Consider the following 144,179-nt stretch of genomic DNA (forward strand, 5'->3'; position numbering starts at 1 on the left):
GAGAACCGTCTGTTTGTGAAGGCAGAGAATTGTGATTTTCACGCCCACACTACATCCTTCCTCGGGTACATCATCTCCAGGGGTGAGATCAAGATGGACCAAGAGAAGGTTCGGGCGGTTCGGGATTGGGCCCGGCCCGGTACGAGATTGCAGCTCCAGAGATTCCTGGGATTTGCGAACTTCTATCGGAGGTTTATCCGTGATTACAGCCAGGTGGCCGCCCCTTTAACTGCTCTGACGTCTTGCACCAGAATTTTCTGTTGATCTCCTGAGGCAGACCGAGCATTTCTGAACTTGAAGAGCCGATTCACCAACGCGCCGATTCTCTCTCAACCTGACACTTCCCGTCAGTTTGTTGTTGAGGTGGACGCGTCTGATGTGGGGGTGGGAGCCATCCTGTCCCAGCGTAGCTCCACTGACAGTAAACTCCATCCCTGTGCCTTCTACTCTTGTTGTCTTTCACCAGCTGAGAGAAACTACGATGTAGGTAACCGGGAGCTTCTCGCTGTGAAGCTTGTCTTGGAGGAGTGGCGTCACTGGTTGGAGGGAGCGGAGCAACCGTTTGTGGTCTGGACTGACCACAAGAATCTGGCTTACGTGCAATCGGCTAAACGTCTCAACTCCCGTCAGGCCAGGTGGGCTTTGTTTTTTGGACTCTTCAATTTTTCCCTGACGTTCCGACCTGGGTCAAAGAACGGCAAAGCGGACGCCTTGTCCCGGATGTTCTCCAAGACGGATGAGAGTGGGGCCAAGACTGAGACGATTCTTCCCCAGAACCTTGTCGTGGGAGCCGTTACATGGAGGTATGAGGAGGAGGTGATGGCGGCCCTTCGGACGCAGCCCGGCCCCGGTAACGGTCCACCCGGTCGGTTGTTCGTGCCTGAGTCGGTCCGTTCTGCTGTTCTTCAGTGGTCCCACGCCAGCAAGATAGCTTGTCACCCTGGCTTTACTCGGACTATGGCGCTACTGCGCAGACGATTTTGGTGGCCTGCCATGGGAGAAGATACCCGGAGGTTTGTTGCCGCATGTCCTGTTTGTGCTCAGAACAAAAGTACCAATCGGCCCAGCTCTGGGCTTCTTCACCCCCTACCTATTCCTCGGCGACCTTGGTCGCAACTGGCCCTGGATTTTGTCACGGGATTGCCCCCTTCTGTTGGGAACACGGTCATCCTGACCATTGTGGACAGATTCAGCAAGTTTGCTCAATTTGTCCCTCTCTCCAAGCTTCCATCTGCCACGGAGACGTCCGAGATCCTGGTTAGGGAGGTTTTCAGGGTCCACGGATTGCCCAGTGACATTGTTTCTGACCGTGATCCTCAGTTTACCTCTGCTGTCTGGAGATCCTTCTGTTTGGCCATTGGAGCTACAGTCAGTCTCACTTCTGGATTTCACCCACAATCTAATGGTCAGGCGGAGAGAGCCAACCAGAAGATGGAGTCCACGCTGCGTTGTCTTGTCTCCTCTGATCCCACCTCTTGGTCATCTCAATTACCCTGGGTCGAGTATGCCCATAATACCCTTCCTTCATCTGCCACTGGGATGTCCCCCTTCCAATGCCTGTACGGATACCAACCTCCCTTGTTTCCTTCTCAGGAGAGGGATCTTTCGGTTCCTTCTGTCCAGGCCCACATTCGTCGTTGCCACCGGACCTGGCATCGGGCCAGGAAGGTCCTCCTTAGAGTTTCTGACCGGTATCAGATCCAGGCGAATCGTCGCCGTATTCCTGCTCCCGCTTATACCATCGGAGATAAGGTTTGGTTGGCTACACGGGATCTTCCTCTACGGTCTGAGTCGAGAAAACTGTCACCAAGGTTCATTGGTCCATTTGTGGTGGAGATAATCATTAACCCTGTTGTGGTTCGACTCAAATTGCCAGCAACGCTTCGAGTACACCCCACCTTTCATGTCTCCTGGCTCAAGCCGGTTCTCCTCAGTCCTCTGTTGCCTCCTCCTCCTCCTCCTCGGATGATCGGAGGTGGTCCTTCCTACATGGTGCGCCGCATAATGGATTCCAGACGGCGGGGTCGAGGTTTCCAATATCTCGTGTATTGGGAATGATATGGTCCAGAGGAGAGGAGTTGGATTCCTCGGCGTCAGATCCTTGATGACAACCTGCTTCGTGACTTCTACCGCCTCCACCCTGGTGCTCCAGGTAGTCCGCCCGGTGGCGTTCGTCGGAGGGGGGGTACTGTAACGAATCCAGCTTCCTGTTTGCCTGTGTTTCTGTCCTGGAGTGTGTTTCCGGTGTCCTTGAACGCACCCTGTCTGGTTGCCGGGCGATTTAGCTTGTTGGGAGATCGATGTTCACCCACACCTGTATCCCATCAGTAATCTGCACATCTGTCCTGATCATCACCTCTCCCCTTTAAAAGCTCTGACCTGACATCCATTCCCTGCCGGATCGTTAGCCATGAACAGTATGTTGTGCCCACGAACCAGCCTCCAGTTTATAGAGTTTGTTTTATTGTTTTGTACGTCTTGCTTGCCTTTAACTTACCGCCGTTTGTTTTGTCTACAGCCATTCACCCGGAACCCATACCCCATCCCTGTCTGCTCGTCGCCAGTGTGTTGTTATCCATTGGATCTGCCTATCCACTCCCATCAACCCACCTCCGCTGCCCGCTCCTCCACCCGGAACTATCTACCTCCACATTCTCATAGATTAATAAATACTCACCATCTTTATACTCACCTTGTCCTGGTCTGCTTCTGGGTCCAATTCTGGTAAACCCTGACAGTTAATATTGCGACATAGAGTTTGCAGGTACAGTAAGAGTTATAGAAATGACTGTGGACTGGTACATTTCATACTCTTTTGCTTGGGGTTGCAGTCACTTTACATGGGTTTTTCCTCTGTCTTCCCATGCAAGACAAAAGATTGAATTTCATTTTTGACAGACACAGTCCCTACTATTATTCCTGCACTATGGTTTCTCCTCTCCTACATCTCCCCTATGGTATCCGTTTACATTGGTTTGGACAGGAGAGAGCAATATGATGGAAACTTCATCTAAGGTTGTGAGTGAGATACACTATACTGCTTGCAATCATTACAGATAAGGCAGATTCCAGATTCCAGGAGTGGATATTGTCATTCGTCTGGGATGTGCGAGGGACTGCTTGGCCAATAAAATTACAATAAATCTCTGATTTAACTACTAGTTTCTGTCACTATCTACTGGATGCAGACAGGTTCAACTGTTGATTCTTCGAACACAGTATTTCCCAAATGTCGGGTCAGTTGCCGGTGGTACTTCACATGCTTAAAAGCATTTTATTTTTTTATTTTATTTAACCAGGCAAGTCAGTTAAGAACTAATTCTTATTTACAATGACAACCTACCCCGGCCAAACCCTAACCCGGACGACGCTGAGCCAATTGTGCGCCGCACTATGGGACTCCCAGCCGGTTGTGATACAGCTTGGAATCGAACCAGGGTCTGTAGTGACGCATCTAGCACTGAGATACAGTGCCTTAGACCACTGCGCAACTCAGGAGCCTAAAGGTAAAGTGTAATTCTCAGTAATAAAAAAGGCTTGACAATCAAGCGGTTAAGAGATGTACAACGTTTCTTTAAAACAACAAAACAAATATACCAACCAATATAGACCATCACCGCCTGGCGGTCAAACACCTTAGCCTTAAGACACCCCTCTTATCCTTTGCTCCCACCCTCCACCAGGTCTTTCCATATGTGTGGGGGAGCTTGTGCAGGCGGTACGATTCCATTTCCACAGCCAATTGTCCTCCATCAGATGCCACAGGATGTTATCAGCCTGGCCCAGGCTCATTCTCCCACAATGCTTCATTACTTTTACGCCCTCTCTTTGTCTCCCACGGTGCTACCTAACACCTCTACCTGACTTATTACCCAGTCAGCACTGCTGTATCTGACAGGGCCATATTTACTGAAAAGACATGCATTCCCATGCAAACACACACACACAACTCTGCTTCATAGCTCCACTATCATATCTGTTCTAAGCTATCTTTCTAAGCTGTATTTCTATGTCTGTATGGGATGATTGGAGTTATTTTGGTGGGTTAAAGGCTTGATGTGGCCACTGAAAAGTTAGTTTACCTGACACCTCACCATGGTGGAAATGTGCAGACAGAGCTTTGTGTGGCACCATTCAAAATTGCACGTTTTGATTATCTTCTAACATTGCAAGACAGTTGAGTGAGTTATAAGATTTCACATGACCAAAGAACATAGTCAAGTACAGTATCTGTTGGATTTGTATCAACGATAATAAAACATTACACATTCCAACATTTATGCCGGGATTATATCCGATCACGCGTTTGGACAACATATGCAGAATTTACTATGAATATGATCTCCGTGAACAGGGTAACATTGATTTTATCCTCAATGCACACTTTAAAGGCAATCAGAATAAATCCCAGCCTTAAAGAAAAAACTATGGCTTAATTGTTCTGCTATGGCACAACCTAGCTTTTCAATCCCCTTAACTGTAATTGAAATTGCTTACAATGCAGTATACTGCTAAGAATTTTGTCTGAGAAGGATTCAGTTGAAAAGGATGATTGATGTCAGTTAGGACTAAGTCTGTCTTTGTCTGACATGTTGTGATTGCTGTCAAGATCTGAGATGCCGTGGATAGTGGAGAGAAGGGGCACAGAGAGTGTATTCAAAGTCGGGGTTGGGGGGGAATTGGAGTGGGGTCACCACATAAATTTTTTTAAATTCAGATTATTGTATGGCACAATATAGAACCTTTTTGGAAATAGATTATTAGAATAAAAAAATATTGAGTAAAAATGTGTATTGGTTCTCCTAATTTTGATGAAGATTAATTGAAGGTTATTTATTGATGTAAAAATTACTGATGGTGTGTCATTCAATTTTGTGGGGGGATTGGATGACAATAAATGATTGCAAAAGAAATATGGCCCCTGGAATAAGGATCGGACCAAAATGCAACGTGGTTCGTTCGATACATCTTTAATATTGACAAAACACGAACAATACAAAACAACAAATGTCAAAAAAACGAAACAGCCCTGACTGGTGCAACAAACACAGAGACAGGAACAATCACCCACAAACACACAGTGAAACCCAGGCTACCTAAATATGGTTCCCAATCAGAGACAACGATAATCACCTGATTGAGAACCGCCTCAGGCAGCCATAGACTAATCTATACACCCCACACAACCCCAAGACGAAACACACTACAAATAAACCCATGTCACACCCTGGCCTGACTCAATAAATGAATATAACATAATAAATATAGACCAGGGCGTGACAATACCCTTTGATGGCAATGACAGAGGTCAAATGTTTTCTGTAAGTCTTCACAAGATTTCCACACACTTTTGCTGGTATTTTGGCCCATTCCTCCATGCAGATCTCCTCTAGAGCAGTGATGTTTTGGGGCTGTAGCTGGGCAACACAGACTTTCAACTCCCTCCAAAGATTTTCTATGGGGTTGAGATCTGGAGACTGGCTAGGCCACTCCAGGACCTTGAAATGCTTCTTACGAAGCCACTCCTTCGTTGCCCAGGCGGTGTGTTTGGGATCATTGTCATGCTGAAAGACCCAGCCACGTTTCATCTTCAATGCCCTTGCTGATGGTAGGCTTTGTTACTTTGGTCCCAGCTCTCTTCAGGTTATTCACTAGGTCCCCCCGTGTGGTTCTGGGATTTTTGCTCACCGTTCTTGTGATCATTTTGACCCCACTGGGTGAGATCTTGCATGGAGCCCCATATCGAGGGAGATTATCAGTGGTCTTGTATATGTCTTCCATTTCCTAACAATTGCTCCCACAGTTGATTTCTTCAAACCAAGCTGCTTACCTATTGCAGATTCAGTCTTCCCAGCCTGGTGCAGGTCTACAATTTTGTTTCTGGTGTCCTTTGACAGCTCTTTGGTCTTGCCCATAGAGGAGTTTGGAGTGTGACTGTTTGAGGTTGTGGACAGGTGTCTTTTATACTGATAACAAGTTCAAACAGGTGCCATTAATACAGGCAACGAGTGGAGGACAGAGGAGCCTCTTAAAGAAGAAGTTACAGGTCTGTGAGAGCCAGAAATCTTGCTTGTTTGTAGTTGACCAAATACTTATTTTCCACCATAATTTGCAAATAAATTAATAAAAAATCCTACAATGTGATGTTCTGGATTTTGTTTTCTCATTTTGTCTGTCATAGTTGAAGTGTACCTCTGATGAAAATTACAGGCCTCTCTCATCTTTTTAAGTGGGAGAACTTGCACAATTGGTGGCTGACTAAATACTTTTTTGCCACACTGTATGACATTAGACACACAGTTATACTGTATTATCATGACAATGATGCTCTAATAAGTTTACATTATGAAACCACTCAATAACCAATACTTTCTCTTCCATCAGTTCAACATTCAGTAACATTTCGTCAACAGTTTCAAACATGTTCCCCTTTTCTCTAGTTTTTTCCCCAATGATAAAAAAAAATTCCCAGTCAATATTATAATAAATTATTACATGTATTTATATAGTGTCTCTCTAGATGCTCATAGTACTCTAAGGTGGGGGAACTCACCTCTTCCACCACCAATGTGTAGCCATTTGTGCCAGAACGCTCACCACATTGCCCTTTGTGTGAATAAGCCTAAATTAGATGGATTATGTCACGGCCGTCCAAAGAACTGGACCAAAGCGCAGCGTGGTAAGCGTATATTTTTCCTTTATTTAAAATGACGCCAACAAAACAATAAACCATACAAAACGACCGTGAAGCTTAAGGCTATAGTGCCACAAACAAAGACAACTTCCCACACAGAAAGGAGGAAAAGGGCTACCTGAGTATGGTTCCCAATCAGAGACAACGATAGACAGCTGTCCCTGATCGAGAACCATACCCGGCCAAAACAAAGAAATACAAAAACATAGAAAATAGAACATAGAATGAACACCCAAATCACACCCTGACCAAACCCAAAATAGAGACATAAAAATCTCTAAGGTCAGGGCGTGACAGTACCCCCCCCCCTCCAAAGGTGCGGACTCCGGCCGCAAAACCTGAACCTATAGGGGAGTGTCTGGGTGGGCAACTATCCGCAGTGGCGGCTCTATTCGCTCCACCTCTGGCTCACCCCACTTTGGTGGCGCCTCTGGTGCGGACTGGGCACCCTCGTAGCGGGCCACTGGCCTGGGCACCCTCGTTGCGGGCCCCGGTCTGGGGGCGGGAGGGAGTAGACGTATAGACAGCCTGGTGCGTGGGGCTGCCACAGGGCCCACCAGGCTGGGGAGACCTACAGGAGGCCTGGTCCTTAGAGGAGGCACAGGTCGAACCGGGCTGTAGGGGAGCACTGGAGATCTGGTACTAACCACGTGCACCAGGAGCGCTGAGCCGGCACAATCTCTCCTGGCTGAAAGCCAACTCTAGCATGGCAACTGCGGGGAGCTTGCAGAGAGCGCACCGGACTATGAGAGCGCACTGGAGACACACGGCGCAGAGCCGCATAACCTGGTGCCTGACTAGTCACTCTCTCCCCACGGTAAGCACGGGGAGTTGGCTCAGGTCTATAACCTGACTCCGCCAATCTCCCCGCGTGACCCCCCCAATTTTTTGGGGGGGGTTGCCTCTCGTGCCTGCTTCGCTGACTTGCCTCCTCATATCGCCGCCGCTCTGCTTTAGCTGCCTCCAGTTCCTCCCTTGGAAGGCGATACTCTCCAGCCTGCCTCCAGGGTCCCTTACCGTCCAGGATCTCCTCCCATGTCCAGGAGTCCCTTTCACCACACTGCTTGGTCCTTTGGTGGTGGGAAGTTCTGTCACGGCCGTTGAAAGAACTGGACCAAAGGTTCTAAGGTCAGGGCATGACAGATTATGTATCTATTTACTTAGTTTTCCTGTCTGTATTGATAAAGCTGGTCTATCATAAGCAGCATTTCCTATCATGTAAGTACATTATATGATGCAAATAATATAAACTGAAGTTATTATTATTGAGGATACAAATTAGGTAGAAACATTAAACAATTTATTCCAATATATCCAATATATTTGCATACCACTCTTTAATAATCTACATTGCAGTATTTACGCAATATATATTTTTCCTATGGTCAAATTAAATCACAGACTGTTCTTGGGAACAACTACCAGGGTGACCTGTTGTAAATAATGACACTGTGTAAACATTGCTATGGCGTGTTTGAATGAATCCCAGCCTTGAGGCTCTACTATATCCGGTTAATTTTGGGGTGTTAGATTTGGAACTATGTTATGTGATAGAAAATGTAAGTATTTACCAGATCTATTTGTTATTAATTATTAATATTGAATCATTAATAATATTTAATAATTAAGAATTCATATTTAACTAATAGTAAGACATTTCTGTCCTACTAGTGTATGTATTTTTATGCTCTCCACTAGTTCCCTGCAACTAATCTGGGCATATGGTTACTAGAGATGGCTTAAGCTGACAAATGAGTTAACCTGTCTCGGAACCGCCAACAGCCAGTGAAATTGCAGGGCGCCAAATTCTCGTTAAACCACAGTGTCCGATTTCAAAAACCTTTTCAGTGAAAGCACAACATATCATTATGTTTGGTCAGCAACAAGTCACAGAAAGCATACAGTGATTTTCCAACCAAAGATAGGAGTCACAAAAAGCAGAAATAGAGATAAAATTAATCACTAACCTTTGATATTCTTAATTAGATGACACTCCCGGGACATGTTACAGAATACATGTATGTTTTGTTCCATCAAGTTAATATTTATATCCAAAAACCTCTGTTTACATTTTGCTTTGCCTCCAAAACATCCTGTGAATTTGAACAGAGCCACATCAATTTACAGAAATACTCATAATAAACATTTATAAAAGATGTGTTATTCACAGAATGAAATATATACTTCTCCTTCATGCAACAGCTGTGTCAGATTTCAAAAAAACTTTACGGAAAAAGCAAACCATGCAACAAGCCCACTGTGCGGGGAAGCAAATATAGTATTTCAGATCTGGGAGGCTGAGAGTATTACTATAGACATACGTAGGTTCAGAATGGTCCCTTTATGGATCATTTGATAAGATATAAGGTCAAAGGCATTATAAGGCATTATATGACTGTCTAAAAGCTTATGGGATTATGGGATTTTCCCATACGAGTAATACATTTAGAGAAAACTGCCCATAAGGCCTGAAAATCTATTTTTCGCAGTAAGTGATGAGTTGCTATATTTATTGACTAAACCATTTTCCCATACAGTTACAGCAAATTAAGATGGAATCTCAATGTAATTTATACCGTCGTACAAAGCCAAATTAGGATTTCCATCAAACTAAATATCATTGCGGAACTAATGTGCTTTAATTAAAAGGTGCAAGATCTGGTTGCACATCAATGGATGTCGATGTAATTTGTTTGACTGCTATGATTGTGAATAAATCCCCTTTACACATGTGTTTCTCGCAGAGATTTCCACTTGAACAAACTTTAAGGCTATTTTCTGGTAAATTGTGTCGTTATTATGTGCCAGATGTTAAGACTACAAACCATTAAAATTGGGCTATTTGCAGAATTTACTGGTCATTTCAATAGCATTGGTCTATGTCACGGACTGAAATCTGAGTTTCTGTTTGTATTTCAACTATTGCAATGTTGTCTTAGATAGTTGTAGCAGACAGTGTTTTTATTTAACATGACTAGCGAGGCAATTTCGAGGTAATATGTTTTTTTGTGGCCTAAATGGTCTGCTGGAATAATCTACTGAGAATGGAGTCATATTTGAGTCACTGAATCATGAACTGAATATATGCTAGACAACAACTGCAAGTGTTTGTTTTATTACCTGAAGTCTAATCAGAAGGGACTGTTACCTATAATTAATTAATTCTAATAATAGCGGATAGGCAATGGCGATAGCGCTGTGACTATGATCTTAATTGTTATAGACCTAAATCCATCCTGCCCTGCCTTTCTAAAGTCTTCGAAAGCCAAATTAACAAACAGATCACCGACCATTTCGAATCCCACCGTACCTTCTCCACTATGCAATCTGGTTTCCGAGCTGGTCACGGGTGCACCTCAGTCACGCTCAAGGTCCTTAACGATATCATAACGGCCATCGATAAAAGACAGTACTGTGCAGCCATCTTCAACGACCTGGCCAAGGTTTTCGACTCTGTCAATCATCGCATTCTTATCGGCAGACTCAATAGCCTTGGTTTCTCAAATGACTGCCTCGCCTGGTTCACCAACTACTTCTCAGATAGAGTTCAGTGTGTCAAATCGGAGGGCCTGTTGTCTGGTCCTCTGGCAGTCTCTATGGGGGTGCTACAGGATTCAATTCTCGAGCCGACTCTTTCTCTGTATATATCAATGATGTCGCTCTTGCTGCTGGTGATTCCCTGATCCACCTCTACGCAGACACCATTCTGTATACATCTGGCCCTTCTTTGGACACTGTGTTAACAAACCTCCAAATGAGTTTCAATGCCATACTACACTCCTTCCGTGGCCTCCAACAGCTCTTAAACGCTATTAAAACTAAATGCATGCTCTTCAACCGATTGCTGCCCGCACTCTCCCACCCGACTAGCATCACTACTCTGGATGGTTCTGACTTAGAATATGTGGACAACTACAAATACTTAGGTGTTTGGTTAGACTGTAAACTCTCCTTCCAGACTCACATTAAGGATCTCCAATCCAAAATTAAATCTAGAACCGGCTTACTATTTCACAACAAAGCTTCCGTCACTCATGCTGCCAAACATTCCCTCATAAAACTGACTATCCTACCGATCCTCGACTTTGGTGATGTCATTTACAAAATAGCCTACAACACTCTACTCAGCAAATTGGATGTAGTCTATCACAGTGCCATCCGTTTTTTCACCAAAGCCCCATATACTACCCACCACTGCGACCTGTTTGCTCTAGTTGGCTGGCCCTCACTACATATTCGTTGCCAAACCCACTGGCTCCAGGTCATCTATAAGTGTTTGCTAGGCAAAGCCCCGACTTATCTCAGCTCACTGGTCACCATAGCAACACCCACCCATAGCACGCGCTCCAGCAGGTATATTTCACTGGTCATCCCCAAAGCCAACACCTACTTTGGCCGCATTTCTATCCAGTTCTCTGCTGCCAATGACTGGAACGAATTGCAAAAATGACTGAAGGTGGAGTATTATATCTCCCTCACTTACTTACCGATCACTGCACTTGTAAACAGCCCGTCTGTAAACAACCTACCCAACTACCTCATCCCCATATTGTTTTACGTTTTGGCTCTTTTGCACCCCAGTATCTCTACTTGCACATCATCCTCTGCACATCTATCACTCCAGTGTTCATGCTGCATTGTAATTATTTCACCAGTATGGCCTATTTTTTGCCTTACCTCCCTAATCTTACTACATTTGGAAACACTGTACATAGATTCTTCTATTGTGTTATTGTCTGCACTTTTGCTTATCCCATGTGTAACTGTGTTGTTGTTGTTATCGCACTGCTTTGCTTTATCTTGGCCGGGTCGCAGTTGTAAATGAGAACTTGTTCTCAACTGGCCTACCTGGTTAAATAAAGGTGAAATAAATTAAAACATTTAAAAGTAATAATTATAACATGGGTATTAATTTTTGCATGGTAAACTTAATGAGTGTTGACAGTATGTGAATGGTAATATGCTGTTAGTGGGGGGGGGGTTTGGATAGCACTTTAATTATACAATGTTTTAGTCATTTGAAAAGCTGAGCTTTCAATAGAAGGTTAAATGATGACTAGAATGATTGAGCCTTGAGATTGTAAAATAGATTAGCTGCAGTTGAAAGTGAGCAGGCAGTGGGACATTTGAAGCAGAGGTATGAGAAAGGTTCTTTGACAGTTTCTGATTATTGTTGCTTGGTTTTGTAGTTTAGGTAACACCAGTGAATTGGAGGAAGAAGGTAATGTCATTTAAAATGATAATCTGTTTCCATTATGTAGAAAAGTGTCAAGTATTTACAGTTCAGGCTTTAGTATTGAATATTAAGCTGATTAAATATTAAGCTGACGGGGCCAACTTTCTGTAGGTCCTAGATTTGTTAAACAGGTTTTATATTTTCCTTGAATTGATGCAACAGGTTGCAATGATAAGATTACCGGAAAGGGGCTCTGGGATTGTTTACTTTGGAAGGTGTCTGTTCCACTTCGTGGAACACTGTATAATCTGATGTGTTTGAGTAAGATTCTTTCTTCCAGCACGGATGGAAGTCCATTACGTTATGTCTGTGGAGGGAGCTTCCACATTAGGCCAGGCAAAAAAAATGTTTTTACCCTAAATTATGAATGTTTGTTAGTGTTTTTAATGCTATGTCTGATTTATTGTGAGTGGTATATTTCATTTGGTTTTAGTAGGTTTTTCATGGGTTAGAGAATATGTATCTTAAAGGGGCACACACATTTTTATTTTCTGGGTTTTAATAAACACGTGAATTCTTTTGATAAGAATTGTACCAAAGAAACTTACTGTGAATATTGGATAAGAAATGTATGACATGTTTGACTGTTTTTAAATAATTTAAAACGTTTATTTGAAGGGTTTGAATGCCCTCTGACCTCTGTCCTGACTTTCTAGTGTGGTTTGACCACACTCACTGGAAAGCTGAGAGACATTGGATGATGATTTAAAGGTCATATGTAATACTGATTGAGGTTAATTGTAATACTGATAATTCCGAAGAAGTTTATAATTAATAGTTATATATATGATTTTGGACCACGAGAAGGATAGTACTGGGTCTAGTCTATTTTTACTATGAAGTTATGGGTAGTGATTCTAATTCGATTTTGTTATTTTAAATAGTTTGTTTTTTTTGCCAGTAGTGTTAATCACTATGTGAATCACGTGTCAAAATGGGGGAATTACCAGTCCTTGGAGGATTTTGGGATTGAAGTTTACACACCTTGAGTGATGTGTAGGAATGTATCAAATGATGTATGAAGGAGTGTAATGTTGTTTGTTCTGTTTTGATTCAATATAAATCTCACCAGATTGGGTCTCCTGGATGATCAGGATAACTTCCTGACCGTGTGACTCTGCAATGAGGTTGACAGTGTCATAGGGGAAGTATAAGCCAATTTGGAATATTGTTTCAATAGAATGTGATGTTATTTTCTTTGACATTTGTATTAAGAATATTGGCAAAACTAATAATTTGTCATACAGTCAATGCTTGTCTGGATTTCCTGAATCCAGAAATGAACTAAACTAAATTGTTGTTCTGATCTGTCCTCTTTCGAGATTATGGGAAGGTGACTACAGATGGGATCTAGATGCATGAAAGGGATAATTTGACCAAATGGTGTGGACCTCAAAACCCCCTCTAACCGGCTGCATATATGGCATTCACTACGGCCCTGTCCTGCACCACTTCTACCGTGAGACCTGAGTCCGCGCCAGCAACCAGTGTTCAGCATCCAACCGAAGCTATCAACTGCCTTTTCTCTCATGCCCCTTCTCTCAGGAGTGTGACATGAGTCCATGTGGAGTGAGCATGAAGAGAGATACTGGTTGGCAAATGAACAAGACATAATAGGTGTTAATGGTGGGGCTCAGGTGAGACATTAGTCCGTTTGGGAAAATCAGATTATTCCTGAGACATTAAAATTGGGACATTATCATGGGCCCTCCACTTTGAACTGTGAAGCTAACTGAAGTAGAAAATTAAGAGATGCCAAAAGATTGAGTTTTTCGGGAAGAAGGGGTTGGTCAGCTGTGCCCATAATTGATTTAGACTTGTCTGAAATTGTTTATTTTGGAGTATCAGGTTAATTGAGGAGGTCTACACACATTTACAGTAATTTAGGCTAAGAACGTATTGAGATATTGATCTGTAATTATGATCGTGATGAGAAAGTTAATACTAGAATTATAGGATAATTATATTGTAGGTTTAATATAAATGTACATTCTGCCAGTAGAACCAATGTGAATCACTGAGCAAAGTCATTCTAAATTTTGGTAGAATAGTTCATTTAGTTTTCATTATAATTTGGAAACAGAATGATTTTTAAAACTAACTGATTGATTTGAGTAAGTTGTTAGTATGCTAATTAACAACTATCTACAGATGGTGCTACAGTGCCTTGTAAAAGTATTCATCCCCCTTGGTGTTTTTCCTATTTGTTGCATTACAATCTGTCATTTAATTTGATTTTTTTGGGGGACCGATTACTTTGCACTCCAAGAGGAGACTGAGGCTGACTACCTGAATAATTTTGCACGCCCAATTTTTCAGTTTTTGATTTGTTAAAAAAGTTTGAAATATCCAATGAATGTCGTTCCACTTCATGATTGTGTCCCACTTGTTGTTGATTCTTCACAAACAAATACAGTTTTATATCTTTATGTTTGAAGCCCTAAATGTGGCAAAAGGTCGCAAAGTTCAAGGGGGCCGAATACTTTCGCAAGGCACTGTACCTAGACATGCTAAAACCCCATAGATATACAAAAACCATAAACAGGACAAAAACACCTAGACAATAGAAAACCTAAACCAACCACCCTTGTCACACCCTGACCTAAACAAAATAATAAAGAAAACAAAGATAACTAAGGTCAGGGCGTGACATGTTGTCGATGTGTTCCTGGTTTGAGCCCAGGTAGGAGCGAGGAGAGGGACGGAAGCTATACTGTTACACTGGCAATACTAAAGTGCCTATAAGAACATCCAATAGTCAAAGGTATGTGAAATACAAATGGTATAGAGAGAAATAGTCTTATAATTCCTATAATAACTACAACCTAAAACTTCTTACCTGGGAATATTGAAGACTCATTTTAAAAGGAACAACCAGCTTTCATATGTTCTCATGTTCTGAGCAAGGAACTTAAACGTTAGCTTTCTTACATGGCACATATTGCACTTTTACTTTCTTCTCCAACACTTTGTTTTGGCATTATTTAAACCAGATTGAACATGTTTAATTATTTATTTGAGGCTAAATTGATTTTATTGATGTATTATATTAAGCTAAAATAAGTGTTCATTCAGTATTGTTGTAATTGTCATTATTACAAATGAATAAAAAATGTAAATCGTCCGATTATTCGGTATCGGCTTTTTTGGTCCTCCAATAATCGTTATCGGTATCGGCATTGAAAAATCTTAATCGGTCGACCTCTAATGCTGACCCTGGTGTCCAAGACTTCTTATACAAGAGCACCTCTTTGGACCCCTGGTTCAAGTCCCTGCTGCACCTGGGTGCTGCTGTTCGTCTGAGAGTCTTCAATGAACTCTCATATTGTGACCTATATACAACAGGTATTGTATTTATTTTGTTAATATGACATTTATTATTTTATTCATTTGTGATTTAACAATTAATTATAAAGTAATACTTGTAATTGTCATAATAGTGTCTGATATATATTTCTAACAACAAATCATATTTTTAAAGCCACTCCCTCATCTTCTGGATTCTTAAAACCTGTTAGAGATAGGGGGCAGCATTTTCACTTTGGATGAATTGCGTGTCCATTGTGAACTGCATCCTACTCTGTCCTAGATGCTATATATGCATATCATTATTACTATTGGATAGAAAACCCTCTGAAGTTTCTAAAACTGTTTGAATTATGTCTGTGAGTATAACAGAACTCATAGGGCAGGCAATCTTACAATTGGGAAGTGAAAATTCTGAGGCTGGTCAAATTTGAAGTCATCGCCAATTCACATCCAAACAATATATGGATCTGTTCGCACTTCCTACGCCTTCCACTAGATGTCAGCATTCAGTAGAACGTGGAATGAAGCCTCTAGTGTGATGTTTGACCGAATGGGAGGGGGATGAGTCACTGGCCAGGCATAATACCATTTCCAGGTTGCGCAAATTTCTGTTGATATCGCCTGCGTTACATGACTCTGTAGACAAAAACGAATGCTCCGGTTGGAACGTTATTGGATATACAGTGGGGAGAACAAGTATTTGACACACTTTGCATGTTTTCCTACTTACAAAGCATGTAGAGATCTGTAATTTTTATCATAGGTACACTTCAACTGTGAGAGACGGAATCTAAAACAAAAATCCAGGAAATCACATTGTATGATTTTTAAGTAATTCATTTGCATTTTATTGCATGTCATAAGTATTTGATACATCAGAAAAGCAGAACTTAATATTTGATACAGAAACTTTTGTTTGCAATTACAAAAATCATAAGTTTCCTGGAGTTGTTGACCAGCAGGGATTGTGGCCCACTCCTCATACAGGCCTTCTCCAGATCGTTCAGGTTTCGGGGCTGTCGCTGGGAAATACGGACTTTCAGCTCCCTCCAAAGATATTCTATTGGGTTCAGGAGACTGGCTAGGCCACTCCAGGACCTTGAGATGCTTCTTACTGAGCCACTACTTAGTTACCCTGGCTGTGTGTTTCGGGTCATTGTCATGCTGGAAGACCCAGCCACGACCCATATTCAATGCTCTTACTGAGGGAAGGATGTTGTTGGCCAATATCTAGTGATACATGGCCCCATCCATCCTCCCCTCAATACGGTGCAGTCGTCCTGTCCCCTTTGCAGAAAAGCATCCCCAAAGAATGATGTTTCCACCTCCATGCTTCACGGTTGGGATGGTGTTCTTGGGGTTGTACTCATCCTTCTTCTTCCTCCAAACACGGTGAGTGGAGTTTAGACCAAAAAGCTTTATTTTTGTATCAACAGACCACATGACCTTCTCCCATTCCTCCTCTGGATCATCCAGATGGTCATTGGCAAACTTCAGACGGGCCTGGACATGCGCTGGCTTGAGCAGGGGGACCTTGCGTGCGCTGCAGGATTTTAATCCATGACGGCGTAGTGTGTTACTAATGGTTTTCTTTGAGACTGTGGCCCCAGCTCTCTTCAGGTCCTGCCATGTAGTTCTGGGCTGATCCCTCACCTTCCTCGTGATCATTGATGCCCCACGAGGTGAGATCTTGCATGGAGCCCCAGACTGAGGGTGATTGACCGTCATCTTGAACTTCTTCCATTTTCTAACAATTGCACCAACAGTTGTTGCCTTCTCACCAAGCTGATTGCCTATTGTCCTGTAGCCCATCCCAGCCTTGTGCAGGTCTACAATTTTATCCCTGATGTCCTTACACAGCTTTCTGGTCTTTGCCATTGTGGAGAGGTAACCTCTTCTTCCATCCCTCAGGCACTGAAGAATCTCGAAAGTTGAATGAAGAAGACGTCAGTCTCTCAGATGAATCCTGCTTACTTTTCAATGGGGCACCCGGAGCAACATCTACAGGGAACAGATGAGCAATAGGCGTACCTCGTTTCATTCTACCAGAATGGTTTGAGTAAAAGGTATCCCAGGAAACTTTGGAATTACAGTAACTCTCGCCTGCCCACCAGGTGGCAGGGTGACAGGTTTTGTCTGTGCGAACCAGACAGTTCCTCTCTTCTCGTCATCATTCGTTGAGCTTTCTATCATCCTCTCTTATGCCTCTTTGATAGCAGGATGAACTTGTAGTGTGCTAAGGAAACCTTCACCTGCCTTTTCTTTGCAAGCAGTCATGAGTCTCTTCACTACAGATGTATTGGTGAGGACCAGAATAGACACTTCACCTTTCAAGTAAGTATATAGCATATGTATCTGTCTTGTATTCAAAGAAACATTTACAAGCATGTAAATAATTGTATTTTTTTCCATTTGTTTGGGGGTAAATATTTTAAACTTTCTCAAATTGGCTGTAAATGTATACATTTGCATATTAAATGTATTCATTGCAAGTAACATTTTCGATTGACTGAAATTGACTGTTCAGTTGCCCAGTTCCTTACTGGTCCTTCAACCCCTTCTCCCTAGCCATTAATCTTTTGTGTCCAAATCCAAATAAAATTTTAGGCCAGGGTTGGTATGGAATTGGACATTGGTTTCTAGTTAGTGTTCTAGATCTGTGTATGTAATATGGCAGAAGTCTCCCAGAGTCCATTACACAGAAGGGTTGAGTCATCACCTTATTTCTACACCTATCCAAGCCCAATCAGATCAAACACTACAAAGAGAGAGTAGGGGGTTACATGCCTTAATTCAACTGGGTCAAAATAATATATTAATCTCGGCCAGTACCTTGACGTGGTGAGAAGGCTTCCAACTTAACTAGGCCCATGTTATTGAATCCCTGACTGAGACTGGCTGCCTGTCGAGGACAAGTGACATCAAGAACTAGCTGCAGCACCTGATCAAGCATCTCTTGATTCTGTCTCTTTCCTCTCTCCTCATGCTTTAACACTTTCTCTCCATTCCCTCTGCGTCTAGTGATGTCTGATTGCCTAACAATCTGCCCACTCATCCCATCCCCTCCTCCATCTCATTACATTATCTAAAGCTACTGTTATTGTCATGCTGTCATTATCTGCTAATAAAGTTTGCTAGCCATATCATGCTGGGCATATAATATGTGAGATACACAGATGAACTAAAAACACTAGCACTGCAAACACTCAGAACAAAGAAAGCAGCTGTGCCTGGACTTCGCAGTCTCCCTCTTCAACTCCCCCTTCCGAGACTGCCTGTTTAGAACAAGTGACAGACAGAACCTCCCAACCACACAGCATCTCTTTATTCCACACACCAGAACTAAGTCAAAGTTTGTGTACTAAAATCTTTAAAATTGTCAGGTTGGTTTTCACAGTTGTTTCATAAGGTGTTCATTATAATAAGTTGTAAGGTATCCTTTGATGGTATTTATTTGTTCCACATTATTCATTGTTGTATCCGAGGATCTACAATAGATACATATATATATATTCAACCACAAGGGTGTACGAATGAGCTATGCGAGATATATATATTTTTTTATCATAATAGGAATACTGAAATTCTACTATTTCAGTGTCAATAAGGGAAGGGCAGGATAAAATATAAACATGACAGACAGAACTGCCAGTGTATGAATCAAATGGATTTGCATATGAATGGAGTGGAAATTAGCTGACATCGTGATCTGTACGGTAAGTAACTTTAATGTATCGAGCAGATTAAGACAGATTAAGACATGGATTTCATGTTGTAATGTTAACAAGGTACCTAAAAAATAGTTAGAATTCATGTTTTCATTTTATTAGCTAAACCAATCTTGTTTAAAGCTGCATTGTGGCGGAAATCAGCCTTGTTTGCATAGCGAGGATGAAAAGAACGTCATTTAGGCTGTAATGATCTACAAAATTCTAATCATTAGGTCGTCACACCCTTGATAGAGTAACGGATGCGAACACGCTAAACAAACCAGAAACGTTGCGTGTGCGGGTGCTGCAAAATACATTTACACATACATGTTATTTAATCGTTGCACCCACACTGCACGCACGCGCCAACGAGCATCTCTGTTGCCAAGAGCTAAAATAGTGGTTGCTTCTATTTGTGATGCCGAACGCGAATCAAGTCCTGCCTCTCCCATCTCCTCATTGGTTATGCCCACGTGGATGATTGAAAGATGAACTGAGGTCGGTCGGTTGTTGTAATTCACCTTATTATGAAAGTTAGATGCCAATTGCCATATAAAGTCCCAAAGAAGAAATGCCTGGAAGGAGGAAAGATGACAAGAAACTATTCAGATGACCTTTTTATGTGTGGATTAATTGTCAGAGTAGAGGACCTTGTGCATTTCAGGTAAAATAACAACTCAATGTTTATATCCCAGCACAAATTAGCTAGCAACAGCAAGCTAGCTAAATAGCACAAATTAGCTAGCACCTGCAAACTACCTAGCTAAATTGCCATACATTTTTTATGATTTTTTTTACCTGTCCCCAAATTAATATAATTGGTTCAGAGTTTGTTTTGATATTTTAACAAAATCAATTTGCGCACGGTGGCGCACGCATGCGCGCGTCCAGTTTGGGCATGGTGTAATAGTTAATCGAATTCCATTGTGATGTAGAAGGGGACACTATTTGGCCGGGGGACATTATTTAGCATGACAGGCCCTGAAAGGCTATACAGTGTTTGTTTACATATACTTTGTTAACAAACATTGGAGTAAAACAAGCTTATATTTTCGGTTCTGATGGGGTAAGACAGTTGAACTAATTTCATGAGGCATTAATAAGTCATATTCTTCAAGAATCAATAGGTACATGTTATTAATGTATAGATCCAGAGATGGATGTAGCAACTGTTTAAGCTGTTTAATGCGAATGAACAGAATGATGAACTGAAATATAACCCACCTCAAATTCCATTTCGGCTTTATAAGAAATATGATTAATATTTAAAGGTACTCAATGTCAAATGTGTTTCATTTTATTCCTGTCAGGTGTCAAATGTAGGGAGAGAATTCACAATGTGCTAAATTAATCAATGTTGCTTTTAGGCTGGCTATATAAGTTTTGTGTGCAAAGTTTGATGTTCTTCAAGGTCAGTTGACTTCATAAACTGATAAGATTAAGAATGAATGATTTCCTTGTCAGAAGTGTAGGCGTAATGGCAGCAATGTGCACAGCGTGGCCCACGTGTCTTCGCTCACTGATGTCCCAGAGAACTTAACTGCTGTAAAACAAACAGATAGACAGTCAGGGCAAGAGAGCAGGGCAGATTGCTCCGGTAAGAATGTTAAAGCTAGAATGACACTGAAAGCATAGAGGATACAAGAGCTGTTCAGAAACATCAAAAGAGTCCATCCTTATTGCCCGCTCTCTTGATGAGATTGCTGATTCAACATGAGTTCGGTGAAATCAAATGGGTGGAAATTGGGCTTTCATCCATTTGGGCTTCAAGGAAGTAAGGATGCATGCTGAAGTAGTTCAAGTACAATATGCCATGTTTACAGGTGATCATTTTCAAATAATAATTAGGCCTCTTACCATTGATTCTTGAAGAATATAACTTAGAAATGCTTCATGAGTTTAGTACAGTCACATCATACCCCATTGTCGCACCCAGAGAAGTTGAGCCTTGTGCTTCAACACTGCCACCTCAATGGTGCCACCTGTCAATAACTCTAGATGGTGGGATAATTATGTCTACACTTAAAGTATCCTGTATTACTCTTGCAGCCCATCCAATTGGTTTGCCCATGAAGACGGGGCGGCAGGGTAAGGTTGCAAGTTCAAATCCCCAAGCTGACAAGGTACAAATCTGTCGTTCTGCCCCTGAACAGGCAGTTAACCCACTGTTCCTAGGCCGTCATTGAAAATAAGAATTTGTTCTTAACTGACTTGACTCGTAAAATAAAGGTAAAAAATAAATAAATAAATAAAAAGACAGTACTACATTTAAAGGAATATTTTTCTAGGGTAGATAACACTACCCAGCTACATTACCTCTTTTGCCTGGTCCCTTTGTCTACAAGCCCCGCTGATCCACCACGTCTGCCGACGTAAGACACTTTCTGCTAGACCCGGCCTGCTAACTTCATGAACGCCGTGTCTCCCACTTGCCAGCGTGGTAACGACTTCCCTGTTTCATCTATTGCTGTTCACTGGACCCTATGATCACCTGGCTACATAGCTGATGCCTGCTGGACTGTTCATTAATCACGGAACTCCATTTTGTTTGTTCTGTTTATCTGTCAGCACCAGCCTCGGACTCAGGCCCTGTGTGTAGTTAACCGACCCTCTCTGCCCATTCATCGCTATTTTACCTGTTGTTGTTGTCTTAGCTGATCAGCTGTTGCTGTCTTACCCGTTGTCTTAGCTAGCTCTCCCAATCACTACCTGCGATTGCTTTATGTCTTGCTTTATGTCTCCCTCTAATGTCAATATGCCTTGTATACTGTTGTTTAGGGTAGTTATCATTGCTTTATTTTACTGCCGAGCCCCTAACCCCTCTCAACATGCCACAGATACCTCCTTTGTCCCACCTCCCACACATGAGGTGACCTCACCTAGCATAACTAGTACCTCCATAGATCCAACCTCTCTTATCGTCACTCAATGCTTAGGTTTACCTCCACTGTGCACGCACCCTACTATACTCCTGTCAGTACATTAAGCCCTGAATCTATTCCACCACGCCCAGAAATCTGCTCCATTTATTCTCTGTCCCCAAAGCACTAGATGTCCGGTTTTGATAGCCTTTAGCCGTACCCTCATCTTACTCCTCCTCTGTTCCTCGGGTGATGTGAAGGTTAACCCAGGCCCTGTGTGTCCCCAGGCGCTCTCATTTGTTGACTTCTGTAACCGTAAAAGCCTTGGTTTCATGCATGTTAACATCAGAAGCCTCCTACCTAAGTCTGTTTTACTCACTGCTTTAGCACACTCCGCCAACCCTGATATACTTGCCGTGTCTGAGTCCTGGCTCAGGAAGGCCACCAAAAATTTTGAGATTTCCATCCCCAACTACAACATTTTTCATCAAGATAAAACTGCCAAAGGGGGTGGAGTTGCAATACACTGCAGAGATAGCCTGCAAAGTTCTGCCATACTTTCCAGGTCTATCCCCAAACAGTTCGAGCTTCTAATTTTCAAAATTAATCTCTCCAGAAATAAGTCTCTCACTGTTGCTGCCTGTTATAGACCCACCTCAGCTCGCAGCTGTGCCCTGGACACCATATGTGAATTGATTGCTCTCCATCCATCTTCAGAGTTCGTTCTGTTAGGTGACCTAAACTGGGATATGCTTAAACTAGATGCCCTCAATCTCACACAAATCATCAAGGAACCCACAAGGTACAACCCTAAATCTGTAAACATGGGCACCCTCATAAATATTATCCTGACCAACCTGCCCTCCAAATACACCTCTGCTGTTTTCAATCAGGATCTCAGTGATCACTGCCTCATTGCATGCATCCGTTATGGATCCACGGTCAAACGACCACCCCTCATCACTGTCAAACGCTCCCTAAAACAAATCTGCGAGCAGGCGTTTCTAATCGACCTGGCCCGGCAATCCTGGAAGGATATTGACCTCATTCTGTCAGTTAAGGATGCCTGGTCCTTAAATAATCATGACAATTAAAAAAAATATAGAACTAAGAACATATATAGCCCTTGGTTCACTCCAGACCTGACTGCCCTCGACCAGCACAAAAGCATCCTGTGGCGTACTGCACTAGCATCGAATAGTCCCCGCGATATGAAACTTTTCAGGGAAGTCAGGAACCAATACACACAGTCAGTTAGGAAAGCAAAGGCTAGCTTTTTCAAACAGAAATTTGCATCCTGTAGCTCTAACTCCAAAAGGTTATGGGACACTGTAAAGTCCATGGAGAATAAGAGCACCTCCTCCCAGCTGCCCACTGCACTGAGGATAATAAACACTATCACCACCGATAAATCCACGGTAATAGAGAATTTCAATAAGCATTTCTCTACGGCTGGCCATGCTTTCCTCCTGGCTACCCCAGCCAAGCCAACAGCTCTGCAACCCCTGCAGCTACTTGCCCAAGCCTCCCCAGCTTCTCCTACACCCAAGTCCAGATAGCAGATGTTCTGAAAGAGCTGCAAAACCTGGATCCCTACAAATCAGCTGGGCTAGACAATCTGGACCCTCTCTTCCTAAAATAATCTGCCGCCATTTTTGCAGCCCCTATTACTAATCTGTTCAATCACTCTTTCATATCGTCCGAGATTCCTAAAGATTGGAAAGCTGCTGCGGTCATACCCTATTCAAAGGGGGAGACACTCTAGACCCAAACTGTTACAGACCTATATCCATCCTGCCCTACCTTTGTAAAGTCTTCGAAAGCCAAGTTAATAATCAGATCACTGACCATTTCGAATCCCACCGTACCTTCTCCGCTCTTCTCTTCTCTGCTGTGCAATCCAGTTTCTTAGCTGGTCACGGGTGCACGTCAGCCACGCTCAAGGTACTAAACGATATCATAACCGCCATCGATAAAAGACAATACTGTGCAGCCGTCTTCATCGACCTGGTCAAGGCTTTCGACTCTGTCAATCACCATATTCTTATTGGCAGACTCAACAGCCTTGGCTTCTCAAATGACTGCCTCGCCTGGTTCACCAACTTCTTCTCAGACAGAGTTCAGCGTGTCAAATCGGAGGGCATGTTGTCCGGACCTCTGGCAGTCTCTATGGGGGTGCCACAGGGTTCAATTCTCGGGCAGACTCTTTTCTCTGTATATATCAATGATATCGCTCTTGCTGCTGGTGATTCCTTGATCCACCTCTACGCAGATGACACTATTATGTATACATCTGGCCCTTCTTTGGACACTGTGTAAACAAACCTCAAAACAAGCTTTAATGCCATACTACACTCCTTCCATGGCCTCCAACTGCTCTTAAAAACTAGTAAAACTAAATGCATGCTCTTCAATCAATCGCTGTCAGCACCCATCCGTCCGACTTTCATCACTACTCTGCATGGTTCTGACCTAGAATATGTGGACAACTACAAATACCTAGGAGTCTGGCTAGACTGTAAACTCTCCTTCCAGACTCATATTAAGCATCTCCAATCAAAAATTAAATCTAGAATTGGCTTCCTGTTTCACAACAAAGCCTTCTTCCCTCACGCTGCCAAACATACCCTTGTAAAACTGACTATCCTACCGACCCTCAACTTCGGCGATGTCATTTACAAAATAGCCCCCAACACTCTACCCAGCAAACTGGATGCAGTCTATCACAGTGTCATCCGTTATGTCACCAAAGCCCCATATACCACCCACCACTGTGATCTGTATGCTCTCTTTGGCTGGCCCCCCGATGCATATTCGTCGCCAGACCCACTGGCTCCTGGTTATCTATAAGTCTTTGCTAGGTAAAGCTCCGCCTTATCTCAGCTCACTGGTCACCATAACAACATCCACCCGTAGCACGCGCTCCAGCAGGTATATCTCTCTAGTCATCCCCAAAGCCAACACCCACTTTGGCTGCCGATCCTTTCAGTTCTCTGCTGCCAATGACTGGAACGAATTGCAAAAATCGCTGAAGTGGGAGACTTATATCTCCCTCACTAACTTTAAGCATCTGCTATCTGAGCAGCTTACCGATTTGCTGCAGCTGTACATAGCCCATCTGTTAATAGCCCACAAAACTACCTACCTCATCCCCATATTGTTTTTATTTACTCTTTTGCACACCAGTATTTCTACTTGCACATCATCATATGCACATCCATCACCTCAGTGTTAATTTGCTAAATTGCAATTGCTTCGCTACTATGGCCTATTTATTGGCTTACCTCCTGACTCCATTTGCACACACTGTATATAGATTTTATAGATTCAGACAGCCAAAAAAAATCAGCTATTGCAGGTGTTGCTATCACTGGATATTACTTGATCTGAATGAGAGCTCTATTCAATCTGCTTTAGCGGAGACTGCATTCACGGTAAATGCTGCATATGTCGACTCAATCTGAAATGACCTTTACATTTCCATTATGAAATCTGTAATGCTTCTGCTTAATCTAGGCCCAACTGTTTCACCCCATCAGAACCCAAAATAGAAGCTTGTTTAACGCCATTGTCTGAAACAATGTAAACAAACCCTGTACAGCTTCAAAACGTGGTTGAAACTGTAATTTGGCTCTCACAGATGGTCAGTCTTTACATCCATAACTTCATCTATAACTTTGAGAGGTTTCTCCAGCCCGATATCTCAGCCCAAAAAAAGTGGCTGGTGCTGCTTTGTTGTTGTTTAATCCCAGATTGCCCCTTTTAAGAAGACATGTGGATTTCAGTGATCCATATTCTCTGCAAGTTGGAGAATGTAGTATTAAAATCAGTAACATTACCACAGATGTCTTCCTTGCTTTTGAATACAAACTACTCCTTAAGCTTTTCTGATTCCTTGACAATGGAATTGAGGATAAAAATAGCTCAATAAACATCTAAAGCATTTCTGCTTCGCCGCTTTGCAAAACAAGTCACTTCTTTGCTGCTGACTTAATTGCTGCACTGCATGCCAATGCAATAACATTTGTAAATTGGTTTGACGTAAATATACAAGCTTATGTTATACCGTGATAACTGTTAAGCAACATGCGTCGCCTCTTGTATGGCATATAGGCAAACAAAACAACAGCACCTTGAGAAGCAATCAATCACAGTGCTTAGGGCTCTGAAATGTGTCTTCCGCATTTGAAGTGTTACAGATTCCGCAATGGAAATGTGAAGGTAATTTCTGATTGAGCTGATATGCAGGGTTTACCGTGAATGCATTCTCCAGTAAAGCGGAAAATTTGCCTTTAAATTTCAATCACGCTGCAAAGCTTAACTTCAGTGATGCGGATCGTATAGAGCCCCTAATCTCCTCACCTTTGATCCTGTGTTTATTTTTCTTTAAATATACATGCCTGTGTATAGCGAAGCTCAAATGAGATATTTAGCATTTTTAAGTGTGAAAGTTGGAGAGGGGTGGAGAGGACGGAGAGAGAAAGAGATATAAACGTGTCCACTGGTATAGCGCCTCCATGGGGCCAGCAGTACATGCAGCAGGTGAACACAGGTAGCTAGAGTTACCAGCTTCATTGATAGTTTCACTTTAAATTAAAATTATAATTCATGGCTGTTCTTGTCTGTGGATTTTAAACTACAGATGTTGGCAGATATATAACATTAAATTTGAGCAATTAAACATAATTATTTTGGTTACTGGTAAATTTAATCTAAAAAAAAGTCACACAACAATTCAAGTTGAAAACAATGACATTTATAGATTTATAGGTTATACATTTCATGATATAATAGCGATATATTATTATTGGCAAAGATACTATACTCCAATTGCAATTCTATACATAAATACAAAATGTGAGGTAGGGCCTCAGTGATTGATGACATTCAAAATAAATAATCAATTTCACATATAATATATATATTTTCATATCTGTCACAGAATTCAAAACATATATTTCTATTATATATATATTCTCTATTTTCAAATCAAATGATGGCATGGGCCGTTGGAGGCACATATCTATATCCATAGGCAGCAGTACATAGAACACACAGAAATAAATTACATTACCCAAGTAAGTAGACATTTAACCTATGCATTCATAGGTCGACAATAAAGTGCCAAAAAGACACAACATACATAACAATAGGGATTTATCGGTACCATATGTGACAAACAATACGTCTTCCGTTACGTACAATATTCTACTATTAGAGGACAACTATAAGGCCAATGGTTACCTGAAGATGTTTTGTAACATATTGGCAAACATCAAGGGTCACTAGGTGGGATATGAATGGCAGTATCTCAATCTCCTAAATGCAAATAGCACTTTTATTATTTTTTATATATATTTTTTCAGAACCCTATGTTCTGATAAAAAAGTTGTTATCCTTCTTTGGTTATCTACTGCCCAAAGATGACCCACAGTTATAGCAATGGAAAGTTTATTATTTTGTATTTTTCTTTGCGAAGGAAAATACTGGGGTAAACTATAACCCTGGTTTGACAGTGCTTTGAGGAACATAAAGCACGCTCAAGGAGACATGCAAGGGGGAGAGGGGGAGAAGGGAAGAGAGGAGGAAGCAGATGTGAGAAGGGAGAGAGCATACATGGACACAGAAGCACACAAACACAAACAGCACATGCTAGCTTTCTAACGTTTCCAGTTCAATCGATCAATGCTGTTGAAAACAGAAAGCTAATCCCGATTTCCTCAAAGAAAGCATCAAATTGGCTACACAAGGACAGTTATTCCAACCAGAGCTCACATTTACATTTTAGTCACTTAGCAGATGCTCTTGTCCAGAGCAATTAGGGTTCAGTGCCTTGCATAAGGGCACATTGACAGGTTTTTCACCCAGTCAGCTCGGGGATTCGAAGCAGCGTCCTTTCGGTTACTGGCCCAATGCTCTTAACCGCTCGGGTATCGCTCGGGTATCTGCCGCCACTTCATGAATTGCCTAGCTCAAACGTTACCATCTGTCACACCACAAAAATGATCTCTCTCTCTCTCTCTTTATTTCTCTCTCTCTGTCATTGGAAGATAATGGATAATGTGTATACAGGAGTGTACAGTCGTGAAACACACGAAGATGCACTCTGAGGCAAAAATAATTTTAAAACCTGCCTTGCTCGTTCAATCATCCTTGCATTCAAGTGAGTGACACTTTTTTATATATATATATATATTTTACCCCCAACAGAACCATCCCTAGCATTTTGGGGGGCCCTAAGCGTCATTTTTGTTGGTGGCCCCCACCTCACAGGCAATACATTTTAGTGGCGCCTCAGTTGATGACAGAGAGAACCTTTATTTGTTTTAGAGCTAATTTCCTGCAATTCTACACATTTTGCAATTGGGCGTAGAGAAAATGTTGCAGTTTTACAGCAAGCTTGCTGCAATTCTAAGAGATTTTGGCATGGGGCAGAGAGATTTTTTTGCAATTGTATAACTAATATCCTGCAATTACACTCATTTTTCCATAGGGTGGAGAGATTTTTTCCCCTTCCGTTTTGAAGCTAATTTTGTTCAATTCTACAGAATGTTCCATGACTTATGCCATGCTAATAGGATATATGACTGAGAGTGACTAACAAAATCAATGGGGTCCTCTGGAGGTCAGGGCCCCTGGGCACGTGCCCGGGCGGTAATTCCACCATGATTACTACAAGTTTAGATAGCTGACTAGACTAACTAACCAATCTAAAACATTTTTTAGCTGACATGGGCTAATTGAGTGATTGTAAGTGACTGACATAAAAGAAAAATTGATGCACAACCAAGTTATGAAATGGTACTCAACAGGAAATTGAGACCACGACTGAGTTCTTAAAAAAAGGGGTCAGGGGCCCCGAAGCTGTGTGCGCACACACACACACACACACACACACACACACACACACACACACACACACACACACACACACACACACACACACACACACACACACACACACACACACACACACACGGGAGATAAGATGCATTACATATCAACACAAAGCAAAATTTGTAGGCTACAATAGACAAGCTACTTCAGAAAGTAAAAGGGTTTTCGTGTTTTTAAAAGGGTTTTCGTGTTTTCGTGTTGAATGTTTTTTTTCCCTTTTAGAGACCTGTACCTTTCTAGACAATTAGCAGCCCATGTTGCTTTTAATTTCACAGTAATTAAACAGCATGGGCCTTGCCTAGACTCACTCGTCTGGCTCGAATCTCACTGGCACGCTTGTCTTATTGCTTCCAATATATCCACAGCTTCCAATTAACTACATTCGGCCCCACTCAAAGAACACATGCCTGCAGCGTTAAAAGACCCTGCCATCTCAACACAGCTGTTTTAATCAAGGCCCGTTTACATTGAACAGAAATTACACATCCAACTTCCTGTGAACGCGGGAAAAGAAATCAGGTCTAATTGCTTTTTAAAGAATGCATCCCCAGTCACGTTGGTAATTGGACAGAAAGCAAGGCAGATTGGTTGCCTGACGTGTAATATGAAAAGCAACCTTAGTGGCCAGTCAATTTGCTTACTGGCCCTCTGGATAGCTTGCGGCAGGCTGGCAGGTAGTCGTGTGTTGTCACTGTCAGATTGAAGTCTTGACCCCTACACTTTCAGGGTGTGTCCCAAATGGCAACTTGTTCCGTATATAGTGCACTACTTGGACTCCTACAGTATGGGCCCTGGTCAAAAGTTGTATAAGGTTCCATTAGGGAAGCAGAAACTGTTCCAATTTTCTTAGGGTTCTAGGTAGGACATGTAACTGTTATGGGCCAATTCTGTCCATAGAGAAGAGTTTTTAACAAGATTTATAAGGGAAATTATGTGCCAACCATCTCTCATTCAACTCCAGTGCCCTAGGTAAAGATACATTTTGGTCAGTGCAGTGCGATTTGACCAAGACATTCCTTGATGCCCTACTGAGCTAGAATTCCTCATAATTTTATAATAGTGCGCAAAAAAGAGAGAACAGGCACATTTTGAAGGATTTTGTTTTTTGTCTTTCTATGTCTCCCCTATTAAGGTAGAAATTGTGGAAGTTCTACTGTCTATTTCTTCCATGTAGAATGCTGTTGTTAATTATACATCTACAAAAGTAGGCAGACCTGGAATCAAGTATACCTGACACCCTGTTTCATGAAGACAAAGAGAATGACGAAGTACAAATCTAAAAATGGCAAAGTACAAATCTCAAATGACACCCCATTTAGTGCAGTACTTTTGATCGGTCATAGGACTCACTCACTTATTCAAAAGTTTTGCACTTCATAGGGAATAGAGTGCCATTTGAGACAAATACAAAGTCCCCCCCCCAGAGCTCTACCACATATAATAAGATAAGTACAGTTCCAGGGAAAAAAAGGCAATATTCTATACACTACCTACACACATAACTACAAGTTACTCCTAACATTGTGGGGATGTGACAACACTAGCACGCACTAAGTCAACAAACATCTCTTTTTAAAAGGTGTACAAGATACAGCTTACACAGCCGGCAAGGAAAAAACATCTGGAGCAATACAGGAAATAACATCTGGAGCAATACACATTCTCTCTTGTATATATATATATATATATGTATATATATATGTGTGTATGTTACCCTACAGAAGTTGCGTATGAGGAAAGAGGGAGATTCCATAGTTGCCATGACTAGACCACAACACATGTCTACAGCAATAAATAGTTGGTTTAATTTTTATGCACACAAAGGCCATTGGACTATTCTAAACACTGAGAAGAATCACTACAATTTCACATGGCCGTTTTGCATATCTTAAGCTACTAAAGAAAGGATCGACTACACGACTGTATTAATGTGCTAAATTGATTACCGATACATTTTTTTAGAGATAGTAGAGACTAAAGTGTTTATCGTTAAAGTAATCAGCGATAGGCATTTCCTTATCTCCTGGAGAAGTAGAAGGTAAAAATTGCAGGTAACTTCATTTAATTCAGCTAAAGCAAAGGAGCCTGAACATTAAATAGGAGTGTGTGTATATATATATAAGTTGCTCCTATACATATATATATATAAATACACACTCCTATTTAATGTGTATATAGTTTGACAGGAACAAATATGAATATGAACCATACTGCATACTTTCTAGGCAGTTGATTTTACTTGTATTGCCTATTTCATTAAAAAAAGAATGAATATATATATATCATAATGTCCCATAGATCAGAGTCTGATGAATACCAATATTTCTCAGTCTGTCAATTAGATTTTTTGTGCCTTTTTGTTTGTGGAGGATTTTCCAATATCACTATACACATAGATACAAGAATAAAACAATCACACACACACACGCACGCATGCACACACACATGCACACACACACCTCCATAGGGACTAGTCCAGATGTAGTGGAGTGGTTCGAGAGCTTCAAGTTCCTCTGTGTGCACATCACTAAGGAACTAACATGGTCCACATACAACCCACACAGTTGTGAAGAGGGCACGACAGCGCCTCTTCCCCCTCAGGAGGCTGAAAAGATTTGGCATGGGCCCTCAGATCCTCATAAAAGTTCAACAGCTGCATCTTGACAAGCTGCATCGCCGCTTGGTACGGCAACTGCAAGGCGTCTGACCGCAAGGCGCTACAGAGGATGGTCAGTTTGGCCCAGTACATCACTGGGGTCGAACTCCCTCCCTGCCATCCAGGACCTCTACACCAGGCGTTGTCAGTGGAAGGATCAAAAAATTGTCAAAAACTCCATCCAAACCATAGACTGTTCTCTCTGCTTCCATACGGCAAGCGGTACCAGTGCACCAAGTCTGGAACCAATAAGACCCTGAACAGCTTCTACCCCCAAGCCATAAGACTGATAAACAAGACTAAATACCTAAATCAAATGGCTACCCGAACTACCTGCATTGCCCCTTTTTTGCACTAACTCTCTTGTACTGACTCTATGAGCACACACTGGACTCTACCCACACACTCACACATACTTACACTGGCACCCCAACACACACACACACACACAAATGCATACTGACGCCACACACACAGTCACACACACACAGCCACTTTATACCCTTACCTCTATATACAAATCTACCTCAATTACCTCGTACCCCTGCACATCGACTCGGCTATATACAGTGAGTACCAGTACCATGTTATTTTTACTCCATTATTGTTATTCGTTAATCCCTGTGTATCTATTCCTTCTGTCACTATTTTATTTTTTAAATGTATCTTTAACTCTTCATTGTTGGAAAAGGACCCGTAAGTAAGCATTTCACTGTTAGTCTACACCTGTTGTTAACGAAGCATGTGACAAATAAAATTTCATTTGATTTTTTTGTAATGAGCAGTTGAATATTGCCATTGCAATATTGTGACACGGTACATTTTTCTCTTGGAATAGAGATCCCCTCAGTAAGAAAGGGTTCTGGCGTAATGGCTGTGCATGGGCAGGAGGCAGAGGACAGACCATTCTCAGGTCAGGGGTTAGGGAGAGAGAGGGCAGGGTATAGCATGGGTGCCTGCCAGAGAAAGCAATGTTGGAGAGGAGGGCAGCCCCACATTGCTATAGAGTGTAGAAGGGAGCAGGGGAGGTGAACAGGAGAACCAGGAAAAAAAAGTGGGCAATGTGTTGGCTTGCTTTTCTCTCACCCACATTGATGGGAAAGAGGAAGGAAACAGGAGAGATGAAGTAGAGTGGAGAACAGGAAAAAAGAGGAATAGGTGTGGGAGAGGGCAGTGGTAGGCTGCTGCTCTCTCTCTCCCCTGGTGCCCCTGCTGAAGTGGCGGTGGTGGTTGTAGTGGAGGCTGCTACTGGTAGGAGCCCAGCTGGAAATCTTTGGGGGGCAGTTTGAGGCCCAGGGAGTTGGATCCATGGGGGTCCATCATGTTCTTGTAGCGCTCCCCTCTGTGCTTGGCCAGGAAGGGACCCCAATCGGGCTGAGGGGAACACACCAGCTTCAGACGCTGTGGAGGAGGAGGGGGGGGGGAGTCACACAGTTGTGTTAAAATATAATAGAATAGTATCAATCAACTTGAGTTGCGGAAGGCCAAGGGGAGAGTTGGGTACATTAGATGACAGTAGGACTGTCCTGAGAGATATGAAAATGTCAGGAATGGCAGTCGATTGTAACACTGAAATATCTGTAACTTTGAAATTCACATCAAACCTTTATAGTAAATATTGATTGCATATACAGCATATGTGCTCAATAATAATTTAGCCAGATACTGTAACTATCTTAAGGCTTTGACGAAGGCAATTATGCCAAAACTTCCTGTATGTAAGTACAGTTGCATACACACGCACGCATACAAATGTGTGATGTAGGGGACTTCAACAAGCACAGTGTGGGGGACTGCTACTTGTCTGTGTTTTCTGTGCCGATCCGCCGCCAGTTATCAGAGGACCAAGGCAGATATTTCACTTTACTGCCCATAGGGGCTCTGGTCAAAAGCACTGCACTCTATAGGGAATAGGGTGCTATTTGGGACACACACAGAAGTGTTTGATGTCAGAGATCCATTTTCTAACATGCAGTAAAGTGAAATATCAGCCCTGATAACTCTGTCATATGTTGTACTAAAGAGCTCATTGTGCTTGTATGTTTGACGGGATAGCACTTAGTTCACTGGGGGAAAACATACAGTGCATTCGCAAATGATTAATTAAGACCCTTTGACTTTTTCCACATTTTGTTATGTTACAGCCTTATTCTAAAATTGATTAATTTGTAGTTTTTTTCCCCCTCATACAATACCCCATAATGACAAAGCAAAAACAGGTTTTCATACATTTTTGCACAAACAAATAAAACTAAAACTGAAATGTCACATTTACATAAGTACTCCCATTACGTAGACCCGTTACTCAGTACTTTGTTGAAGCGCCTTCGGCAGCGATTACAGCCTCAAATCTTTTTGGGTATGACGCTACAAGCTTGACACACCTGTATTTGGGGAGTGTCTCCCATTCTTCTCTGCAGATCCTCTCAAGCTCTGTCAGGTTGGATGGGGAGCATCGCTGCACAGCGATTTTCAGGTCTCTCCAAAGATGTTTAATCGGGTTCAAGTCCGGGCTCCGGCTGGACACTCAAGGACACTCTCCCTAACCCCTGACCTGAGAATGGTCTGACATTCAGAGACTTGTCCTGAAGCCACTCCTGTGTTGTCTTGGCTGTGTGCTTTGGGTCGTTGTCCTGTGTGACGTGGATGTCGACTAAGGCAGGCCCCCGCACCTCTGATTCAAAGGGGTTGAATGTATTTCAGTTGAATGCATTCAGTTGTACAACTGACTAGATATCCACCCTTCCCCATTGGAAGATGAACCTTCGCCCCAGTCGGAGGTCCTGAGTGCTCTGGAGCAGGTTATCATCAAGGGTCTCTCTCTGTACTATTCTCCTTTCATCTTTCCCTCAATCCTGACTAGTCACCCAGTCCCTGCCACAGAAAAACATCCCCACAGCATGATGTTGCCACCACCATGCTTCACCGTAGCACTGGTGCCAGGTTTCCTCCAGATGGGACACTTGGCATTCAGGCCAAAGAGTTCAATCTTGGTTTCATCAGACGAGAGAATCTTGTTTCTCATGGTCGGAGACTCCTTTAGGTGCCATTTGGCAAACTCCAAATGGGACATATATTATTTTTCATTTAACCTTTATTTAACTAGGCCTTACACATAGACAGGTGTGTACCTTTCCAAATCATGTCCAATCAATTGAATTTACCACGGGTGGACTCCAAATCAAGTTGAGAAACATCTCAAGGATGATCATTGGAAACAGGATGCACCTGAGCTCAATTTCGAGTCTCAATCTCATCGCTCTCTCTCCCCGCTACTCTCTCCTCTTCCATCCTATCATCTCTTCCCTCTGCTCATACCTTCTCCAACCTTTCTCCTGATTCTGCCTCCTCAACCCTCCTCTCTCCCTTTCTGCATCCTTTGACTCTCTATGTCCCCTATCCTCCAGGCCGGCTCGGTCCTCCCCTCCCGCTCCGTGGCTCGATGACTCATTGCGAGCTCACAGAACAGAGCTCCGGGCAGCCGAGCGGAAATGGAGGAAAACTCGCCTCCCTGCGGACCTGGCATCCTTTCACTCCCTCCTCTCTACATTTTCCTCCTCTGTCTCTGCTGCTAAAGCCACCTTCTACCACTCTAAATTCCAAGCATCTGCCTCTAACCCTAGGAAGCTCTTTGCCACCTTCTCCTCCCTCCTGAATCCTCCTCCCCCTCCCCCCCTCCTCCCTCTCTGCAGATGACTTCGTCAACCATTTTGAAAAGAAGGTCGACGACATCCGATCCTCGTTTGCTAAGTCAAACGACACCGCTGGTTCTGCTCACACTGCCCTACCCTGTGCTCTGACCTCTTTCTCCCCTCTCTCCAGATGAAATCTCGCTTCTTGTGACGGCCGGCCGCCCAACAACCTGCCCGCTTGACCCTATCCCCTCCTCTCTTCTCCAGACCATTTCCGGGGACCTTCTCCCTTACCTCACCTCGCTCATCAACTCATCCCTGACCGCTGGCTACGTCCCTTCCGTCTTCAAGAGAGCGAGAGTTGCACCCCTTCTGAAAAAACCTACACTCGATCCCTCCGATGTCAACAACTACAGACCAGTATCCCTTCTTTCTTTTCTCTCCAAAACTCTTGAACGTGCCGTCCTTGGCCAGCTCTCCCGCTATCTCTCTCAGAATGACCTTCTTGAACCAAATCAGTCAGGTTTCAAGACTAGTCATTCAACTGAGACTGCTCTTCTCTGTATCACGGAGGCGCTCCGCACTGCTAAAGCTAACTCTCTCTCCTCTGCTCTCATCCTTCTAGACCTATCGGCTGCCTTCGATACTGTGAACCATCAGATCCTCCTCTCCACCCTCTCCGAGTTGGGCATCTCCGGCGCGGCCCACGCTTGGATTGCGTCCTACCTGACAGGTCGCTCCTACCAGGTGGCGTGGCGAGAATCTGTCTCCTCGCCACGCGCTCTCACCACTGGTGTCCCCCAGGGCTCTGTTCTAGGCCCTCTCCTATTCTCGCTATACACCAAGTCACTTGGCTCTGTCATAACCTCACATGGTCTCTCCTATCATTGCTATGCAGACGACACACAATTAATCTTCTCCTTTCCCCCTTCTGATGACCAGGTGGCGAATCGCATCTCTGCATGTCTGGCAGACATATCAGTGTGGATGACGGATCACCACCTCAAGCTGAACCTCGGCAAGACGGAGCTGCTCTTCCTCCCGGGGAAGGACTGCCCGTTCCATGATCTCGCCATCACGGTTGACAACTCCATTGTGTCCTCCTCCCAGAGCGCTAAGAACCTTGGCGTGATCCTGGACAACACCCTGTCGTTCTCAACCAACATCATGGCGGTGGCCCGTTCCTGTAGGTTCATGCTCTACAACATCCGCAGAGTACGACCCTGCCTCACACAGGAAGCGGCGCAGGTCCTAATCCAGGCACTTGTCATCTCCCGTCTGGATTACTGCAACTCGCTGTTGGCTGGGCTCCCTGCCTGTGCCATTAAACCCCTACAACTCATCCAGAACGCCGCAGCCCGTCTGGTGTTCAACCTTCCCAAGTTCTCTCACGTCACCCCGCTTCTCCGCTCTCCCACTGGCTTCCAGTTGAAGCTCGCATCCGCTACAAGACCATGGTGCTTGCCTACGGAGCTGTGAGGGGAACGGCACCGCAGTACCTCCAGGCTCTGATCAGGCCCTACACCCAAGCAAGGGCACTGCGTTCATCCACCTCTGGCCTGCTCGCCTCCCTACCATTGAGGAAGTACAGTTCCCGCTCAGCCCAGTCAAAACTGTTCGCTGCTCTGGCCCCCCCAATGGTGGAACAAACTCCCTCACGACGCCAGGACAGCGGAGTCAATCACCACCTTCCGGAGACACCTGAAACCCCACCTCTTCAAGGAATACCTAGGATAGGATAAGTAATCCTTCTCACCACCCCCCCTTAATGATTTAGATGCACTATTGTAAAGTGGCTGTTCCACTGGATGTCAGAAGGTGAATTCACCAATTTGTAAGTCCAACGCTCTAACCACTAGGCAACCCTGCAACTACGTAGCTCAGTGCTTACCTTATACTTCCAACAGTCATGCTCACATAGGCAGGTAGCCTAGGGGTTAGAGTGTTGGGCCAGTAAACGTAAGGTTGCTTGATCGAATCCCCGAGCTGACAAGGTAAAAATCTGTTGTTCTGTCCCCGAACAAGGCAATTAACCCACTGTTCCTAGGCCGTCATTGGAATTAAGCATTTTTCTTAAGGCTAGGCATAATACTGCCCCCGTTGGATGAATTGCATGCCCATAGTAAACTGAGAAAAAATCTGTTCAAAATTGCTAATATATGCATATAATAATTATTGTTGGATAGAAAACACTCTAAAGCTTCTAAAACCGTTTGAATTATGTCTGTAAGTATAGCAGAACTCACAGGGCAGGCAATCTCCCAAACTAGTTTTGGCATCCAGAAAGTTGGGGCAACTTTGACGTCATCGCCCCCACCCTTCCCAACCAGCTATGGATCTGGAAACACTTTCTATGTCTTCCACTAGATGTCATCATTCAGTAGAGCGTTTAATTGTGCAAATCCCGCGAACTTTGACCCTTTGAGACGAAAAAGAGTGGGTGTCGCGAGAAAATACATGTGCGTTAGGGCGCGAATTGGACACAGACCTTCCTCTGTTCCAGCTTGCCTAAGATGAAGTACGATTGTCCGGTTGTAATGCCAATCGTTTTGTACGTTTATAACATCCTAAAGCTTGATTCTGCACTTAGTTTGAGTGCGCACAAGTTTTGATGCGCAACTGTTCTGGACCAGAAGTAATTTTTGGTGCATTTGAGCTGAAAGTGGTAGCATATGCTACTATTTTATTTATTTATTTTATTTATTTCACCTGTATTTAACCAGGTAGGCAAGTTGAGAACAAGTTCTCATTTACAATTGCGACCTGGCCAAGATAAAGCAAAGCAGTTCGACACATACAATGACACAGTGTTACACATGGAGTAAAACAAACACACAGTCAATAATACAGTATAAACAAGTCTATATACGATGTGAGCAAATGAGGTGAGATAACGGAGGTAAAGGCAAAAAAAGGCCATGGTGGCAAAGTAAATACAATATAGCAAGTAAAACACTGGAATGGTAGATTTGCAATGGAAGAATGTGCAAAGTAGAAATAAAAATAATGGGGGTGAAAAGGAGCAAAATAAATAAATTAATTAAATACAGTAGGGAAAGAGGTAGTTGTTTGGGCTAAAATATAGGTGGGCTATGTACAAGTGCAGTAATCTGTGAGCTGCACTGACAGTTGGTGCTTAAAGCTAGTGAGGGAGATAAGTGTTTCCAGTTTCAGTGCTTTTTGCAGTTTGTTCCAGTCATTGGCAGCAGAGAACTGGAAGGAGAGGCGGCCAAAGAAAGAATTGGTTTTGGGGGTGACTAGAGAGATATACCTGCTGGAGCGTGTGCTACAAGTGGGAGATGCTATGGTGACCAGCGAGCTGAGATAAGGGGGGACTTTAGCTAGCAGGGTCTTGTAGATGACATGGAGCCAGTGGGTTTGGCGACGAGTATGAAGCGAGGGCCAGCCAACGAGAGCGTACAGGTCGCAATGGTGGGTAGTGTATGGGGCTTTGGTGACAAAACGGATTGCACTGTGATAGACTGCATCCAATTTGTTGAGTAGGGTATTGGAGGCTATTTTGTAAATGACATCGCCAAAGTCGAGGATTGGTAGGATGGTCAGTTTTACAAGGGTATGTTTGGCAGCATGAGTGAAGGATGCTTTGTTGCGAAATAGGAAGCCAATTCTAGATTTAACTTTGGATTGGAGATATTTGATATGGGTCTGGAAGGAGAGTTTACAGTCTAACCAGACACCTAAGTATTTGTAGTTGTCCACGTATTCTAAATCAGAGCCGTCCAGAGTAGTGATGTTGGACAGGCGGGCAGGTGCGGGTAACGATTGATTGAAGAGCATGCATTTAGTTTTTACTTGTATTTAAGAGCAATTGGAGGCCACGGAAGGAAAGTTGTATGGCATTGAAGCTTGCCTGGAGGGTTGTTAACACAGTGTCCAAAGAAGGGCCAGAAGTATACAGAATGGTGTCGTCTGCGTAAAGGTGGATCAGAGACTCACCAGCAGCAAGAGCGACCTCATTGATGTATACAGAGAAGAGAGTCGGTCCAAGAATTGAACCCTGTGGCACCCCCATAGAGACTGCCAGAGGTCCGGACAGCAGACCCTCCGATTTGACACACTGAACTCTATCAGAGAAGTAGTTGGTGAACCAGGCGAGGCAATCATTTGAGAAACCAAGGCTTTCGAGTCTGCTGATGAGGATGTGGTGATTGACAGAGTCGAAAGCCTTGGCCAGATCAATGAACACGGCTGCACAGTAATGTTTCTTATCGATGGCGGTTAAGATATCGTTTAGGACCTTGAGCGTGGCTGAGGTGCACCCATGACCAGCTCTGAAACCAGATTGCATCGCAGAGAAGGTATGGTGAGATTCGAAATGGTCGGTAATCTGTTTGTTGACTTGGCTTTCGAAGACCTTAGAAAGGCATGGTAGGATAGATATAGGTCTGTAGCAGTTTGGGTCAAGAGTGTCCCCCCCTTTGAAGAGGGGGATGACCGCAGCAGCTTTCCAATCTTTGGGGATCTCAGATGACACGAAAGAGAGGTTGAACAGGCTAGTAATAGGGGTGGCAACAATTTCGGCAGATAATTTTAGAAAGAAAGGGTCCAGATTGTCTAGCCCGGCTGATTTGTAGGGGTCCAGATTTTTCAACTCTTTCAGAACATCAGCTGAACGGATTTGGGAGAAGGAGAAATGGGGAAGGCTTGGGCGAGTTGCTGTGGGGAGTGCAGTGCTGTTGACCGGGGTAGGAGTAGCCAGGTGGAAAGCATGGCCAGCCGTAGAAAAATGCTTATTGAAATTCTCAATTATGGTGGATTTATCAGTGGTGACAGTGTTTCCTATCTTCAGTGCAGTGGGCAGCTGGGAGGAGGTGTTCTTATTCTCCATGGACTTTACAGTGTCCCAGAACTTTTTTGAATTAGTGTTGCAGGAAGCAAATTTCTGCTTGAAAAAGCTAGCCTTGGCTTTTCTAACTGCCTGTGTATAATGGTTTCTAGCTTCCCTGAACAGCTGCAACTATATGGACACCCGAACTGAAACAAAACGATGTATTGGGTAAGTATGACTCCTTCCACTACATTCTGATCGAAGACCATCAAAGGTAAGGGAATATTTATGTTGTAATTTTATATTTCTGTTGACTCCAACATAGCGGAGAAATATTGCTTATGTCTGAGCGCAGTCTCAGATTATTGCATAGTGAACTAATTCCGTAACGTTAAAAATAAATGTGACACAGTGGTTGCATTAAGAAGCAGTGTAACTTTCTAACTATATGTAGAACATGTATATTTAGTCAAAGTTTATGATGTGTATTTCTGTCATCTGGCGGAGCTATCTATAATTTCTCCGGACATTTTTGAGCATTTTCTGAACATGGTGTCAATGTAAACAGAGATTTATGGATATAAATTGCATATTATTGAAAATAACATAAATGTACTGTGTAACATGTCATATTACTGTCATCTGATGAAGACTTTCAAAAGGTTAGTGAATTATTTTTCTTTTAATCCTGCGTTTGGGATTGCATCTTTTGTTCGACAAAATGGCTGCATATCGTCTGTGTCTTTGTGGTGGTTTGACATAAATATGTGCTATGTTTTCGCCATAAAACATTTTAGAAATCTGACACGCTGGGTAGATGAACAAGATGTTTATCTTTCATTTGAGCTATTGGACTTGTTAATGTGTGGAGGTTAAATATTTCTAAGAATATTTTTGCATTCTGTGCGCCACCGTTTGAGTTGAGCAGGGGGGTGTGGTTCCCGCTGGGGAACCTGTACCGTTAACAAGTTTATTAACTGACTTGCCTGGTTAAATAAATAAAAAATCATACATAGTGTGTTGAAGTAACTCACAGTGACAGGAAGTTCATAGTCACAATTTGTGTGGATTGTTGGTTATTGTTTGGATTATTTCTATATACAACAATACTACAGAAGAACCTCAAAGATATGACCCTCGGAGTTACAGACTATCAATAGCACAGGCAATATCAAACCGGGACATGTATTAAATAACAAAAAACTAACTTCTGTATGCTACAGACAAACGTAAATGTTGCTTACATGTGCTAAAAACACGAAAATATTTACAGTCCAAAAAACATTCCTTACCCCAGGACATTTCAATGGGTGACTAAGAAAAAGGAGCAGATCTGAAATGTATTTATGGGACATACAAACAGGCTTACAAACATGTGTGCGTGGTATTGTGTCCCATACATACCTCTGTAAAGCTGCCTGGGGCCAAGTGCATTTTGATGACAAACATGATTGGGATCCAGATGACAGAACACAACACCATCAGCCAGCCCATCACCATGGACCAGGTGGGGTAGGTGTAGTCCTCATAGGTCATCACCTTCCACTGGTACAGACTCAGCCCCAGGATACCCTGCAGGGAGAGAGGAGACATGGGAGAAGAGAGGAGGATTAGGAGAGGAGGGGAGAGGAGGCGGAGGAGGAGGACAGAAGATAGAGAATGGGTGAGATGAGGGGGAGACGAGGAAGTGAAGGAGGAGGTGGAAGATTAGGATGATCAAAAACCGGAAGAGGAGGATTAAGAGATTTAAAAAAAGGAAGGACCAGGAGGGTAAGATGATGAGGGTAAGGGGCAAAGGAGGGAAAAGGGAGGAGAGGAGAAAGAAGAAGGAAGAGGAGGAGCCTTTGTAGGATATTATTAGGGATGTAGCGATTCCACTGCCTCTTACAGTCTCACGTCAGAATTTAACGTTCATCCATGTTTCTCAAACGACAAATTTCGAGGTTGTTGCAAAAGTGTTTAAGGTTACGTTTAGCCATTAACTCCAAAATCTTAAGGTAAGGCATTAACTCTGGGATAAGGCTTAAAACAAAAATCTCAAAAACAACTTCATATCACTGAATTCGAACTTCCATCCTTCGGAATCCGAGGCAGATGCTTCTGCCTATCCGCAACAGCCACGGCTGACCTGGCTGAGCGATTCACCAATATGCATCGGCCCAGTTCAAATGTTTAAGATCTTAGTGGTACACAGGAACCCAAGCCAATCAAAATGTAGCATGCAAGGGCCTCCCGGGTGGCGCAGTGGTTAAGGGCGCTGTACTGCAGCGCCAGCTGTGCCACCAGAGACTCCAGAGACTCTGGGCTCTGTCGTAACCGGCCGCGACCGGGAGGTCCGTGGGGCCATGCACAATTGGCCTAGTGTCGTCCGGGTTAGGGAGGGTTTGGCCGGTAGGGAAATCCTTGTCTCATCACGCACCAGCGACTCCTGTTGCGGGTCGGGCGCAGTGCGCGCTAACCAAGGTTGCCAGGTGCACAGTGTTTCCTACGACACATTGGTACAGCTGGCTTCCGGGTTGAAAGCAGTGCGGCTTGGTTGGGTTGTGTATCGGAGGACGCATGACTTTCAACCTTCATCTCTCCCGAGCCCGTACGGGAGTTGTCGCGATGAGACAAGATAGTAGCTACTAAACAATTGGATACCATGAAATTGGGGAGAAAAGGGGGTAAAATTCAAAACAAAACAAGCTTTTTTAAGCATTGCATGGGTCAGAAAATCAGTGGCAAGAAAAAGTTTGTGAACCCTTTGGAAAAACCTGGATTTCTGCATAAATTGGTCATACAATTTGATCTGATCTTCATCTAGGTCACAACAATAGACAAACACAGTCTGCTCAAACAATTATCCGTTTTAATGTCTTTATTGAACACACCGTGTAAATATTCACAAGTGCAGGGTGGAAAAAGTATGTGAACCCTTGGATTCAATGACTGGTTGACCCTTATTTGGCAGCAACCAAACTAGACAAGGCTGTTTTCTGTGGTTGCGGATCAGACCTGCACAATGGTCAGGAGGAATTTTGGACCTCTTCCTCTTCACAAAACTGTTTCAGTTCAACAATATTCTTGGGATGTCTGGTGTGAACTGCTCTTTTGAGGTCATGCCACAGCATCTCAATCGGGTTGAGGGCAGGACTCTGACTGGGCCCCTCCAGAAGGCGTATTTTCTTCTGTTGAAGCCATTCGGTTGTTGATTTACTTCTATGTTTTGGGTCATTGTCCTGTTGCATCACCCAACTTCAGGTGAGCTTCAATTGGTGGACAGATAGCCATACATTCTTCTGCAAAATGTCTTGATAAACTTGGGAATTCATTTTTCCATAGATGATAGTGAGCTATCCAGGCCCTGAGACATAAAAGTAGCCCCAAACCATGATGCTCCCTCCACCATAGTTTTGATGTTGGTGTGGTGTGCCTTTTTTTCTCCACACATAGTGTTGTGTGTTCCTTCCAAACAACTCAACTGTAGTTTCATTTGTCCACCGAATATTTTGCCAGTAGCGCTGTGGAATATCCAGGTGCACTTTTGCAAACTTCAGACGTGCAGCAATGTTTTTTTTAACAGCAGGGGCTTCTTCCGTGGTGTTTTCCCATGAATAACATTTTTGTTAAGTGTTTTACGAATCGTAGACAGAGATGTTACCATGTTCCAGAGATTTCTGTAATTCTTTAGCTGACATTCTTCAGCTCACACTGATTCTTCTTAACCTCATTGAGCATTCTGCGGTGTGCTCTTGTAGTCATCTTTGCAGGATGGCCACTCCTAGGGAGAGTAGCAACAGTGCTGAACTTTCTCCATTTATATACAATTTGTCTTACCTTGGACTAATGAACATCAAGGCTTTCAGAGATACTGTAAACCTTTCCTGCTTTATGCAAGTCAACAATTCTTAATCTTCGGTCTTCTGAGATCATTTTGGTTCGAGGCATGGTTCACATCAGGCAATGCTTCTTGTGAATAGCAAACTCACATTCTGCTAGTGTTTTTTTATAGGGCAAGGCAGCTCTAACCAACATCTCCAATCTCATCTCATTGATTGGACTCCAGGTTAGCTGACTCCAATTAGCTTTTGGAGAAGTCATTAGCCTAGGGATTCACATACTTTTTCCAACCTACACAGTGAATGTTTAAATTATGTATTCCATATAGACAAGAAAAATACAATAATGTGTGTGTTATTTGTTTAAGCACACTAAGTTTGTCTTATTTTGTGACTTAGATGAAGATCTGATTAAATTTGATGACCAATTTATGCAGAAATCCAGGTAATTCCAAATGGTTCACATACCTTTTCTTGCCACTGTAAGTATTCAGAACATTTGCTATGAGACTCGAAATTGAGCTCAGGTGCATCCTGCTTCCATTGACCACCAAAAAATGTCTGCAGCATTGACGGTCCCCAAGAACACAGTGGCCTCCATCAATCTTAAATGGATGAAGTTTGGAATCACTCAGACTCTTCCTAGAGCTGGCCGCCACGGCAAACGGAGCAATAGGGGGAGAAGGGCATTGGTCAGGTAGCTGACCTAGAACCAGATGGTCACTCTGACAGAGCTCCAGAGTTCCTCTGTGGAGATGGGAGAAAAGGCACATGACAGCCCGCTTGGAGTTTGCCAAAAGGCATCTAAAAGCCTCTCAGATCATGAGAAACAAGATTCTCTGGTCTGATGAAACCAAGATTCATATTTTTCCAAGATGGCCTAGCAGTCGGACGTGTGTTTTGTCTTGTCCCATCCTGTCCTGTCCCGTGTATATATCGTTTTCTTCGTATATATTTCGTATATATTTTAATCTCACTTTCCACCTTACGGACTGAATATACTCTCCTGCAAGCCGCCTCACCTAATGTGGTACGGATCTGCTATTTGTATACTTTAGAACTGGAACCCCCATCAGGAGCTATTCAGCTAACTAGTTACTAGCTAGTAGTCAGTTAGCCACTGCTAGCGGTCCTCACCGTTAACTCGGACATCAGCCAGCCTCAGCCTGGTGAATTCCTGCCAGTCTGCACAGCGCAATATCAACTATCAACCCAGAGCATATTGGACTGCTTTTTCTCTACCACATCTCTGGATTCCTACCGCAAGCACTGAACCTTTACACCGGATAATCATAGCTAGCTAGCTGCTATCCGAGTTGCTACTCCAAGATAGGTCTCTGTCAAGAAGCAAGCACCAGTTAGCCTGGAGCGGCTAGCCAAAGACGTCCACCAGCCAGTTCTTGGGCAACAATAACTATTTTGCCAATTGACCTGGACCCTTTACTGCCGACACGGAGCCGATCCATCACAACTGTTCTGTCGACGTAACTGTCCGAGGTGGTTTCAACAGGCTCTTCCTTTGCGACAGAGGCCCATCTGCAAGCCCCGGCCCACTAGCTGTCTGAATTGCCATGTCTCCAGCTAGCGTAGTAGCGACTACTGAATTGGTTCCCTGATTCATCTAGTGCTACTCATTGGACCCTTTGATCACTCGGCTACACATGCCTCTCCCTATTGTCAATATGCCTTGTCTATTGCTGTTTTGGTTAGTGATTGCCTTATTTCACTGTAGAGCCCCCAGCTCTGCCCAATATGCCTTAGATAGCCCTTTTGTTCAACCCCCCACACATGCAGTGACCTCACCTGGAGACAAAACCTCTCTCATCATCACTCAATGCCTATGTTTACCTCCACTGTTTCATGCATGTTAACATTAGGCGCCTCCTCCCTAAGTCTGTTTTACTCACTGCTTTAGCACACTCCGCCAACCCTGATGTCCTAACCATGTCTGATTCATGGCTTAGGAAGGCCACCAAAAATCCTGAAATTTCCATCCCTAACTAAAACATCTTCCGACAAGATAGAACTGTCAAAGGGGGCAGAGTTGCAATCTACTGCAGAGATAGCCTGCAGAGTTCTGTCATACTATCGAGGTCTGTGCCCAAACAATTTGAGCTTCTACTTTTAAAAATCCACCTTTCCAGAAACAAGTCTTTCACCATTGCCACTTGTTATAGATCCCCTTCAGCCCCCAGCTGTGCCCTGGACATGACCTAAACTGGGACATGATTAACACCCTGGCCATCTTACAATCTAAGCTAGATGCCCTCAATCCCACACAAATGATCAAGGAACCTACCAGGTACAACCCTAAATCCGTAACCATGGGCACCCTCTTAGATATCATCCTGACCAACTTGCCCTCTAAATACATCTCTGCTGTCTTCACCAGGATCTCAGCGATCACTGCCTCATTGCCTGTGTGCGTAATGGGTCCGCGATCAAACAACCACCCCTCATCACTGTCAAACACTCCCTAAAACACTTCAGTGAGCAGGTCTATCGAATCAACCTGGCCCAGGTATTCTGGAAGGATATTGACCAAAATCCCGTCGGTAGAGGATGCCTGGTTGTGTTTTAAAAGGAAATTGCTCGCATTCTTAAATAAGCATGCCCCATTCCAAAAATGTAGAACTAAGAACAGATATAGCCCATGGTTCACCACAGACTGCCCTTGACCAGCACAAAAACATTATGTGGTGTTCTGCATTAGCAGACTTTCAGGGAAGTCAGGAACCAATATACTCAGTCAGTAAGGAAAGCTAAGGCTAGCTTTTTCAACCAGAAATTTGCATCCTGTAGCACTAAATCCAAAAGGTTATACGACACTAATGTCCATGGAGAATAAGACCACCTCCTCCCAACTCCCCACTGCACTGAGGCTCAGAAACACTGCCACCACCGATAAATCTACGATAATCGATTATTTCAATAATCACTTTTCTATGGCAGGCCATGCTTATCACCTAGCTACCCCTACCCTGGTAAACAGCTCAGCAACCCCCTGCAGCAAATTGCCCAAGACCCCCCCCGCTTTGCCTTCACGCAAATACAGACAGCTGATGTTCTGAAAGAGCTGCAAAATCTGGATCCCTACAAATCAGCAGGGCTAGACAATCTGGACCCTCTCTTTCTAAAACTATCAGCCGAAATTGTTGCAACCCCTATTACTAGTCTGTTCAATCTCTTTCGTATGGTCTGAGATCCCCAAAGATTGGAAAGCTGCCGCTGTCATCCCTTTCTTTAAGGGGGAGACACTCTAGACCCAAACTGTTGTAGACCTATATCCATCCTGCCCTGCCTCTCTAAAATCTTTGGCAGCCAAGTTAACAAACAGATCACCGACTATTTTGAATCCCACCCTACCTTCTCCACTATGCAATCTGGTTTCCGAGCTGGTCATGCTTCCTCATAACCGCCATCAATAAAAGACAGTACTGTGCAGCCGTCTTCATCGACCTGGCCAAGGCTTTCGACTCTGTCAATCACCGCATTCTTATCGGCAGACTCAATAGCCTTGGTTTCTCAAACGACTGCCTCGCCTGGTTCACCAACTACTTCTCAGATAGAGTTCAGTGTGTCAAATCGGAGGGCCTGTTGTCCGGCATCTGGCAGTCTCTATGGGGGTGCCACAGGGTTCAATTCTCGGGCCGACTCTTTTCTCTGTATATATCAATGATGTTGCTCTTGCTGCTGGTGATTCTCTAATCCACCTCTACGCAGACGACCCAATTCTGTATACATCTGGCCCTTCTTTGGACACTGTGTTAACAAACCTCCAAACGAGCTTCAATGCCATACAACACTCCTTCCGTGGCCTCCAACTGCTTTTAAATGCTATTAAAACTAAATGCATGCTCGTCAAACGATTGCTGACTGCACCCACCCCCCGACAAGCTTCACTACCCTGGACGTTTCCGACTTATAATATGTGGACAACTACAAATACCGAGGTGTCTGGTTAGACTGTAAACTCTCCTTCCAGACTCACATTAATAAGCCTCTCCAATCCAAAATTAAATCTAGAATCGGCTTCCTATTTCACAACAAAGCCTCCTTCATTCATGCTGCCCAACATACCCTCGTAAAACTGACTATCCTACCAATCCTTGACTTCGGCGATGTAATTTACAAAATAGCCTCCAACACTACTCAGCAAACTGGATGTAGTCTATCACAGTGCCATCCGTTTTTTCACCAAAGCCCCATGTACTACCCACCACTGCGACCTGTGTGCTCTCGTTGGCTGGCCCTCGCTACATATTCGTCGCCAAACCCGCAGGTCGTCTATAAACCTTTGCTAGGTAAAGCCCCACCTTATCTCAGCTCATTGGTCACCATAGCAACACCCACCCATAGCACGCACTCCAGCAGGCATATGTTACTGGTCATCCCCAAAGCCAACACTTTCTTTGGCCATCTTTCCTTCAAGTTTCTGCTGCCAATGACTGGAACTAATTGCAAAAATTACTGAAGCTTGTGTCTTCTATTTCCCTCTCTAACTTTAAGCACCCGCTGTCAGGGCAGCTTACTGATCACTGTACCCTTACACATCTGTAAATAGAACACCCAACTAACTCAGCCCCATATTGTTATTCATCCTTTTGCACCCCAGTATCTCTACTTGCACATCATCATCTGCACATCCATCACCTCAGTGTTAATGCTAAATTGTAATTATTTCACATCTATGGCCTATTTATTGCATTACTCCCTACTCTTCTACATTTACACACACTGTACATTGATTTTTCTATTGTGTTATTGACTGTACGTTTGTTTATGTGTAACTCTGTGTTGTTGTTTTGTTGCACTGCCTTTCTATATCTTGGCCAGGTCGCAGTTGTAAATGAGAACTTGTTCTCAACTGGCCTACCTGGCTAAATAAAGGTTAAATTAAAATAAATACATTTTAAAAAGATTGAACTCTTTGGCTTGAATGGCAAGCGTCACATCTGGAGGAAACCTGGAACCGTTGTAAGGACTTCTAGAAGAGGTGGGTGGAGGAGTCAGGCGCAGAGAGCAGGGTAGCGGATAAGTGGAGATAAATGTATTCCCAAAACAACAGAGTGGCGGTCAACGCCACACACACGGGCGAAAAAAGACCCAGTCCAAAACCAACAGGACGAAACGGTTCGGGAAAATAAAATCCACAAAATAACACACACCAAATACAGAAAAACAAGCCCGCACAAAAGCCGGCGGGCCTATTGGGTTTAAATAGCCCAAAACTAAAACATAAACAAGAAACAGGTGCAACTAATCAGACAAAACTAAATGAAACAGAAAAGGGGATCGGTAGCAGCTAGTAGGCCGGCGACAACGACCGCCGCCCGAACAGGAAGAGGCACCATCTTCGGCAGGATTCGTGACAACCATCCCTACGGTGAAGCATGGTGGTGACAGCATCATGCTGTGGGGATGTTTTTCAGCGGCAGGGACTGGGAGACTAATCCAGATTGAGGGAAAGACGAACGGAGCAAAGTACAAAAAGATCCTTGATGAAAACCTGCTCCAGAGCGATCAGGACCTCAGAATGCAGCGAAGGTTCACCTTCCAACAGGAAAACGACCCTAAGCACACAGCCAAGACAACGCAGGAGTGGCTTCAGGACAAGTCTCTGAATGTCCTTGAGTGGCCTAGACTTAATGATGGTGTTAGAGTCGTGCCTCGCCATGTGGTCATGAGTGAACAGGGAATACAGGAGGGGACTAAGCACAAACCCTGAGGGGCCCACGTGTTGAGGATCAGCGTGGCGGATGTGTTGTTACCTACCCTTACCAGCTGGGGGCCACCCGTCAGGAAGTCCAGGATCCAGTTGCAGAAGGAGGTTTTTAGTCCTTAGCTTATTGACGAGCTTTGTGGGCACTATAGGTGTTGAACGCTGAGCTGTAGTCAACGAATAGCATTCTCACGTAGGTGTTCTTTTTGTCCAGGTGGGAAAGGCAGTGTGGAGTGCAATAGAGATGGCATCATCTGTTGATCTGTTAGCGCGGTATGCAAATTGAAGTGGGTCTAGGGCTTCTGGGATAATGGTGTTGATGTGAGCCATGACCAGCCTTTCAAAGCACTCCATGGCTACAGATGTGAGTGCTATGGGTCGGTAGTCATTTAGGAAGGTTGCTTTAGTGTTCTTAGGCACAGGGACTATGGTGGTCTGCTTAAAACATGTTGGTATTACAGACTCGGACAGGGAGAGGTTGAAAATGTCATGGAAGACACTTGCCAGTTGGTCAGCGCATGCTCACAGTACACGTCCTGGTAATCCGTCTGGCCATGCGGCCTTGTGAACTAATCTGTCTCACGACGGTCTAATCCCAGCTCACATTACCGATTAGTGGGTGAACAATCCAATGCTTGGTGAATTCTGTTTCACAGTGATAGGAAGAGTCGACATCGAAGGATCAAAAAGCGATGCCGCTATGAACGCTTTACCTATTTAAAGGTCTTACTCATATCGGCTGCAGAGAGCGAATCAATTGCATTGATTCATTCCTCTAATACAATCGAATCTCTTCAAACTAAAAGGTATCGTTTGTGCATTTAGATACGTAACGAATCGCCTTAAAAGGCAAGGATGCCCATCCCTAGATATTATTCAATTCAAAGTAGTTTCTTCAAACTACAGGAGATGGAGGCGGTATATTATATATTGTTTTCTTGGTGTTAGATCGTTATTTTTGTGTTGCGTTAGAGTCATTTATTTAAATTTGCCTTGCTAACTTCAATGGCAAGTAGCTAGCTAGCTACCAGAGTGCAGTTTTCTCTGCTGGAATTGCTAATGACAATGTAGTGATTTTTTGTCGACACATCAGATTCAAGCTCTGCATATTCAAACTGCGCAACACAACGAACGAGAAGGTAAGAAAAAACAGGGATGTTCTCAATTAGCTTATCGATAGTACTGCATTTTTGGGCATGCAATAGTTGGCTTTTACTTAGGGGCACGATGAGAGGGAAAGTTCCGGTAAAAAGGGCAACTACAGGGAGTTTGCAGAGGTAATTGCACATTACAATGCTTTATTTGCTGAGCATATTGAAGTTTCTACTGTCTTCTCTGGGATGTCAAAATCAATTCTGAATGAGCTTCCATCGCATCATCCATTAAAAGTGAGATTACAACTCACGCTCAGGTGTGCTTTCCACTTTCCTCTGGTATTTATTTAGCAAATGTGATAGCACATCTTAACTCCCGATAGACGCAAGCAAAAACTCTTTACATATAGCCTAAGCTACACCTAAACATTTGTGATTTGACATGCTGTATGGGATGAAAAACTAGTCAATTTTTAAGTAGGCTAATAAAAAAAGCAAGTGCATACAGCCTATGCTCCTTGTCTCTCTGGTCAGGGTAAACAAATTGGTAATGTTATGTTATAGTCCATTTTTTGTGTCAGGAGAAAATGTGAATGTGATCAATTTTGGTTTATAATCCAACGGGCTCGCTAGGGTGCCGAGACCTTTTCAATACAACAGTATTAGCTAGAATTAATTAATTATCACAATAGCGATGACACAGGCTGTGAGTACATTTTTAATTGGGCCTACATGATGCAAACAAGCATAAAGCAAGCTCAGCCCTGTGAGTTCTATTGTCCATCAGCTGTCTCTGTGTAGAGGAAACCCCATCGTTTAGTCTAGTCTAAAAATAATTCATATGAACAAGTGCAGGTTTCCTGCAGTTTGACAGGGTTTTAATCCTCCCCAGGGCCAGGAGTTTTTACAGTTTTTCAAAACCTTAACAGTGATTCATCACTGTCTTACCCTATAGGGTCAGGAGTTTTACCTGGTTAGATCACCAGATAAGGAAAAACTCCGGCCCCCTGTTTTTTTTTGGCCTCATTCAATCTCTGCTGTGATCCCATCCCAACACTGTGTAAGTAGACCTCATGTTTGGGTAAATACCATAGTAGACCAGCAACTAACACAATTGTATTATTACACATATACTGTACATCAATAATTGAACTGCTTGCTTAAATGTGTCGTGTTATTGTGTATTTCTTCCCTGTCAAATCCTGTCCTGCCCTCAGTGGAAGAGTTGAGCTCTTCTCCAATATGCATACATGATCAGCCTGTTCTGTACTGAAGTCTCTGAACACTTCAACCTCTGTCCTGCACTGAAGTCAAGCCTCTGAACATCTCAACTCATGCCTCATACCCTCATTCAATCACTGCTGTGGTCCCTTCCCAACACTGTGTAAGTAGCCCTCATTTCCATTCCCCATAATATTTTACTGTACATGTTTTTATTAAACGTTTTAGGTTAAAATAATTTGTCTTTGACAATTTTTCAAACACGCTTTGTCATCTCCCTTCCTTCTACCCTTTTCAAGTCACCAGCCTCCATTGCATCGGTTATGTCACAGTTATGACAACATTATGTAGGCTATATGAGTGCTGCATTTCAAATAGCACAAACAACCTGTGTTATAACGGTGAAAAGTGAGGAAAACAATTTCCGTTTCAGTCGGGGAAAACAATTTTTGCTTTCTTCCCTTTCTTGGTAAACACTCGCTGCTGCAAATCGATGTTGGCCCCTAAATTTGAAAAGGCTGCAGTGAAAGGGGAAACACATTGTGTGTGTGTGTGTGTGTGTGTGTGTGTGTGTGTGTGTGTGTGTGTGTGTGTGTGTGTGTGTGTGTGTGTGTGTGTGTGTGTGTGTGTGTGTGTGTGTGTGTGTGTGTGTGTGTGCGCATGCATCTGTGTCTCTATGTGAGTGAGTGTGCATGCTAGCGTGCCTGTGAATATCTAAACCCCATTCCGTATATTTCCGACACACACGTACAGTCAGAATGGTAGGAGTCACAAAGGCCCAGCAGATTCTCCAGAAGCGGTTTGGTTGGAAGCCAATCATCATTTCAATGTCCTCGCAGAACCTCTGCAGGCCTAGGAAGAGGGGAATAAAGACAGAAAGAGGGAGAGTCAGTCAAATCGACTGCTCAGGTGAGGGGAGTAGAGACAACCTGACAGAAAAAAACATCCATCCAAAATGGAACCCTATTCCCTATCTGTATACGCTTCTGGTCAAAAGTAATGCACTATGTAGGGAATAGGGTACCATTTGGGACGCAGTCAGAGAGTGAACCAGATTCACCCAGAGCTACAGACAAGAGAGCTCCACACTGGCCCCCTACAAGGCACATCCATTCCCATGGAGAACCCAGGGCATTTATTATCCTTCAAAAAAATGTGGCATGACGATTGTCACAATTGTTGCCAGCATATTGACTGACAAATTTAGCAAGAGATGAGTCACAAGCCACACAATAATTTCACTGGAACCACCTCTGCTGATGCTGTGACGATTTGGAGTACAGTATTTTCCATATACTCACAGGTCTACTTCAGACCTGGAAACGGAAAAAAAAACGCCTTTTTAGGCGAGCTGCTGGCTAGCGGAGTAGAGCACTTGAGGAAAGGAGAGCCGCACACTCTAGGAGCACAGATGCAATAATTGAATAACCTAATAACCTAATAAACAACGTTTCAACAGCAAGCTGTCTTCATCAGGGTATAATGACAAACACTGCGGGTCACTAGTTTATCAAGTGTCAAAGAACACACACAGGTGTCTGTAATCATGGCCGGGTGTGGCCTGTTATCAATGGTTAATTCTCAGATATGAGAAGAACATACAAAAGCATGAACGGATAGCATATAATAATAGATACAATTTGGCTACATAGGCCTACAAAAGAAAATCACAATAATCACAAAAACGGCTTCAGATCAAAGTCTACGTTGAGACCGAAGCAAGAAAGGGTCTTTAATTAAAGATCCAGGCAGCCTCTCATTTTAACAATAAATTGTTGAGGTCACCCCCTCTCCTAGGGAGGGTGACATGTTCGATGCCGATATAATGTAGTGACGAAATCAATTGGTTCGCTTCCAAAAAGTGGGCCACAAATGGGTAAGTCATGTTTTTGCACCTAATGGTGCTACGATGCTCCGAGATTCGTACTTTTAATTTACGCTTTGCTTCACCCACATAATTTTTACCACAGGGACAAATTATAAGATAGATAACTGCCTTAGTGGAGCATGTGGTAACACCTTTGATTGGGATCGGTTTCCCTGTTTGGGGGTGTTTGAAGGATCTACATTTGTAAGTGCCATTGTATTGAGCGCAGCCATTACACTTGTAGTTTCCATCCGGTAGAGGTGCAAATAGATGTTGTACAGGGATATTTGGGGGTGGTAAATCAGAGTTTACCAATTGACCTGATCATTGGTCCATTAGAATGGTAACACAGACATCTAGTGGTCAGAATGAGAAGTGCTCAAGCCCGCTGTCGGAGAGGGATAAAGTTGCCCCTAGACACTGATCTAAGGTCTGTTTGATGTTTTTAATCACAACAGTTAGGACAAGGATGTAAGGATTAAGCTGAACCTAGATCTGTGCTTAAGGGCAAACTAGGTACCTGGTCTGGAGCCTCTTATAGCCCATTTATACAGACAAAACCTGTTTTTTTTTTAAATGGATTTTTGATAAAAACACGGTATATTTTCAACACAAAGAAAAAACAGATCAAGACCTACTCATTATCTTGTTTTTTCATAGACCATGTAACCAAAAAACAGGTAACAGATCTATGAGACTAGAGAGGTGTTCATTTGCAGGTAAATACATTAAAACTTTAATTGTTTAACACCTCCCTGATTTGATTTAAAAACAGCCACCATGGTTTAACAACCTAAGCACCACAGACTAGAAGTCCTGTTTCATACTGTACTTGTGCTTTCTGTGTTTATGTTGTTTAGCCAAGACAATGTTGAATGGCTATGAGGCTTTTCTGATTCTGACTTGATAAAGTGAGATAAGAGTAGGATGAATTTGCCCCCTGAGACAATGATCTGAATGCAGTTTTGCATTCTTTTTCATAATGTTTATAATAATATTAATAATTGTATACGCCATTTAGCAGATGCTTTTATCCAAAGCGGCTTAGTCATGAGTGCATCAATTTTTCGTATGGGTGGCCCCAGCAGGAATCAAATCTACAGCACTTGGCGTTGCAAGCGCCATGCTATACCGACTGAGCCACACAGGACCACAGTTAGGATTTAGGGAGGGTAAGCTGATCCTAGATCTGCGCCCGAAGAGCAACTTCGGAGCTATCAGAGAGTATAGTCAGGTAAACAAAAGGTCAAAAGTAACTTTTATTCTACTACTCACCATAGAAGTAGGAGATTCCGATCAGCTCACAGATGGCAATGATTACCAGAGAGTAAGAGGCAGCGTATGTGTCCACCAACTGGAGCATGTACATCCCATTCTGTTAAATACACAGGAACACAAAAATCGTACACACACACACACACACACACACACACACACACACACACACACACACACACACACACACACACACACACACACACACACACACACACACACACACACACACAACGTAAACCAGTGATGCATAGCCAGTGTCATCACTGGCTTACAACTGAAATGCCACCCTATTCCCTACAAAATGGCACCCAGGTAAAAAATAGTGCACTATATAGGGAACAGGGTGCTATTTGGGACCCATGTTTTCAGTACACTCTTGTTGTGATGTGTGTTTTTTCCTATATTTTTATTTTTAATCCCAGCCCCGTCCACGTAGGAGGCCTTTTGGTAGGCCACATTGTAAATAAGAATTTGTTCTTGCTTAGTTAAAAAAATCAAATAAAAATACAATGTGTGTGTGTGTGTGTGTGTGTGTGTGTGTGTGGCTGCACATACAGTGCCTAATGAAAGTCTACACACCCCTTGCAGTTTTTTCCTTCAACTGCACTAATATTAAATTAGATGTTTTTTCCAACTTATTTTGCGACACAACCTGCTCCACATTTTCTATAATTCTCACAATTATAGACAATCTTCTCAATTAATAAAAAAAAAAAACATGTCTTGATTGAGTATGTCTTCACACACCCTTGGTGGTATCAGCTTTGGCAGCATTAACAACTGTGAATAATTTTGAATAAGATTGCACCAACTCTTAGGGCAACATATATCAGAAATCTCAGAATTGCTCAAAGTCAATACATTTGTTTGGGAATCATTGATGGACAGCAATATTCAAACTTTGTTGCCAAAGGTGCCTCCATCAAGTATTAACTCTGGGGTGTGAAGACATACGCAATCAATACATCTTCATTTTATGCGTGCGTGTGCCCGCATACGTGAATGCTCGTGTGTGTGTGTGCTAGCATGTACAGTGGGGAGAACAAGTATTTGATACACTGCCGATTTTGCAGGTTTCCCTACTTACAAAGCATGCAGAGGTCTGTAATTTTAATCATAAGTACACTTCAACTGTGAGAGACGGAATCTAAAACAAAAATCCAAAAAAATCACATTGTATGATTTTTAAGTAATTAATTAGCATTTTACTGCATGACATAAGTATTTGATTCATCAGAAAAGCAGAACTTAATATTGGTACAGAAACCTTTGTTTGCAATTACAGAGATCATACGTTTCCTGGTTTGCACACACTGCAGCAGGGATTGTGGCCCACTCCTCCATACAGACCTTCTCCAGATCCTTCAGGTTTTGGGGCTGTCGCAGGAGGGATTCTTAAAGAAAAACTAAAAGGTCTGTGAGAGCCGGAATTCTTACTGGTAGGTAGGTGATCAAATACTTATGTCATGCAATAAAATGCTAATTAATTACTTAAAAATCATACAATGTGATTTTCTGGATTTTTATTTTAGATTCCGTCTCTCACAGTTGAAGTGTACCTATGACAAAAATTACAGAACTCTACATGCTTTGTAAGTAGGAAAACCTCCAAAATTGGCAGTGTATCAAATACTTTTTCTCCCCACTGTATGTACGTGTGTGTGTAATTCCCGCATGTCTGCGTTTGTGTGTGTGAGTGTTTGTTTGTGTGCGTGGTGCTCTGTACCTCTGTGACCATAGGGAATCCCAGGAAGAAGAAACAGGCACAACAGATGAGTGTGAAGAGAGGCTTGTTCTTTCTCAGGTACTGGGGGAACTCATCTGACACCGACGTCACTATGGTCTCAATGGTGGCAAACTGTGACAAAGGAGAAGAGCGAGGCAAGAGAGGAGAGGAGGGAGAGAGGAAAGAGGGAACAGAGGAGAGATAAGAGAAAAGAGGGGAGACAGCAGCAAGAGGGAGGACAGGATGAGGAAAGAAAAAAAGGGAGAGGGCAGAGGGGAGATAGGGGAAAGAGAAATGTGAGAGAGGGCCGATAAGAGAGGAAAGTCAAGGAAGAGAGGCGAGACAACAGTGGAAGTCAATGACAGTGAGGGAGAGAGAGTCATTACAATCACACATGAGATACAGTATCTATGGACAAAGGGAGCCGAGAGGAGAAAGATAACAGAGATTGAGAAATAACAACTGTTTAAAAGAGACACCAATGAGACAAGAGTGGGAGCAGAAGAAAGCGACAAGACGGGCCAAGAGGCCAGAGGGCAAGTGCAGAGAAAAGAAAGGATGAATACACAGATCAAGCAGAGAGAGAGAGAGAGAGAACGTGTGAGTGAGAGAGAGAGAGCACGTGTGAGAGAGATAGAGAGCATGTGTGAGAGAGAGAGAGAGAGAGAGAGAGAGAGAGAGAGAGAGAGAGAGAGAGAGAGAGCACGTGTGTGAGAGAGAGAGAGTGTGAGAGAGAATTTGAGAGAGAGAGAGCACGTGTGAGAGAGAATTTGAGAGAGAGAGAGAGCACGTGTGTGAGAGAGAGCACGTGTGAGAGAGAATTTGAGAGAGAGAGAGCACGTGTGAGAGAGAATTTGAGAGAGAGAGAGAATGAGAGTGGGAGAGAGAGAGAAGCCCAATGGGACTGAGTTATCTGCCACTTCACTGCTTCTCGACATCCTCATGAGCACCCCCTCAAAATTTTCATCAATACAGTATCCCCAGCCACTTACCGCCAAGCGCTGACACACACGCACGTACACACACACACCATTGACGTCACTAGAGCCCCGAACGATTTTCTATCAGCCCGGAGTCTTTTGCCCCGCTGGGATGGTATAAAAACAAACTAGGCGACATGAGCCCTGGCCTGGCCTGGCCTGGCCTGCCCTGACTTTTTAGTACTGCTAAAACCAGCAATTATGTGTACAGTGGCACTTTAGGAGGCGGAGTAATGTGGTTTTCCAAAGTAATTTTTGATTAGTCCAAAGAAATCGCCTGTGCGACTGTTCATTCTCCGAGGGAGCACAAATATGAGAAGGGGAACTGAAAGTAAACTTTGTTAGCTTGCTACTTGTCACGCCCTGACCTTAGAGATCTTTTTTATGTCTCTATTTGGTTTGGTCAGGGTGTGATTTGGGGTGGTTATTCTGTGTTATATTATTTGTATTTCTATGTTTTGGCCGGGTAGGGTTCTCAATCAGGGACAGCTGTCTATCGTTGTCTCTGATTGAAAACCATACTTAGGTAGCCCTTTCCCACCTGTCTTTGTGGGAAGTTGACTTCGTTTATGGCACGTAGCCTTTAGCTTCACGGTTTGTTTTGTAGTATTTGTTGTTTTGTTCAGCGTCTTTTCTAAAATAAAGGAATATGTACACTCACCCCGCTGCACCTTGGTCCTCTTCCTTCAACAGCCGTGACACTACTACTATAGCACATTTTGTTAGCCCAAGACTAAGCTATTCAGAGTTATTGACCTCACAGTAAGCCAGATTCGAGTAACTTACATTTCAACATGTAGACTCAAAAGCTGCACTGACCGATAATGTCAAGCTACTTAACTAATGTTTGGGACTACCCAGTCTAGCTAGTAGTACTGCTAACATTAGCTACCTAGCACATTTTACGAGCAGGGATTTGATTACAGTACAGTAGCTAACGGGACACTGAATCCAACAGCTGGAGCTTTGTACACCACCTGACAATTACTGTCCAAATATGCAAAATAATGCTAATAAAGCTAGCTAACTTAAGGGAAACACGACGTCAGCTCAATTAGCTGCTGTAGCTTTCTGCTGAAAAAACAAAGCTGGATAGCTGAGTATTTTTTTCCCTCCAATTTATAGAAGATGGACATACGGAATTTCTTCTTCAGAAAGAGGGCGAGAGATGTAGCTCAGCAAACACAGATGGTTATGGTATTTGCAGGAGTAAGTTAACCTCTTGTAGCTAGGGGGTACTATTTTTATGTTTGGAAAAATAATGTTCCCAAATTAAATGGCCTATTTCTCAGGACCAGATGCTAGAATATGCATATAATTGACATATTGGGATAGAAAACACTCTAAAGTTTCCAAAACTGTCAAAATATTATCTGTGAGTATAACAGAACTGATATTGCAGGCGAAACCCTGAGGAAAATCCAATCAGGAAGTGCCTCTTATTTTGAAACCCTTCTGTTCCTTTGTATGCATATCCTCCATTTAAAGGGATATCAAAAGCGATTCACTTTTCTCTGGATTCCCTAAGGTGTCAACAGTCTTTAGACATAGTTTCAGGCTTTTATTTTGAAAAATGAACGTGAAAGATCACATTGCGTAAGTGGATAGGTGGGGGCTCTCAGAGTGAGTTTTTGCGCTACAGAGTAAAGCCGCCAATGTTCCTCCCGCTGTTATTGAAAAACCTACACACTCGGTTGATATACACTAATCAAAAAAATAAAGAGAACACTAACAGAACACATCCTAGATTTGAATGAATTAAATATTCTTATTAAATACTTTTTTTACATAGTTGAATGTGCTGACAACAAACTCACACAAAAATTATCAATGGAAATCAAATTTATCAACCCATGGAGGTCTGGATTTGGAGTCACACTCAAAATTAAAGTGGAAAACCACACTACAGGCTGATCCAACTTTGATGTAATGTCATTAAATCAAGTCAAAATGAGGCTCAGTAGTGTGTGTGTGGCCTCCACGTGCCTGTATGACCTCCCTACAACGCCTGGGCATGCTCCTGATGAGGTGGCGGATGGTCTCCTGAGGGATCTCCTCCCATACCTGGACTAAAGCATCCGCCAACTCCTGGACAGTCTGTGGTGCAACGTGGAGTTGGTGGATGGAGCGAGACATGATGTCCCAGATGTGCTCAATTGGATTCAGGTCTGGGGAACGGGCGGGCCAGTCCATAGCATCAATGCCTTCCTCTTGCAGTAACTGCTGACACACTCCAGCCACATGAGGTCTAGCATTGTCTTGCATTAGGAGGAACCCAGGGCTAACCGCACCAGTATATGGTCTCACAAGGGGTCTGAGGAGCTTATCTCGGTACCTAATGGCAGTCAGGCTACCTCTGGCGAGCACATGGAGGGCTGTGCGGCCCCCCCAAAGAAATGCCACCCCACACCATGACTGACCCACCGCCAAACCGGTCATGCTGGAGGATGTTGCAGGCAGCAGAACGTTCTCCACGGCGTCTCCAGACTCACGTGCTCAATGTGAGCCTGCTTTCATCTGTGAAGAGCACAGGGCGCCAGTGGCGAATTTGCCAATCTTGGTGTTCTCTGGCAAATGCCAAACGTCCTGCACGGTGTTGGGCTGTAAGCACAACCCCCACCTGTGGACGTCGGGCCCTCATCCCACCCTCATGGAGTCTGTTTCTGACCGTTTGAGCAGACACATGCACATTTGTAGCCTGCTGGAGGTCATTTTGCAGGGCTCTGGCAGTGCTCCTCCTGCTCCTCCTTGCACAAAGGCGGAGTTAGCGGTCCTGCTGCTGGGTTGTTGCCCTCCTACGGCCTCCTCCACGTCTCCTGATGTACTGGCCTGTCTCCTGGTAGCGCCTCTATGCTCTGGACACTACGCTGACAGACACAGCAAACCTTCTTGCCACAGCTCAGCTTGATGTGCCATCCTGGATGAGCTGCACTACCTGAGCCACTTGTGTGGGTTGTAGACTCTGTCTCATGCTACCACTAGAGTGAAAGCACCGCCAGCATTCAAAAGTGACCAAAACATCAGCCAGGAAGCATAGGAACTGAACTACCTGAGGAATGATTTATAAAAAACGTTTGACATGTTTCTGTGGACATTATGAAGACTCTTTGGAATTTCCGTCTGCGTTGTCGTGACCGCTCTTTCCTGTGGATTTCTGAACATAACGCGACAAACAAATGTTGGTATTTTGGGTATAAAAATAATCTTTATGGAACAAAAGGAACATTTGTTGTATAACTGGGAGTCTCGTGAGTGAAAACATATGAAGATCATCAAAGGTAAACGGTTAATTTTGATTGCTTTTCTGATTTTTGTGACCAAGCTTCCTGATGCTAAGTGTATATAATGCTATGCTAGGCAATCGATAAACTTACACAAACGCTTGGATTGATTTAGCTGTAAAGCTTAATTTCAAAATCTGAGACAACGGGTGGATTAACAAAAGGCTAAGTTGTGTTTTGCAATATTGCACTTGTGATTTTATGAATATAAATATTTTTTTAGTAATATTATTTGACTGTTGTGCTATGCTATTCAGCGGTTGCTTACGAAAATGATCCCGCGACAGGGATGGGTAGCGTCAATTTAATTTATTTTGTGTGTGTGTGTGTAATTATAATACAATTATTTCGAAATCAACTTTAGCAACATACAGTAGGGAGAACAAGTTTTTGATACACTGACGATTTTGCAGGTTTTCCGACTTACAAAGCATGTAGAGGTCTGTAATTGTTATCATAGGTACACTTCAACTGTGAGAGACGGAATCTAAAATAAAAATCCAGAAAATTACATTGTTTGATTCTTAAGTAATTAATTTGCATTTTATTGCATGACATAAGTATTTGATACATCAGAAAAGCAGAACTTAATATTTGGTACAGAAACCTTTGTTTGCAATTACAGAGATCATACGTTTCCTGTAACAATTTCAATAAAATGTTTATGTCACTATGACAACTTGTAAATTCGCTCTGGCTATCTACTCTGACTTCAGAGCACTCTCGTCTGAGTGTTGCAGAGCGCAGAATAACTGATGAATTTACGAACGCTCAACACCCATTGAATATGGCCAGTGTCAGTAAATGTTAGCAAAATATATTTTTTGTGTTAAATTGTTGCCAGCAGCACAGTTGCAATGCTCTGGATAACAAAAAAACAGCCTAACCAGCTCTGCTAGGGTGAATAAAATGGTCAGAGTGAGCTGCTCTCTGCATTGTGTCTTGAAGTAGCTAGCAAGCTAGCCAACGTTAGCCAGTTAGCTTGGGTAACTGCTGTTGTTTAGTCAGAATGCCCGGATCAACCCTACTTTCGGCCAGATCGTCCAGTGTGCACTCTGAATGCTCCGAGAGCAAAACGCTCTGAATTTACAAACGGCCAATCTGACAATACTCCTGAACAACTGAAGATGATTTTTAAAGAATTGATCGGGTTACTACTTGAAACCAACAAACGCCCCATAATATCTGGCCCTCTGCACTCACTAAATCGCTGCATTGAACGGTTCAGCAAACTTTTAGCCCTCCATAACTGTCTACGAGACTATTGCAGCTCTGTGTGTGTAATATTTACTGACAATTTTGAAACCTTCTAGAAACAAAGCTGGTATTATAAGGATGGGATCCACCCAAATCTTGTGGGTTCCTGGATCCACTCACAGCATTGTAAGGCTGCGTTGAGACAATGACTTATCAATGACCCAAGCCCAACTTCTTTAATTCCTACCATTGTGTCGCTGAGTTGTCATTATGCTTCAGCAAATGTACATTATCCCAGCGACGTTAGAAGACAATGTATGTAACCAAATGTATATCCCTCTTACTGCCCTGAATGCCTATGCTGACCCTACAGCTATTGTACGCAGTAAACATATGCCTATGAACCACAGTTATACAGTTAGCACTGAGGTGGTGTGCCCTAGCAGGAAGTCCACTGTGTGCAGCTCACCCTGCACTAACATAAAACACCTGAGCATGTCTACCCCTGCTAAGTTTCCCAGTAAAGCAAGAAAAACAATCAAGCATTCCAGAAAAGTGTTAAAAATAGCCTACATTAACATATGTAAATTAAGAAACAAGGTTCATGAAATCAATCATTTGCTAGTGACCGATGACATTTATATTCTGACAATCTCTGAAACTCACTTAGATAATACCTTTGATACAGTGGTAGCAATACATGGTTATAAGATACAGAAAATACAGAACTAACTAAAAGGTGGAGGTGTGGCTGTTTATATTCAGAACCACATTCCTGTAAAGCTTAGAGAGGATCTCATGTTAAAAACTGTTTAAGTAATATGGCTACAGGTTCATCTGCCTCACCTAAAGCTCATTCTGGTGGGAAGCTGTTACAGGCCACCAAGTGCTAACAGTCAATATGTCAAATGCTTGATAATGTATGTGCTATCAATAGAGAAGTATATTTTCTGGGTGATTTCAATATTGACTGGCTTTCATCAGGCTGCCCACTCCAGAGAAAACTTCAAACTGTAACCCTGTTCAGGTTGTCAATCAACCTGCCAGGGTAGCTACAAACAGCACAGGAATGAAATCATCAACATGTATTGATCACATCTTTACTAAGTCTGCAGAAATTTGTTTGAAAGCAGGAAAACCAAAGTTCCAAAGGCTGGGCCTAATATACTGTATAAGAGGTCATACAATAAGTTTTGGAGTGATTCCAATGTTGTTGTAACGAATATTTGTTGGTCCGTGATGTGTCATGGGAAACGGAAGGGAAAGAGGGATACCTAGTCAGTTGTACAACTGAATGCATTCATTTAACCCAACACCTCTGAATCAGAGAGGCTATCACCGACATTCACGTCATCGGTGGCCGGGGAACAGTGGGTTAACTGCCTTGCTCAGGGGCAGAACGACAGATTTTTACCTTGTCAGCGTTCGGTTACGAGCCCAACGCTCCTCCCTGCTGCCCCATGAGGAGCAACCAGACGCTGCACTTGACACATTTCTGAAATTGCTTATCCCAGTTACCAATAAGCATGCACCCATTAAGAAAAGGACTGTAAAAACTGTTAAATCATTGTGGATTGATGAGGAATTAAAACAAATTATGGTTGAGAGGGCTAAGGCAAAAGAAAAGGGAAATAGGTCTGGCTGTACAACTGATTGGCAAACATACTGCAAATTGAGAAATAGTGACTAAACTGAATAAAAAGAAGAAGAAACTACACTATGAAACAAAGATAAATGACAAAGAATGATAGTAAAAAGCTTTGGAGAACCGTAAATGAGATTTTGGGCAAAAAGGCTAACTCCGCTCCATCATTCATTGAATCAGATGGCTCATTCCTCACAAAACTCACTGTTATTGCCAATTACTTTAATGATTTTTTTCCTTTGCAAGATTAGCAAATTTAGGCCTGACATGCCAGCAACAAACGCTGACACTACACAAGTATATCTGACCAAATTATGAAAGACAAGAATTGTAATTTTCAATTCCATAAAGTAAGCGTGGAAGAGGTGAAAATTATTGTTGACAAGCCTCTGGGGTCTGACAACTTGGATGGACAATTACTGAGGATAATAGCGGACGATATTGCCACTCCTATTTGTCATATCTTAAATTTAAGCCTACTAGAAAGTGTGTGCCCTCAGGCCTGGAGGGAAGCAAAAGATATTCCGCTATCTAAGGATAGTAAAGCCCCCTTTATTGGCTCAATAACCGACCAATCAGCCTGTTACCAACCCTTTGTAAACTTTTGAAAAAATTGTGTTTGACCAGATACAATGCTATTTTACAGTAAACAAATTGACAACCGACTTTCAGCACGCTTATAGGGAAGGACATTCAACAAGCACAGCACTTACACAAATGACTGATGATTGGCTGAGAAAATGTATGATAAAAAGAATAGTGGTGCTATTTTGTTCGACTTCAATTTGTTTGTGACATTATCGATCATAGTCTGCTGCTGGAAAAACATATGTGATATGGCTTTACACCCCATGCTATATTGTGGATAAATAGTTACCGGTATAACGGAACACAGAGGGTGATCTTTAATGGAAGCCTCAAACAAAATCCAGGTAGAATCAGGCCCCTTAGTTTTTTCAGTCTTTACTAACGACATGCCAGTCTATGTATGCGGATGACTCAACACTTTACACGTCAGCTACCACAGCAACTGAAATGACAGCAACACTTAACAAAGAGCTGCAGTTAGTTTCAGAATGGGTGGCAAGGAATAAGTTAGTCCTAAATATTTCAAAAACTAAAAGCACTGTATTTAGGACAAATCATTCATTAAACCTCAACCAAATCTTGTAATGGATAATGTGGTAATTGAGCAAGTTGAGGAGACTAAACTGCTTGGAGTAACCCTGGATTGTAAACTGTCATGGTCAAAACATATTGATACAACAGTAGCTAGTCTGTCTATAATAAATCGCTACTCTGCATTCTTAACAGTACTATCAACAAGGCAGATCCTACAGGCCTTAGCTTTGTCGCACCTGGACTACTGTTCAGTCGTGTGGTCAGGTACCACAAACAGGGACTCAGGGAAATTGCAATTGGCTCAGAACAGGGCAGCACGGCCCCCCTTGGATGTACACAGAAAGCTAACATTACTAATATGTCTTTCAATCTCTCTTAGCTCAAAGTGAAGGAGAGATTGGCTTCATCACTACTTGTATTTGTGAATGCACCGAACTGTTTGAACTACTGGCACACAGCTTGGACAACCATGCATACCCCACAGTCCCCAAGTCCTGAACAGACTATGGGAGGCGCACAGTACTAGATAGAGCCATGACAACATGGAACTGTATTCCACATCAAGTAACTCATGCAAGCAGTAAAATTAGATTTAAAAAACACATCAAAATACACATTATGGAACAGCGGGGACACATGCATACAAACACACAATAACATACGCACTATACACACACGTACACATGTATTTTGTATTGTAGATATGTGGTAGTAGAGTAGGGGCCTGAGGGCACAAACTTAATATGTTGTGAAATCTGTTGTGAATGCATTGTAATTTAAAAAAAAGGAATAACTTTTTTGATTTTGCTGGAGCCCAGGAAGAGTAGCTTCTGGGGATCCATAATTAATACGAATACTCCTCTGCAGCTCCACGGAGGCCAAACCGCTTATTTCCATGAACCCCTATGAGCTATGCTGTGTAAAAGAAAAATCACCACAATCACACACAAAAGTGAAAGCACATGTGCCACTGATCCCTCCAATGAGAGCGTTCATACCCCGCAGAGGCAGTTGTTGATGAGGTCAGAAGGGGAAGAAGAAAAGGGAGAAGGGGATCCACATCTCTTTCTTGCTCTATTCATCTCTCCGCTCCCCCTCTTGCATCTTTCTTCTCAGTCTCCCCTTTCCCACTCCCCTCTCTTTTTCTTCCGTCTCCACTCATCCTCTGTCTGTATTCCCCTCACCACTGGTACTCTTGTTCTCTCTCTATTTCCCTCTTCCATCTTTCTAATCTCTCCCTTCTCCCTTTCCCTTTCTCTCTCTCAAAACTGTCATATAGGGCTACATACAGTTGAAGTCAGAAGTTTACATGCACCTTAGCCAGATACAATTAAACTCTGTATTTTTTAAATTCCTGATATTTAATCCAGGTAAAAATGCACTGTCTTAGGTCAGTCAGGATCACCACTTTATTTAAAAAATGTGAAATGTCAGAATAATAGTAGAGAGAATGATTTATTTCAGCTTTTATTTCTTTCATCACATTCCTAGTGGGTCAGAAGTTTACATACACTCAAATTGTATTTAGTAGCAATGCCTTTAAATTCTTTAACTTGGGTCAAAAGTTTTTGGGTAGCCTTCCACAAGCTTCCCACAATAAGTTGGATGACTTTTGGCCCATTCAGAGCTGGTGTAAGTGAGTCAGGTTTGTAGGCCTCCTTGCTCGCACATGCTTTTTCAGGTCTGCCCACAAATTTTCTATGGGATTGAGGTCAGGGCGCTGAGATGGCCACTCCAATACCTTGACTTTGTTGTCCTTAAGCCATTTTGCCACAACTTTGGAAGTATGCTTGGGGTCATTGTCCATTTGGAAGACCCATTTTGCGACCAAGCTTTAACTTCCTGACTGATGTCTTGAGATGTTGCTTCAATATATCCACATAATTTTACTTCCTCATGATGCCATCTATTTTGTGACGTGTACCAGTCCCTCCTGCAGCAAAGCACCCCCACAACATGATGCTGCCACCCCCGTGCTTCACGGTTGGGATGGTGTTCTTCGGCTTGCAAACCTTCCCCTTTTTCCTCCAAACATAATGATGGTCATTATGGCCAAACAGTTCTATTTTTGTTTCATCAGACCAGGGGACATTTTTCCAAAAAGTATGATCCATGTGTAGTTGCAAACCGTAGTCTGGCTTTTTAATGGAGGTTTTGAAACAGTGGCTTCTTCCTTGCTGAGCGGCCTTTCAGGTTATGTCGACATAGGACTTGTTTTACTGTGGATATAGATACTTTTGTACCTGTTTCCTCCAGCATCTTCACAATGTTTCTAGGATTGATTTGCACTTTTCGCACCAAAGTACGTTCATCTCTAGAAGACAGAAAGTGTCTCCTTCCTCAGCGGTTTGACGGCTGCGTGGTGCCATGGTGTTTATACTTGAGTAGTATTGTTTGTACAGACGTAGTATCTTCAGGCATTTGGAAATTGCTCCCAAGGATGAACCAGACTTGTGGAGGTCTACATATTTTCTTCTGAGGTCTTGGCTGATTTCTTTTTAATTTTTCCATGATGTCAAGCAAAGAGGCACTGAGTTTGAAGTTAGGCCTTGAAATATATCCACAGGTACACCTCCAATTGACTTAAATTATGTCAATTAGTCTATCAGAAGCTTCTAAAGCCATGACATAATTTTCTGGAATTTTCAAAGTTGTTTAAAGACACAGTCAACCTAGTGTATGTAAACTTCTGACCTACTGGACTTGTGATACAGTGAATTATAAGTTAAATAATCTGTCTAAACAATTGTTGGAAAAATAACTTGTGTCATGCACAAAGTAGATGTCCTAACTGACTTGCCAAAACTATAGTTATCAAGAAATTTGTGGAGTGCTTGAGAAACAAGTCTTAATGACTCCAACCTAAGTGTGTGTAAACTTCTGACTTCAACTGTATGTGCCCCCTGTTCCCCATTATCCTTGTAGATTATTGTTCCATGTCCTGTGCTCTGTTGTATCAGCTTTCGTGTTACTGTGTTAGTGTGCACTTGTTTTTACGGGCCTCGTCCCATGTATTTATTAGAGGTTTACACCTCGCTCTTTGTTTTAGTTACAGCGTTGTGTTACGTCATGAACATGATGGGGACATCATGTTCCCAAAACAAACATGTGTACGTCCCCATCATGTTCATGACGTACTCTATTTTGGGTAGAGAAATGAAACCCCCTATTCGTATTCCTGAGCCTGCCTCCTATAATGATACAATGTGACAGAATAATCAACCTATCTAATGGAGACAGAAATATGTGGAGTGGTTGAAAAACTAGTTTTAATGACTCCAACCTAAGTGTACATAAACTTCCGACTTCAACTGTATATACAAATAATAATGGATTGGATTCATATGGCATTTAAATATAGCACATATATAAATTGTTTGTCACCAGTTCACAGCAAGTTTCACACTACAGAGCAGTTATGTCACCTCTTCCATCACCCATAACCAAAATGTATGAAACATGGAATCCCCTACCTAGGCAGTCCTCTACCTTGCTCTGTTGCCCCCAACCAAAAAAAAAAGTTTGGCTTCTATTGGTTTCAATTGACAATATTGGTGCCAGAGGGCCTGATGTTGCTTCGTGGCCTGCGTGGAAATCAAACTTGGGAGAAGACTGGCAAACACAACAACACACACATACGCGGACGGAATCACGTATTCCAGAAATTAAAATGGAATTCAACAATATAAAAAAACTATTTGAACTTAGGAGGAAATCAACTAAATGTATTGCTCCACAATGAAATAGGGTGCAGGCCAGGCAGCAGGCTGTTAGCCAGCCTGCCAGCTTAGTGGAGTCTGCCACTAGCACAGTCAGTGTTGTCAGCTCAGCTATCCCCATTGAGACCGTGTCTGCGCCTCGACCTAGGTTGGGCAAAACTTTATGTTTTTCCTCATAATCCTGGTCTATCGGACCACCATTTTATTACGTTTGCAATTGCCACAAATAATCTGCTCTAATCTGCTCTGACCCCAACCAAGGAGCATATAAATTCACAGACAACACAAAGATTCCTTGATGCCCTTCCAGACTCCCTCTGCCTATCCAAGGACGTCAGAGGACAAAAATCAGTTAATCACCTAACTGAGGAACTCAATTTAACTTTGCGCAATGCCCTAGATGCAATTGCACTCCTAAAAACTAAAAACATTTCTCATAAGAAACAAGCTCCCTGGTATACAGAAAATACCCGAGCTCTGAAGCAAGCTTCCAGAAAATTGGAACGGAAATGGCGTCACACCAAACTGGAAGTCTTCCGACTAGCTTGGAAAGACAGTACCGTGCAGAATTGAAGAGCCCTCACTGCTGCTCGATCACCCTATTTTTCCAACTTAATTGAGGAATATAAGAACAATCCTAAATTTATTTTTGATACATTGGGAGAAAGATGTACATATAGGGAGGAACATAATACTGTAACACAAGAGAAAGATACACTTAGAGTGCATTTGCCATTCTGGTAAATGCATTGTCTATTGTATAGGACAGGAGGCCAGAGTAAGGCCATAGGCGCCTAGGACAACTGGACACACTAAAGACAGAGGAGACACATAGTCTGCTGATCCTAGATAACACACATACAAAAGAACGCATTAAGCTAAGTGCAGGGCCAAAGCATAGGCCTATAGAATAGAGGAATGTATATTATTTTTAGGACAAAGCAAGGGTCTTGCCACCATTATAATCTGACGGAAAGCAGATATGGGCGTTATTGGGCGTGAACAAGCAGGAAGCCTGAACTAAAAAGATAATGGGGGCAGAAGAATTAGGGGAAGTATGTTTATCTGCATATGGGTTGGACCCATATACTATATGTGTATAAATACAGGAGCCGGGGCTCTGGGAAGCGGTGTGTGTTCCGCGGACCACTCCGCCTTGCTATACGTTGTATTAAAAGCCTATTTGATTTCACAAGTTCTTGTAAGCGTTATATTTGAACCGATTTTCCACGACATAACTGTCACAAAGCTAAGTAAAAAGCAGCATTCCCCAAGTGAGGATGGCTTTCACTTCAGCAGTAATAAATTCATGAACTTCTTTGAGGAAAATATCATGATTATTAGAAAGCAAATTACAGACTCCTTTTTAAATCTGCGTATTGCTTCAAAGCTCAGTTGTCCTGAGTCTGCACAACTCTGCCAGGACCTAGGATCAAGAGAGACACTCAAGTGTTTTAGTACGATATCTCTTGACACAATGATGAAAATAATCATGGCCTCTAAACCTTCAAGCTGCATACTGGACCCTATTCCAACTAAACTACTGAAAGAGCTGCTTCCTGTGCTTGGCCCTCCTGTGTTAAATGACTCTCTATCCAACGGATGTGTACCAAACTCACTAAAAGTGACAGTAATAAAGCCTCTCTTGAAAAAGCCAAACCTTGACCCAGAAAATATAAAAAACTATTAGCCTATATCGAATCTTCCATTCCTCTCAAAATTTTTAGAAAAGGATGTTTCGCAGCAACTCACTGCCTTCCTGAAGACAAACAATGTATACGAAATGCTTCAGTCTGGTTTTAGACCCCATCATAGCACTAAGACTGCACTTGTGAAGGTGGTAAATGACCTTTTAATGGCATCAGACCAAGGCTCTGCATCTGTCCTCGTGCTCCTAGATCTTAGTGCTGCTTTTGATACCATCGATCACCACATTCGTTTGGCGAGATTGGAAACCCAAATTGGTCTACACGGACAAGTTCTGGCCTGGTTTAGATCTTATCTAAAGATATCAGTTTGTCTCTGCGAATGGTTTGTCCTCTGACAAATCAACTGTAAATGTTGGTGTTCCTCAAGGTTCCATTTTAGGACCACTATTGTTTTCACTATATATTTTACCTCCTGGGGATGTCATTCGAAAACATAATGTTAACTTTCACTGCTATGCGGATGACACACAGCTGTACATTTCAATGAAACATGGTGAAGCCCCAAAATTGCCCTCGCTAGAAGTCTGTATTTCAGACATAAGGAAGTGGATGGCTGCAAACGTTCTACTTTTAAACTCGGATAAAACAGTGATGCTTGTTCTAAGTCCAAAGAAACAAAGAGATCTTCTGTTGAATCTGACAATTAATCTTAATGGTTGTACAGTCGTCTCAAATAAAACTGTGAAGGACCTCGGCGTTACTCTGGACCCTGATCTCTCTTTGACGAACACATCAAGACTGTTTCAAGGACAGTTTTTTTCCATCTACGTAACATTGCAAAAATCAGAAACTTTCTGACCAAAAATGATGCAGAAAAATTAATCCATGCTTTTGTTACTTCTAGGTTAGACTTCTGCAATGCTTTACTTTCCGGCTACCCGGATAAAGCACTAACTAAACTTCAGTTAGTGCTAAATACAACTGCTAGAATCCTGACTAGAACCAACATTTTTTATCATATTACTCTAGTGCTAGCCTCCCTACACTGGCTTCCTGTTATGGCAAGGGCTGATTTCAAGGTTTTACTGCTAACCTACAAAGCATTACATGGGCTTGCTCCTACCTATCTCTCTGATTTGGTCCTGCCATACATACCTACACGTACACTACGGTCACAAGACGCAGGCCTCCTAATTGTCCCTAGAATTTCTAAGCAAACAGCTGGAGGCAGGGCTTTCTCCTATAGAGCTCAATTTTTATGGAATGGTCTGCCTACCCATGTGAGAGACGCAAACTCGGTCTCAACCTTTAAGTCTTTACTGAAGACTCATCTCTTCAGTGGGTCATATGATTGAGTGTAGTCTGGCCCAGGAGTGTGAAGGTGAATGGAAAGGCTCTGGAGCAACGACCTGCCCTTGCTGTCTCTACCTGGCCGGTTCCCCTCTTTCCACTGGGATTCTCTGCCTCTAACCTTATTACAGGAGCTGAGTCACTGGCTCACTGGCGCTCTTTCATGTCATCCTTAGGAGGGGTGCGTCACTTGAGTGGGTTGAATCACTGATGTGATCTTCCTGTCCGGGTTGGCTCCCCCCTTGGGTTGTGCTGTGGCGGAGATCTTTGTGGGCTATACTCGGCCTTGTCTCAGGATGGTAAGTTGGTGGTTGAAGATATCCCTCTAGTGGTGTGGGGGCTATGCTTTGGCAAAGTGGGTGGGGTTATATCCTTCCTGTTTGGCCCTGTCCGGGGGTATCATCGGATGGGGCCACAGTGTCTCCTGACCCCTCCTGTCTCAGCCTCCAGTATTTATGCTGCAGTAGTCGGGGGGCTAAGGTCAGTTTGTTATATCTGGAGTACTTCTCCTGTCTTATCCGATGTCCTGTGTGAATTTAAGTATGCTCTTTCTCTCTTTCTTTCTCTCTCTCGGAGGACCTGAGTCCTAGGACCATGCCTCAGGACTACCTGGCATGAGGACTCCTTGCTGTCCCCAGTCCACCTGGCCGTGCTGCTGCTCCAGTTTCAACTGTTCAGCACCTGAGGTGCTGACTTGCTGCACCCTCGACAACTACTGTGATTATTATTATTTGACCATGCTGGTCATTTATGAACATTTGAACATCTTGGCCATGTTCTGTTATAATCTCCACCCGGCACAGCCAGAAGAGGACTGGCCACCCCTCATAGCCTGGTTCCTCTCTAGGTTTTCTGCTAGGTTTTTGGCCTTTCTAGGGAGGTTTTCCTAGCCACCATTCTTCTACACCTGCATTGCTTGCTGCTTGGGGTTTTAGGCTGGGTTTATGTACTGCACTTTGAGATATCAGCTGATGTACGAAGGGCTATATAAATAAATTTGATTTGATTTATTGAAGTTATTCGAGAATTATTTCATTTACCCAAGATTATCATAAGACATGAACAAAATGCATCAGTGATTAGTATTTCCCTTAAACTTTCTGAAGAGGCAACGCAAGAATGCCCCTGTCTGTGTGTGCGTTTATCTAACACTTTGTGTAGCCATTAGTGATGATGCTAATAATGATAACCGTCTTCTGGGTAGATGGAAAGGCTTTCCCAAAAACCTTCTCAATTAAATGTGAACTACAAAGTAGCCTATGCCTACCTGGCAGAGTGATATCATGACTATTTGTATCAATCCAGTGGTGATTTGTTTAGCAAACTGCAATAATGTGTGCTACAGAAACACTGCTAACCAAACAAGGCTCTTGCTTTGCACACATGTAGCTACACCCAAAAATAAAAATTTCTCAGAATTATTATAGCCCTAAAAAGTGGTTGCCTGATGTGGTTTAAGCATTCTTGTGGATAAAAAAAATTGAATTTTGTTGTTTTTCTATGATTGATTTTGAGAGCGAAAACCTGAGAAAACCTTCACAAACCTTCACAAACAAAACAGAGAAAATGTAATTTGGAGGGAAAAAAAACATAATTAGACCAACATTTTTTTAACAGATTTTATAGGGCCCTACAAACACACACATTGAGGCTTGATTACCATGGTATCCAGGCCGAGGGTCAGCAGCATGAGGAAGAAGATGATGGCCCAGAACGGAGAGAGTGGGAGTCTGGTCAGAGCCTCTGGGTACACCACGAACGCTATGCCTGGACCTGCGAGTGTTAAATCAGATTGATAATCAGAGACAAAAGTGCCAATAAATACTGAACAAAAGCAACTAACTACTCTGACCTGGGTTGTGTGCATATCGAAACAGTGCTATTACACTTCAGAATTGGCCAAACCACTCTCTATCTCTGGTCATACATTATCTGATCCTACCAGACCTAGGTTTCAAATCATTTCAAATACTTTATGTGTGTTTTGATTTTTCAAGTATTTGAACCCAGGTATGGATGCTTCATGAACCCTATATGTGTGTGACATTTACCTTCATCAGCCACCTTCTCAATGGGCACCTTCAGTTCGTGGGCCATGAATCCAATGACGGAAAAGATGACGAACCCAGCGAATATACTGGTGGCACTGTTAACTATGCACACTATGATGGTGTCCCTAAACAAGAGAAGAGAGAGACAAGAAAGGGATGTAAATGTTACAGGTCTGTAACACTTACAGTATTTGAGAACCTAGAACTCAATTTTTGGAGTATTATCACACTCAAGTGAGTGGCTATATGTTGGTAATTGTTATAATGTGTCAAAATGTCAAAACATTATAATAACATAACCTAAGGATGTTCTAAGTGTTTCACAGGAGTTGGTTTTGTTAAAATAATGTCTTCTTTTACATATCTATCGACCATCGTCATGTGTGATATTGAATAAATGTATGAACAAATAAATGAATTATCTTCTGTGCAGTCTTATTCAAATGCATACATTTGTGGAGTGGTTCAACAGTTCCCTCTAGTGAGAAAACTATGGCCTCATACCAAGGGAGAGAGTATACTGTGCCAGTCTCTGCTAGTAGCAGTTTTACTTCTTGTTTATATGTTGTGATATTGTCACGGTACTCAGTATCACAACACTCAAATGATCATGGCAAGAAACAAAACATGAAGCAGACAGATTTTCATGATGACAATTGTATGTTGGAAATAAACAAACAGCTAGCAACATGCATGCCCCACCCACCTCAGGATTCCCCCTTTTCCAGCCATTATTTCCCTGTTTTTGTGAGGTCTAAATCCACCTGTCACAGAATTGTTGCTGGATAGATTAATTTAAAACAAAAATCAATGTACACTACCGGGTTAAAAGTTTGGGGTCACTTAGAAATTCCCTGTCCAATAATATAATATCAAATTGATCAGAAATACATAATGTTGTAAATTACATTTTAGCTGGAAACGGCAGATTTTTTTATGGAATATCTATATAGGCGTACAGAGGCCCATTATCAGCAACCACCACTCCTGTGGTCCAATGGCACATTGAGTTAGCTAATCCACGTTTATAATTTTAAAAGGCAAATTGATCATTAGAAAACCCTTTTGAAATTATGTTAGCACAGCTGGAAAATGTTGTTCTGATTAAAGAAGCAATAAAACTGGCCTTTAAACTAGTTGAGTATCTGGAGCATCAGCATTTGTGGGTTCGATTACAGGCTTAAAATGGCCAGAAACAAATACCTTTCTTCTGAAACTCGTCAGTCTATTCTTGTTCTGAGAAATTAACAACTCTTTATTAATAAATCCTTTATATCAAATTTCAGCCAGACTGACCAGCCAGCCGAGTCGCCTACATGCCCGACCCCCACCAGTTTAGTCAATAACTCAACTCTCTACGATGGATGACACAGGGCGCCGGGGGCGGCTCCGATGCAGGGCGAAGTACCCACTCTGCTCGCAGATACGTCATCCTCCTTGGCGACTCTGGTGCAAGGATCGTGGCCAGAGGCTCCGGACCGTGGATCGTTGCCGGAGGCTCTGGACTGAGAACCCCTGCAGAAGGCTCTGGACCGCAGACTGTCGCTGGAGGCTCTAGACCACCAACAGTCGCTGGAGGCTCAGGACCGCCGACCGTCGCTGGAGGCTCCGGACCGCAGACCGTCGCTGGAGGTTCCAGACTGTAGACCGTCTCAGGAGGTTCCGGACTGTGGACCGTCTCAGGATGTTCCAGACTGTGGACCGTCATTGGAGGTTCCGGACTGTGGACTGTGGACCATCTTTGTAGGTTCCGGACTGTGGACCATCGTTGGAGGTTCCGGACTGTGGACTGTGGACAGTCGCTGGAGGCTCAGAACCGCAGACCGTTGCTGGAGGCTCCGGACTGCAGACCGTCTCAGGAAGTTCCGGACTGTAGACTGTCTCATGAGTTTCCAGACCGTGGACCGTCTCAGGAGGTTCTGGACTGTGGACCGTCTCAGGATGTTCCAGACTGTGGACCATCGTTGGAGGTTCCGGACTGTGGACCGTTGTTGGAGGTTCCGGACTGTGGACAGTGGACCGTCGTTGGAGTTTCCGGACTGTGAAATGTTGCCGGAAGCTCTGGACTGTGGAGGCGCATTTTGGCACCGGGCTGATGACACACACCTCAGGGCGAGTGCGGGGAGGAGGCACAGGACGTACTGGACTGTGGTGGCGCACTGGAGGTCTAGAGCGTAGAGCTGGCACAACCCGTCCTGGCTGGATGCTCACTTTAGCCCGGGAAGTGCGGTGCACTGGCATAGGATGCACTGGGCTGTGAAGGCGCACTGGCGACACAGTGCATAGAACCGGTGCAGGATATCCTGGTCTGAGGAGTAGCACTGGAGACCAGCAACGCTGAGCCAGCACAACCCGTCCTGGCTGGATGCTCATTTTCGCACGGCAAGTGTGGAGAGCTGGCACCGAGCGCACCGGGCTGTGAATGCGCACTGGAGACACAGTGTGTATCACCGCATAACATGGTGCCTGAACGGTCACACGCTCCTCAAAGCGAGTGCGGGGAGTTGGCTCTGGTCTGGAAACTGGCACCGCCAACCACCCCGCGTGCCCCCCGAAAAAACATATTTGGGGCTGCCTCTCGTGCTTGCGTCTTGGTTGCGAACCCCGGAATCGTTGTTGATCCTCCTTCGCTGCCTCCGTCTGCTTCCCAGGCAGGCTTTCATACCATCTCCAATACTTCCTCCCAAGTCCACGCTATTCTTTCCTCAACCTCCTCTATAGACCAAGATGCCATCTCCCCCCGAGCATGCTGCTTGGTCCGTTGTTGGTGGGATCTTCTGTCACGCTCGTCGAAACGATTGGACCAAGGTGCAGCGTGCATAGAGTTCCACATATTTTAATTAACCGAAACTCACCAAACAAGTACAAACGAAAGGTGAAGCTACTGGTGTGCACACAGGCAACTAACTGTAGACAAAATCCCACAAAACACAATGGGGAAAATGGCTACCTAAATATGATCCCCAATCAGAGACAACGATAAACAGCTGTCTCTGATTGGGAACCATACCTGGCCAACATAAATCATTAATCACCTAGATTACCCACCCTAGTCACTATCACGCCCCAACCAACACAGAGAATAAACAGCTCTCTATGGTCAGGGCGTGACAAGGACAGAGCAGCTACCTCTTGTAAGACGTGGGCGCGGGGATGTGTCTATTTGTCAATAACTGCTGGTGCACGATGTCTAATATTAAATAAGTCTCGAGGTATTGCTCACCTGAGATAGTGTGGTCTACAGCTACCATTAGGTATTCTATCTAAAAAGAGAGTATATCTATATTATTCGTAGCCGTCAATTTGCCACCACAAACCGGTGCTGGCACAAAGACCAGCTTTATAAGGCCATAAGCAAACAAGAAAATGCTCATTCAGAAGCGGAGCGCCAAGTGGCCGGAGACGTTAATGCAGGCAAACTTAAATCCATTTTACTTCTATTCTACCAGCCTGTCACATGCGCAACCAGTGGAAAAAAACTCTAGACCACCTTTATTCCACACACAGAGATGCATACAAAGCTCAATAAACTCAATACAGAAGTGGTCAGATGACGTGGATGCTATGCTACAGGACTGTTTTTCTTGCACAGACTAGAATATGTTCCGGGATTCATCCAATGGCATTGAAGAGTATACCACCTCAGTCACCAGCTTCATCAATAAGTGCATCGACAACGTCGTCCCCACAGTGACCGTACATACATTTCCCAACCAGAAGCAATGGATTACAGGCAACATCTGTTAAAGGCTAGAGCTTCCGCTTTCAAGGAGCTGGACACTAATCCGGATGCTTATAAAAAATCCTGCTATGCCCTCAGACGAACCATCAAACAGGCAAAGTGTCAATTCAGAACTAAGATTAAATCCTACTACACCGGCTCTGACACTAGTCGGATGTTGCAGGGCTTGAAAACTATTACGGACTACAAAGGGAAACCCAGCTGCAAGCTGCCCAGTGACGCAAGCCTACCAGATGAGCTAAATGCCTTTTATGCTCGCTTTGAGGCAAGAAACACTGAAGCATGCATGAGAGCACCAGCTGTTCCGGACGACTGTGTCATCGCTCTCTCCATAGCCAATGTGAGCAAGACCTTTAAACAGGTCAACATTCACAAACCCATGGGGCCAAACAGATTACCAGGATGTGTACTCAAAGCATGTGCGGACCAACTGGCAAGTTGACATTTTCAACCTCTCCCTGGCCGAGTCTGTAGTACCAACATGTTTCAAACAGACCACCATAGTCCCTGTGCCCAAGATAGCGAAGGTAACCTGCCTAAGTGATTACTTCCTGTAGCACTCATGTTGGTAGTCATGAAGTGCTTTTCAAGGCTAGTCATGGCTCACATCAACACCATCATGCCAGAAACCCTAGACCCAGTCCAATTCGCAAACCACCCCAACAAATCCACAGATGACTCAATCTTAATCTCAACCACACAGCCCTTTCCCACTTACCCCCAGGTGGTAAGGGTAGGCAACAATACAACAGAGGTAGGCCTGATCACCGACAATGATGAGACAGCCTATAGGTAGGAGGTCAGAGACCTGGCAGTGTGGTGCCAGGACATCAACCTCTCTCTCAATATGAGCAAGACCCCCATTAACATACCCTCATTAACATCAACGGGACTGAATTGGAGCAGGTTGAGAGTTTCATGTTCCTTGGTGTACACATCACCAACAAACTATTATGGTCCAAACACACCAAGACATTTTCCACCTCAGGAGAGATTTGGCATGGGTCCCCAGATCCTATTAAAAGTTCTACAGCTGCACCATGGAGAGCATCCTGATTGGTTGCATTACCACTTGGTATGGTAACTGCTCAGCATCTGACCAGAAGGGGCTACAGAGGGTAGTGTGTATGGCCCAGTACATTCTGGGGCCAAGTTTACTGATATCTAGGACCTATATACTAGGCGGTGTCAGACGAAGGCCCAAAAAATTGTCAAAGACTCCAGTCACCCAAGTCATAGACTGTTCTCTCTGCTACCGCACGGCAAGCGTTACCGGAGCGCCAAGTCTATGACCAAAAGGCTCCTTAACAGCTTCTACCCCCAAGCCATAAGACTGCTGAACAACTAAACTAATCAAATGGCCACCCGGACTATTTACATTTAACCCCCCCTTCTTCTTTTTACACTGCTGCTCCTCTGTTTATTATCGATGCATCGTCACTTTACAAATGAACTTGATTAACCTGTACTCCCCCCACATTGACTCGGTACAGGTAACCCCTGTATATAGCCTCGTTATTGTGATGTACATTTATTGTGTTACCTTGTGATTGATTTGATTTTTTAAACTTTACTTTATTTAGTCAATGTTTGATTAACTCTATTTCTTGAACTGCATTGTTGATTAAGGACTTGTAACGTAACCATTTCACGGTAAGGTCTACACCTGTTCTATTCAGCGCATGTGACGAAAAAAATGTGATTTAGTGAAACATTCATTATTGGTTCCGGGTGTGTTAGGCTACGGCCAGAGTGACACCCCACATGATGGCAGACCCCCAGGGCCAGGACTGAACAGCCCAGCAGCTAGGGATTGCCTAAATAGATTTCTCTCAGACTCCTTTTGTCCTACTGTATTCCATATAAGGCATCCAGACCTTATGAAAGTTGCCAAGTATATACCTTTAATCTGGTAAAAATATATGCTAGTGATACATAATTTGACATTGTGGGAGGATAACCAACCTTACAAATAATGGCAATGCATTTCTTAACCGCTATAAATGCTTGGTTACACAGTTATTTCACTCTCCAGTATACAGAATTACCTTGGTGTACATTTATACACTATTTTATCCAAGAATAGAATCAATGGTTCAATAATTGAAATGACCATTATTCCCAGATCCCAGACTATAGTTTTAAACTTAATCTGCTGTCCTGTAGTTTAAATGTACGGTCTGCGGGAGCGGGCGGTCAAACAGACTTTGGGATGAAAATATTGTATTTTTGTTGTCCCACAGATTATTTGGAAACGGTCTGTTTTGTATGTGTTAGCCTACCTATTGTATTAAAACCACATATTTTTCTAATTATTTACACAGAATTCGCTGCTTCAACCTCAGTCGCCTCCCTCTCATAGTTGAGCGTGAGGGTTCAAATGCGCCTAGTATGTGTGCGCCTAGTATGTGTGGCCTTGAAATAGAGTAGGCTGCCCACATGGGCGGAGAATCACGTGACAGTTCACTTAAATATGAAATTAACTGAAATATTATTAAACTGTAGTTTACTACAGTGTCTGTAAATATATATTGAGAATGGAAAGAAGTGGAGGGTGCTCAACCAACGTGAGTCGAAGTGCAATCAAAAAATGTCATCTTCGTTGAAAAAGAAAAGGCACAACGCGCACATAGGTCAGTCTACTATGGAGAGCCAGCGTTGCGCGTTTTCATTTTCATTGAGTATTGATTACCCATTTATTTGTCTCTGCCAGCAAATCGTCCTCCTAAAAGGTAGGCTCTATCCTATAAACCTATGCAAAACGTAGCAAGTGTCGCTGTCATCATTCTTGCTGCTTCAAGTTCAGTAGCCATACGCGATCAGGTGCGTGTGTGGTGTCAATTAAATAGAGTAGGCTATAGCCTATCCATGGACCGGACAAGCACGGGGCAGTTATCTTTCCAAGAAAGTGTACTTCCTAAATAGGCCTATGGTTAGGCTATAGTTTACTACATTGCCTAGAAAGGCCTAAATATTGATCACCCATATTTAGCAATCTGAAAATCTTTCCACTCCTTAAAGGTAGGCTATAAAAATAGCTCAAGAGAAAGTGAATTTCTCTCCAACTCTGCTCTCTTCAAATTACATCTAGCATATTGGCTGATCTTGCCCAGTAATACAGATGTGAGAATCTCTGGTAATTTAACCTATTTCCTTCATTTATTTTTTACGCATTTGATATTGCCTGTAGGACGCAAAATTGCTGGGAACATGGCTGGAAAGTTAGCTGTGTCACATAAGCCTAAAATAACATTGCGGGACTGCAGTTGGGTTTGGGACCAGTTCTTGCGGTAGCGGGTGGGAGTCGGACAGAAAGCCAGCAGTGCAGTATGAAAAGCTGAGGGTGCAGGCAGGAGTGGGAGGAAGACCTCTACTGTGCACCGTGACAGTGAAGCCTGTAATGTTAGAGCGGTTTATTACTCTGTCAGTGTCAAAAGTATGGAATTAGCTAGGGAAACTGACAGATCAATATTGTGACATTACCAATCTGACTAATAAAAACTCAAGCACTGAAAAAAGGTGACAATAGCAATCTTCAATTGTTTGGCTGATTGTTTGATTCAGGCCTAGTGTGATTGAGGCAAAAAATAATAGTTAACGTTTGCCAACTTTTGGCCATCTCTCTCTCTCTCTATCTAGCGGTACATCAACTGGCAAAAGCTAGCCAAGTTCATTTACTTCTGTTGAAACGTGACAAAACAAAGGCTATAAAACATGTCCATACAAACAACACCTTGTTAGATAGTAATAACAGCCTGGCTGTGGTAGCTACTAGCTAGCGCAGCTAATTCATTCACCTCAGTCGAGAGGGGCTGAAACATTAGCTAACATTACAGTCAGTTACAATACTAGCTCACTACTGTGGATAAACACTAGTTTAAAAAAAAATGATAAGTTAAACAGCAGTTACATGAGGCAACTAAAAAGTAGTCAGTTTCTGCTCTGATTGCTTTTACAACATGGTGAAAGAGCACACCACATACACACTGAACTATGCTTAACTCTCCCATGCTGGTCCAGCCACTCCTCCAGAAGCTTTCACACAGCCTGTCTGTACTAAATCCAGCCTACCTGACACTCTGAGGTGTCCGCATGGTACTAAAGCGAACCGATGCCGCTTTTGTTTCACATCTAAATGATAAAACTGAGGGGAGACAAAAATGCAATTTCAGAATGTAAGGGAGACATGACCCCCCAGTGTTGCGCCCCTGGAAGTTTCTATGTAATGCACCTCAATAGGTATTGCTTTTACACAATGTAGAAACCTAACATTACACAAATGACTGTAATTTCAATTTCCGGTTTTTGTATCAACATTTTAGCCTTTATAATAAAAAAAAAATCTTTACAGATTTAAATATTACTTTCTAGAGCACAACGTGTGCTTCAAAAGTAGCTAGAATTCCTATAGGCCCAATATCCTATAGCTATATACATATATGTACACAATACCAGTCAATAGTTTGGACACACCTACTCATTCAAGGGTTTTTCTTTATTTTTACTATTTTCTACATTGTAGAATAATAGTGAAGACATCAAAACTATGAAATAACACATGAAATCATGTCGTAACCAAAAGAGTTTACATTTTTTTTAAATATATTTGAGATTTTTCAAAGTAGCCACTCTTTGCCTTGAAGAAAGCTTTGCACACTCTTGGCATTCTCTCAAGCAGCTTCATGAGGTAGTCTCCTGGAATACATTTACATTAACAGGTGTGCCTTGTTAAAAATTAAGTTGTGGAATTCCTTTCCCCCTTAATGTGTTTGAGCCAATCAGTTCTGTTGTGACAAGGTAGAAGTGGTAAACAGAAGATAGCCCTATTTGGTAAAAGACAAAGTCCATATTATGGCAAGAACAGCTCAAATAAGCAAAGAGAAACGACAGTCCATCATTACTTTAAGACATGAAGGTCAGTCAATCTGGAAAATGTCAAGAACTTTTAACATTTCTCCAAGTGCAGTCGCAAAAACCATCAAGCGCTTCGATGAAACTGGCTCTCATGAGGACCGCCAGAGGAAAGGAAGACCCAGAGTTACCGCTGCTGCAGAGAATAATTTCATTAAGAGTTAACTGCACCTTATATTGCAGCCCAAATTAATGTTTCACAGAGCACAAGTAACAGACACATCTCAACATCAACTGTTTAGAGAATACTGTGTGAATCAGGCCTTCATAGTCAATTTGCTGCACAGAAACCACTACTAAAGGACACCAATAATAAGAAGAGACTTGATTGGGTCAAGAAACACGGGCAATAGACATTAGACAGGTGGAAATCCGTTCTTTGGTCTGATGAGTCCAAATTTGAGAGTTTTGTTTTGAATGGATGATCTCTGCATGTGTGGTTCCCATCGTGAAGCATGGAGGAGAAGGTGTGATGGTGTGGGGGTGCTTTGCTTGTGACACTGTCAGTGGTTTATTTAGAATTCAAGGCACACTTAACCAGCATGGCTACCACAGCATTCTGCAGCTATACGCCATCCAATCTGGTTTGCGAATAGGTGGACTAGCATTTGTTTTTCAACAGAACAATGACCCTCCAGTCTGTGTCAGGGCTATTTCACAAAGAAGGAGAGTGATGGAGTGCTACATCAGATGACCTGGCCTCCACAATCACCTGACCTCAACCCAATTGAGATGGTTTGGGATGAATTGGACCGCAGAGAGAAGGAAAAGCAGTCAACAAGTGCTCAGCATATGTGGGAACTGCTTCAAGACTGTTGGAAAATAATTCCTCAAGAAGCTGGTTGAGAGAATGCCAAGAGTGTGCAAAGCTGTCATCAAGGCAGAGGGTGGCTACTTTGAAGAATCTAAAATATAACATATATTTTGATTTGTTTAACACTTTTTGATTACATATGTGTTATTTCATAGTTTTGATGTCTCCAATATTATTCTACAATGTAGAAAATAGTAAAAATATAGAAAAACCCTTGAATGAGTAGGTGTATCCAAACATTTGACTGGTACTGTATGGTATATATTTATACATTATATATATATATTATCATTGTGATGTAATTATATCATAGTTTATGTGCTGTCAATATTTGATTGATTTTCAAAATCTAACAAGTGTTGAGTATCTTACTTCATTATACAGCTGTTACATTTATCAGAACTGTATTTTTGACCTTTTATACATTTTGACGACCCTTGCTAAAATAACCGTATGTTGTCATAGAGTCACGTGTTTACTTTCAAAGCTACATAACACAGTATGTTACATAAAGCAGGTTGCTGTGATGACAATAATTTTTAGTCTGCGTCGCGTTTTATTTTTGCCATGGAAAATGTAACAGTGTGAATATCGTGATGCAACTTCTTATTTATCCGTATGTAATGGATTGGATTGGTAACCTCACTCCTCAGTTTGAAATGTCTCTACCCGTACCATCGAAGTTGCTAGTTTTACGGTGGCGCAGCTGGCTACGATGTTGTCAAGAGGGCAGTCACGTGTGATTACGGGGGCAGTCACGTGTGATTGCGAGACAGAGGATTCGGGCGGTCATATATGGAAGGAAGCAAAGCTGTTAAGCAGCACAGTGAGAAGTGCTTACCTGTAGCAGTTGTTGTGGAACTTGTTGTAAGAAGACAGTGTGATGAGGCCTCCCCAGGCTGCTGACAGAGAGAAGAAAATCTGGGTGGCAGCATCCTTCCAAACCTAGAGTAACACACACACATCCACAATCACTTTTAGAGACAGAGGGATGGGTGGAGAAATGTGTGTGTGTGTGAACGCATGTGTGTGTCAGTCTATTTGTGTGCCTGCGCGCCCTTACAGTTGAAGTCAGAAGTTTACATACACTTAGGTTGGAGTCATTAAAAGTCGTTTTTAAACCACTACACAAATTTCTTGTTAACGAAATATAGTTTTGGCAAGTCGCTTAGGACATCTACTTTGTGCATAATTAACACAATACATTTTTCCAACAATTGTTCACAGACAGATTTTTTAACTTATAATTCACTGTATCACAATTCCAGTGGGTCAGAAGTTTACATACACTAAGTTGACTGTGCCTTTAAACGAGTTGGAAAATTTCAGAAATTATGTTATGGCTTTAGAAGCTTCTGATAAGGCTAATTGACATAATTTGAGTCAATTGGAGGTGTACCTGTGGATGTATTTCAAGGCCTACCTTCAAACTCAGTGCCTCTTTGCTTGATATCATGGGAAAATCAAAAGAAATCAGCCAAGACATCAGAAACAAATTGTAGACCTCCACAAGTCTGGTTCATCCTTGGGAGCGATTTCCAAACGCCTGAAAGTACCACGTTCATCTGTACAAACAATAGTACGCAAGTATAAACACCATGGGACCACGCAGCCGTCAAACCGCTCAGGGAGGAGACGCATTCTCTCCCCTAGAAATGAACGTACTTTGGTGCGAAAAGTGCAAATCAATCTCAGAACAACAGCAAAGGACCCTGTGAAGATGCTGGAGAAACTGGTACAAAAGTATCTATATCCACAGTAAAACAAGTCCTATATTGACATAACCTGAAAGGCCGCTCAGCAAGGAAGAAGCCACTGCTCCAAAACCGCCATAAAAAAGTCAGACTACAGTTTGCAACTGCACGTGGGGACAAAGAGCATACTTTTTGGAGAGATGTCCTGTGGTCTGATGAAACAAAAATAGAACTGTTTGGTCATAATGACCATTGTTATGTTTGGAGGGAAAAGGGGGAGACTTGCAAGCTGAAGAACACCATCCCAACCGTGAAGCACGGGGGTGGCAGCCTCATGTTGTGGGGGTGCTTTGCTGCAGGAGGGACTGGTGGACTTCACAAAATAGATGGCATCGTGAGGATGGAAAATTATGTGGATATATTGAAGCAAGATCTCAAGACATCAGTCAAGAAGTTAAAGCTTGGCCGCAAATGGGTCTTCCAAATGGACAATGACCCCAAGCATATTTCCAAAGTTGTGGCAACATGGATTAAGGACAACAAAGTGAAGGTATTGGACTGGCCATCACAAACCCTGACCTCAATCCTACAGAAAATGTGTGGGCAGAACTGAAAAGGCATGTGCGAACAAGGAGGCCTACAAACCTGACTCAGTTCCACCAGCTCTGACAGGAGGAATGGGCCAAAATTCACCCAACTTATTGAGGGAAGCTTGTGGGAGTCTTCCCAAAACGTTTGACCCAAGTTAAACAATTTAATGGCAATGCTACCAAATACTAATTGAGTGTATGTAAACTTCTGACCCACTGGGAATGTGATGAAAGAAATAAAAGCTGAAATTAATAATGCTCTCTACTATTTTTATGACATTTCACATTCTTAAAATAAAGTGGTTATCCCAACTGACCTAAGACAGGGTATTTTTAGGATTTTTCTAAGATTAAATGTCAGGAATTGTGAAAAACTGAGTTTAAATGTATTCGGCTAAGGTGTATGTAAACTTCCGACTTCAACTGTACGTGTGTGTATGTATACCTTAGCATCATTGAGTTTCTCCCACTTGGGTGTGATGAAGTAGAGGATGCCGTCACCAGCCCCTGGGAGGGTCACTCCTCTGAACAACAGAATAACCAGAACCACATAGGGGAACGTAGCTGTGAAATACACCACCTCGGAGAGGGGAGAGGAAGAACGAAACGAAGAGAGAGTTAGCAGGTTTTGTGATAAGTGCACTGATTCAACACTTTTAGTTCAAGAACAAACCGTCTAGAGGGCAACATTACATAATAATTCACAGAACTACAAACTTTATTTTATGGTTCTGGGATTTCACAGGGGGACATTATTCAAATTCAAAGGAGGTACCACATGAGTAGAGAGTGAGATATTTATCTTACTTTCCCTGATGACTTGATTCCTTTGGCCAGGGAGAGGTAGACTATCAACCAGGCCAGCAACAGGCAGCCTGCGAGGGGCCAGCGGATGTCTCCAGGGTACTCTATCCCTTTGGAGATGTGCAAGACATTGTACCTATGGGACACACACACACACACACACACACACACACACACACACACACACACACACACACACAGGGAGAGCCAAAGAGAGAGCCAGAGAGAAAGAGCCAGAGAGAGAGAGAGCCAGAGAGAGAGAGCCAGAGAGAGAGAGAGACAGAGACAGAGAGAGAGAGAGAGAGAGAGAGAGAGAGAGAGAGAGAGAGAGAGAGAGAGAGAGAGAGAGAGAGAGAGAGAGAGAGAGAGAGAGACATCAAGAAAGCCAGAGGGAAATATAAAACAGTTATTTCAGATCTGACATGTATTATTCCTTCATATCAATCAATAGCGGGAAACAATTGTGTCTATATAGCCCAATAACTGTGCCCTAATTATTTTTAGAAAGGAAACCAACATTTACAGTATAGTATGAGAAACCACAAGTATCCTCAGCCAGCAGGCCAACTTCAAACATAGAACCTCTGTAACTCTGATGCAAGTTATTTATTTATTGTTATTACATTTTTTAAACTATATTTTCATTTAATACTTTTTTAGCTGTTTTATTGTTTGAGAGGAGAGCTTGCAAGTATGCATTTAATTATACTGTGTACACTACACTGTATCCTGTGCATATGACAAATAAACTTTGATTTGACTTACTTGAAGTACTCCTCGCTGGGGCTGACGTAAGTTTTGTTATCCGGAAAGGTCATGTTAACCAGTTTGGTCAGGTTTCCAATGGCTTGAGCCGACAGACAGAACGAGCTGTTCTTTACAGAGGTGATGTTTTTATCATGGAGGATACACGTGTCTGTCACAACCAGAAACCAACACATGTCAACCAGGATAGACAGACAGACAGACTTACATAGCCTGTATCGAATCAGATAAAAAAAGACATCTCAACAGGAACAAACAGACCTCTTTACAATCTGGTTTAAAAACAATCTGGTTTTCTCAGGTGGTGGGTATAATGTAGAATAGATCCTTGCCCAGCACACTGGTTCATACACCAAAAACAGTGATCTCTGCCATGCTTTACATATTACTGTTCTTTACATACTGTACTTGATACTCATTACAGGAAATGTCCTCTATTCTCAGATGAAAGCCACTCATCCACTGTATGGGTGAAGCATGTTTTTTCTTTACGTGTAATGGTTATTTTTCTTTTAACAGAACTTTAAATACAAATTGTGCTTATTATGATATAACCTTTTTCCCAATATGTTTTAAGATTATATCAAATGTAGCCTAGTCTTAGAATACACATAGAAACGTTCAGCATGTTTGACAAGAGTAGATCTAGTTTTGCTTTGTATGATGATCATAAGTTTGTTGTCTTACCAATGAAAGCTACGGGTTGACACAGCATCAATGCTATTCAACGATACAGAGAGAGACCAGGGAGACGACAGTTACTGTAACTCTTACTATGACCACGAGAGGGCAGTCTGGCGCGCACTGCGGCACTGCAGCAACTCCACTACTTGTAAATGTGTCAAGCAAGCAACTTTAGTGCTGAATCCACTGAAATGCAACAGACAAAAATGGCCTTTTCTTAAATCAAATTTCGTTTTTTTCCCCCATGCATCTGGGAGAAAATTATCCGGTCATACTGCGAGCCTTTCTTTTATCAATTTATCTTATTTTTTTTTAAATGAATTGTAACCCAATGTAACCTAAAATCAATTACTCATAATTGCACAAATGCAAAAACTAATTTGTCTACTGAGCCTACACCGTAATCTTTCAAATACACCTTTTGTAGAACTGCTTTTTGCTCATTATATAGATTAGATTAGAATAAAGATTTTTTTTTAAATATCACACATTTGTAGCCTACACACAGTTGACAAAAAGAACTTGAGACCCACAGAATAAATATAAAAATCAATACAATAAACCTAGTAAGCAAAAGTAGCACTTTTGGATGTATATGAAACTAGAAAACAATGCTTCAAATAACCCGCCACTCTACACTATAGGGAAGGTTACAGGCAAGAGTCCTTAGCTAAGGGGTGCGTTGCGCATTGCGCAATGGTGAGGGGGTGCTTAGGTGTATGTGTGTGTGCGCATGCATGAGAGCGTGTGTGCGTTCTGGCGCATTGTGGTCTTACCTAAGAGAAGCATGTCTTTGTCCTTACAGTCCAACGTGTTCCACTCGTTCTTACAGTTAGCCCATGGCAGTGAGCCCTTCAACGAAGCGAACAGGTAGTACAGTGTCCAGCACATAATAATGTTATAGTATATGGCTATCAAGACAGATATTATCAACATGGCAATCCCGCAACCTAAAATAAATAAATGAGACGAAATATGTAAATTACTCTTAAGCAGGCAGAGGAGCGTGATCAAAGTAATTATATCATAATAAGTCGTTTTCATTTTTTTCTGAAGTTAGTGTATGTTACTAGTTTTAAATACGTTACTTTATGAGTTTGGATCGCAGCTTGTATATGCGCAGTTTACCTTGCAGAGCCGGGATGGCTTTCCACACGGACACGGGGCCCTGGCTGGCAAACTGACCCAGGGAAACCTCCAATAAAAAGATAGGGATCCCGGCGAGGCACAACATTATAAGGTAGGGGATCAAAAAAGCACCTATATACACAGGGAAACGGGGAAGTATTTCAAAGTAGCGCACAGGTATAAGTGAAAAGAGATTACTCAAACTTGGCTCACATGATTTAAAAAAATGGCTATAACAGACTTAATCCGAATGCTTTTCTCATGGAATTAAACAGATTATGCATGGCAGGTAATAATGAAATACATGTGACATATCTAAATGGGTTATACTTATTTGCCTCCCTTACATGTAGCTTAATTAGTTGTATAAGGTAGCTAGAATATAATAAAGCGTAGTGTAGACCAAACTAAATTGAAATGAAGATAGGCCTAGTAATAATAAAACAAATATATAAATAATATTTTGTTTACCGAAGTGATTATCAATCATAAAGCCTAAATAATTTAACTAAAATCCACGAAAAAGAGTAGGCTCTTAGACGCTGAAAAATAATGCTAGCTAGACGCTTTCTATAACTGTTTGGAAAACGTGTCTTAATAAAAAGTCGCTATTTCCTTTAGAGAAGAAAAGGCAGTCAAAAACTTGAGTGAAATTTTTTTTTTCCCGACACTAATTTAAACTCCAATGATATAACCTAGCAAGTGAATGAATTAAAGTGATGTATTTTCGTTTGATAATACATTAAGCATACTGGTGTTCACACAATGGCAAAACAACAATAGAAATCATCCAGGATAAAATCACAATTAAGTCGACTTACTCCCATTTTGTTCCTCGAATTTAATTACATCGTCAATTTCGTTCATATCAATTATGCGTGATGTCAAACATATACATATATCATTGCGGAGCAATGGAGTATCAAATTAAAAATAACATTGATCAGTTGTGGAATCAGTGTTATTTCTTTTCCGCATTTAGGTGCTTTTGCATTTACAACTTTAGTGACATTTGCAGTGCGGGTACATTCTCAACTCAACACTCTCCTTACCTCCACCATTTTGGAAGGCAAGGTATGGAAACCTCCACACGTTTCCCAGTCCCACCGCATAGCCAACCATGGACAGGATGAAATCCAATTTATTAGTCCAGTTTCCCCTGGCCTTATTCTCATCTCCACTCTCGTCCTCGTCTTCCTCCTGGGAAAATTAGTGGATTTTAGTGCTGGGTTTCATGTACATTAAGAACCATATAGGACTTACATTTACTATAGCCAATCATTAAAACGTCTCAGATCCCAAACCTCCTGCCTTACTGGGCGAAGGATTCGTTTCTTTATTCGATCTATCAAATTAGCCACAAGTATAGGCTATTTGCAACAGTCAGAACATACGAATACAACCCGCCTCAACACACATAATCCTCTCCGGAACAACACTCTTTGATTGATGTGAGCATTTTAAAACATGACAGGACAAATTCATATGAACATTCATAAATACAGATAATTCCAATTTCCTTATTTCTGATTCCCCGCCAATAGGGGTAGAGGGAGAAAGGAACAAGCTTATCAATGGAACACTGTCAGGCTGGCGCGCGGAGGAAGAGGAGAATGAGAGGAGTGGAGAGAGAAGAGGAGAGTGGCGAGGAATGCCCTCGCGGGGATTGTAACAATGGGCAGAATCCGCAGCCTTATGTAACCCATTACCAAGCGCTGTCATGGGTTTACCGAGACCAATCCCGAGAGAGCATGATGCGGGGTTTCTATCCATACCTGACACACGGAGCAGCGTAGTGCGGGGGATATACCATTACTGTAGGCTGATACACAAACAACCATCTTACAGTAGGCCTATTCCTTTATCTCACTGCAGTGGGAAGATTCCGTCCATTCAGCACTTTCACGACGCCGATTTAGGCCAACTTTTGTTGACAAAATTTAATCAAATAGGTATCCTACTCTAGCCAAATGCAGAGGGTCAGAACATCGAAATAAATAGCCTACCTTTTCCGTTCTATATTTTGATCATTTGCCATAATAACTGGGAATTCTTCTCAACTATTATATTGGTGAATTCTAACCCTGATCCATAGACAATTGTAACCTCTGGTCACTGCATCTGGCCACTGCAAATGGAAACTCACTTGAATATGCTATATAGCTCACATTCTCTCAAATCAGCCCTCAGCAGCAGTCTCCAGTGCCGGACTATCTCAGAAGGAGTCCCATGGGACCGTAATTACAACTTCTCCTCAGCCGCAGTATGTCACCCCCACCTCGGCTTCCTTATCCGTGAAAGACCCGATAACACCACAGCCAATCCCCTATCCTAATAGGCAATACAGGTTGCATGTCAGATAGATCACCACTCACTCCAAACCACGGTTCGTCTTGTAGTCCACCCCACCCCCTAAGCTCTCCTGACCCCGGTTGTTTGGACGATGCTCCCCGTATCGAAACAATTCGTTTGAGCCCACTTACCCCCATCACCGCGCCAGGCTGAACAGACGTGTTGCCATCTGCGCCCAGAATGATGGTGGTCTGGCTCATGGTGGTCCAGTTGCCCGATGCATTGTTTTCATCCCTGGTGACCCTAAGCGGGTCCCCGTACTGGACAGGGATATCCCGGGCAGCTGAGAGAGCAGCCACGGATCCAGGCACCGGCAGAGCGGCGTTTTTAAACGTCCCATAGACTTTTACTTCTCCCGGTTCTCCTGGTTTATTTTCCGTGGGACAGAAAGTTTTGCTCTCGTTGGATTGTGCTGGCTGAGGGGCCGGGTATGCTGCGGGCGTTTGGTTAAAGGCATTATCCGGTTTGTTTGCTGAAACTCCCTCCGGCTGGTGCAACGGGTTACAACCGGTAGGAGCACTGGCCGGTTGTTTGGCCATCTCTCTCTGCTCGGAGAAATCCTGCAACATGTCATTTACAGATGAAGCTCATCACACAAGACAAGGGGTAAAAAAAATCATATAAAAGGCTATACAAACAGAAACACTTTAAGATGCATTTGCAAGCTCAGTGTTAGCACTAATAGGCTATGAATTGAGATTTCGATTATTTTAGCGCTATTATTTTCAAATAAAAAATATGGGCTAATCACCTACAATAAAAATGCAGCAGCGGTGGGTGTTTCTGCAGTATTTTTAAAAGCCCTTTGTTGCATGTTTTGGCTCCGCAGCTCTGGGCTTCAGATCACGGTCTGCGGGGGTTTGCCTCTCCTGTTCGCTGTTACTGCGAGATTCTTTAATTTTACGCCCCATTTCCCCCATGTCATTCAGCTCCACACAGCCACTGATTTTTATGGGCAATAGACAAGCTGCCGGGCTCTTGACAGCTCCCCTCTCCCTGGCAGGCATGTATGATCACCGGCATCAGGCTACATCTCTGAGAGGACCCGGGCGTGCAGAAATACAAATTACTATCTCCGCATATATATCCTAACCAAGAGGAAACAAAGCAATGTAAGAAAGCGCGGGATTTCTAAACACAAACATGCTACATTTAGGTTGAAGTAAAAAAAAAAGGGGGGAAAAGAGAGCGTTTCTGCGTCTTTTGTCTACCACCTTGCATATAGTCTATATCTGATTTCGTTTTTCTTAAAATGAAAACAAATACATTCAATAGAAATAGCCCTACTTGAATGGAAAAGATCGAACGAAACAAGTTTTCTATTTGATTGAACTGAATGCATCTTTTGCTCAGAGATTGCCATGTGAATGCGAGTTGTGAAAAGTTTCTGTGTGTGGAGCAGCGCTATGCAGCTCGATTTCGGTACCATGGACAGCGCACAACTCGGCTGCTGAATTACAACACATTATCCAGCATGCAGTTTGAATAAATGAAAATATTTCCACAAAACGAAGTAAGGCTGCTTCAACCATTTAGATTAATAAGATAACTTGTATGACAAATGTAATGTAGAATAAAGAAAATAAACAAAGTATGTAGCATACTCACCATTTGTGAAGAGGCTTAAGACGTGCTGAAGCTGAAAGGCTGAAAAACAGCTGTAAAGAGAACTGGAAGATGTAGGAGTGGATTTGGCTGTGCTTAGTGCAAAGCTTTCTATACCCCAGTGGGAAATATTGGGTTTGCGTCAGTGCGGAGCAAGGTGCCCTTCGCTTGACATTTTCTTGATAATAAGAGTTTGATAAATCATTGGCCTTGGATTCTTATTTTTAAAGCTACACCGGGCGAAGACGCGCGGGAACGTGCGCACGGTGTTCACGCACATGCCGCTCAGTGAGTGCGTGCTTGGACTGACTCATTCACCAGCTGATTAATAATACACTTTTCTCGAGGGGATGTGTAAGTACACACGAGCTAGGGAGGATTTGCATGTAGGCCTAGATTACATTTTGGGGAATGAGAATGCATGCAGCACCTCAATTCGTGAGAGAACGTGTACCATTTGTGGGAGAGACGATTATATTGATTGGGAAACTATTTCGTTAGATGGTTAATGTGGTTTCTATTGTGTTGTAAGTATGCCTACTTTGCGTAAATGCTATTGAACATTTATTAAGAAAGTAATATGTTGAAAACTCTGAAAACGTAACTTAACATCTAGTATCATATATTACTTATTTCGCCTATATTTTTATATTAGGATCACATATAATTATCTAGACTACGACATATGATTATCAATTTTAAAAGCATATATTTCGTTTCCGTAAAGCCTGTGTCAGTAAATGTTTTGCACATACAATACAGTTTGGGCTATACTTTATCATACCAATTATTTACACTATTTTCCTTGTACAAATATTTGTGAAGTGTGTCATGACAAAAACTGCAGACTGCTGCAAAGTCTTTTTTTGTTAAAGCCTCCAGGCTATATATAGACTTTACTACGCTTCAAGGAATTTAAGCACACGTGCGATATACGCGTAATGCGTTTCTGTGTGCGTCACCGAAACAAGCACTGATCAAGTGTAGAAAAAAGTGGGCGAGGTCTTCACGAAACTACTGAAGCTACTCATTTGTTAACCTCTTACGCAAGAAGGACACTTAAAAAAAACACGTGGTCATTGAGGTGTCGTGCTACACTGGAGGCTTTGGAACTTTCCCAGCACCCCAAATAGCCTGCCCTAAAATACTGCATTGCGCACCGCATTGTTCAGCTTTCTCTTCTCTGATAACGAAATGTACCCCTAATTAAAAATGGGTTCATTCTCGTGGGCAAACAATCACATGAGCATCATATTTTGTGGTTATTTAGACAAACCGTTATGCAACCAACCCAAACCCTTGAGAAAGATACAAAAATAATCAGAATAACACAACCCCGCAGAAACGGTCCAGCGACCTCGCAGTGTCTTTTAACGAGCTCGTCACTGTAGCCCGCGTACCTTATTAAATGTGCGATTAACACCTGCAATGCTTACTGCGCCCGTGTGGCCCGCGCCCCTCGTAAATCTGGGCCTCTACAGATAAGGGCCTCGCGCTGCTAAATTAGCTGGCTGCTCCAAGGTTTAATTACTTTGTCAACAGAGAATAATTGTAATTGATTTCTGCTCCTCTTTCCTTGTACCACTCACACCTTCCTCAAGACACAGAATGGGAGACGGCAGGAGACAGACTACTCTTAGAAGAAAAAGGTTATTCGAGGATCCTTTTTGAGTTGCCACTGTGAGGGAACCTATTTTGAAATGCAGGGTTCCTCGAGGAACCTTTTTGAAAAAGTCCTTCAAGGAACCTCTTTAGGAGGCATGTTTTTAATAAAACAATGTAACCCGTTAATTCTTAACGATATTTAGCAATAATAATAATAGCCTAATAACAATAATCTATAAGCACACAACATCCATGGGTAATTTAAGATTTGTCAAAGTATATACAAATGTTATTGATATTTTAACTGGGTATATTAAACATGAAACAACAATAATACATATGATAACAATAAATCCAAAACAAAACAAGCTCATACTTTGGAGGAAACACTTTCTTAAAATGAATGGATATTATCCATATAATCCATAGATATATTTTGAAAGATTAAGATATTGAAGTGGCCATAGCCTTACTTTAATGCTACACCACACGCATGGAAAGATTTGATTTGGGCTCATCCATTATTTACCCTACTCCACACAAGAAGACATACATTTGCACAGGAGGTGTGACAGCAAAGTATGCTATAGTCAAAGCTCAGATTAAACCAATTACATAACCATTGGTTACCAACCACAGACAGATGAAGGCGTGGAGTTCCATAGTCTGGATGGTGCCCTAGAGAACACCCTGTTGCCAAAATGTTGGGTTTGGGGAGGATTATATCAGAGGAGGCTGGTGGTGGGAGGAGCTATAGGAGGAGGGGCTCATTTCTGGCCTCCATTGAAGGCCCAGCGCTCTTTCTTGCCTTATCTTTTGGTGGAAACATTTGGTGAACAATGTCTGTAAGAAAACATTGTTTGAAGTAGTGATATTTCAGATAATCTGTAAGCAAGACAAGTCATAGAAATCAAGTGGTGTTTGCATGTATTTGCGCTATTGTTAAAGTTTGGTTGGTGACCTGGTATGCAGAAATCACTGAGCGGGGCTATAATTCTATAATGCAACATACAGTGACTTCAGAAAGTATTCACACCCCTTAACCCTTTTCCACATTTTGTTATGTTACAGCCTGCATTTCAAATGGATTAAAGGGTGATGTTGTCTCACTGATCTACACACAATACCCCATAAGTTTTATTTGTAGAACATTTTAGAAATTAATAAAAAATGTAATGCTGAAATGTCTAGTCAATAAGTATTCAACCTGTTTGTGCTTAACAAATTGCACAATACGTTGCATGGACTCATTCCCTGTTCAATAATAGTGGTTAACATGATTTTTTTATGACTATCCCATCTCTGTACCCTACACATACAGATAAAGGTCCCTCAATCAAGTAGTGAATTTCAAGCACAGATTTCAACCACAAAGACCAGGGAGGCTTTTCAATGCCCCGCAAAGAAAGGCAACGATTTGTAAATGTGTAAAAATAATTTTAAAAAGCTGACGTTGAATAATATCCCTTTGAGCATGGTGAAGTTATTAACTAGACTTTGGATGGTGTACCAATACACCCAGTCACTACAAAGATACAGGTGTCCTTCCTTACTCAGTTGCCGGAGAGGAAGGAAACGGCTCAGGGATTTCACCATGAGGTCAATGGTGATTTTAAAACTGTTAAGAGTTTAATTGTTGTGATATGAGAAAACTGAGGACGGCTCAACAACACTGTAGTTACTCCACAATACTAACCTAAAAAACTGAGTGAAAAGAAGGAAGCCTGTACAGAATAAAAATTAATATGCATCTTGATTGCAATGTGGCACTTAAGTAATACTGCAAAAAAATGTGGCAAAGTAATTAACTTTTTGTCCTGAATAGAAAGTGTTACGTTTGGGTCAAATCCAACACAACACATATTTTCAAGCATGGTGGTGGCTGCATATTATCAGTATGCTTGTCATCGGCAAGGAATAGGGAGGTGTTTAGGATAAAAAGAATACAGCTATAAGCACAGGCAAAATCCTAGACACTGGGAGACAAATTCACCTTTCAGCAGGACAACATTGAATGTTCCTGAGTTGCCTAGTTAGAGTTTTGATTTAACTCATCTTGAAAATCTATGGTAAGACTTGAAAATGGCTGTCTGGCACAATCCAGGTGTACAAAGCTCTTAACTAAAATGAGTCACATATGTAATCGCCGCCAAAGGAGCTTCTACAACGTATTGACTCAGGGGTGTGAACACTTATGTAAATTCAATATGTATGTATTTAATTTCCAATAAATTTGCAAACATTTCTAAAAACACTTTTTCACTTTGTCATTATGGGGTATTATGTGTAGATGGGTGAGATAAAACAAAATCTATATAATACATTTTGAATTCAGGCTGTAACACAACAAAATGGGGACTAAGTCAAAGGTATGAATACTTACTGAAGGCACTGTACACCATGTGGAAGTTGTGCATAGAAAGAGTATCCACTCACCCATGACTCTGCACCCTTGTGCTTTAAGCAGAGATATCCTGCAAGTATCTTTCTGCCGATGGCTCTATACTCATTGCTGTCCTCTATGTTTGGGAATTTTGAAATGTAGACATGGACTGTCTCCTCTACTAGTTTACTCCACACAGCATCTATTTCTTCTTTTGTCTATCACTCCACACTCACACCCATGCACAAAGATTAATTCAACAGATATCAAAATCGTCTCAGTTCTTGTAGGCCTAGTGTCATATGGTGCCATATGGTGCCATTTAGTGGTGTAGTGTGGCCGACTTTGAATGCAGCAACTAATCATTGTCAAATCCATTAGAGGCTAATTCATTGTTTGAATCTATATACTACATCTGGAGTCAATCTGATTTATGGTTCATGAGAAGATTAGCATATGTGCTAACGTGCAACTATAGGTACAGTGCGGCCATATTTAAAAGCAGCAACCATTTTTTCTTAGAACCATTAAAGACTGATGTAATGAGACTAAATACAAAATCTGGAGTGAACCTGACGTATGGTTCACGAGGAGAAGATGATTGCAGATGATTTTGAGAGTTAGTGTTACAAATTTAAAGAATGAATTGTTAAAATTTTTGTTTTTTGAGATATCAATACCAAATTCAGTGTGGTTCATCTTAGGGATGTCCATGATAGCAATAACAAGTTTCAAGTTGATAGGCCACTGTGGGGTGGATTTACACTGGTTTAAATGGACATGTCTGAGTTTTGATTTGCCAATAACCCTGCCATCCTTTTGACTAATCCTTTAGCTTTCAAATTAGAACAAAAAGTCACCAATCTATGCTTGAGTTATTTAGCCATGTAAAAAAAGAATAGACAATTATAATAGGTCTTCACAGCTTTGTGGTGAACCCCTAATAAGACCATTTATTCACGGCACAAGTATTGAAAGACTCAGAAGTGGAAAAATAGCTTTTTTAAGCAAAACCAAAGAGGCGACAGTCGCCACCTGATTACATACCAGTAATCCTTTATTTTTCAGAACTTATGATTCATGATCTAAGGAAGAGAGTGGAAAAGCATTCTGTTGTCAGCAGACCTCAATGGAGTATGCAGAGGGGGAGGTTTTTGTCAGATTTTTTTTAGGGCAGAAATAAAACTCACTGTGATGACGTCCCAAATGGCACCGTATTCCCTACATAGTGCACTACTTTTGACCAGAGCTTTATGCCATTTGGGATGCAAGCATATATGCTGCTAGTAGTAGACCTGACAATCTGGAAAAAGTGCTTGCTTTTTCTTGTTTAAAGGCTGTCATCCGTGCTAGATCAAACAGTGATCGGGTGACACAGTTCGGCAAGATAACATGTTACATTTATTTTTATATTGACATTTCAATGGGTTAAAGGTTAAACCTGGTGAAAATGGGCACAATGGAAATAAACTCAGCAAAAAAATCCATGTCCTCTCACTGGCAACTGCTTTTTATCAGCAAACTTAACATGTGTAAATATTTGTATGAACATAAGATTCTACAACTGAGACATAAACTGAACAAGTTCCACAGTCATGTGACTAACATAAATGGAATAATGTGTCCCTGAACAAAGGGGGGGGGGGTCAAAATCAAAAGTTACAGTCAGTATCTGGTTTGGCCACCAGCTGCATTAAGTACTGCAGTGCATCTCCTCCTCATGGACTGCACCAGATTTGCCAGTTCTTGCTGTGAGATGTTACCCCACCCACCAAGGCACCTGCAAGTTCCCGGACATTCCTGGGGGGAATGGCACTAGCCCTCACCCTCAGATTCAACAGGTCCCAGATGTGCTCAATGGGATTGAGATCTAGGCTATTCGATGGCCATGGCAGAACACTGACATTCCTGTCTTGCATGAAATCACGCACAGTACGAGCAATATGACTGGTGGAATTGTCATGCTGGAGGGTCATGTCAGGATGAGCCTGCAGGAAGGGTACCACATGAGGGAGGAGGTCTTCCCTGTAACATACAGCTTTGAGATTGCCTGCAATGTCAACAAGCTCAGTCCGATGATGCTGTGACACATCGCCCCAGACCATGACGGACCCTGTGGGTTTGTGCCCATAGGCGACATTGTTGCCGGTGATGTCTGGTAAGGACCTGCCTTACAACAGGCCTACAAGCCCCAATCCAGCCTCTCTCAGCCTATTGAGGACAGTCTGAGCACTGACAGAGGGATTGCGCATTCCTGGTGTAACTCGGGCAGTCGTTGTTTCCTTCCTGTACCTGTCCCGCAGGTGTGATGTTCGGATGTACCGATCCTGTGCAGGTGTTGTTACACGTGGTCTCCCACTGCAAGGATGATCAGCTGTCCATCCTGTCTCCCTGTAGCGCTGTCTTAGGCATCTCACAGTACAGACATTGCAATTTATTGCCCTGGCCACATCTTTCTTTTGGTGTTTTTCAGAGTCAGTAGAAAGGCCTCTTTAGTGTCTTTAACTTTCATAACTGTGACCTTAATTGCCTAACATCTGTAAACTGTTAGTGTCTTAACGACCATTCCACAGGTGCATGTTAATTAATTGTTTATGGTTCATTGAACAAGCATGGGAAGCAGTGTTTAAACCCTTTACAATGAAGATCTGTGAAGTGATTTAGATTTTTTATGAATTATCTTTGAAAGACAGCGTCCTGAAAAGGGATGTTTCTTTTTTTGTTGAGTTAAGTAATATATTTTGGTAAAATATCCTGAAATTCTCAACCAATCAGTCGATTATCAAACATAAACACTTGGATTATGGATGTGTTAATGGTTACTTTCATACAGTTATTATGCTTTAAGACATGCAAATATACAGAAAGGATGAACATTCAGATTTTTTCAGCAACAGTACCCACCAAGTACCCTTTTCAGATGACCTAGACCAGGGCTCTCCAAATCTGTTCCTGGAGAGCCACTGTCCTGTAGGTTTTCACTCCGATCTTAATCTAGCACACCTAATTCTAATAATTAGCTGGTTTATAAACTGAACCAGGTCAGTTACAACTGGGGTTGGAGTGAAAACCTACAGGAGGGTAGAGCTCCAGGAACAGGGTTGGAGACCCCTGACGTAGACACTATGAGAAAACTGCAGGAGACCCCACTGTAATAGGATAGTCACAGATTGTGACCAAAGTTACTGAACATATCAATATAAACCAGGGATGGGCAACTCTAGTCCTCGGGGACCTGGATGGTGTCACACTTTTGCAATAATAAGCTAACTCATGATCTTCAGTTTAGAACACAATTAGTTTAATCACGTGTATATGCTAGGAATGGGGGAAAAGGCCCTGATGAATTGGGGCTGTTCTGAGCCTTTTCCTAATATGTTAAATATGTTAAATATATATATATATATATACACACAGTTGTGGCCAAAAGTTTTGAAAATTACACAAATATTAATTTCCACAAAGTTTGCTGCTTCAGTGTCTTTAGATATTTTTTGTGAGATGTTACTATGGAATACTGAGGTATAATTACAAGCATTTCATAAGTGTCAAAGGCTTTTATTGACAATTACACGAAGTTGATGCAAAGAGTCAATATTTGCAGTATTTTCCAGTGACCCTTCTTTTTCAAGACCTCTGCAATCGACCCTGGCATGCTGTCAATTAACTTCTGAGCCACATCCTGACTGATGGCAGCCCATTCTTGCATAATCAATGCTTGGGAGTTTGTCAGAAATTGTTGGTTTTTGTTTGTTCACCCGCCTCTTGAGGATTTACCACAAGTTCTCAATGGGATTAAGGTCTGTGGAGTTTCCTGGCCATGGACCCAAAATATCGATGTTTTGTTCCTCGAGCCACTTAGTTATCCCTTTTGCCTTATGGCAAGGTGCTCCATCGTGCTGGAAAAGGCATTGCTAGTCACTAAACTGTTCCTGGATGGTTGGGAGAAGTTGCTCTCGGAGGATGCGTTGGGACCATTCTTTATTCATGGCTGTGTTCTCAGGCAAAATTCTGAGTGAGCCCAATCCCTTGGCTGAGAAGCAACCCCACACAGGATGCTTTATGGTTGGCATGACACAGGACTGATGGTAGCGCTCACCTTGTCTTCTCCGGACAAGCTTCTATCCGGATGCCTCAAACAATCAGAAAGGGTTTCATCAGAGAAAATGACTTTAGCCCAGTCCTCAGTAGTCCAATACCTGTACCTTTTGCAGAATATCAGTCTGTCCCAGATGTTTTTCCTGGAGAGATGTGGCTTCTTTACTGCCCTTCTTGACACCAGGCCATCCTCCAAAAGTCTTTGCCTCACTGTGCGTGCAGATGCACTCACACCTGCCTGCTGCCATTCCTGAGCAAGCTCTGTACTGGTGGTACCCCGATCCCGCAGCTGAATCAACTTTAGGAGACGGTACTGGTGCTTGCTAGACTTTCTTGGGCACCCTGAAGCCTTCTTCATAACAATTGAACCTCTCTCTTTGAAGTTGTTGATGATCCGATAAATGGTTGATTTAGGTGCAATCTTACTGGCAGCAATATCCTTGCCTGTGAAGCCCTTTTTGTGCAAAGCAATGATGACGGTACGTGTTTCCGAGTAGGTAACCATGGTTGACAGAGGAAGAACAATGATTCCAAGCACCACCCTCCTTTTGAAGCTTCCAGTCTGTTATTTGAACTCAATCAGCATGACAGAGTGATCTCCAGCCTTGTCCTCATCAACTCTCACACCTGTGTTAACGAGAGAATCACTAACATGATGTCAGCTGGACCTTTTGTGGCAGGGCTGAAATGCAGTGGAAAAGTTTTGCATGGCAATGAGGGACTTTGCAATTAATTTAAATTCATCTGATCACTCTTCATATCATTCTGGAGTATATGCAAATTGCCATCATACAAACTGAGGCAGCAGACTTTGTGAAAATTAATATTTGTGTCATTCTCAAAACATTTGGCCACGACTGTACACTGAGTATACCAAAAATTAGGAACACCTTCCTAATATTGAGTTGCAAACCCCTTCCCCTTTTGCCCTCAAAACAGCCTCAATTCGCCAGGGCATGAACCCTCCAAGTTATCGAAAGCTTTCCACAGGGATGCCGGCCTATGTTGACTCTAATGTTTCCCACAGTTGTGTCAAGTTGGCTGGATGTTCTTTGGGCGGTGGACCATACTTGATACAAACAGGACACTGTTGAGTGTGAAAACCGGTACGACCTGGCACCTACTACCATACCCCTTTCAAAGGCACTTAAATATTTTGTCTTGCCGATTCACCCTCAATTGCACAAATACAAAATCGATGTCTCAATTGTCTTGAAGGCTTAAAAATCCTTCTTTAACCTGTCTATTTCCACTTTATCCACACTGACTGAAGTGGATTTAACAAGTGACATCAAAGGATCACAGCTTCACCTGGTCAGTCTATGTCATGGAAAGAGCAGGTGTTCTTAATGTTTTTGTATACTCAGTGTACATTTATTTTATATTCAGTGAATATGGCCGCAATCTATCATTACCTCAAAAATGTCAACTTTTAACTGCATTTACACTTGCCCCCTTAGTTCCAATATCTCTACCACAAAATGTCAGATCCTTATTGTTCAGAAGTGTCTTGCTGTGTAGTTTGAAGGGCTCTACACTGTCTGAGAAAGTTATTTTTGTTCGCTAATGTCCAAGTTTGGCCAAAATGATGGAAAATATACCTTTTCTTTGTATATGCATGACTCAAAGCATAATAATTATGACAAAAGTAACAAACATGTTTATTCCATAATCTAAGTATGTCCTGTATGTATGCAAATAGTCCGTTTATATTATCATAGTATGTTCAGTGAATTTGGTCAAAATGTGTGACTATCCCATTTGGCTGCTTGTACATTTTATCCCTTAAAAATTACATTATAGTTTCAATATCTCTGGCCCAGAATGTCACATTCTTACGAGGTTTAGTTCTTCTGATTGAGTGTGGTCTCCTGCAGTTTTCTCAAAGGGTCAACATCAGTGCTCTCCAACCCTGTTCCTGGAGAACTACCGTCATGTAGGTTTTCATTCCAACCCTAATCTAGCACACCGGATTATAATATTTAGCTGGTTTACAAGATGAATCAGGTTAGTTACAACTGCGGTTGGAGTGAAACCCTACAGGACGAGAGCCCTGGTCTACCTCATCTGAGAAGGGTAATTGGTGGTGCTACAGACCATAACAGACCATAACTGTATCTAAAAACATCAGAATGTTCAACCTTCCTGTATATTTGCATATCTTAATGCATAAAACGGTATGAAAAGTAACTATTATTGTATCCATTCCATAGTCAAAGTGCATAGGTTGCAAGTTCAAACCCCCGAGCTGACAAGGTACAAATCTGTCATTCTGCCCCTGAACAGGCAGTTAACCCACTGTTTCTAGGCCGTCATTGAAAATAAGAATTTGTTCTTAACTGACTTGCCTAGTTAAATAAAGGTAAAAAAAAATATATATATATGTTTGATGATCATTTCAGGATATTTGACCTACTATTTCCCTCATGCCCATTTTTTACCAGATTTGACCTTTAACTGATTGAAAATGGCCTTAAAAATCAAACAAATATGTGTTATCCAGCCTAACTTTGTGTATCAGGAAAAAATGGGAATGTCACAGGAAAGTGTTGACTCTGTGCAAAAGTGAAAAACGCTTCCACAGCCAAGTAGAAACATTTTTGAGAAATGCCGCTTGCCAAGAAATCAACTCAGATTCTGTATGAGGGAATGTGTTTATTAACAGGTATGGCATTAAAATGCAGTGAACTCCACAGCTTGTTGTTCAAGCACACTTCATACTCTCCCTGTCTCACCACTCTGTCAGTCTACCTTTCACTTTACTTTAATAATTAATCCCTATATTATCTACATGTACTGCTCCATATGAAGATAAGCTGTTTCTGATTCCATAAGAGTTAAACATGTCATAATAACAACCATAATAATACTAATTGTTTTGGCAAAGTCTGGGGAATATTTCAGTTCAGCCACACTATTGATGATCGTAGTCATGTGATCAGTGAACTCACTGCAGGCTGTAGGTCTGCTTCATGTCATGGAGGTCAAAGGTGATGAACAGCGAGCGGGGGTCCTTTTTGTTTTTGCGTACGGTGATCCGTCCCTGAAGCTCCTCCCCTAAAGAGGAAAACCACAAATAAAAGTGAGAGGCTGAACACCAACCTTTGACTTCTGTTCACCTGTATTGGAGCGCTGCAGGGTGAAGTTTCCATAGGAACAGATCTAGGATCAGCTTCCCCTCCCCCAATCCTAAATTCGACCATTAATGGTAATATGCTACACTGAGTCTAGAGGCAGAACCCCTCCTAGGCAGTTTAAGAGTAGGGCTATTCAGTTATAGTCCCGGAGTGCCACATCAACATCAGCACATTGAATATACTCTCAGGCCAATAATTCAAAATCAATACATAATAAATCAATACATTAATTGATCAGAGTAAAATGTATTAAATCCAGGTACTCCAAAGCGCCAATGTGTTTGTGTGTGTGCGAGAGAGAGAGAGAGAGAGAGAGAGAGAGAGAGAGAGAGAGAGAGAGAGAGAGAGAGAGAGAGAGAGAGAGAGTTCATAACAGAAGAGAGATCCAGGGAGCGATGCTAGAGAGAGAAGGATGTGATGCATGTAGAAGAGTGGATGTGTGTAGGGATATACAATGAGCTCCAAAAGTATTGGGACAGTGACACATGTTTAGTTGTTTTTGCTCCAGCACTTCTACATTAATGTGGATGCTACCATGATTACGGATAATCCTCAGTGAATCGTGAATAACGATGAGTGAGAATTTGTTAAGTTTATGTTTTAAGTATCCCTATATTTCTGTTACTACGGGGCTATCACTCGGTTAAGAGTGCGCCTGCTTAGGGAGTCTTGTAGTTGATGGACCTAGCCTTGAGTGGAATGGCTACCTTGTAGTGTGTTCATATGGTATAGTAAACTTTGTTAAACTGGAACCTTGTCATTGTGTCATTTCGAGTTCACAAGAATAATGATTAGTGATGCACAAATAGCATAACCCTCCCAAAAAGTCTTGAGGTATGATATTTGCGCATCTAACTTTCTCACTCATAATTTTTCACGATTCATTCAGGATTATCCGTAATCATGGTAGCATCCACATTAATTGTAGAAGTGTTAAGAAAAATATTATATTCTTATTTACAGTAAAAGTGACTCCAAATTGACACAATACATTATTTACCATTCATGTCTATTGAGCCAAATAGATTTATTATCTGAAACGCATCTAAAACAGAGAGCAAATGCATCCAACAAATGTGTAGAGTCAAAAGCTTGATGTAGACAGTGTGTGCTATGAATATGGGACCAAATGCTACACTTTTTACTACTTTAATACGCAAGTGAATTTGTCCCAATACTTTTTTTTTTTGGGGGGGGGGGGGCATCATTTCACGTCCAAAGTGCTGAAGCAGAGCGCCAAAGCCACAACACATGTGTTACTGTCCTTATACTTTTGGATCACCTGACGAGGGGATTCTCCCTGACGGGCGTGTTGTCCTGTCTGGGAATCCAGGTAAAGCGTCGATTGTCCTTGTTCGTTCGATTTGTCGCCGCTTGTTCGGTCTGCGCGCAGACTAAATCTGGGAACTGTATATGTGCTTTGGTATGTGCCTACGAGAGAGAGACAGAGCATTTGTGTGTGAGTGAGAGAAAGTGTCTGTGAATGTGCATCAGTGAGAGAGAGGGTGTGTGTGTGTGTGCATAGCCAGATGGTGTGGTGAACCTCACGTGTTTCAGTACGATTGCACACCACAGTGTGTTGGCAATATAGGTGGGGGGCAGGAGGAGAAGGTGATAATCAAAGTGATTATATGTTGTAATTAACTCCACGTGTGTCTGCCGGGGGTAAATGAATGTTTACCCAATCGGCAAACAAGTCCTCCTCTATGCCAGGCGTTCCCTATTGATGGAGGTTAGAGGAGGACATGGAGAGAAGAAAAAAAAAACGCTGACGGTGGCGTTTTCCTGAGCGAAGCTGCTGCTGCTGATGACTGTCTCATCTGAACTGTCACTGTGGCGACACTGTCAACATAGCAAAGTCTCTTGGCGCCACGCTCCGAGGCTGTCACTCCATTACAGCGGAGTGATGTACAGGGAGTCTTGTATGATGGACCTAAGTGGAATGGCTACCTTGTATATTCTTATTTACAGTAAAAATAATGTGACTCCAAATTGAGGTATGATATTTGCATACATTAATTTTTCACCATTCAGGATTATCCGTCTGGTACACTGGAGCAGAGGAAGCGGAGGAGAGAGTGTGTGTGTGTGTGTGGGGGGGGTATGAGAGTTAATAGTGTATCAGTTTGTGTATTCCTACGTGTGTGTGTGTGTGTTTGGCGGTTGGGAGGGGGGTATGAGAGTGAATGTGTGTGTATCGGTTTCTCTGTGTATTAATAACAGGGTCGTTCTTGAATTGTGGGGGCATTTGGGCATGGCATTTTGGAAATTAACTTCCCATACTAAATCAACTAATATGACTAATGACTTTAAATAATTGTAAGTATTATAACATTGTGCCACTGCAACCAGTAGGGGAGTAACACCAATGACAGTAACACTAATGACACATTTTAGGTAATTGAGGATTTTCTTAAAGTAATAATGTAGTGAAAATCTCACTTTTAGAAGTAAATATTCTGTTAAAGGGATACTTCCCCAGAGTCAGATGAAGTCTTGGATACTATTTGTATGTCTCTTAGTCCAGTATGAAGGAAGATAGAGGTAGTTTCGCGAGCCAATGCTAACTAGCGTTAGCACAATGACTGCGAAGGGACTCTGACAAAATCCGAAGTATCCCTTTAACTCATACACAAAATGTTGTTGACTCGTCCTATACTCGTATGTAGCCAAAACATGCATTAAGAAAAAAACACTTTAAAAAACCCTACCTCAAACTTGTGGATGTTTCAAAAATGCTTCCTAATTCCTCAGATAAGGTGACGTCACATTGGCTCATTAGCTGAGCTGGCTAATCAGCGGATTACTTTAATATATACACACTACCGTTCAAAAGTTTGGGGTCACTTAGAAATGTCCTTGTTTTCCATGAAACATACATGAAATTAGTTGCAAATTGAATAGGAAATATAGTCAAGACATTGACAAGGCTATAAATAACGATTTGTCTTTGAAATAATAATTGTGTCTGTCCTTCAAACTTTGCTTTCGTCAAAGAAACCTCAATTTTCAGCAATTACAGCCTTGCAGACCTTTGGCATTCTACTTGTGAATTTGTTGAGGAAATCTAAAGAGATTTCACCCCATGCTTCCTGAAGCACCTCCCACAAGTTGGATTGGCTTGATGGGCACTTCTTACGTACTATACGGTCAAGCTACTCCCAAAACAGCTCAATAGGGTTGGGATCCGGTGACTGTGCTGGCCACTCCATTATAGACAGAATACCAGCTGACTGCTTCTTCCCTAAAAAGTTATTGCATAGTTTGGAGCTGTGCTTTGGGTCATTGTCCTGTTGTAGGAGAAAATGGGCTCCAATTAAGTGCCGTCCACAGGGTATGGCATGCAGTTGCAAAATGGGGTGATAGCCTTCCTTCCTTTACCCTGTATAAATCTCCCACATGACCACCACCAAAGCACCCCCTGATCACATGCTCTCCTCCAGCATCTTTTCATTTTCATTCTTCTTTGTGATCCGAACACTTCAAACATAGATTTGTCTGTCTATAACACTTTTTTCCCAATCTTCCTCTATATAGTGTGTGTGTTATTTTGCCCATCTTTAATCTTTTCTTTTTATTGGCCAGTCTGAGAAAAGGCTTTTTCTTTGCAACTCTGCCTAGAAGGCCAGCATCCCGGAGTAACCTCTTCACTGTCAACGTTGATACTGGTGTTTTGCGGGTACTATTTAATGAAGCTGCCAGTTGAGGACTTGTGAGGCATCCGTTTCTCAAACTAGACACTCTAATGTACTTGTCCTCTTGCTCAGTTGTGCACTGGGGCCTTGTTATGGGATTTTTATGAATAATTACTAAATTATGTATACATTTAGGTTAGAAATATAACTAAACAGAATAGTACTCTGTTACTGTATGAATGTATGAATCTTATTAGAATCATAATACTGAAAATAAGGTGTGTAGTTTTAGTCAAGAATTAGAACAAGGACTTTCTGTTCCTTGTTAGAAACTAATGGAGCTATCGTCAGACCGGCTGGAATACTGTGTTCCTTACAGGACATTATGTCCCCACCCAGGGAGGGGAGAGACCTTGGGCTTGTAGTAGATTGTTTAACAGGTGGCAGACAATGTGAGAAGGCTTGTGAACTATATTGCCATTGTATCTGAGAGGAGGGACATTTATGACGAAATGTGAGATATATAAACCAATGTACATGGTATTATGACCAGAACGTTCCCATGAATAAAAATGTACATATTGTAATATTGTAGACTGGGCCTCTGTCAGTCTTCATTTCTATCAGTATCCTACAAATTCTGATATAGCAGACTGAGTAGTTTAATTGAATTGGTCAATGAACACATAGTTACTAAATTCATCTAACAGGCCTCCCACTCCTCTTTCTACTCTGGTTAGAGGCAGTTTGCACTGTTGTATGAAGGGAGGAGTACAAAGCGTTGTAAGAGATCTTCAATTTCTTGGCAAATTCTCACATGGAATAGCCTTCATTTCTCAGAACAAGAATAGCATCAGTCTAGTTTCAGAAGAAAGTTATTTGTTTCTGGCCATTTTGAGCCTGCAATCGAACCCACAAATGCAGATGCTCCAGATACTCAACTTGTCTAAAGAAGGCTGGTTCAATTGCCTCTTTAATCTGTACAACAGTTTTCAGCTGTGCTAACATGATTGCAAAAGGGTTTTCTAATGATCAATTAGCCCTGTAAAATTTTAAACTTGGATTAGCTAATGTGCCATTGGAACACAGGAGTGATGGTTGCTGATAATGGGTCTCTGTACGCCTTTGTAGATATTCCATTAAAAATCAGTGGTTTCCAGCTACAATAGTCATTTCCAACCTTAATGTCGACACTGTATTTCTGATCCATTTGATGTTATTTCAATGGACAAAAAACTTCTTCCAACCATCCAGGAACAGTTTGGTGACTAGCAATGCCTTTTACAGCACGATGGAGCACCTTGCCATAAGGCAAAAGTGATAACTAAGTGGCTCGAGGAACAAAACATCGATATTTTGGGTCCATGGCCAGGAAACTCCCCAGACCTTAATCCCATTGAGAACTTGTGGTCAATTCTCAAGAGGCGGGTGGACAAACAAAAACCAACCACTTCTGACAAACTCCAAGCATTGGTTATGCAAGAATGGGCTGCCATCAGTCAGGATGTGGCTCAGAAGTTAATTGACAGCATGCCAGGGCGGATTGCAGAGGTCTTGAAAAAGAAGGGCCAACACTGCAAATATTGACTCTTTGCATCAACTTCGTGTAATTGTCAATAAAAGTCTCTGACACTTATGAAATGCTTGTAATTATACTTCAGTATTCCATAGTAACATCTCACAAAAATATCTAAAGACACTGAAGCAGCAAACTTTGTGGAAATTAATATATGTGTCATTTTCAAAACTTTTGGCCACAACTGTGTATATATATATACAGTATATTAGAGGTCGACCGATTATGATTTTTCAACGCTGATGCCGATACCGATTATTGGAGGACCAAAAAAGCCGATTTTTGTATTTATTTATTTGTAATAATGACAATTACAACAATACTGAATGAACACTTATTTTAACTTAATATAATACATCAATAAAATCAATTTAGCCTCAAATAAATAATGAAACATGTTCAATTTGGTTTAAATAATCTAAAAACAAAGTGTTGGAGAAGAAAGTGAAAGTGCAATATGTGCTATGTAAGAAAGCTAACGTTTAAGTTCCTTGCTCAGAACATGAAAGCTGGTGGTTCCTTTTAACATGAGTCTTCAATATTCCCAGGTAAGAGGTTTTAGGTTGTAGTTATTATACGAATTATAGGACTATTTCCCTCTATACCATTTGTATAGGCACTTTAGTATTGCCAGTCTAACAGTATAGCTTCCGTCCCTCTCCTCGCTCCTCCCTGGGCTCGAACCAGGAACACAACGACAACAGCCAACCTCGACGCAGCGTTACCCATGCAGAGCAAGTGAAACAACCACTCCAAGGCTCAGAACGAGTGACGTTTGAAACGCTATTAACGCGCGCTAACTAGCTAGCCATTTCACTTCGGTTACACCAGCCTCATCTCGGGAGTTGATAGGCTTGAAGTCATAAACAGGGCAATGCTTGACAAACAACGAAGAGCTGCTTGCAAAACGCACTAAAGTGCTGTTTGAATGAATGTTTACGCACCTGCTTCCTACCTCCGCTCAGTCAGATTCTTAGATACTTGTATGCTCAGTCAGATTATATGCAACGCAGGACACTGGAAACCAGCGTATGTGCTGCCACTACATAAGTGAGGTTGATTGTTGTGATCTTGACAACTATCGTCCCATATCAAAGCTTTCTTGAATCGTTGTTGAATGTGCAACTTCGTAGATTTTTTTATCTGTATTTGGAAGGTACATCAATCAGGGTTATGAACAGTACTATTACTGCAACCACATCAGTTGTAAATGATATTGTCAATGCTTTGTATGCTAAGATGAATTGTGCTGCCCTATTTATAGATGTCTCAAATGCTTTTTGATACAGACAATCATTCTATCTTATTAAGTAAGTTGTCTGTGTTAGCGGTCTTGGCACTGATGCCTGTTTGTGGTTTCAGAAGACGGGGTTAAATCGAATTACTTGAAAAACTTAAAGGGGTACCCCAGGGTTAGATTTTGTGGCCATTTTTGTTCACGTTGTATATAAATGACATTGGAAATACTGTAAAACACCTGTAACATTCACCTCTATAAAGAAGACATAGTTATTTATTCCTGTGCCTCTTCAATGCAGCAGGCCATTCCTGACCAGCATGATTTTGACTCATCCAAAAATCACTTACTGATCGTAAATTAGTGTTAAATGCAAATAAAACCACGTTTATTCTCTTCTCTAAGTCTCGTAATGTTGAACCTGAGGACTTGCACTCCAAATGGAGCAAGTTTCTCACTATAAGTACTTGGGTATGTGGATTGATGACAAGTGGTCTTTTGAAACACACATTGAAAACTTGACAAAGAAGCTGAGATCTATGTTTGTTTTTTATATAAAAATAAAAATAAATCCTGCCTCAGTTCTGAAAATAGAAGGAAGATAGTTAAAAAAAACCCGCTTCTCCTTGCAATAGAGATGATTTATATGCATGCGGAAGCCTCTGTTATGAAAACATTGGACTCACTATTCCATTCAGCAATCCATTTTATCACTGGGGACGGTTTAAGGACTCATCATTGCATTCTTTATGTGGGATGGGCCTCTCTGTCTGTAAGAAGAGCTGCATTCTCTTTTATTTATTTACAAAGCAGTCTTGTAGAAACTTCTGCTGTACATTACTTCATTTTTACCAAACCTGTTCTTAGGGATAGATAACGCTGGAGATCCCTTTGGTCTCCACAGAACTGGGAAAATCTGCTTTTAGTTTTTTTTGCCCCCATGTGTGGAACAATACACATAATTCCTTTCAGGCATTTTAAATGATTGATTGGAGACTTACGTTATAGAATGCGATTGCTTTTCTTAAATATTTTTCATGTAGTGCTTTATGTGTTTTATTATAGTGTGTTTTGTTGGGCTGTTATATTTATGTATTGGGTTTTACTTGTAAATGTATACAGGGCTCTCTTGTAAAAATGGTTTCATCTCAATGTGACTCCCTGTTTAAATAAAGGTTAATAAATAAATGCCACATTGCCCCTATGCACACTCCTCTGGCTTCCAGTCGAAGCTCGCATCCACTACAAGACCATTGCACTTGCCTACGGAGCAGCAGGAGGTACTGCCCCAGGAGGTACTGCCCCTCCGTACCTTCAGGCTATGCTCAAACCCTACACCCCAACCAAGTACTCCATTCTGCCACCTCTGGACTCTTGGCACTCCCACCTCTACGGGATGGCAGCTCCCCCTCAGCCCAGCAAAAGCTCTTTTCTGTCAGGCACCCCAATGTTGGAACAAGCTTCTCCCTGAAGCTAGGATAGCAGATCCCCTGGCCATCTTCCAAAACCACCTGAAACCCTACCACTTCAAAGAGTATCTTAAATAATCCCACAACACATTTTTGGTTTTCATGAATTTTTACGAAAGACAATTTTGACTTTGCAGCTGGCCTATCTAGCGGAAATCGTTCAGTTCTGCTGCCAGGGCAAGATTCATGACAAACATCAACCTGACAAAAATGTGCAGATACTGAACACGACCCATTTCTTTCAGATGAATGATAAAGGGCTGGGAAAAGGGGCTGAAATGGAACCCAGCCTTGCTCAACGCTTGAGGGGAGCCAGAATGGGAAGGCAGGCTATGCAAGGGTATGCTACAGTAAGTCTAAGCCTGTGTCCCAAATGGCACCCTATTCCCTTTTTAGTGCACCACTTTTGACCAGGGCCCATAGGGTTGTGGTCAAAAATAGTGCACTATATAGGGCAGGGGGTATTCAATTCTTATTCTACGAGGTCCGGAGCCTGCTGGTTTTCTGTTCTACCTGATAATTAATTGCACCCACTGTCTAAATCAATCCCTGATTAGAGGGGAACAATAAAAAAACGCAGTGGAACTGGCTTCGAGGTCGAGAGTTGAGTTTGAGGGATATAGAGAACAGGGTGCTATTTGGGACGCATCCCATAGCTTGGAATGCAGGGTTTAAAAAAGGCCAAAAGAGTAATTGCTTGCCTGCGATAGTCCTCTGACAAAATGCAACCTCTGCAGGGTAACTAAAAGTCTGGGATTAAATGACTGAATAAAAGAAAACAAACTTGGCAGAAAACTGGGAGGAAAATTCTACTTTTCTGCCGAGAAACACACACAAAGAAATGCTACAAATGCTCATACAACAGAAACACAACTTTAATCAGAGTCGTGCTTATTAGGGTACGCAACAGAAAGGGGAATGAGCACTTCTTCAGGTAGTCCATCCCTGTTTCAGTATGTTTTCTTCCGTATGGTGCCTATTGAACACAACCCAGATGTGCTAGTAGAATAGAGCAATAGGCTATGTGAAATAGCTGGTTGTCCCTGAGAACTGGACTGAGAAACACATGATGACATCATATAAGAGTCTAAACAGATTATGCCTAATCTGATCATTAACACTAAAACAAATGTTCACAAACACATACACTTTCTTGAAAGTACGGAAGAATTGACAAGTCCCAAACCTCAATGTTGCGGTACTGTTCATTTGATTAGTGAGACATTATACACCACTGTATTTTCTCCGCGGCGTTAACCTCAGGACTCGAGAAGGCCCTAGGCTCGTGCCTCTAGCAATCTAGTGAAGTAGCCAGAAACTGAGGGAGAATTGATCATGTGTTGAAATCAAAGGAGAAATAGAGCTGGTCCTTTCACAGAGACCTCGATCATCAACATGCCAATAACGTTAACCACACACAGCCACAGAAATGCGCCATCTTAGTCCATTACACTCACTGGTGCTCTCCAAACCAGGACTGTGCCCCAAATGGGACACTATTCCCTATCAAATGCACTACATTTGACCAGGGCCCATCCTCCAATGTAAAATAAAAAAAATGAAGGATCATGATATTTTGGTGAATTGAAGCTTGTTCTTACCTTTGCCATGTGAGGTCAGTTTGACCTGCTGGGCAAGAGAGACCATGACCAGCCTCTCTTCGAAGAAAAGGGTTATTCAGCTGTCCCCATAGTAGCACCATTTTTTGTTCCAGGTAGAACCCTTTTTAGTTCCAGGTAGAACCATTCTGGGTTCCATATAGAACTCACTGTGGAAAGGTTTCTACATGGAACCCAAAAAGGCTCTGCCTGGAACCAAAAGGGTTCTTCAAAGGGTTCTCCTATCGGGACAGCCGAAGAATCGTTTTAGGTTCTAGATACCACCTTTTTCCCCATAAGGGTGTATGAATTGAACAAACCCAAAAGACAGGATGAAAAAAGAGGTCTTCCAAACTTTTTTCAAAAATGGTGGATTGACAGTGATTATAATGAATGCCAAAACAAACCAGAAGAAAGATAAATAGTGGCTGAGGAAAATATTTCCATCAAGAGAGATGGAAGGACGACCAGCCAGTAAAGTGTAAATGTAAGAGACTCTAATGCTATGATATTCACCTTCCCTCCTTGATTGTTGCCGTATTACTGGTTAAATGTTTCCCTTTTCATCATTAACTGGTTGGAGTTGTTTGTATACCTACAATCAGATCTAGTGTGTGCTCAAAGTATTATCTTCAGAAAATGTAGATGTTTATCATCTCTGTTCATCTCTCGCCCTCCTCCTGCTCAGATTTCTCCAAACAGAGGGTGGTCACGGTCTCTCTTGCCCAGCAGGTCAAACTGACCTCACATGGCAAAGGTAAGAACAAGACAAGGTAACACTTAACTTGACACTTCTGCCATAGACCTATACACATACTTTTTTTGCAGAAATCGATTAGAGGTAGCAAATGTTCCAAAATATATATAAAATAAAATCAAGCACGCATGCACACACCTCCCTTTCCAACTTCTCCCAAGGCAGAACAACTTCCCTCTATCCCTCCCAGCACTGCAGTGATGTGCACAGCAGCAGCATTTCAACCTAGTCTCCCTATCTCCCCCTTTCTACATAAAACTCTCTCTCTCACCCTCCTCTCTTTCTGTCTAAGAAGAGGTGGATAGGTAGAGGAGGTGTAGTCAGGCAGTGTCAGGGCGTCGTATATCCTGAGCACCTGTCTGAGCAGTACATAAAGCAGGCCTGGGGAATTACACCCTGCTGTCTGCCTGATGCAGCACAGCTACTCAAGGACCTTCAGCACTAAAACACAGGGGGGGGGGGGTGAGAGTTGGAGGGAGAGTGAAAGAGAGAGAATTCCATCAGTAAGACGCACAAGAAGAAGACAGAAGAGTTATGGCAGGACAAAGGGCACAGAGAGGACACACAAGTTAAAGGGGTGGAGGAAAGTGAATCGCCAGCCTATCGAAATCTGCAGCAAACTCCCACCCAAGTTTCAGGTCCTCTGGTTGATCCAAGACACAGATAACCAGGCCATGGTTTCATCTATAAGATCATGGTACATCCTCAGACACAAAGTATGACCTTGTTTCTTGAACAAACAACCAAAGAAGGCAGCTGAAAAAATGATATATATATTTAAAAAAAAATCCCTAACCCTATGAAAATCCCACCTCATCCATTTCCTAGTCATACAGAACAGAGGAGCATGACAAATGATGCTGCGTTTCATTTATTAACCTGCCAGCTCCGAGTAGTTCTCAGAGATGTTTTGTTCCGGCCCACTGCGTGCTGTTTTTCTCTCTCGAAACACCAACATCTCTTTGCGTGTGTGTGTATTGACTCTCAGCCTCCTGTGGTTAATTACTGCACTCATACAAACACATCTCATATGCTTCAGTCTCGCCACCGATGTATCATCGGATGCACGGAGCGGAGAGACATTGGCGTTGCTGCAGGTCAGGTTGTGTTTCTCAGCCCTTGTTGTTTTAAATCAGGTGTGTCTCTTTAACAGCACTCTGTAAAACAAATAGACCCTTTGCTATGACACTCAGACCCTTTGCTATGACGCTCCAAATTGAGCTCAGGTGCATCCTGTTTCCATTGATCATCCTTGAGATGTTTCTACAACTTGATTGGAGTCCAACTGTGGTAAATTCATTTGATTGGACATGATTTGGAAAGGCTCACACCTGTCTATATAAGGTCCAACAGTTAAAAACGCATGTCAGAGCAAAAACCAGGCCATGAGGTCGAAGGAATTGTCCGTAGAGCTCCGAGACATGATTGTGTCAAGGCACAGCTCTGGGGAAGGGTATCAAAAAATGTCTGCAGCATTAAAGGTCCCCAAGAACACAGTGGCCTCCATCATTCTTAAATGGAAGAAGTTTGGAACCCCCAAGACTCTTCCTAGAGCTGGCCGCCCCCGGCCAAACTGAGCAATCGGGGGAAAAGGGCCTTGGTCAGAGAGGTGACCAAGAACCCAATGGACACCCCACAGAGCTCCAAAATTCCTCTGTGGAGATGGGAGAAACTTCCAGAAGGACAACCATCTCTGCAACACTCTACCAATCAAGCCTTTATGGTAGAGTGGCCAGACGGAAGCCACTCCTCAGTAAAAGGCACAAAATTGCCAAAAGGCACCTAAAGGACTCTCAGACCATGAGAAACAAGATTCTCAAGGGTCTGATGAAACCAAGATTAAACTTTTTGGCCTGAATGCCAAGCCTCGCGTCTGGAGGAAACCAAGCACCATCATGCTGTGGGGATGTTTTTCAGCTGAGAGACTGAAGGATCGAGGGAAAGATGAACAAGGCAAAGTACAGAGAGATCCTTGATGAAAATCTGCTCCAGAGCGCTCAGCACCTCATACTGAGGTGAAGGTTCACCTTCCATCCGCTTGAGAGGATCTGCAGGGAAGAATGGGAGAAACTCCCCAAATACAGGTGTGCCAAGCTTGTAGCATCATAACCCAAGAAGACTCGAGGATGTAATCACAGGTGCTTCAAAAAATTACTGAGTAAAGGTTCTGAATACTTATGTAAATGTAATATCATTTTAATTTTGTTTTATAAATGTAAAAAAAATGTATAAAAACCTGTTTTTGCTTTGTCATTATGGGGTATTGTGTGTAGATTGATGAGGGCAAAAAACCCGATTTAATCAATTTTAGAATAAGTTTGGAAAGTAACAAAATGTGGAAAAAGGGGCCTGAAAACTTTTCCGAATGCTCTGTATAGGGGAATAGGATGCCACTTGGGACGAAGGCCATCTCTTTCTACGAGATCAGTACCTTTACCCTTTCCAGCCTTTATAGACTCTCCAAATTGTCTTTTGTATTGAATATTGGGTGTTGATTTTTGTGGGATACACTTTTTTTTTCTTTTAGAGATGTGAGAAATGGAAAATAAATGTTAATGTTAAAACAATAAGAAAAATGTATAAAATTCCATGTGACTCACAATATGGCTGCCCTGCTGCAGGAAATGGTTTGAGTGTCATGGTGAGTCCCTTCCAGAAGGTTAAGCATCGCTCCTGCACTACCATTACTGTACCTCAATTCCACCCAATTTAATTCCTCAAAGTGTTGCCAAACAGCACTTCCTTCATATTGTCGCTTGCCTTTCCCTACCATTTTTCCAACTGTTAACAAAGATGAGTCGGCCTCAAGGAGAGTCAACCTCCTTGCACAATTGATCCCTCGACTTCTCGCACGTCAAGATAAGATTCCACTAGGAGGATTCTGTGTTTTTGTAATGGAGGAGACTGATTAGTGGCCATACCTCCGAGAACACAAACACTTGCATCTGTCATAGCGAGGGAGGGAGAGAGAGGAGGGGCACAGTATAGGCAGGTTGGCTACCAGGCAGACAGAGTCAGAACCGCGCACTAGGCCTATCTATCGGTGATCAAAAACTGTATCTCGCAATGGAATGCTGTATGTAGAGAGAGAGAGAGAGAGAGATAATCCCACCAACATTGATGTGAACCTGTCTTGCAGTCAAATGGCACATTTTTCTAGCCATACCATTCTATTCCTTTTTCTATGCTCTGAGCTGATAGAGGAAAGGGAGAACTAACGGATTTCCTGCCGCTTCCACTCTCTTGTCTGCGTGCCAAATGTCACCCTAATTCCGTACAGAAGATTTACAATCTCAGACTTTCGCTAATATGTCTCCCCAAAAAGCTTGTCACAGCCACGAGGCCTTTTATTTGCTTTATTTCTCCAATATGCCAATATTTAGATGTATGCGTTCCCCAATGGGGTACTATAGACACACACCTCAAACATTTAATGTATGCTTTGTCTGTCCATTCTGTGAGACATTTAACCTGTGATCTTGTTTGTAATGTCACATCCATAACGCTGCAATTACCCACGTACACAACATATTTCCAGGTGAGTTGGTCTGTTTTGAGGGTGTTTAGTATGCAGGGCAGTGCCCATTCCATCAGTTGTGAGTAATGACAGAGGCAGGTGTGTGAGTGTGTAGCCCATTTCAGCAGTAGTGAGTGTTTTGATAATAGTGAGCTATGTGTGTGCACATGTTTGTGTGTGTGTGTGTGTGTGTGTGGGGGGGGTGGGGGTATTCCAGCAGTAGTGAGTGTTCACAGCCTAACTTGGGGATCTCATTACTCTGTTAACTGATGCCTAAGGACAGCGGGTGAGTCAGCTCGCGCCAAATACATAGAGCATTGAGCTAATTTACCTAAGGGCTGGAGGGCATTTGTGGGTGTCTGCTTGTTTGAAGAATGAAATGTGCATGCATGAGGCCAGCAGGGCGTGTGTGTGTGTATCCAGAGCGTTGATGGATAGAGAAGCACTACCGGAGCACTGTCGATCGCACCAAACTGGTTTACTCTTCAATAAGAATACATTTAGAAAAAATAGACCAGTCACTGCAAATCTCTTACTCACTCACTCACTCACTCACTCACTCACTCACTCACTCACTCACTCACTCACTCACTCACTCACTCACTCACTCACTCACTCACTCACTCACTCACTCACTCACTCACTCACTCACCCACCCACCCACTCACTCACCCACCCACCCACCCACCCACCCACCCACCCACCCACCCACCCACCCACCCACCCACCCACCCACCCACGGTGAACATATAGCAGAGGCTGCTGTTATGAGTTGGGCCAGACTGTCAGCAGATGCTAGGCAACCTTTCTATACACTCTGCAGCGTTTTAACCCACTTCAACACTGCAGGGTCTTAACCCATTTTAACACTGAGGTGTCTCAAAATTAGGGATGGGTATCGGTAAGATTTTAACGGTATTACCACTCTTACCGATACTGCATATCGATCCGGTACTTTAACGGTAATTCTTATCGGTTCCTTTTGTTATTTTTTTTACGGAAAAAAAACAAACAAACAAACAAATTAAGAACAGAATTAACATTGCTTTATTTTATGAAATGTAAAATAAATAAAATAAACAATCATTTACAGCAAAAGAAACAGCAATGTTTTGAACAAATCACTATTATAGACTGTAATGTTGTGATGATGGAAATGTAAAACAAATTAAATGATCAATATTTTCCTGCAAAAGAAAATACAGTGGTATAGAGCAACACGGGTGGGGCATGCAGGTAAGGCTGCAAAAGTTCTTAGCAGTTCTTCTGGAGAAAGATCAACATATTTGCCTTCGGGACCTCTCCTGGCTGATTGTGTTCCCTCAGTCGAAAATACCCTCTCGCTAGAGGTGGAGGAGGCTTGAGCACAGAGGTTCAGAGATTGTTGCAATGTTTGTGAGGAGGGGCAGAGTAGCTCTCTTCTCCCACCACCACATCACATCATCTTCTGCCATGGGGACTGTCTCCTCCATTTCCTCTCCTTCAGACTCCTCCTCCTGTTGCAGGTGCTCTGTGTGTCTGCTCCGGCTCCTCTGACAGCCCTGGTGTTGCTCCTGTCACACTGGCCTCATCAGTTGCCTTCCTCAGCCTGTCCCAGGTGGCGTCACTCACCGGCCTCCCTTTAAATCTGGGGTCCATTGCTGTGGCCTCATGCAGGAAGGCTTGAATGTCCTCATCCTGATAGCGCTCGGAGGGGTTCTCCCAACACCTTCTCTTTGATGGTTGCCACAAACGTTGTATCTTCGTGCTTCACAGTGAAGTGCTTTTTGGAGGATGGGTATGATCTGTCCACAGGTGGCATTCTTTTCACATGACACACACGCAGTGTGGATGTGTAGAGGATTCTCAAGACCTGGACAAACTCCTCAGCCTTATGGTAGTCCTCGTCCTTCAGACGGTCCAGGTAGTCCTTGGTCATTGCTTTTTGCAGTCATGGGTCCAAGGCTGCTGCTTGGATCGCTGGATACTCCTCCATGATTTACCACACACTTGAATATTGAATGAAATAGTTAAATGTGGGAATTTCTAAATAATACTTTTAATAGATTGAACTGGCTTCTTACCAAAGAGCTGCTGCTTTTCCTTCAAGACTGTTTTGGACATCGAGGATCTCTTGAACAACACGACCACTGCTCTGATTAGGGCTGCCCATTAATCAATGGAAGTAGTTTTGTAGATTTTCTGCGCTGCCAGATTCAATGTGTGTGCAAAGCATCCTATTTTTAGGACGTGTAGCCTCTTGATGGAAACATCCATATTGCCAGCATTATCAACAGTCACAGGTACAATCTTGCTCGGCTCTATCTCAAACTCTTCCAGAATGTCTGAGGTCTCCTCTGCCACTACTTCGGCAGTTTGCGATTTGTACACGGCCCTGGTGTGGAGGACATTCTGTTTTACACTGCCCTGGCTTGTGTAGTACACTGTAACAGTGAGATAGTGGTCCTGACAGATGCTGGTCCACCTGTCTGATGTGATGGCTAACTTTGGCACGTCCTTCAGCTCAGTGATCACATTGGCCTTTTCTACACCATACCAGGTAGGAATTAATGTGTCACTGAGGTAACTCCTGGAGGGAGGGGTATATTTGGGGTTGCCTTGCTCATCTCCCTACAGTAAAACAAGATTTTCCATGTGGTGAATTATTGTGTATTGTATTGTGGAGTGATGGGACTAACATACAAACCTTTTATACTACTATATCCTAAAAATGAATACAACTCAACAGACTATGACCTAAAGCCCTTGGACTCTACTGTTGCAAAGGGATGTAGGCCTTTCACTAGGTGGCACTCATTCACCCTCTCCTTAGTCATCCTCCCACTAGCTGCCAGCGTGAAGGGGCTTTGGGATTGTCTTTGGCTTGGACCAGCGGCATTAGAGGGAGGAGTGGGTTGGTTCACTGTAGCTGCAACTTTAACAAAAAAGTAGGACAATCTTTAAATGGGTGATTGAATTTATGAACGCACCCATAGCTAAACAATCAGCTGGCTAATGGTTACTTTTGATCATGAACCCATGTTCTCGTAATTTAGTTAACTCCATGTGTGGGCTCCAGGCGGCTAGCATACATACCTAACGTAGATCGGCCAACGAGAGATTAACTACGAGCCTGGCAGTCGAAAACTGTGCATTTCCCTGCCTGTACATGATCACTTTCAATTGATGTTTGGACAGATTGCTCGTGTTTCCACCCTTACAAGCAAAAGTCTTGTTGCACTTGTCAGCATCGACTCTGGTGAAGTGTAACCACACTTTTGAACGTTTAGTTCTCTCCGCCATCGGCACTAATTAAGAGCAGGGTCTTTCTTGTGTGTGTGTGTGCGCTGTAGCGTGTGAGAGACAGGCTCCCTGCGAGAAAGATCTCTCTTCTGGATTTGGAATAGCGAAAATTCATCATAAACAAATGTCTTAATCTTATTGCAAATTAGAAACGGTTGGTGAGATAAAATGTGCAAGATAATGTTTAATGTTTAGAGCTGCCAGTCTGCATGGAGCAGCTAGAGCTGCCAGTATGCATGGAGCAGCCAGAGCTGCCAGTCTGCATGGAGCAGCCAGAGCTGCCAGTCTGCATGGAGCAGCTAGAGCTGTCAGTCTGCATGGAGCAGCTAGAGCTGCCAGTCTGCATGGAGCTGCCAGTCTGCAAGGAGCTGCCAGTCTGCAAGGAGCTGCCAGTCTGCAAGGAGTTGCCAGTCTGCATGGAGCTGCCAGTCTGCAAGGAGTTGCCAGTCTGCATGGAGCTGCCAGTCTGCATGGAGCTGCCAGTCTGCAAGGAGCTGACAGTCTGCAAGGAGCTGACAGTCTGCAAGGAGCTGCCAGTCTGCAAGGAGCTGCCAAAGCTGTTAGTCTGCATGGAACAGTCTGAGCTGTCAGTCTGCAAGAAGCAGCCAGAGCCGTCAGTCTGCCAGGATCCGCCAGTCGGCCAGACTCTTCAAATCTGCCAGTCAGCCAGACTCTTCCAGATCTGCCAGTCAGCCAGACTCTTCCAGATCTGCCAGTCAGCCAGACTCTTCCAGATCTGCCAGTCAGCCAGGCTCTTCCAGATCTGCCAGTCAGCCAGGCTCTTCCAGATCTGCCAGTCAGCCAGGCTCTTCCAGTCAGCCAGACTCTTCCAGATCTGCCAGTCAGCCAGACTCTTCCAGATCTGCCAGTCAGCCAGACTCTTCCAGATCTGCCAGTCAGCCAGACTCTTCCAGATCTGCCAGTCAGCCAGACTCTTCCAGATCTGCCAGTCAGCCAGGCACTTCCAGATCTGCCAGTCAGCCAGGCTCTTCCAGATCTGCCAGACTCTTCCAGATCTGCCAGTCAGCCAGACCCTTCCAGATCTGCCAGTCAGCCAGACTCTTCCAGATCTGCCAGTCAGCCAGACTCTTCCAGATCTGCCAGTCAGCCAGACTCTTCCAGATCTGCCAGTCAGCCAGACTCTTCCAGATCTGCCAGTCAGACTCTTCCAGATCTGCCTTCCCAGATCTGCCAGTCAGCCAGACTCTTCCAGATCTGCCAGTCAACCAGACTCTTCCAGATCTGCCAGTCAACCAGACTCTTCCAGATCTGCCAGACTCTCTTCCAGATCTGCTAGTCAACCAGACTCTTCCAGATCTGCTAGTCAACCAGACTCTTCCAGATCTGCTAGTCAACCAGACTCTTCCAGATCTGCTAGTCAACCAGACTCTTCCAGATCCGCCAGTCAGCCAGGATCTGCCAGAACTGCCAGCCAGCCAGGATCTGCCGGATTCAACTGCCTGGCTGGGCTTCCTCTCAGTGCTGGGCTGCCCCTCAGTCCCGAGCTGCCCCTCAGTCCCGAGCTTCCCCTCAGTCCTGAGCTTCCCCTCAGTCCCGAGCTGCTTCAGTCCCGAGCTGCCCCTCAGTCCCGAGCTACTCCTCAGTTCAGTGGGGTTCTGGGTGAGGACTATTAGGCCATGGTCGGCGGCGAGGGTGGATTATCCCAGGACGCGAAGGGGAGGAACTATGACATTTATGGAGTGGGGTCCACGTCCCGAGCCGGAACCGCCACCATGGACAGACGCCCACCCGGACCCTCCCTATGGTTTTGAGGTGCGTCCGGGAGTCCGCACCTTAGGGGGGGTGGGGTTCTGTCACGCCTTGGTCTTAGTATTTTGTGTTTTAGATAATTAGTTGGTCAGGCCAGGGTGTGACATGGGTTTATGTTATTGTGTTGTCGTATTAGGGTTTTTGTAGGCATTGGGATTGTGGTTGATTAGGGGTGTGTTTAGTTTAGGTTTGGCTGCCTGAGGCGGTTCTCAATCAGAGTCAGGTGATTCTTGTTGTCTATGATGGGGAACCGTATTTAGGTAGCCTGGGTTTCACTGTGTATTTCGTGGGTGATTGTTCTTGTCTCTGTGTAGTTTCACCAGATAGGTTTCACGTTCCGTTTTGTTGTTTTGTATTTCTTAGTTATTTCATGTATAGTTCCGTTTTTTCTTCATTAAAAAACATGAGTAACCAACACGCTGCATTTCGGTCCGACTCTCATTCAACAAATGAAGAACGCCGTTACAGCCGCCTCAGATTATTGCATAGTGAGCGATTTCTTTAACGTTAAAAATAAATATGACAAAGCGGTTGCATTAAGAAGCAGTGTATCTTTCTAACTATATGTAGAACATGTATATTTAGTCAAAGTTTATGATGTGTATTTCTGTTATCTGGCGGAGCTATCTATAATTTCTCCGGACATTTTTGAGGATTTTCTGAACATGGCGTCAATGTAAACGGAGATTTATGGATATAAATTGCATATTATTGAAAAAAACATAAATGTACTGTGTAACATGTCCTATTACTGTCATCTGATGAAGATTTTCAAAAGGTTAGTGAATTATTTTTCTTTTAATCCTGCGTTTGTGATTGTATCTTTTGTTCGACAAATTGGCTGTATATCGTCTGTGTCTTTGTGGTGGTTTGACATAAATATGTGCTATGTTTTCGCCGTAAAACATTTTAGAAATCTGACTCGCTGGGTAGATGAACAAGGTGTTTATCTTTCATTTGAGCTATTGGACTTGTTAATGTGTGGAGGTTAAATATTTCTAAGAATATTTTTGCATTCTGTGCGCCACCTTTTGAGTTGAGCGGGGGGGGGGGGGGTTGTGTGTGGTGCCCTTGGGGAACCTGTACTGTGAACACGTCAACTGACGGACACATTGTGAACGTTGCGTTAATGTTACGGGAGCGTCAGTGGGATGACAGTCATCGTGGCTGTGGATCTGGCCAGGTGCTGAGTGGTGCTTTACTTGGGGACAGTGGATGTCCAGTCCCCATACAGGCCATTCATTACACTTGCCTCCTATCTGATGGTAGTGGGGGGAAGACTGGACAGCACGGAGCTACGGTCTCATCACTGGACACATCCCTGATTCCCATTACGATAACGCACACAGGCCATCACATACAACACACACACACCATTGTTCACAAAGTATAGTACTATACATACACAAACGCACGTTCTCGAAGCACTGTACACACACGTGCACACACACACACACCATAATTCACATCATACACTTACATTCACTGCATACACACAGCTTCATACATATCACATCAGTAACAGCATCACTTAATAAAATTATATTTTAATTGGCTTAGTTATAAATTGTTTTGCTTTATATGTTCTGTTCAGTACGTGCTTGCTTGAGGTAAGCAATGTAGTGACTTAACTTTAACATTCATCTGAAGACTTATTTATATAATTAACTAACTATGTTTAATTGTTACCCGATTAAATTAATCATGTAACAATTCACTCACTAGAATCTGGGGCACCACGAGAGCGGTTCTTTAAAGAGTTACCATCTCCAGGTCGAAACTCAAAAAGGTCTTTTACCTATCGCATCTATAAACAGTCAACTTATTAATCATAACCTTGTATAATATAATCATTCTGAACAGTCATAACCTCCTTGCATCTGCAAATACCCATCCCTTACTTACAATTCAGTACTACACAAATTGGTTTAATGATTTATTTACTAGCTAATTAAATGGGAACACGGGATAAACATACACACTTTGCATCGGTTATTGACTGGAGACTTAATACGCTGAAAACAGGTCCCTCGTGGAATGACAACAACTTGGCTGCTTGTTAAAGAAGAGATGGAGGTAGAAAGAGAGGGACAGAGACACTAAACATTGGTATTCAGAAACTACTCTCACTTACAGTAACCATATACTTTGCACACAAACCGCTGCCCGCTTTGAGTAAGAAATCATGAATGTATTTACATGAAATGCCTGGGTTTTCCGGGGATCTCTTGGTGGACATGGCAGCCTTGGGAAGGGGTGGGCCTTTTCGCTGCACGCTTTTCGCACAAGGCTCTGATTGTCCAAAATGGTTCCAACAAGTCTTCTACTGTTGTCTTCCTTTGTAGTTGTCTGGTATCCGGTGAAGTGTCGTGTTGTCTTGAACAGAACTACAGAGTTGGGTTTTCCTTACATTCGGTCTTGAAGATGCTTCTTTGAAGATAGGCTAGCCAGCCGTGTCGATGGTTCCCCAATAGGGTGATGAGAGTAGCATAATACGATGGTTTGAGCAGAGTAACAGAATGGTCCTACTTAAATCCACTTTTGAAGATACTTTACTTAGGACAGCTAATCAGCCTTACGAGCGATTGTCCAGAGGTGAATGTATCGTCTCCACCTCGTGTTGAGATTCAAAGTTCAAACCACTTTAAAGGTGAAGCAGCAGCTTCATACAGTTATACAGTTTGCTTAAAAGGGGCAGTTCCGGCAGGCTGGCACACTCCCTGACCTTACTCCAGGCGGTAGCTACTCACTGTGCAAAGTTATAAAAACAATGATCTCTTATTGCTTCTCAAATCACATCTCTCTCTTAACAAAAACACTTTCATCATATTTCATATTACATCCACAACGCAGAGTATGAAAACTTCATACATGTAGTGGGTATACTTTCAAGTTACAGTATTTCCATTTTAACATTTTCAATGACATCACAAAATAATGAAAAAAAAAATGACAGTGTTCTATAGATCGTCTTGCACCTTCCCCATGTTCTACATTAGAAATATTGTTCCAGTATTCGCTTTTGAAAGTGTTAGAGTTTTAGTGGGAAAATGTCTGTTGAATCAAATTACATTCCTTTGCTGAATCTTGAGAGTGCAGACCTGAATCTTCTCCCTTGATTTACAACAGGGCTCGAGTTGATAACCCCCCCCCCCAAGTTCTTTCCTTCCCCCCTCTAGGGTGAGAGGGGGTCTGATTGAAGTTATTTATTGCAAACCTGATCTATTTGGATTCTCGTGGACAGTCATGACAGCTATCAGATAAAGTTTTACATGGTGTTTTTGGTGACTGACTGATTAGTTTTGATCTCACTCTGTCTCTCTATAGGTGACAGATAACTAGCGTTGCACACCCTGACTACATCAGCACCACTGACAGATTATCTGGCTCTCAGTATGATGTTCGAGGAAGATCGGCGTGTAAAAAAATAACATCACAGGTGACAGCTGGGTGTGCGTGCAGTGCACCACAATAGACATAGAGAGACATGTCCATGCAGGCACAAACATGCAGGCCCGTGTGCACGCACACACACACATACGTGCACGCACACACACACACATCCCCACACGCACACATATTCAAGAAACCAGTGCTGTAATGGAAACTGACCTGCTTGTACAGGGATGGGATTTTCTAGCAGGAATACTGTCTGCTTCCAATGCGTCTTGGTGACCTGTGGTCCCGTGGAGAACATCACCTGTGATTCAAAAGCAGAACATGTTATTTAGTCTTGGGCAACAGCAATCAACATGAACTCACAACAGCGATGAATAAGGATAACAACTCATTCCATTGTGACACTTCTATTTCTGTGGCTCATCTAACAATTCCACAACTGTAGTGGAAAATTAACCGGTCCCACACTCTTAAACCTACTAAACTCCCTCTTATTAAATCTGTACTTCTATCCTACTCATAGTCTTCTAAAGACTAGATGTACTTCATTTTTATTTATTTTACCTTTATTTAACTAGGCAAGTAAGTTAAGACTTTCAATGACGGCCTAGGAACAGTGGGTTAACTGCCTGTTCAGGGGCAGAACGACAGATTTGAACCTTGTCAACGCTCTAACCACTAGGCCACCCTGCCGCCACACATTTAAAACCTTAGTTCCCATTACACGTGGTGTAGTGTTACATCTCAGCAGTTATGCTCACATTGTAGGTAAAATAGGACGTGCAATTAAAAGACTTGTCAGCACGTCCCTCGCGGAGCTTGGCATTGGCTGTTCCGAGTGGCCAGCTCCGGTGGGTGCTTACATCAGCAATCAGGAAGCGCCCCGGTGTCGATTGCCTCCCAAGGATGTGGGGAACGCCAAATCGTGAATGTAAATTGGGTGGCTGTTAAAAATGGAAGGGCCGCCGCATGCTGCTTACCTTGTTGCCGCAGTCTCTGTCGAAGAAAATGTCAAAGTAGCCCACGATGGCCTGGAAATGAAATATGAGAGGGTTGTTAGAATGTGATATGACAACACCACCGGGGCTGGACTTGTTTGGATAACCTGGGTCCTGTCCCAAATGGCACCCTATTCCCTACATAGTGCAATACTTTAGACCTATGAGGCCTAAGGGCCCTGGTCAAAAGTAGTGCACTATGTGGGTCATTCTACAGAAGTGGTTAAAATTGTTTGAAAACAGATATGTCTCCAAGCTTAGGACATTTATTTAGATCATGATATATTCTAATTCATTTTAAGACAATAACAAACATATTGTTAAATTAAGATATTACAAAATCATTGTTCAGATACCCATTCGTATTGAGAGTCAAAAATGTATTTTTGAAAATAAAAATAATTTTTTGTGATTTTATAACACTATTATTTCAATAGAAAATCTTGAACTAGTTAGTCGTTTTTGTTTAATTTTTTGTTTCTCTGAAAGTATTGTCCCCACTTTGGATGTTATTAGCGAAACACATTAAAAGACTGAAGAATGAATGCGCCTTAAGCTACACACCTCAAATTAAATAGACTTTTATTGGTCACATACACATGTTTAGCAGATGTTATTGCAGGTGTAGCGAAATGCTTGTTTCGATACAATTATAACCAGGAAATGGGATGCACCCCTTTCCATCATGACCATATAGTGAGTGGTCTGTCTCCCAACACTTTGAAGAAAATGAGTGAAAAATGTAGTAAATCTTTATGTATGGATCTGGGACTACAATATATATTGAGGATGTCAAAACTGTCCAAATGTAGAGCTGGTCATATGCTAGCTATGGGGTACATTAATGTCCAAAATAAGTCTAAATTGTCAAAACCAAAACGGTCACAACCATTTTTTTAAAGCTTCATTACGGTTATTAACATTATTGTTTTGTTTATTGATTCTTGATTGTTAATCCACTGAATTTCTTTACATTTATTGAAAAAAAACTGTCTTTTACTTTTCCCCGGAAGTCAAAATAATGCACAGCATTGGACAAAACCTCTCTTTTGGCCTCAAATGGAAAATGCTACACAGTGGACAAGGTCCTGACCTTAACCCCCCCCCACACAAAGGTTACACAGCGACACAGTGTACGACGGAGTGCGCGAGAAGCTTGGTCTGTGAATACAGGCAAATGTGGCCATGGGTCAGAGCCTGATGGTAAAATGCTGAAAAGACTCTTACACAACCTGGAGGTGTGTTGGGTCATTTTCCCGTTGAAAAACAAATGATTATCCCACTAAGCCCACTTTGGGCTCCCGGGTGGCGCAGTGTTCTAAGTCACTGAATCTCAGTGCAAGAGGCGCTGGTTCGAATACAGAATGTATCAAATCCGGCCGTGATTGGGAGTCCCATAGAGTGGCACACAATTGGCCCAGCGTTGTCCGGGTAAGGCCGGGTTAAGCCGTCATTGTAAATAATAATTTGTCCTTAACTGACTTGCCTAGTTAAAGAAAGGTTAAATATAATAAATAAGCCCAAACCAGATGGGATGGAGTATCACTGTGGTAGCCATGTTGGTTAAGTGTGCCTTGAATTGCCATAATATGGACTTGGTCTTTTACCAAATAAGGCAATTTTCTGTATACCCCCCTAACTTGTCACAACACAACTGATTGGCTCAAACACATTAAGGAAAGAAATTCCACAAATGTACTTTTAACAAGGCACACCTATTAATTGAAATGCATTCCAGTTGACTACCACATGAAGCTGGTTGAGAGAATGCCAAGAGTGTGCAAAGCTGTCATCAAGGCAAAGGGTGGCTATTTGAAGAATCTCAAATATATTTTGATTTGTTTAACACTTTTTGAGTTACTACCTGATTCCATACGTGTTATTTCATAGTTTGATGTGCTCACTATTACTCTACAATGTAGAAAATCGTAAAAATAAAGAAAACTCTTGAATGTGTAGGTGTTCTAAAATGTTTGACCGGCAGTGCATATCTACGTCACAGGATATGGACACCAAGGTAAACCAAACTACATTATTTATTGAGTGGGTGCTAAACCTTTGGCATCATCCCACAGCTACTGTGTGGGCAGTCGTGGCTCGCTGTGGAGGGGCAGAGCTCAATAGAACCAAGGGTCCCCTCTCCGCAACCTCCCATTTAAAAACAACATGGAGCCTTACATTTGGCTGAGTCAACACACGGTCCCATGTGGTACACCTCACCTCGTCTGAGGCCTGTCGCTTCACAAAATAAATAAATTACTTTTTGGCTGTCCCTGATAATACTGGGCATATTTTGCTGACCGGCTAATACCGGTGTGTTACACAAAATAAGCAATGTCGGCTTTTTAATGTGGTGGCTACTAGGTCTAATTCGAACACAGCCCGTGTATTGTAAAGTGAGAGTCATTTCATGATGAAAATAAACCCTTGTGTGTGGGGGTGTGTGTGTGTGTTTGTGCATATCTTATTGTTTGTATTGCTCTTAAAGGGTAGGCCTGCGCGTATATGTAATGCCGTGGGTATTCTTGAATGGTATGTGTGTACAGTATAGATGTACATTGCACAGCCATTTGTGAATAGATCATCATTTTGTAATTACACTATTTCTATGAATTCATGGTGGGTGTTCATTTCAGACTCAAATACATGACTGAGCCTTAAGCTATAAACAAACACTTGAGTGAAAAACAATTCACATAACTAAACAAATTGAAATCTCACACACACACACACACACACACACACACACACACACACACACACACACACACACACACACACACACACACACACACACACACACACACACACACACACACACACACACACACACACACACACACACGGCCTGGAGGTGACTGTTCTCTTTAGATGTGTGAGGTAAAAACGACCCCCTCGGGCCAGTTTTCCTCTTGTTTCTCCCCCAACTGAAGGAAGAGAGTCACTATCAATCTCTAGAGCGCACTTGTAGTGGCAATGATGCAGAACTAATAGCTTTTAATCCTGCCGCAGCTGACAATTTGGATGCCGGTTCTCGCAGACAAAGAGGACCAGAATCAATGCAAGGGGAGAGAAAGAGCGAGCCATGGGAGGGAGAGATAGACAGGAAAAGAGCATGGCAGAGAAGGAAAAGAGAGGGAAATAGAGAGACAGTGAGTGTGAAATAGTGAAGGGGTCATGATAGCTTACTTCTGAGAGGGTGGTGGTTGAACTTGGTGGGCCATGAAGCTAAAATATCCCTCGGGTACAGCATTCCTTGAAATGAGCAAGACCTTATCCTTACTATTTACACCACACATCAGCATTAAAGGTGTGGTTCAACACTCCCCGCTCAGGAATTTCAAAGCAAGAGTGAATGTGTGCCCCGAGAAGAGGAGGTTGGACATACTGGGGTCCATACTTCATAATCACTGGGCCGTCATCGACTCCATGTTCCACACACTCAACGCCGCGTTCTACAATCAGCCTTTATTGATTCAGACAGGCAGGGGCGGGAACCTAGCACTAGCACTGAGCCAGACTGGGAGAAACGTCCCAAAGTGGGAAAAAGGAGCATGTCAACCCAATGCAATTATGGCTTTTAATGAACGCCACAGGAACGCTCAGTCGCGAGGTAATTGGGAAATTAGGCCTAATTGCTCGTCAGGCAGAGCGGATTCACCTCTCGCTGGTTTTTGAGGTAGGGATCAGCCTCGGCTCTCGTCGCCGTTGACAACGCCTCATAAGCGGGATTGATTGTCACCTCTGCGTTGTTTTCAACTTTTCCGATGGGACAGAGAGAGGAAGTCTATTAAAACAATCAAAGAAATGAAACTTACAAACATCTCAGATTTTGTTCTGTTTGGAAATGTCTGGTGAGTTGAGGTTTCAACGTTATAAAGCGTGAGATCACAGGTTGCATTGGCAGCACTGCTCTTACCTGAACCCAAGTCTCTAGAATGTTTAACTTTCATAATCCTGACAAATACACTCTGCCTGAACAAAACAAATCAGCAGCCTCTTAATACAGACAACTAAACCTTAAACCTGATAAATATACTGTCTAAAACTACTAATGACGAATTGCTCAACACAAACTACTAAAACTAGACCTAAACCTAATTTTGTTAACAATGACTGCCTTTATTCCAGACCATAGGTTGGCCTTCATTCAACTGGATATAAGGACTGTTGAAATTGAGAAGTGAGTTAGACTAGGCAGGTTAGTCGCAGTGAAGCTCTGGGAGCTCCGTAAGATAGAAAAAAAATTATCTTGACTTTATGATCCATATAAAAAATAAAAAAACACTAGAAGGAATCAAAGATCTTCAGCTCTGGAAGGGACTGAAAAATAATTACTTACTCGGATTACAAAAAACATACGATACTGTTTAAATTCTATAAAAAAAATCTTAGATACTGTATTTCTGAAAAATGTAATAGCATGTCCTGTATAGAAAGTAAAATGGAAGAATGAAAAAGTGAAAAGGAAACGCTTCCAAACTGGGATAAATAGGCTTAATTCCAGCTTAATCAGCTCAAAGCTTCAATACTGTACCGTGAAACACCAAAGACTGAAGCAGAGTACAGGCTTAGTTAACCATGGCGGGTAGCCAAAAATAAGACCCCCACGAGGCTGCTACACACCAATACTACAGCCCACCCACCTCTGCATAGGTTAGGGAGAGAGAGAGGGAGGGAGAGAAATAGAAGGCGAGAGAGAGAAAGAGAAGGTGGGAGAGAGGCCAGGAGGGAGTGAGAAAGGGGGACGTTGAATGAGAGAGGAGGACTTACGAGGGGACGACGACGACACACAAACTGTGAAAATGGGACAAATCAAATGAGCACTTTTTATTTTCATCAGCGTTTAGCCTTCGGCCCGGGATCTGTCGGGGATAAGTGATGACAGTGGGCTTTCCGGCGGCCCGCTCTGGAATGCCGCCACATTCCGGACCCCCGTTCCCAGGGAAGAGGGGGAGAAAATTAATAATTATCATCACGGATAACACCAACAGGGAGCAATTCATCATCACTCCCCTTTTGCCCGACCGCGTGTCGGCACGCCACGTGGCTCGACCAGATACTATTATACAGCAGGGGGGAGGAGGAGTGTGATGGGGGGGGGATGGGGGGAGTGGAAAGGGGGGGGAAGGGAGGGAGAGCTAATACGCTTTTGATGGGGTTTATCCAGGCGTGGAGGCTTCCTCCACAGCTAACTCACGGGAGGGTTAGTGTGAATGTGCCCCTCCTCCTATCCACCCTGCTCTCCAGGCCCCAGTCTGCTTGGTGTGTAGTGCTGAACACAGCGCACCTACCTCCCTACTCTACTCAGGCCTGCTCCCATCTCCCACTGTTCCGCCGCAGTGCCTGCACACATACACACACATTGGGTAGAGAGCAGGAAATGTGCGATTCCAGCGGCTCTCACACATTCTGAAGTGAGTATTGAGGAGAATGAGCAGTTTGTACTAGATTAATACTTGGACCAACAATGTCAAATTACTTAGTGATGTGTGCATAACCAAAATGGAAATATCTACTCTACTGGACCATTTTTAACAAGATACACATTAAGTTATAATGTTATTATTCAGTTGTCCTTTCAGTTATTCCACATACTTGTTTCAACTATTTAACACTGTACTTCATTATTCTAATGACAGGTGTGTATAACGTGGGTGTTCAGGGTGGCCAAACAAATACGCCAGTCGCCAATTTTTGTTCTTGACAGATCTTTACGAATAACACACTCTTCAGAAATACAGCCCATTCGGAAAGTATTCAGACCCATTTACTTTCTCCAGATTTGTTACATTACAGCCTTTTTCAAAAATGTATTAAAGTTTATTTCCCTCAACAATCTACAGACAATACCCAATAAATACCCAATAAAGCAAAAACAGGTATTTAGACATTTTTGCAAATTTATTAAAATTAAAATTGCAAAACTGAAAGATCACATTTACATAATAAGTATTCAGACCCTTTACTCATTACTTTGTTGAAAGACATGTGGCAGCGATTACAGCCTCAAAAATGTTCTTGGTTATGATGCTACAAGTTTCTCCCATTCTTCTCTGCAGGTACACTCAAGCGCTGTCAGGTTGGATGGGGAGTGTCGCTGCACAGCTATTTTCAGGTCTCTCCAGAGATGTTTGACCGTGTTCAAGTTCGGACTCTGGCTGGGCCACTCAAGAACTTGTCCCGAAGCCACTCATGCGTCGTCTTGGCTGCGTGCTTAGGGTCATTATCCTGTTGAGGTCCTGAGCAATCTGGAGCAGGTTTTCATCAAGGATATCTCTGCTCTGTTCATCTTTCCCTCGATCCTGACTAGTCTCCCAGTCCCCGCCGCTGAAAAACATCCCCACAGCATGATGCTGCCACCACCATGCTTCACTGAAGGGATGGTGCCAGGTTTCCTCCAGATGGGTGGCTTGGCATTCAGGCCAAAGAGTTCAATCTTGGTTTCATCAGACCATAGAATCTTATTTCTCTTGATCTGAGAGTCCTTTAGGTGCCTTTTTGGGCTGTCATGTGCCTTTAACTGAGGAGTGGCTTCCGTTTGGCCACTCTACCATAAAGGCCTGATTGGTAGAGTGCTGCAGAGATGGTTGTCCTTCTGGAAGGTTCTCCCATCTGCACGGAGGACCTCTGGAGCTCTGTCAGAATAACCATTGGGTTCTTGGTCACCTCCCTGACTAAGGCCCTTCTCCCCCGATTGTTTCGTTTTGGCCGGGTGGCCAGCTCTAGGAAGAGTCTTGGTGGATCCGAACTTCCTCCATTTAAGAATGATGGAGGTCACTGTGTTCTTGGGGACCTTCAATACTGTAGAATTTGTTTGGTACCCTTCCCCAGAACCTGTACCTTGACACAATCCTGTCTAGGAGTTCTACGGACAATTCCTTTGACCTCATGTCTTCGGTTCTTGCTTTGACATGCACTGTCAACCTTATATAGACAGGTGCGTTGCCATTCAAAATCATGTCCAATCAATTGAATTTACCACAGGGGGACTCCAAGTTGTAGAAACCTCTCAAGGATGATCATGGAAACAGGATGCACCTGAGCTCAATTTCGCATCCCATAGCAAAAGGTCTGAATACTTATGTAAATAAAAAGGACCAGGTTTTTATGTTTAATACATTTGCAAACATTTCTAAAAAACTGTTTTTGCTTTGTCATTATGGGGTATTGTCTGTAGATTGATGAGGGAAATGTTTTTTAAATCCATTTTAGAATAAGGTTGTAATGTAACAAAATGTGGAAAGGGGAAGAGGAGTGAATACTTTTCGAATGCATTGTATGCTATGTGTGAGGCATGGAGTTTCCTACAACCTACAGACATGCAAAAAACATGCAAAAAATGATCCCGAACTCCCAAAAGTGTATTTATTACAGATGTGGCCGATGGTTGAGGCCTAAAAGTCTAGATGACCTTGAATAAATTCAACAAAGTTGTCAATAGTAACCCTCAAATAACAGAGAAATATGAATTATGACCAGTGCATCCGTTTGAATATTCAAAAAAGGTATTGATGTAATTAAAATAAAAACGAGGGAAAGCTAACCCTTACTCTGACTTTTTCCACATTTTGTTGTGTTACAGCCTGAATGTAAAATTGATTAAATTGAGATTGTGTCACTGGCCTACACACAATACACTCCATAATGTCAAAGTGGAATGATGTTTTTTAGACATCTTTACAAATTAATAAAACATTTAAAGCCGAAATGTCTTGACTCAATAAGTATTTAAACCATTTGTTATGGCAAGCCTAATTAAATTCAGGAGTAAAATACATTGCATGGCCTCACTCTGTGTGCAATAATAGTGGTTAACATGATTTTAAAATGACCATCTCACCTCTGAACCTTACACATACAATTATCTGTCAGGTCCCTCAGTCAAGCAGACTTAGACACAAAGCCCACAGACTGCAATACCTTGCTATGTGCGTATAGTATGCATCCCCTTCCCCTCAAGAATGGTCTACCATATAGCCAGTTATGCAGGGTTAAACTAATCTGTGGCCACCAGACAGATTTTAACAGCAATCAATGCAAAAAAAACGACAGATGCATTCTAAATGAGAGGCTACAAGGACATAATATTGATGCTGCAATGATGAAAATATCTATAAAAAATTTAAAAAAACAAGAGAGGAAAAACTCAACCAAAGAAAAACAACGCAACCGTTTGGAGAAAATGAAAGCCATCCTGAAAAAGCACTGGCATATTCTGCAATCAGACAACAACAAAAATCACACACCTCTTCAAGGAACACCCACTGGTGGTCTATAAGCGTGGTCACAATATTGGAGATAGCTTGGTGAGATCTGACATGCCCCCTGAGCCCACTCAGACACCTTTGACACCCATTCCAAATGGGAACTACAAATGTGGTTCATGCGCACAGTGCAATAGCACTACAAAAACATCCTTCAGACACCCACATACAGGTTGAAAAATGTTAGGGATATCATCTCAATGAAAGAGCAAGGGAGTAATCTATATCATCACCTGTTCATGTGGAAAAGCCTACGTAGGACAAACAAAAAGACAATTAAAACAACACATAGCTGAACACCGCAGCTCAATCAGGTGTAAGAACATTGACTATCCAGTAGCAGGTCACCATCCAATCTCCTCCCTCAAATTGAGGATGTTGCTCTACCAAGGAGAGGTGGTAACATCGAGAACCTACTACTACAAAGGGAGGCTTACTGGATATCCTATCTAAAAACATTGACCCCTAGTGGTCTGAATATTGACTTTGATCTCAGGCCCTTCTTATTTTTTTATTTCACCTTTATTTAACCAGGTAGGCAAGTTGAGAACAATTCACCCTTTTTTGAACAAGACTTATAATTTGATATATTCTTTCTACAGCTTATTAGGGTACACCTAATATGTTCCCCCAGTTGATGATTCTTATTATGCATTAAGGTTGAACCAAAAGATTACATGTGACAAATATAAATGAAATAGGAAACAATTAAACATGTGAAAGTGAATTAAACAATAATGTATGCTGATGCTAATATTATGTACAATATTAAATTATGTTTGTATAATTTAGTAGTAGGCCAGCATTACATCTACCAGCGGCAACATCCTGGTCAGGTACAGCTGGTGGAATGTCAAGGTATATTGGGGTGTGGCATCCTGTGTTGTATGCAGATGTTGTGCAAGGTACATGCTAAGCTTATGATGTTTTTTCTGGGCTGTATAAAATAACTTCCCAAGAGCGGTCAATGCATCTGAATCTGGATTTTAGGACTCTGATTGATCTCTCTACTAAACTCCTTGTTTTCATCTGAGCATGGTTGTAGTTCTCTTCTGCATCGTTGTTAGTGTGTTTGATTGGTGTCATGATCCATGTTTTTTGTCCATAGCCACCATCACCTAAACTCCCCCTCCTGTACTCCCTGTTCACCCATGACTGCGTGGCCATGCATGCCTCCAACTCAATCATCAAGTTTGCAGACCACAACAGTAGTAGGCTTGATCACCAACAACGACGAGACAGCCTATAGGGAGGAGATGAGGGCACTTGGAGTGTTGTGTCAGGAAAACAAAGGAGATGATCGTGGACTTCAGGGAACAGCAGAGGGAGCACCCCCCTATCCACATCGACGGGACAGCAGTGGAGAAGGTAGAACACTAAGTTCCTCGGCGTACACATCACGGACAAACTAAAATGGTCTACCCACACGGACAGTGTCTACTACCTCAGGAGGCTGAAGAAATTTGGCTTGTCACCTAAAACCCTCATAAACTTCTACAGATGCACAATTGAGAGCATCCTGTCAGGCTGTATCACCACCTACAGCAACTGCACCGCCTACAACCGCAGGGCTCTCCAGAGGGTGGTGCGGTCTGCACAACGCATCACCGGGGGCAAACTACTTGCCTTCCAGGACACCTACAGCACCCATTGTCACAGGCAGGCCAAGAAGATCATCAAGGACAACAACCACCCAACCCACTGCCTGTTCACCCCGCTTACCATCCAGAAGGTGAGGCCAGTACCGGTGCATCAGAGACTGAAAAACAGCTTCTATCTCAAGGCCATCAGACTGCTAAACAGCAATCACTAACTCAGAGAGTTAGGGCTATCGACCAAAAAAAGATATAGCTTTTCTATCAATCTTCAAAAAGAACTAAATGGAACACAAAATCACTAATTCAACATGGTGGAGATAAAAACACAGCAGGCATCAGGCACAGTATGTGGGTATGTGTGGTTGTATTGAGATGGATGGTGTGGTGTGTGTTTTTTGGTGTTTGGGAAAGTGTGGCGTTGAGTGAGAATGGAAATGGTTGCATTTCCCAGATGTATGTCTGTGAGCAGGGGTTGTGAGAGCTTTCTATTTTGTGCAGATGAGGGATATACATTTTATATTGAATTATACTTATTTATTGTCCTATCATGGTGGAACTACATTTTTAAAATAAATTATACATCTAATGTATTTATTTATGGTCCTACATATACTGATGGAACAGTCCACAACCCAACACCAGCTTTTCTTAAACTATGGGTCGCGACCCAAAGTGGGTCTCGGACCTGTTAATGGTGGGTTGCGACGTGTCAGAGTAAATTTGTAAAAATGTCATTAATTACTGGAATTGATTTGGCCAAGTGCATCTGTGCTCTCTGTTCAGTGCGCTCTCTGCTTAGCAGCGGCCTCTGCTCAGTTTGGCAGCTGCGTGAGTGGTAGATGCCTGTGTGCTTCACGGATCAACTGATCTTTTTTCTACAGTTTTCTTGAAGATCACTCCGCGACATACGATGCAGCACTGTCGTTCAGCAGCAGATGATGCACTGTCAACCAATGACGTGTCCTTCCCACTCGCCATCACACACCACTGTCATCAAATGGACTCATGCTATAGCCACAAGTTCTGACTGAGCTCAATTGTCATGAAACGCAAATACAGGGATGGGTTTCTCTCTCTTTTATACAAACTTTGAGAAATAACGTGGAAAGCGCACACAAATTAATAAAACAATACGTCCTGACAAAACATCCACTGCATGATGGTAAACCCAGGGAGTTCTTTCAGAACAGGGCAGAATGCTTCAGGAAACAATGTTTTGACAGCGGAAAAGTAAGTCAACTAGCAAGGCATTGTTGTCATTTTATAACAGGTGATGATCAGCAGAAATAAAGGAGTACTATCTCTCATAGTAGTAGATGTGAGCTTCTCTTTCAAACAATCCCCTGGCCTTGTACACAGCTAATAGCTAAGATTAGGCAAACAGGTTAGCTTGTTACTGATGGTGCAACCCTTAGTAACAGTACAGATTAAGATGAAAAATGATCAGGCCTACTGTACATCTTCCTGTAGAAATTATTATTGAAAACTAGTCTAAGTTGGAACTTGCTGTTAAAATACAAGTAATAATTAGTATTCTGAACTGGAATAAACTGATTGAAGCAAGATAGTTTTTGAGGCAAACACTCACACAGTTCTGGGTTGCAGCGGGAAGCGGTCTCCTGTCTGACTGTGAAAGCAGTAGATGTTCTGATCCAGTTTGGCACCACATACCTATGCAAGTCAGGGGTCTCAACTCTGACATACTCAAAAAAAATCAAGAACAGAAACAGTCTTATCGCGGAGTATGACCGCCACGTTGCACTGTCAAACACTGAGCCCAGAACAGACATGCTTGTTGAAAACTTCAACCTGCCACTCATTAGAACTGTTTGTGTGTGTTTTCTGGTCTACATCTGTGTGGTTGTTTTTGTTTGGGACCGCGCCCGTTATGGATCGCATGGATTAATTGTTGCGAAGCTTTACCATACAAACCAACAAACCATCGGACAGTCAGACCATACACCGGCAGGCCTGAAGACCACAGCTAAGATTTCTCTTTTCTCTCTCTTTCTCTTCCCTCTCGTTCCAGTGCTTTACCCTGCAACAGACTCTCTATTTTTCAAATGCACTTCCCATTGAAGTTCATTAGAGCTGGACTATTATTGCCCTGCCAGAAGTATTTTGATGGACATTTTAGTTAAAAGGGAGGTTGCTTGCAAGTTGTGTATTGTAATGTGAACTGTATTGAGGTGAGGTGTACTAATGACATGTGGCCGAGAAGACTGTGGACATTTTTAAGGCCTTTGTTGTGTCGATGAACACTCCCCACATTCATACCCTGTGCACTCACCCACTAGAAAATAATACAGATTATTGCAAATCCTCTGTTGATGACTGGGTTCGTTCTTGTATGAAGTTACTGTTTAATTGCTCTGCCATTATTACTATTAGTATTATTGTATGAGGTATTCTTGTTGGGGTTACCCCTGTGCTATGGTGTGTATTCTCTTTTCTCTCCACTGGCTATCTGGTAAACAGGCTACACTCTAGGCAGTCTCTTCTGCTGATGTGTGTGGGTCTGGTAGTGGTACTCTCTCTATTCTACTCTTTTCCTTTCTGCATGGTTAATACCTGCCTGGCGCCCGAACAAAATCTTTCTTTACCCCTCTCTAATAAATACCGCTACAGAATTGGCGCCCAAACAGGGACTTGAAGAGAAACACTCATGACACCATCCATACAAGGTTGAATCATGTCTTTTGTTGGAACCCCATACTGTGTCAATGTGGACACACCTGATGGTAATCACGTTCGGGATTCTTTCATTGTGGAAGGACTCGATGAACTAATGGAGTTGAATAGCACTGACCCTAATCCCCAGGCTTCTGGTTCACCTATAACATCTCCACCATTACCCCCCTCAAACCCTTCCGGTTACCCTGTCCAGAGAGACTGGGAGAGGTGTCTCTGTGATCACTGGACAACTGGAACATCAATGGACACACACCAATCATAGTTTGACAATGCAGGAGAATGCCATTCCGCAAACTCAGTGAATGTGTGGAGGCTCATCAGACAGATGTGCAGCGGAGGTTGGATTACCTTCCTGTCAAATGGAGGAAAACCAACAACAAATGGTTCAGAGACAGAAATATTTACAAGATTCTCTGGAAGCAGGATATTCAAGGAAAACTGCACCGGTTCAAAACACAAATGGAAACTAACCATCATCAAGTCATAATCTTTCTTGAGGAGGAACAAAAACAGAGAGCAGAGGAGTCAGCCTCTGTTGTGAAGGGAGTGCGTTCTTATCTGAAGGAAGTTATGGAGGACATGAAGAACTCTCTCACAGGGAACTACGATTTTTGATTGAACAGACTCAAAAGGACACCGTTAATGAGATGGAAAGCACAGAAGGCCACAGACCTTCAACTGGAAGAGCTGCACCAGGAGGTAATGCAGTGCTTTTCCCTTCTGGACAAATCTTCTGCACCTCCCTCAGGTTTTACCTCTGCCACTGGCTTGGCCAGTAAGGGAATAGGAACAGGTAGTACTACAAAACCCCTCTGAAGATACTGTTAAACAACAGAACTCCCGCTGCCACTGTCATGCCTCCTCTAGAGCGCTCCCTCCCTATCAAACTACTTTTCCCCACTTTTGGCAGCCCAGAAGATGATGTTGATCCACTGTTTTTCTTATCTAAGTGTAATGATTTTCTTTCTATCCGGCCCCTTACTGACTTGGAGGTTCTTGCTACCCTCCACAGTGTTCTCTATGGTACAGCAAGAGACTGGTGGGAGATAGCCCGTGAACATGTGTCAACCTGGGAGGAGTTTCAAAATATATTCCTCTTAGCCTTCCTCTCAGAGGACTATGTGGATGAACTGGCGGAACGTGTTCGTAACAGAGTCCAGGGTGAAGCAGAGCCAATACGGGACTTTGCCTTCTCCTACCGAGTTCTATGTAGGAGATGGAAGGCTGACATTACTGAGCAGGAGATGGTCAAACTCCTTCTTAAGAACATGGTTCCCCGCCTTGCTAGTCAACTTCGAGAACATGTGCAAAATGTGGATGATCTGGTGCGTCTTGGGACTCAGTTTGAGAAGGACTGGAAGCACCACCTCCAAACTAAAAACCCTGTTCCCTCATCCCAGTATACCCATAACTCTCCTGGGGCTAAACCGTCTCAGATATTTGTACCCAAGATCCAGGACAAATGTCCAGTCGTGTGTTGGAGGTGTAAAGTCCAACATCCTCCAGATTCTTGCCCGCTCTATGTCCAGCGTCAGGATTCAGGAAAAGGGCCGAAGACTAAAAGTCTAGACAGACGTGGTGGCTTGCATACAATTGGGTCAGCCTTAATGCCCACCATGAAGCCTTTAGACAGCACAGCTAGCGGTCTTATTCCTATTCCGCAACAACTATTGGTTCCTCTGACTGTTAGGAACTGGAGAGGGAAGGCCATAATCGACACAGGGGCATCTTACACCCTGATGCAAGAGGCCCTGTGGCAGAACATGGCATTACCTCATGAGGAGCTACAAACATGGGAGGAGGGACCATTGTACTTGGCCAATGGAGAACCTACCACCCCCTTGGGCTGGATTAGTATAGTAATAAAACTGCATGGTGAGACTATTAACCTTCCTGTGGCTATTCTTGCAGATTCAAGCCTTGCATTTGCTGTAGTCCTTGGCCTCGACTTCCTGTTTTTCAGTGGACTGACCATCTCGATGTCTGAACCCTCCTATCGGCTGCACTCTGACTATTCTCAGCCTCATCCATTTCAACCTGGTAATGCACTGATTTCAGGCTGGAGCCTGCTACATTATGCAGAGTCCGGACAAGGTCAAGTCATCGGACAAAGACAAAAACATGTTCCACCAGTGAAGTCCGAGAACCCAACTATCACCCTGATTACCGCCGTACCCCCCCTTCTATCCGAGAGCAAAAACAAACCTGATGTGGATTTCTACATCAAACAAGCAGTGGAACAGGCATGTCTGTCAGATGATGAAAGGTGGCAGCTCTCCCAGATGTTGGACATGAACAGTGAGGTTTGTACTCTTACACTCGGCCGTACAACCGTCTTCAAACACAAAATCTATACCCGGCATGAGGTCCCCATTAAGCAGCGTCCCTACAGGCTGTCCCCTGCCAAACTGGCAATTCTCAATGAACAGCTCAAAAGCATGTTGGAGAATGGAATTGTGGAACCTTCTTTTTCCGGATGGGCTTCTCCGGTTGTCCTGATTCCTAAGAAAGAGGGTGGATATCGATTCTGTGTGGACTACAGGAAGCCGAATGCCATAACAGAAAGCGATGCCTACCCTCTACCAAACATAAATGACATACTGGAATCTCTGGCAGGAGCATCCATCTTTAGTAGTCTGGATCTGAACAGTGGCTATTGGCAGGTGTCAATGGATCGCGCTAGTCAGGACAAGACTGCCTTTGTCACCCCTGCTGGTTTGTACTCCTTCAAAGTCATGCCTTTTGGTTTGAAGAATGCTCCAGCAACCTTCCAAAGGTTGATGGAGACTGTCCTGGGAGATCTGAGGGGTAGAAATTGTCTTGTGTATCTGGATGACATCATAATCTACTCCTCCTCTGTCGCGGATCATCTGCAAGACATTCAGTCCGTCTTCGACAGACTAAAGGCTGCAGGTTTGACCTTGAACTTGAAGAAGTGTCGTTTCTGTCTGCCAGAACTCAAGTTCCTTGGTCATGTGGTTAATGCTGAAGGTATCCATGCAGATCCAGCCAAAGTTGCAGCCGTGCAGGAATTCCCAATTCCCACATCCCTCAAGGCTGTTCAGCGGTTTCTGGGCATGGCTGGATGGTACCACAGGTTTGTGCCTGACTTTTCAAAGGTAGCTGAACCCCTCAACCACCTTAAGAAGAAAGGTGTGAAATTCCAATGGACCCCTGCATGCCAAAGTGCATTTGAAGCACTCAAAAACAGTCTAATTACTCCTCCAGTGCTTGGACATCCTAACCTGAATGCTCATTTCATTGTGTACACGGATGCAAGTCAAACAGGACTTGGAGCAGTCTTGGCTCAACAAACAGGACTTGGAACAGAAGAAGTTCTTGCCTATGCAAGTCGCACCCTTAATTCAGCCGAGAGGAATTATTCAACGACTGAAAGGGAGTGCCTCGCTGTGGTCTGGGCTTTGGAGAAATGGAGCTACTACTTGGAGGCAAAGATCTTCACCGTTGTCACAGATCATGCTGCTCTGCAGTGGGTTCTGGCATCAGGCAAGACCAACAGCCGCCTTATTCGCTGGTCTATCAGACTGCAGAAGTTTGACTTCATCATTGAGTATCGCAAAGGAAAACTGAACGTTGTACCAGATGCCCTTTCTCGGATTACAGAGACTGCCAATGTTTGTCCTCCCTTGTGCAGTACTTATGCTACCGCTAAATGTCTGGATGATTCCTTTCCTCTGGATGATGAGAGTGTATGGAGAGCACAGCAGAAGGATGCTGCCATAATGGTGATCCACAAGAGTCTGTCTGAAGAAGACACCAAGAGTCGCTTCAATGATAAGTATAGCATAATTCAGGATAAAGTATATCGAAAAACTCCAAGAGGAGATGGAATACACAGCACCCATTATCGCGTCTTCATTCCCTCTACATTGTGTGACCAGATAATCCAAGCTTATCATGCCAATCCCATGAGTGGCCATCTTGGAGTTTTAAAACTTATCGAAGACTACAAGAGGTGGTTTACTGGCCAGGCATGTGGGTTGATACCCGGAAGTTTGTACAGCAGTGTGAAGTCTGCCAGAAATACAAACCAGACATTGGCAGACCTGCCGGAAAATGCAGCAGACCGTGGTGAACCATCCAAATGAAATGTTGGGAATTGACCTCATGGGACCTTTTCCTCCCAGCCGGGGACACGGAATGAATTTTTATTGGTGGTAGTGGACTACTACACACACTGGGTGGAGTTGTTTCCCCTCCGCAAAGCCACTGCATCAGCCATTGCTCTAATTCTGAGAAGGGAGGTTTTTACCAGATTCGGGATTCCAGACCAAATCCTCTCTGACCGAGGTCCGCAGTTCATATCAGGAATCTACAAAGAGCTCTGTACCTACTGGGGTGTAATTGCCAAGTTGACCACAGCCTATCATCCTCAGACCAACCTGACCGAGAGGGTAAACCGAACCCTGAAGGGGATGATTGCTTCATTCGTGGGGATCAGCACACAAGTTGGGATCAGCATCTTCCAGAATTTCGCTTTGCACTGAACTCTGCCGTGCAGGAGACTTCTGGGGTCACTCCCGCCGAACTCCACCTGGGAAG

At 42.8% G+C, this 144,179-nt stretch overlaps 2 protein-coding genes across 2 annotated transcripts in view; both read right to left on the reverse strand.

Moving 5' to 3' along the window:
* Positions 1-28,902: 28,902 nt before the first annotated feature.
* Positions 28,903-92,757, reverse strand: LOC135546406 (sodium- and chloride-dependent glycine transporter 2-like). Its single transcript, XM_064974808.1, has 16 exons — positions 92,600-92,757; positions 91,123-91,551; positions 89,692-89,839; positions 88,640-88,771; positions 88,288-88,461; positions 86,828-86,978; positions 86,066-86,198; positions 85,704-85,838; positions 83,816-83,919; positions 73,508-73,632; positions 73,117-73,229; positions 56,514-56,645; positions 54,785-54,884; positions 52,394-52,494; positions 41,189-41,356; positions 28,903-32,764 (listed from the first exon to the last, which is right to left on the reverse strand). The coding sequence occupies exons 1-16, from the start codon at positions 92,600-92,602 to the stop codon at positions 32,609-32,611; spliced, it is 2,304 nt and encodes a 767-aa protein (XP_064830880.1). The 5' UTR covers positions 92,603-92,757; the 3' UTR covers positions 28,903-32,608.
* Positions 92,758-103,324: 10,567 nt separating this feature from the next.
* Positions 103,325-144,179, reverse strand: part of prmt3 (protein arginine methyltransferase 3) — a 101,813-nt gene continuing 60,958 nt past the window's right edge. Inside the window, exons 14-16 of the mRNA XM_064974822.1 lie at positions 127,040-127,090; positions 126,273-126,360; positions 103,325-103,739 (exon numbers count right to left, since the gene is read on the reverse strand). Coding sequence (XP_064830894.1) covers positions 103,630-103,739; positions 126,273-126,360; positions 127,040-127,090 — 249 coding nt within the window. The 3' untranslated portion in view covers positions 103,325-103,629. The remainder of the gene's footprint in view (positions 103,740-126,272; positions 126,361-127,039; positions 127,091-144,179) is intronic.

The sequence above is a fragment of the Oncorhynchus masou genome, chromosome 1 (genome assembly GCF_036934945.1).
Source record: "Oncorhynchus masou masou isolate Uvic2021 chromosome 1, UVic_Omas_1.1, whole genome shotgun sequence".
Classification (NCBI taxonomy): Eukaryota; Metazoa; Chordata; class Actinopteri; order Salmoniformes; family Salmonidae; genus Oncorhynchus; species Oncorhynchus masou.

What these genes read in the sequence shown, in the direction of transcription:
- LOC135546406 (XM_064974808.1), bottom strand. An exon ending in CAAAGACATGCTTCTCTTAG is followed by an intron (nt 86,979 to 88,287) that starts GTAAGACCACAA and finishes TGGTTGTGACAG; the next exon opens with ACACGTGTATCCTCCATGAT. An exon ending in GATTCCCTATGGTCACAGAG is followed by an intron (nt 54,885 to 56,513) that starts GTACAGAGCACC and finishes TGTATTTAACAG; the next exon opens with AATGGGATGTACATGCTCCA.